A 144,179-nucleotide genomic window follows, 5' to 3' on the forward strand; every position below is an offset into this window, starting at 1 on the left:
TATGTCGATGCATTACAATATAATAGGCTCTAGTAATTAAAAACCTTATCAAAATGTAATTCACTACATCAAAATCCAAGATGACTGCCACTTGTTAGCGTACACGTGATATCTGCCGAAGTCAACGTCCTGTGTCGAAAAGTAGGCCATGACATCAAAATCAAAGATGGCTGACACTCTATGTGCGCTTATCTTGAGTTCAAATGTGAGCGCGATATCTGTAGAAGTATTTAAGCAACACATGTACATGTATATACTGTAAACATCCTTGTTTTGGGTAGTATTCAGGAGGGATATAGTGCTTTGTCTTTGGTCTCGTATTACCTTTAGTATCTGATTGGTGATGCAACTCCCTTTAACATGCTTGACTTTGGTTCAATTTAGTGATGATTTTTATTTGAATTTCTGTTTTTATCTGTTCCTTTACCAGTGGGTTGACCCACCTGTTCATCAAGGTGACCCGTTCGGATTGCTAGATCGGCCACGACCCAATATGTCACCAAGGACTACATCCACTCAAACTTGTCAAAAAAGAGTCGAACCGTTCACCCACCGCAACATTCCTTACAGGGGAACCTTGGTAGCTTTATCATTTCTCTGCAAGGGTCGCCACTCACGCATATTGCTAGTGGGCTACGTCCGGAACGAAGCTAGGCTATGAAAAGGTGGTACCTAGTTTATCAGCAGCGAAATGACCTAATACTTTTCAGTTATTGATCGGAGATTCTTGGACGTTGGTGATGATTGATCACTGTTGTTTGCCAGAAATCACCTTAAACTCTAATCATAGGGTCATTCTATTTTCCTCGTACAAGCGTAAAAGGTTTTGATATTCTGCGACACAGAAGAGGCCTCCGTCGGGGATTTTAGATAACTTAATCTGACAAACCTGGCTCCATATTCTCCCTTAAATCAATACTTTGAGCATTGTCATATGAATTTCAACTATCAAGCCATCCATTTAGTAGAATTCCAAGTGCATTTGTCATGTGACCAAATTGAGAAAACCCACTGGTCAGGTGACCAATCAAGAAAGTCAAATTGACAAAGCCGGTTTTATGATCCGCTGACTAATATCGTATTCAATTGACTATACAAATTGGTTGATTAGTCACATATGACCTTGGTCCTGCTCATTCTTGATGTTGACTTCTCTTTTCTTTTCCTTTTTTGGACGGGTTTGAATGGGATAATGAAATTTGGTTTGCTGTTTTTGCTCTTGTGATATCTACATATTTCAAAACATTCCATAAGTTGGTCCCTCCTGCGTAAGCATGGGTTTTTCTTGCCCTCTGGCAAAAAACTTGTGCTCTCGTGTATAAATGTTAATAATTTTGTATCTATAGGCTAACAACAGGCTGTGATGTCATATGTTAATAATTTATATGATCTGCTTATAAATTATTCTTGTTAGTCAGTCTAGCTTGTCTCCTCTAATGACATCTGCCTAACGGATAGTTGGAAATAGAACATAGGGATTTTAAGTTTTATCTTGCCACTGAGTCAAGTTTATAGCCATAATTTTATATGGAGTATCTATTTCCATCAGGGAGAGTCATGAGATGAGATAGGTGTGATCTGTCACATAAATAATTCAATATAGATAACATTTATCTAACTGCCTTTTGTATGAACTCTCACTCTCTGAACTGTATGCGGAAGCCATCTTGCTTTGTTCTGAAAAGCCTGATCTACGTCATCAACATATCCCTAGCGGCCACATGTGGAACTAATCTAAAGTTGTGTGTGGTGGGAAATTCAAATAGTTTAAAATTGAAAATTGAAATAACTAAATAATGACTTTATAATTATAATTTTTTTAATGTCTGGGATCTTGTTTTTTTAACCCTCAACATATTTCATGAGTATCAAGCATGTTTCAAACCTAGATATATGGCCTTTAAACTCTAATCATAGGGTCATTCTATTTTCCTCGTACAAGCGTAAAATGTTTTGATATCCTGCGACACAGAAGAGGCCTCTGTCAGGGATTTTAGATAACTTAATCTGACAAACCTGGCTCCATATTCTCCCTTAAATCAATACTGTGAGCATTGTCATATGAATTTCAACTATCAAGCCACCCATTTAGTAGAATTCCAAGTGCATTTGTCATGTGACCAAATTGAGAAAATCCACTGGTCAGGTGACCAATCAAGAAAGTCAAATTGACCAAGCTGGTTTTATGATCCGCTGACTAATAACGTATTCAATTGACTATACAAATTGGCTGATTAGCTACATATGACATTGGTCCTGGCCTTATAATTTGACCAACTTATGTTGCGGTAACTTACTGTGAAATTATAGGCTTTCATTACCTAACTAATCTTTTAAGAAATTTCGATCAGATGAATCTACATATAATTTGAGTTAAACATGTCGATACATTTTACCTGACATCAGTGATAAAAATGCTACCCAATTCCAGGTTCACCATTGTTACAAAGTTGGTATCGGGAACCAATACGGGTGGTCCAGAAAAAACGCAACCGGATACCTCCACTGCCAGGGGGTTTAAACCATTGATATCAGTGGATGTGGGAGCTTTCTAGGAGAGGAATGATACCAATATCGCCCGATTAAGTTCAGTAGTTTTTGATTTTGAGCCTATTTTGTGAAGAACAGACAGGCTTCATTCGCGCATAGGAAAAATCGAACTTTGCCGGTAAATTGAACTTGGTAAGTAGGTGGATTAGATGTTATAATACTGATTGGTGAAAATGTCGACAAGGTTCCTAGTGATCATTTGCAACAGAGTAAAGGTCGTGTTAGCCTGGCCGGGCCTCAGCACACCACCGAGATGTCTATAACCTACAACAGAAGCATTTTGTTTTTCTGCATTGAACCTGGCCAAGGGACTCCAACGTTGCTTCACAATGACGTCTCTACCACATAAACTACTGAAGAGAATCGGTCGATCTTGGTATCATTCTTCTTCTAGAAGATTACCCATCCACTGGTATCAATGGTTTTTAACCCCCTGGTATATGAAGTATCCGGTTGCGTTTTTTCTGGACCACTCTGTATAGGTCTTATCACAGAAGAGTTGACCAAATTCCTATCACTACATTATAATTATGATTTGAGAAAAGGTTTTTCCTTTCTCGAAAAATTTCATTATTGAGAGAATAATTCAAAAACGTGCAACACATCATTTAAGATTATTACTGACAGGTAGGACTGTGAATAGAACCGAGCGAAAATCTCAAGATATTATGAGGTTTGGAACGCGTGAATTATATTAAACCCGGTTAATGATACCTACATCATTTTGAGTTGGTAGGAGATGGCAATCTCTGAGCGCACCATCAGTGTGTCCCTCTGGTCTATGAATTAAAAATGGTTTTCGCCCACACTAGTTATTTGTCACCGATGTTCCATCACCCCCAGCGGCCAAAAAATTCAACTAGGCATAATCAACTCTCTTTAGAATACTAACGGATATTTCTTTATCGTGCCAAATGTTGTGGATTTACAGTAACAAACTACTAGATAAAATCACAAAGTCTTATGCTGTCCAGCTCAGTATCCAGAGCATAACACAAAACTTGAGATTTTAGCTCTGGTCGCCTTATCATCCCATTTTTCATGCTTGTTGGTTTAACGCTTGAAAAATATATCGGTTTAAACATAATTTGATACTGATGAAATATTACAAATATTTGTAATGTATTTTGTATTGATATTCTCATCTTTTTAATAAATGTTTTTCCTCGCAGTTTCTGCAAATTCTGCTAAACATGCTTAATGGCCATGCCCAATATATTGTGGTTAATACGTGACAAAACGATAAGGCCTAATATGTGTTGGTCTCATAGCATTATTGGCAGTGAAATGAAGTAGAACAATTTCACCTGAGCCCGCTTGGTCTATGAATTATAAAGGGTTTTCGCCTTCGCAAGTCATATTGTGTCACAAATGTTCCATCACGCCCATAGGCAGCCAACTTCAAGCCATATTCAACTTTCTTCAGAACACTAACCGAAATTTCCTCATCGTGCCAAATGTTATGTAATCGTGGTATTCGAATAGATATAACCGCTGATGTTTTCTTCCTCAGGTGACAAATTGATAAGAGGCTTTTGCCATTCCACTCGGTGTCACAAGCACTACACGAAACTGGAGATGTCATCTCTGGTAGCCATAGCTTCCCTCGAACTACCAAACTCTCTTCGTAATTGCTCCTCCTTGTAAACATAAGGATACAAATACAAATCACATTCCTAACAATAATATCACCAGTACTGGTAATAACAACAGCAAAATAGTATCTTCTCTGTTTTTTCTGACCAGCATTGAGCACCTTCAACTCTGTTCCGCTTTTCATCAAATGGTCAAATGCATCTACTCTGTCATGACTGTGTTTTATTAGAACGATGTTGTAACGTCCGAATACCAAAAGCTTCCTCCTATTTCGCCGTATGTGGTACATCACAAATGCTTCTTTTGCATTGCCCTGTACTGTTATCTCATTTAAAGAGAGCAACTCGTCGTCTGCTTGAGGTAATTCTAAAGTATATGAGCCAGCGTCATGCCCACTTTTAGCATTTATGATGCGGCACTTTTTTGCTCCTTGAAACACCGCTAGGTTTCCCTGAATGAATTTAATCCTATCGTTCACCTGTATAGATCCTATGGTGAACCGTGACTTCTTCACATAATAATAACGCCATGTGCGGAATATATAGACCACACTTCTGTTATGTCTCATCTCTACAACGTAAAAATTTGAAAATTCATCAAAACAGGCCAAGAAGCCGTTGAATGCACCTTTGCCGGGCGACGACATCCAGAAATGCGATGGAAGGGAAAATACTCTGTATTTGTGATGCCTCTGTCGCTTTCCCTTGAAAAAATTTCCAAGAAGAGATAGTAAATGATCGAGTACATTGAAAACGTCAAACTACGTTTGAAGATGATAATGAGGTCAGTGTAGTTTATACGCAAGCAATTTATTCAAACTGGTTTCAACTCATTTTTATTATCAAAATATGGTATAAATCTTTCTAAAGACTTTCCATTATAAAATTTAGGTTGGGCTACTAAAACTTCAGTCTGGGGTCTGAAGCTTTGGGGTTCATTTAATATGGACCCGCAAATGAACTTTTAGGCCTTGTCTGGTTGGACAAACTGGTGCTTGAGGAAAGTGGCGAATGGGGGCAACGCTCTGTCACTCTGTGCTTATGCTGCCTCACATGAAGTATCTAGTTGGCTCTGGCTTTTCGGGACCTCTCACTGTATTAGCTAAAATATACTTACCTTTTTTCTCATGATTATAGCGATTGACCCATTTGTGAACTCGTACTGACAAGACCGACCCAGAAAGATGCAAATGTAACTTTTGCCATGTTTCTTAAAACTGAACCCGGCTACTAAATCGTGATGTGAGCATCTTATAGAGCAGTGTAGTCGTGACCTCGAGTCTAACAAGACACTGTTTTGTTGGTATATAAATCCGATCTCAGCGTCATTTGAAAGTGGCGCAAATATCACAGCGAAGTCCGTACTTCTTATTGAGCTTATGAGGCACATAGATGCCGTGATGAAAAACTTCGCAATACTGGAAATTCAGTTGACAATGGGTGAGTTCAAAGTCAATTTTTAGATGAGGTTTTAACACCAAATCTGACACTAAAACTACGGATTAGACAAAGATTGAAATCATGCTTGGTGTTAGTTTAATATTTAGTATTAGTTTTAATCCTGTTTTTGAAAGTATGTTTTAGCATCACACCAGGTTTTACACTTACACTATAAATAGCGCGTTCGATTTCTAGCGCCGCCCTTCGGTATACGCACCGGATCTTGGGCCTTGTAGCGCATGCCTAGTACGAATCGAGCCCGAACGCTCTGGCGCCAGGCCCGAGTAACTTTAGTGTAAAGTAGCGTAAAAAAGAATGACTAGACACACTATCGGGTGTGCGTTAACTACAAAAACGACTCACTTACCTTATTGACCAATTTTTTCACATCAAAATATCAAGTTCTTCCAACGACTATTTTATTTTTGCCAAATAAATGCAGTCTGATGCATTAAAAACATTTCGTGTATTTCGCAAAGCCGGTATTTACAGGCTCGTTTGCCATCTTTTCTCAAAGGTCACTTGCGGCGGCCATTTTATGTCCAAGTAACCCGCTCGCAGGGACGCTCACTTCGGTCAAGCGCGAGATGAGGCGCCAGTACCAAAAAGAACGTACTGGCGCTTACTCGCGCAATTACCGGGCTAGTAATCGAACACGCCATAAGAGATGGTTTTGGCGTTCATCAAACATTTAAAATAATACTAAGATAAAACATTGTCTTAACACTAAGAAACATGTGCTTCTTGGTGTAAAGATTTAGATACGTTTTAAACCCCAAAAATGCAACAAATTAAATTCAACTTAATGTTTTCCATAGTAATCACCACATCTGACCAGGATACCACTGAAAAAAATATTTGAATTTCCAAAATTAGTCAGCTGATGCAAGTTGATAACCAACACCAACTTTGAAATCTGTTCGTTGTTAATGCCTAAGGCATTGGTATTATCGGTAATACAAAATGCATTACTTGTGCTGAGAACATTACACCAAGCTTGGATTAAGACCCCAATCCTGGTGTTAGTGTGACACTTAAACCCCAGGATAGGACAAAATCTAGGTGTTAAAACTAACACTTTACCTGATTTCAATTCCGGGTTTATCATAAGTTTTCGTTGTAGTGTCAATGTTAGTGTTAAGAGAAAACAAAGTATTAGTTTAAATCTGATAGCAGGATCAATAGCCACAGAGTAACACTAAGATTAACACTAAATCTCAGTGTTGAAACCAAAACCAACTTTAAAATCACCCATTGTGAGGTTTCTTACAACCGGGACTAGAAAATATTATTGATCTAAACTTAGTTTGTTTCACCATAGAGAATTAAAGATTGCATGCGCAATACCCAGGTCAAAAACTGGCGTTAAGTTGTCAGAAATACGGTTGGCCGACGTTTTAGGTTGTTGTTTGCGCCGCACCCATCTTGATATACCCAAATATGGTTGTGGAACCTCTCCCATTATGCTTGGTGCCCATGCGGATATTTCGTTCCTTACCATTGTGAAGAACAGTCCTTACAATTAACGTTATCAATATCATTCATTTATTTGTTTATATCGTATTCCATTGCTCCTGACATCGCTGAACCACATCACAACATAGCACGAAACAGGTGTAGTTGCAGTATCTCGAGGCATATCAGTTGAGTTTCGTTACGAAATTTCAGGCCCTTATCTCTCCCATTCAATCATACGGACAATCATACGTCTCCTCCCAGTGATAGATTGATGAGCACTAATTTTAACAATTCTTATACATGTACCAACTTTTGCGTCAATGTTGTCGCTGAAAAAATAGAAGAGCTTTTCTGACGATTACATACTTTTATCTGTTTACTGAAAGGAGGGAACTTAAAATCGACCCCGTCTACAGTCACCATGACAAAAATGAAATCAAAACACGCGAGGTGGACCAAATGTCGTGACGAAAAGGAAAAAGCGACTATTTTCTTTGTCAATATGACCCGCCACTGATCGTATGCTGATATAGCTTTAGGGCTCCTTTCCTAGTCCTAAGTTAAGAAATACGTCCACTAACTCAAGATACAAAGGTAAGAAATACGTCCGCCAAATCAATATTATTTTAGGAATTCTAAAAAAACATGTATGCATCGCCGTTTATATTGAATCAGAATAGGAGGTGATAACTTTGATCCTGGTAACGACGAAAAGAATAAAAGAATGATATTGACTTATATTACTTCGTCAATGTGACTCGCCACTGATCTTGATGTTGATAGCTATAGGGGTCCCTCCAAAGTTCGCCGTCCACGAACTCAAGATTCTTTTAGGAATTTCCATGCTGTTGTTAGAAATCTTGTATGCATCGCCGTTTATCTTGAAGTTAGGATTGGGGGCGATAACTGTTCGATCCTGGTAACGACGATGCATGTTATCTTGATACCTATAGCAGTACCACAATTATATAAATGGGATGAGGGCTGCATTCGGGTGACATTTTACTCCATTTTCGCCGGGCATCCAACAAATTCCATACGCATATATACCGGCATTGTGGTTCATTTGATTAATCTTGACGTCATCATTTTTGCTGTTTTCATTCAACACTCCGAAGACTAACGCAGATCTGTGTTTGTGAAGTTTCGATGAGATCAATTCATCCTCAGGAATTCTGTTTGTGTTGATCTGACGATCCTGATCCTGACCACCTCGGCGAATCTCGTAACTTCGAATCGCGAAATTGACGCAGGTACCTAAATATTTGTTCTTATTTGAATATCAATCGTCATTACACAATGAAATAAAATGGAGTGTCGAATCGTTTTGTTCAGCAGAATACACAAACATCGTAACTTAATGTCATACAGAACGATCTCTTTGTGACTTCATTGTCGTGACAAGAACAGATTTCATGAAATATATAAAATGGAGGGATTGAAAGTGCATGAGATATTGATTTTCGTACAATCGATCTTGGAGAACTACATATAAAATATGTATAGTGAACTAAACTGTTGTCCAAGATTGCAAACGATTCATCCAAAACTTTGACCCAGAGCGTATTTTAGTATTGGATGAATCGCTTGCAAAGTACTCTCACGTTTTGGTGAGTGAAAGCAATGTACATGACAGAGAATCCATTTCGATCAATACCCATATCTCAAGAAAAATAGGTTATCAGTACACTAAGACAAAACACGTTCTCATCATAAATCATTGAATAAAGTGCATACTATACACAGTTATATACCCGAATTCAATTTGTTTCGCCTTGGTCTATTTCCATACCTGTGGCAGTTGTGGTTTTCCACTGAATAGGTCCCTACCCTAGATGTTCGATGGGGACCAATCACCTTACGGACCAACTATTTACTATTTTTGTCTTGGATGAATGGCTTGCAAAGTACTCTCACGTTTTGATGAGTGAAAGTGTGATGAAACGCATGCAATGTGCATGACAAAGAATCCATTTCGATCAATACCCATATCTCAAGAAAAAAAGGTTATCAGTACACTAAGACAAAACCCGTTCTCATCATAAATCATTGAAAAAGTGCATACTGTACACAGTTATATAATTATCCGAAACAGGAAATAACTGCAGTAAGGGTAGACCCCTCCACCCCTGCTTTCCACGTAGATATAATGGTCCACTGGGGCCGATTAGGCGCCCTGGAAAGCAGAAGTGAAAAGTCTAAACCTCCAGCTCTTGTTGATGGTTTTTCCCACAGAAACCTGCGTACCCCTTGTCGTGACACAACCACTTATTTGCAGCTATGTCACTGTTTATAGTTTTACTTTGAGTGGCGTAGTTGAACACGAGGACAACGAATTACCAAAACGATAGGAAACCGATCTCCCTTTAACAGTGGGATACACTGTTTACCATTTTTTATCAACTCTGGGATAATGGGTGATATGAATAAAGACCAGCAAATGCTTTTATCTAAATCTCCATGTACATTTACACTAGGCCTTCCTGTACAAAACCGGAGTAAAAGCATTTGCTAGTCTTTATTCATATCACCCAATATGTATCCGGCCCGGTATACGGTAAGTTAGACGGTTATGACTTTTAAACACCCACTTGCCCGATGTTCCGGATAGTGGCGTCACTATTGTTTTTTCAGACAGCTGGTGACCTTTGAGAACACCCCTCAAAGTTAGCAATGCAGTCAGTCAATCAGGGTCTTTATGGCCAATTCAGCTCATACATGAAGGATTGGGGGTCTTTATCAAATGTTATCGAAGAGATTTGAAAAATCTGCAAAAAATGATGGTCATAAAAGCGAATGTGAATTTTTGAAAAGGGACATTAAATAAAAAAAGATTTTTGGACCTTTTTTGAAATGTTTGTTACATAATGAAGGGATGGAAATAGGTGCATCCAAATACAACAGATATATGACCAACTATGCAATACACTGCTGAAAACCGCATTCAAATATCTTATTTCATCTCTGTGATATTTTTTTTAAATGTTGACCATTTACCTTCTGGTAGGAATGTACATGTGTAACGGACCGATTAACTCAGATGGTTCAGAATGACGTGATACTCACCTTAAAATAAACATTTGTGAACCAGAAATAATTACGTCCATTTCAGGGCATTATTTTGACTTTTTCGGCCTACTAGAGTCATTCTGGATCGTTAGGTCTTAATACATGTATATGTATACATGTACCGTTCATAGAGAATAGTTTCGGGTAGTTTGAAACATTTTTCGTTCATATGTGATAATTAATCTTGTAAGACTAATTTACATGTATATAATACTCAGTTGATAATTTTCCATCTCGTTTTTCTCACAACCTGTATTTTGGATGTAATCACCTCTGGCACGGGTGTGCTCCACATCCGTGCTCTACATCCGTGCCTCTTGTTTTGGCACGTACATGTACATGTACTTGACATGTACTTACTTTACTTATTCATTGCAGATAAGCCAGTCGCCCACTGGTTTGGTGAGGGTAGAAACCATGGACGAGTATATTGATCTGGTGGTCACACCTTTCGTGGAGGACGTACAGCAATACGTCATGATTTGGGATCGGACTGGAACGGGTGCGCTGATTGCATTTGTGCCTGCCAAATGCACCCCGCTGGCACAACCTCTTGATCTGACGGTGAGATCGTTACTAAATAAAAGAAAATTAATTAATTTTTTTTGAAAATTCTATTCTGACTATTCCTCTTTTTAATCTAGTGTTTTAATCATTTCAGCATTAATTTTTTTACTTACTTCGAAACAGTGTTAAACCCAATGAAGAAGCTTAAGCAATCAGCAATTGTAGTGATGGTGAGGGTTAATAGGCCTTGGCCACCATAAAATGTCTGCGACACGCGATAAGCTAATGCCTTTATTCATAAGGGTGTCTGGTTGAAATTGATCGTGTCATTGCAGTTTGAATGGCATGACGACAGAGACCAATTTTGGTACAGACCGCCCTACATTGATTTCAAAAGCATCCCACGGAAGTAGCTTACAAACTTCGGCCAATGACTATGACAGGCGGGTGCATACAACATAATGGAGTATAAGTAGCCAATCATAAACGCAAAACATGTGATCCCCAATGACCGGGGTCATCCCAATGTTCCCCGGCACCTATGTTCCCCGGTACCTATCTTCCCCCAAGATGTACCTATGTTCGCCGATACCTATGTTCCCCCATATAGTTTTTATGATACAGTTTATGTACCAATTTAAAGCAAAGGTGCGTGCACCATGGCCTTTAAGTCACGAAACAATGAATCTATACTGAGTAAAAATGTCTTTTAATACAAACAAAAAATACTGAAACACTGCTTTTAGGGGGATTTCTGGGAATTGCAATTTCCTGTGAGGTCTTTCCAGGAATTTGTTGAAACAAACCGTATCACAAAAAACACACTTTCCTTTGCGGACATAGGTACTGGGAACATAGGTACCTGGGGAACATAGGTACTGGGGAACATAGGTACCTCATCGGGGAACATAGGTACCACATCGGGGAACAAAGGTACCGGGGAACATCGGGGAACATAGGTATGCTCCCAAGTGACCCTTCAAGATGGCACCCGATACCGGTATTCACGAGGATATCCTGTAATACTAGTATTTTGCTCTTCGAAGACTTTTCCTGCCCGGGGACATAATATTTCCTCACCTCTCAATCTCTCACTCCGGCGCACTAACTCGGCTGTCTCGGCCTGCGTTTACACCCGCATAGGCTTTTATCTCGATTGAACATATGAATATAAAACGAGCCCGCATTGTTAATTTGCTTGTCTTTTATCGCAGCAGTTGCACATCGTCATTTCCGCTCTACATTGTCTCCCCATCAAGCTTTTGTAATATTCATTTGACATCTGTTGCCAGCTGTGTATATACAGCAGGTAGGCCTATCCAGCGATAACCTGATAACAGGTACAAGATATAGCATTCGCTCTGCTAGGCCTTTACCTGAGCCTCTCATATACATAGTGTCGTGGTGTCTCGTTACATCGTCTTACCAGCAGAATCTTCTTCGAATTACGCGTTCATTACCGTCATTGCTGGTTGCTGCGAAGGTACTAGTATCACATACCAACTGGAGTGTGCTAATTATGGAGAATATTTGAGCAAACGGACCAGCATTCACCACAGTCACAGCTATTGAGGACATACAATACAATGATGGAGCCGGACGGATATTTTCTGCTGGCCGTTACATTTTTGCTTGGCATAATTTTTGGTAAGTAAACTTTCACTTTTGCGAGCCCATCTGATTATATTCCAGCTGAAGTCGATTCTGTTTGCAATGCACCAAGTCTCTTTATTAACCCACGCGATGTTGCGTCCGATTCGCGACAACATGAAATTGCCAAAATTATCACTTATTTGGCTTAAAGGGAGAATATTTGCAATAGATCTTCACATTGCTTTTTTTGTGACAACCGCAGAATCGTGATCTGGGACACTTAGATTTAAAGGCGTATTATAAGGCTGGAGGGGACCAGGCTCTTCATAAGTAGAGCTTCTGCTCTCTTATCCAGAATTAAAATCATAGCCAAATTGTCTATAGGCCTACAGCCTGGTTTTATGCTTTACATGTATATACCTTTAAAAGGAGAGACGCATAGATGTTGCACTCCGAGAAGCGGGCGAAAAGGTGCATGATATAGGCCTTGTCCTCCGGCTATGGTAGGCCGTAGTGGACATAAATACCGATTTATGACCTAGAACACAATTCCTTTTCAGCGATTGGTTGATTCATGTTCCAGAACAGAATTCCTGTATTGTAATTGGCTGATTTATGTTCTAGACCATTATTCTTGGCCAGTGATTGGTCGATTAATGCTCTAGAATATAACTCCTGTACTGTGATGAATGATTAATGGTCTAGACAATATTCTTGTTCTCCTATTGGTCAAATTATGTTCGAGAACACAAATAATTATATTCTAGAACATAAATCAGCCAATTACAATACAGGAATTCTGTTCTAGACCATTAATCAACCAATCGCTGAACAGGAATTGTGTTCTAGAACATAAATCGGCATTTATGTCCACTACGGCCTACCATATCCGGCGACTAGAATACTAGCACACACATATCCATAAGATTGTTCGTTCAGGGAATTAGGTGCATGGCTATAGAGACCAGTGACCTTCAGTTTAAGGGGGACTGTAGGCAGGACCTAGTTGGTACTATTGGTGGCGTACACACTTGAGAAACTGGGTGAAAACTGAGGAAATTTAATCTGGCACACCTGGCTTCTATCTACCTATAGTGTCCCTTTAAGGATCTTACAATATAGCATATACGCCAGGAAACGTAGAACTCATATAATGTAGCTCTGCGAATAATAAACTGGAAAAATTCATTCTCATGGGGTTCATTGGAAAACGCAGCGATTAGAACGGTTAAATATTTAACAGACAGACGTACTGGGACATTACGCTAGTCAAATTAGCCGAACGTTGTCCGTTTTAGAATGACTACAGAAAGGGAAATCACATAGGCTTTTAATTTAAATTCAGAAAAAGAAAATGAAAACTGCGAACATTTGTTTCTAAATGAAAGTGGAAACATCGTGTACTTGGATCGAAGAGACAAGTCTAAACGAAACAACCCCCAGCAATAGAAAACCTGAAAAGAGCAACATCAGCCATGATAAGGTCACATTCTACTGAGCAAACCACTAATGTTATTGAGTTCAGCATAAAAAAAAATTTTAAAAGTTTGAAATTCCATTTTCGACATTTGAATCATTTTCTTTGAAAGAGCATATCACAAAGGCTGTTTGAGACGCAGGCTTGAAACTGTGTGTGAAGTTCATGCCTCCACTCGAGATAATATGCACCAAATCTGGAGCTGAAACGTCAGTAATTGTGAAAAATATAAACATGTTTATGGGTTGCATTTTTTTGGGACACCCTGTACTTAATGTTTACCCAAGGCCAGGAACTCAATTGGCCTAGAGATAATACTGGGTACTATTTGGTTTTGTGGTCAGGGATACATGTCATCTCTGATATCGCCGAAGAAGGCCTCCTCCTTCTGATTAAGCTCATAACAATAGCAGTGCGGTTCATATCCGGACAATATTGAAAGTAAATTAAGATAAGAATAAACACATGTAGGTTTGGAGAGTTGATATTCCAAGTTACTGTATGTCAGACTGTAGAACAGAAAATCTTCGCTGCATAAAATTGAGCGATGGAAATATTTGTCTACTATACATTGTACTTTTGCTTCAAGTGAATAGCGAATTGGGCGCTGTATATTGTATAAAAGTAAAGTAAAGTTTGTTTACTGTAGTGTCACCCCTTATGAAAGGGCCAGCCAGCTTTTGGCCTATGAGACACTTCCAAACTCCTAGATAAAGCTCTCTAATGCCAGACGCCTGGCGAGGAGGCAGTTTGTACCCTATATATATCTGACTAGCTGGCGGCTAACCAACCGGCCGCAGCGGAAAGAGGTTACCAGCGGACGCCTTAACCACCGGGCCATCGAGATCGGTAGTCGGTATATGTATTGGTGCAATTATGATAGTTGGACCAGAGTCTTTCAAGGGCCTAGCTAGATGCAATAAACCTCTCTGGAAACATGGCAACAATGACATTAAATTCTTGCTGAAAAGCAAGAGATTTTCGCGGCCGAATATTTTCACGAGCATTATCTACTCGCGAAATTCACGAAAATATCCTACACGGAATTCTTTTTTTCTACAGTAATTTTACTGCACTGATAAAACATTTTGAGGTCAATTAACAATCACTTGTCATTTATGGACATGAAGCATAATTTCGTTGTCAATTTGCTCCTGTTCAATATTTGCTGTTGAATTACTGAGATACATGAACGATAATCAGACGAAACTGGTAATTGTATCGGGACTAGGCAGACTATAGCCCTACATGTATCCATGGTGGGCATAGGCTGATACGCATGGGCGTGGGCAAAGAAAAGGGGTCGGGGTGCGACGAATCTCCCTTTGCGTTGAGGTTTCCGACAGAGGGTAAAATGGTTGAAATTACGTACCCAAAATAAATCAGTTTGAAAAAATGATTAGTGAATTTATTGTTGAATTTACATGTTACAAGCCTACAGAATAAATGCTGCGGCGATTTAGAGAATGAGTCACATGAAGCCATCCAGATATCAAATAAGTCACAACCTCATGGTCTCTGGCGTCAGGTGACAGGCTTCGCCATCGAATTTTATTCAATGGGCGATCAATATCGTCATCATCATCATTGCCCATCGGTAATCGTCATTAGCATAATGATTATGATCATGATGCTTAACATTGACGATTACGACGAAGACGACGACGCATCGACAGTGGGGATGGAGATAATGCTGAAGTTGATAATTACATGTAGGCTAGACACCAGGGGCAGTCCATTTCGTCATCCCAATTGTATCTCCTTGTGGCGACAGGACGAGGCCGGCCCATTACGTCTGGAGTGTACCGGGTGACGGCCTAACATAATATTCATGAATCTGGTGTTACACGAGTCAAGTCTATACAGGCGACGTTGTGTATAAACAACATTTGTGTATTCCAAGAAAACAATTGGTGAAAGAAAAATACTCTACTTTCACCGATCTAAGACCAGTTGATTAATTATAGTGAAATCGAAACCAATGCAAAGCTGAAGCATGTGGTCATGACCATCGAAACAACTTTGTGCCACCGCCCATTGTTTATAAAAGTACATATACAGACACTGGGTATCAAACGGCCATATGCACAATATCAAGCTTGAATTAAATATCCAGAACCGGTCTTAGATCGACGGAACTAGAGTACTGCTTGAAGTGTTAGCAGCGTCCGCTGATGCGAATTACTACTGTTATTGGTCTCATAGATTGTTCGCTGTCATGCCTATAAGCAACCCAGTTAAAGAAGTGTTGTTCATTAATTCAAGGCTCTAGAAACACAAACATTCCTCATTCAGGATAGAGTAACCCAGTACATAAATCACAACGAAAAGCACAAGTCCTTGTCTCCCATTTCTTGCCAAAAAAACATTGAAAAACATTGAAACACGGATGTTTAGATACCGAAAAAAACACACCCACAGGTCAACACTCTAAACTCGTAACAGTGGTAATTATAGATGTAGGTTTGGAGCGAGTACTAATTGAAGCGGTTCAAAATTGTATCTCACAGAATCCAGCGCAACGAATTGCTACCAATGCGTGTACTATTCCAACATGGACGAAGACGAACCTCTTCGTTACCAAGAACAGCAGCTTTTGGCGTTCACCTCGGGGCATTATGATAGAGACCTCTTCTACAAAAAGCAGAACACTAGAAGTTGCTTTCTCGGACCAACACGAGCAGAGGGGTCGAAAGTATTGTTATCGGAATGCCCGCATAAATGCCAGGTAAGTGGAAGAAGCCAGAATGACGTCTTGCAAAACATACATTGGATCATTTAGAGAAAAGAGGGAGGTTAAGAATAGGAAGAGGACGAATTTTGTGTACATTTCTATCCGTATACGCAAAAGATGTCCCTGATTCCACGGCAACCTCCACAATATGAAAGTGTGCATCATTTTCCCCTATTTGTAGAGGGGGATTTGTCAAGCAATGTCGAGTAGTCAGTAAACTATGGCATAAAGAGATAAAATGCAATATACGTACTTTTGAAAAATCCAGGCCATCATTATGCTTGAAGTGGTCATGATTACTTATCGCGGGACTAACGGTGGCTGGGAAAAGACATCACATGATTTATTTTTTTAACATGATTTTTTCCCCTGAAACATCTCGTTCTCGTTCTCTGATCAAAATCTTAACCTCTCTATTATCTCCATCGCCCGAGATATTATCTCGATCGATCGAGATCGATTATAAGTCCATCGATCGAGATATTTCAGGAAAACAATGTTTGACGAAGGCCCATAACAGAACACACATTGGTCATGAAATAATGGTGATTGGATCATTTATGTCTCCAAGCTTACTTAAATAGCGCCGTTAAGTGACCTTCCAATTTACCGAGTCACCAGTTTCATCAATCATCGTCGCCTCTTCATCAGAAAGAGCTGGGATTTTCATCATCAGTGAGTGCGTACACTGCTAATATGAGTACATCGCGTGCTGTTTTTCCTATGTAGTTATTTAGGTTAATCGTCCGCGATGGTAATCATTGCTGGACAAACAATCAATTCTATTTCAATGTGAGTGAAAATTGAATAATTTTCCTACTAAAGCAGCGCGATATCAACTTACTAACAACTAGGCCCCCGCTTGATATACGATTCCATCATTGTTGGTTGGGACAAACGATAGTTCAATCTACTATGGAATGTCACATAACAATGAGGAAAGTGATAATTACTTGAGAATTTGCGGAATGGAACATGTATAACACGATGATGAACTCATTAAAGTCGCATTCTTTTGTCCACCTCCTGCTGGTGCGACTGGTCTCTTGCTGCCAGTCCCCATTAAAGTTTAAAAATATCAAAATTTGTAATCGAATTTGACAAGTTCCAATTGTGTTACGTACTGCATGTAATTGTCAACATTGCCTTTTTGTTGACAGATCTACAAATACTACATGTATATATACCAAGTTTTTGCAAGTCGCGTGCATGATATAAACTGCGCTTCGGCATTGTGTATTTCATTTTTATTTTCCTGGACCACCAGTAATTTCGAATACCCCTTTAAATCAGCACAGTGAACCATTTAAAATCAGTACTCCCACTGATGGATGTGTAGCATTTTTCAACATCCTTACAGCATAAAGAAATAAGAAGTAAATAGATTCATATGTGCACGATCATAACTGGCATTGGAAGGTCGAATTCCTCGACATGGCTCTTATTTTCGTAATACATTATGTGTTACATAGGCCTAAGTGCAGTACGTCTATTGATGGTGGAAGTGGTATCTAGCTGATGCGTATAACAGGGAACTGGATCTATTTTGACGAGTGATAAGAAAATGATATCCCACCCCTCAAATATTTCAAGCGCATGCGAGACGTAGCAGAGACACCTATCGACGACTATACATAGTCTGGTCCACCTGGAAGGCTCCCTTTAAATCAATATGGTTTGAGCCTAGGTCCCTGCATGGTAGATGGCGTTTACCCTTTCCCTGAGCCGTCTTTCCAGAGCAAATGATGATGCCAAAATTGATTCGATTTGATAACAAGTTCCATCGAGTAATAGCCCATGATGGCGTTTACTCCTCTCTAAGCCGTGTTTCCAGTGCGAGATGAAAGTGCCGTTCATCCAGGTCGGATCAAAATCGAACGGCGAATAATTTGGCGGGTTAGAAAAACACCCATATTGAAGCTGGATTCAATCTTTGCGCCGTTTTCGCGGACGATTTTTTCCGATGTGACGATAAGATCGGATGTACTGTCTCTTGTCGTGTCGTGTATAAACGGTTTCTGGAAATTTAGGGCTGGTTCGATTCGGGAAAAATTTGGGATAGCTTGATAGATGGACGAGGTTTATCCGATGTGGATGTGATCTGAATGTCTTTGTCGTGCCGTGTGTACATCGCTTTAATTGTGGCACCCCGGCCCGGCACATCCACACGAAATTTTATCAGTTACTGATAATACAATTTCCTAATATTTCTTCAACTGCTTCCTAATTTCAGACATATTATCGTGAAGAAAATACTGGAAAATACGTTGTCATTCGTTCATGTGCTAAGCAGTCAAATTGTTTCAATGAAATGTTCGTGGATCACGAAGCGGCTAGAAACAGCAGATGTTGTGCAGAGGATAAGTGCAATAGTAAGTGCGGATACCCATCCCAATCACTTCAAATGTAGATTTAGCGGCGTAAATGTGAAATGAAAATGCAATTTGTTACATGTATGCATCTATGTCTGTATACTGTGCATATACTCTCTTTTACACATTAAGAGGTCAGTCCTTGTGAACGTTGTAATACCACCCACACTATATTGGTAGGTCAAATATAACGAATAGGCCCTCTATTATGCCAGATTGGTCAGAAATTCCTGTACATTTCCATAAGGTCGATCAAAAGATTAATAACTACCTGTTAGTAATGACCACCATTGGAAATGTACAATACTATAGAATTGGGTTGTGTTACCTGTTAATCATGTTTTCTGTACTCTCTTGGGACTGACCTCTTAATGTGTAAAAGAGAGTATTTTATAGGTTAGTACGGTATGTTTAAAACATGTGTCTCCTTTCATCTCAGTACTTTTTGCTATGTTTATTTGCATACATGTCACACTGTACATTGTTTATCTTGCTAATTCACCTCTGTAATAACCACATGGTATTATTATCAATAAAGAACAAATTGAAATGGAAATTGAAATTGTATATCGGGTGGCCAAAGAAATTTCGGGGTTGTAATGACGGTTTGAACAGTAGGCGTATGCTGGGGCCTCATCACGAACAGCCTTCTCCTTTAATAGTCAGCGCCATACATTGAAAATGTGTGCCAAACACTCATGAATCACGATAAAATGTCATAGGCATATTTGTGACTTGAACATGCTGAACGAACAACGAGAAGAATTCGGGACTTGAAAATCATATCTGTAACCACTTATTACAGACAGTCTTCCCCTGATAAGAGAGCAGCTGTCTTTGGTTTTGGGTGAGATCTATTGAGCGGCGCTGAGAGTTGCAACACAGCTGCACATGTATAGTCAGTTTTAAGAGACTCAGTACTCCATTTCCAACCCTCTTTTTCCTTCAGATGATGGTGTAACACGCGCCACGAGGTGCCACCGATGTTCCTATAACGAAAATATGAAAATAAATGAAACATTGCTCTTACATCATCAAAAGTTAGGGGTAAAATCAATGTCTGGATTATCAACCACAGACATTGAGCGACTGGGCTTCCAAGGCAGCATTCCAAATCAAGGATTTTGTAAATATAATCCATGGGACACAGAGCAGGTTTTGTGCCCCAGCAAAACATGTTCGGTAAGAACTTTTTATCAACTTTTACAGTCTAAGAAACCAATTTTTTGTTGTCTCTGAAAGCAGTGCGCCTGGTTGGGAAGACTTCCCGTCGCAGGGACCAGTCGAAAGTATATACTCAAGTTTTCAGCACCAGGTTAATAACTTTTCCTGCTACACAGTCTCTGAGTGCGCTGTACATCAGGCATTATAGGCGCAAAAAATTATTTGGTCAGGGCACTCTTAGAAATAAAGGTTTTTGATATTGTCATAAATATACATCCCCGCGTAGAGTTTTTTTGCAGCAAAAACATTGCTGAAAAACCTCTCATACGGGGTGCATAATTTTGTTGGCTACAAATAGCTCTTCAAAAGCTCAAACTCCTTTACTTCTGAGAGCGTAACTAATGAGTTAGAAACTAAACAATCATAACGCAAGGTTTACGTGGAGAATTCCCGTAAATTAAAGGCTCAGTGATGGGAATGGTGTTACATTACATTATGTCCGAGGCGTTGTCATTAAATAAACCTATAATTTACTGTTTCCGTCTTCATTTTGGCGCATTAGGTTTGAAGGTTATGTTGTTGGAGGATTTGCAAAAATATGAAAACTAGTTACACAACTTCTGAGAATCTTATAATCGGAATTGACAATCCTTAATCACAAAGTTTAATATTTTCAGAAATTAGAGTTTTGGCGAACAGACAGCGCCAAGCGAGGTCGGGCAATCCACACCATAGTCAGAGACTGTCTCCAAGGTGGGAGCTCGTGTCAAACGGACGTGGAGGGCGGATCCATCAAATGCTGCATGGAGAATGTTTGCAACGGGACTGGCCATCTTTATTTCAGCTGGTCCATTCTGATAGGAATTTTAACTGGATGTATAATGTTACGCTGATGGACCTTTTTCGTTGTTGAGTACATGTACATGTAATTAATGTTTTCAAACGACCGGCATGGATGAAAACTCTTCTGTGACTGTAAAAAAGTGCTTCACTTCCAGGATAAAAAATTTAGCTGCTGTGACTCATATCACATTTTCTACGGGTCATGATTTCAATGAAGATATTACGAGTTTCTGATGATGTTGTTAATATGCCTGCTTTAGCCTTGCGAATTGGTTGTACGTACTGCTTTGTTGTCCTCAGTGCGGTAAAACTTGCTGGAGAAATGGAATCATGCAGCGCCTTGAAATTTCGAGACACAGAAAATAAGCCGTGACAAGGAGTTTGACAGAGAGTGTGATAATACGATGATTACATTTTCTACCCATTATCTATATAATACAAGAGCCTAATTTTCGCTTCCGAGTTTTCACAGTCCACAATGCAGTGTGGGGATTCGGACAGTGTCAGCAAATCACTGTCCTCTATGGTTACCGAAGCGGCTAGCAGACGACAGCAAATAAATTGAAAGCACAGGCAGATTCAACCGCGAATATTTCCTATTCTATGGCACTCCACGTGGATTTGCTGGTTGGTATTTCTAGATGATAGCTCAAACACATTTGTTGATAGGTTTATGTTTATGGACAGTCACACAGCGGACAGTCTGCCGTGTATTTTTGCGTTTTGGGTCACTTTATAGAACACTTTGAGCCAAGTGCTTGTAATCACATCTTCCTATTCTGGTACACCCGCTACACAACACATGTGCAACCCGTGCAATAATCTCCACAATTTATAGGCACAATTGTGGTAGAAATAAGCGCGAACTGTGCCATTAATTTGGCATAGAGCGACAAAAGCACTGATTTATCTACTTAATTATTCAGGACAGCATCATCAATATAAACCTATTAACAGGTGTGTTTAAGCTATCGTAGCAAATCCACGTCGAGTGCCATAGAATAGGAAATATTTGCGGTTGAATCTGCATACATGTGCTTTCAATTTATTTGCTGTCGTCTGCTAGCCGCTTCGGTAACCATAGCGGACAGTAATTTGCTGACATTGTGCGAATCCCCACACTAATAACTATTCCAAAACACATTGGCGCATACTTTGCTGATACAAGTGAAAAAAATTAAATAATGAAGACATTTCTTTTACGTGGAGGGCAAACTGTAGTTGTCTGTGGTCTATTATATATGAACTGTTTTCGCGTGGTTGAAAAAAATATTTAAAGAAAGAATGTACACAGTAAACATTTCGATACAGAACATTTTATAATAAAATATTGATTTTAATCATTTTCTTGTTATCTCCGCTCACATCCGGACTATCGAGTGGTGACACAAACGCATGAGAGTCCGGATGCTTCTACTAGGCACTTGTTAATTGATTGTGAGGTACAGTGGAACCTCCCTTAGTGGATACGTCTAGCAGGACACCCTCTCTAATGAAGGACAGTGATTTCGGTCCCAAATGGGTCGTTTCTATTCGAATTAACCTTTGAATCAGAACACCTTTCTCAGTGTTAAGGACAGGACTTGTTAGCCCACCTGGTGTCCTTAATAAAGAGGTTCTACGCTCGTCGTGCCTACCAGAAGACATCCCCCTAGCTCAAGGTACATGTACATCGTTTGGCCCCACCATTGAATGTTGGGCTGGAGACCAGACTGACTTTTGCCAAAGGACACCACCCTGGCCTTGCTCAGGCCGGGGGCTCTGTGGGGGAGCTCTATATTAGGCCAACTGCCGACTTCGACCGAAAACGGACTGGCTGTCAGGCGTGTATTCCGATCGCAGAAGAAGAATAAGAAGGTCCCAATAATACCTAAGTCTTTGACATCGGTGAATCATCGGTTAACCAGGTAAAAGACACTGGACGTCAGCTCAGGGTGTGTCTAAAATATATTTGATATCAAGAACATAGCACCATGCATAATGAGTTCCTGAAGGTTATACATGTCCTAATCAAGAAAGGAGCTTCTTGATTCGTTTGTTTCTTTCGATGTTTCAAACTGAGGAAGTTTAAGAGGTCTCCAATCAGTCGTCAATGTTCTTTTTGTAAATCGTCCCTTTGAGAAACAAAGGGCCATACCCTCTTCCAGCTGCTTATCGAGGTGGCTAGGCGATCATGTGACTGTCATGTGACCGACTACCGGAAAAGGAGAATAAGCAAAATGGCGAATGTCAGAAAACTCAGTTTTTGTGATTTGTTCTGTTATTTTTCCCTCCTAACCGTTTACTTCGGTGGTGTATTGTCTGCATCGACTTCTAAAAGAAATGTTCTTGTAATAATAGGTATTGTCATGGCTTATGAGTGATTGAAATTTGTTCCTGAGTGAAATAATTCAACTTTGTAAAAGTAAAAACTTTTCGACAAATGAAAACTACCATGCACTGCAGCATGCTCGCTCACGAACTGTGTGACTCGTGCACTGGCACGGCCACTGCCATGACTGCCACTGGCCTCAGAGTCTAAGGCCAGTGGTAGGCCAATGATGGTTTTGTAGAGCAGCTTATTTAGTTCTAGTGACCAAGCCCTTTTTCAGATAGCCCTACGCCGCAGGCGCGGTATCACCCAGTCCCAGCTGGCTCTGTAGCTGATTGGTCCAGAGGGACTTGGCACAAAATATGGGTTAATGTGGTTAAGTCGGGTCTGGGGTGGGCAGATAACACATCCCCGGGCCTAGAAAAAAAATCCTAGGCATATATATATAGGCCTATATCATATATCAGAAATACTCTTAACTCGGCTCTATAAGACCAGGCCGGTAAATACCACCCACTACCAAGTTTCATGGTTATTCATTCGCAGCCAGGGGTATTAGGCCTATAGAAATCCTTGTCAGACCTTATTGGTTGAGAGAACTGGAGTTGTGCTTTTGCATGGGTAATGTTATGATTGGCAAGTAAGTAGGCCTGTCACCGACTTCATGGTTTGGCTTTCATGAAATCAACTTGCATTAAGAAGCTCAATGAGTGGATTGTGACCATTCATCTCTACATGATCACCTTTCTGTGTCCTGGGATGTGCTGACCTCGGGGTTTGACTTGTTTAGACAGGGTGTTGCAAAATGAATGTTTGATGGTATTCTTTTCAGAAAGGTTTGTTTCGTTAAAAATTGAGCTAACAGATAACAATGACTTGGTATAACTTTATGATATGCTTTATTCTATTCGCAATTCATACATGTAGTAATGCACGTTGGTCTGTTGCAATTACTCCTGCACAAGTTCGTTTTCAACGTCTACAAAGTCAAGTCCATCCTCTTCCTCCGCCTCCTCGTCGTTATCATCACCCATTGGTGCTGCAGGCCCGTTCTCAATATCCCGTGGTCTGAATGACGCTTCAAATCCGCTTAGAATTACGCGGGGTTCCACGGCTTCCCAGGCATAGCTAACAATGTTCACCACATCCAGTAGTTGCACTGGTAGACACGCACCATCGTCATCTGTGTGTTCTATTTTCCACATCTTCCATTGCGTTTTGGCGTTACTCTTGAAGGATTTCATGACTGCAACGTCAAGTGGTTGTACGAGTGACGTGCAGCCAGCTGGGATGAAGTCAATTATACCTCCCATCTCAGTGGTGCGCAATCCAAAGTATTCGGTTCTGTGCACCCGATATCTGTCGACCAGAAGCAAAAAAAGATTGCAGTGTTCGGCATCAATATGAGGCTGAAATACCTCATCTAACCAGTGTCCAATCGTCTCTTCTTTCACCCATCCAGTTTGGGAGGATGTAACTTTAACATTAGCAGGGATGTTCTGGTTCTCCAGTTCAGCAATCTTCCGAACGAATCCTCGGCGAGGGAATTTCAAATGAGCTGGCATCTTGTCCCCACTGGCAGAGATGCAAAGTGAAACCGTGCAGCTTAACTTTGTGTTTGACCTGGACGTCCTGACATCAACAGACCGGGCACCTTTGGTGTTACATGTATAAAGAGGGCGACAGTCAAAAAGAAAGAATGTTTCATCCATATTGAACACGAAACGAAATTCAATACCCATCCTTTCAATGGTGTCTTTATTCCGAAACATTTCGACTCGAGCCGCAGCATCAGCGGGAAGAGTTGTGGTGTTCTTATTAGCCTTTCGAAATGAAATGTTCTTTCTTTTCATGAAGTCATTCACCCATCCAGATGAGGCTCAGAAATCATGAAGAATAGGCTTTGAATGGACAATTTCATTTTGTCTCTCTTCGGTGAGATCGTCCCACCAGGCTACATACAACTCCAACGCTTTCTCCTGAATGTCCTGCACAGCAACAGGGAGGCGTTTCTCCCTCTGGTCCAAAACCCATTCATGGACTTGTTCCTCAACTTCTGTCCAGGTTCCGATATTCCTTGCTCTTTTCTTTCGTGCATTGCCGTTGTTTGGTCGCTGAGCAAGTTCCAATTCCTCTAAATTCCATTTACGGAATGTCTCTTCAGGGATCCTGTAGTGTTCCGCAAATTCCCGTCGGTCGGCTACTGTACCATTATCTAATGCAGTGTAGAAATCACGAAGATACGCAATTTTCTCCTTGATACTGTAACTCCTGCGCCTTTTCGGCAAAGGTGCAGCAATATCGACTTCCTCGTCATTTGCATCCATGTTGTACTATGCCTATCTCCTAATTCATGCATTATGACTACCATTAATAAGGGGGAATAAAAAGACCCAGTGAGGATTTATTGTAGTACAAAAAAATCAAAATTCATAGTCAACAGTATGACCTAACCACATACAGGTAGGTGAAATTAACACGAAACTTAACAAACACAACAAAGAGCTAGGCCTGATGACACACCAATGGCGACTCACAGTCATGACTGCTCATTACAGGCCTATGCTGTTTATGACCTGTCATTGGTTCTTCTTCATACAATATCCCAATGAATATTGATATGTAATGGGCGGGCAAGAGGTGTCTGGCCTGGTCTTATACTAGAGCCGAGTTGAGAGTATATGCGCCTCAGATTTTATTCTGCCCACCCCAGACCCCGACTTAACCATATTAACCCATATTTTGCGTCAAGTCCCTTTGGATTGGTCTGTTATGCGCAAACTGTACAATCATCATATATTTAGGACCAAGTTCTAAACTGTCGTATGCTTAACTGAACGACCATATACACAGGTAGACATCACGTTGTCATGGCACCAAAGGTGGTCGTTCAAAGCGAAGCAAACAGCTCTTTTTCTCAGCACAACGAACCAAAGAACACGTGATATGCAACCACGTAGTCTTTTGTTTGTGCTGGTTTGTTGTGGTCTTCTGCGGCTTTCTCTGTCTCAGTGATGTAGGGATTTCTTGCAAGGATACCGGTTAACTTTGTTCTGCTGTTCTGAACCACTACAACAATCTTCGGGCTGTTTTCTCTTGAAGTGTGCTATTGGACAGGACAATGACTGAAGTCACCAACTGAGATGCTGCAGGAGCTTTTTTTAGGAAGGAGGAGTATTAGGTCATGTCAGAACTTTCAACTTCAAAAAAAATGTTCATTTTTTTCATTTTCCAGCTGATGATGGTGGTCTTCAAGGCGGATTCTATAACCAGTCTGCATGTAAGACACCAAACCTGGACCAACTAGCAAAACATAGTGTCACCATAAGAAATGCCTTCACTTCAGTCAGCAGTTGCTCGCCCAGCAGGTAAGAGAATTTGGGCCATGTTTAGGCTCATCGTGTACAACAGAGACATTTCAGTTGAGCCACAGCAGTGGATGCATGAATTCAGCTAAAACTTTGAAGGCGAACTATTGGCAGGAGCCGTGGGTCTAATTTGGCCATCTTCAAGTGACTACACAGTCAGGGCACTGGGTCATGTCAGATTCAGCACTAAATATATCCCTCGTACATCAAGCGTGAATCATTTCAACCTACTGTGAGATGTGAGAGACCCCTATTGGTGGCGTTGTGTAACTTTATCTTGCCTGATAGCTGCTGCCTATATTGTCCCTTTAAACAATATTGAAATTGATATTTACGGTAATCGAACAGCATACAACAGTGTAGTTCACAAGGGCTTTGGCAAGTGGCAGTGCCGTTACAATACAAGTTTGTAAATGTGATGCATGTATTTTCCAGGTCTGCCATTTTGACTGGTCTGCCACAGCATCAGAACGGCATGTATGGTCTGCATCAAGACGAACAGCACTTCATGTCGTTTGATAAAGTCCAAAGCCTTCCTCTTATATTGAAAAAACATGGTGTAAGAACAGGTAAACATATATCTAAAAAGTTTTAACAATCCACTGGGTGAGTGGCCAAACAGCTCATATCATCAGGCCAGAACTTTTTGTTCCTAATTTTTGTAGCGTTACTTTTAAGGCCGAGGCAATTGTTAAAAATTTGAAATTTGCAATTGATTTGAAAGTTTCCAATTGTGTAAATGCAAAGTAAATATAAATTTAAGCACTGCCTTTGTGTAGTATGATATACAAATACTATAAACTCCAAGTTTCAGTAAATTCGTATGCGTGATAAGACCACTACGGCATTGTTTATAACTGCATTTCTATTTTCCTGGACCACCAGCAATTACGAATGGAGAACCCCCATTAAAGGCGATTACGAGTATCATCACTCCCCCAGCTAGTGCTGTGCAGATTAAAATTTTTGGGCAAGCCTGGTACTCATTTACTCCTCTAAACAATGAAATTTTCGCAATGGGAATGTTAATTTGTGGTCCTTTGGCTGGTTGCTGTAAACAGAAGCTAACATTTCTTACCTATGGCTGCAGTTTTATGTACTGGTGGTATTGCTTTGTTTCAGGTATTATTGGAAAGAAACATGTTGGTCCGTCGGAGGTGTACCCTTTTGATTTTGCGTACACAGAAGAAAACTACCCAATCGCACAGGTCGGAAGAAACATCACTTTCATGAAGAATCTTGTTCACAAGTTTTTTCAAGGAGCTGATTCCAGGTGACTGTTGAACCTACTTTTTACCTCTGTGTGATTTGTTTGAAATAACTATACCCTGTGCCTTGCCCCGTTATTGCCACCAGGGTGACGTGGTGCAAAGTGAAACAATAAGCAAAATCTTTTCACTAAAGAAAGTATAACTCGTGTCTGGTGGTGACCTACATGTGTTGCAGTGTCCATTTGTCCAACTTTTGCAAAATTATTTCAACTGGGAAAGTCAATTTACATACACTTTTATACAACGTACTTGAATTGTCTTGTCCTTTGAACCGCTCTGGCCTGTACTCGATATCCTGATTATAACAGAGTGGCAACCGAAACTCAAGTGAACTGGACTCGTATTTGCAAATTTTTCAAAGCTCGGTTTTTTTTAGTAACCTTGCTACATACTTGAGACAAATGCTAAGCAGAGTTCGAAAGTGTAGAATAATAGTAAAACAGGATTTTGACTGCAGCACTTTTACATTGTAGGTGTTAGGTTTGCCATGGCATCGTGGAGAAATATGCACTTCAGTACCTAGTGATAAAACTAGACAAGTCCAACCAAGCTTTGGTCAACACAGCTCCCTTGCTTTGTAATTCTGTCTGCATTTTTTGATCTCTTGGAATAGCCCAATTTCAATCTGAAATAATAGATATTTCTTTCTTTCAGGTCTTTTTTCCTGTATATTGGTTTCCATGATCCTCATCGATGTGGGCACACGAATCCCCAGTTTGGCAGTTTCTGTGAGAAATTTGGAAATGGTCAGCCAGGGATGGGCTTGATTCCAGATTGGAAGCCAACACATTACAGCCCGGATGAGGTGGTCGTTCCTTATTATGTCCAAGACACTCCTGCGGCCCGGGCTGACATTGCTAACCAATACACTACTATAAGCCGATTAGATCAAGGTAAATATTGAATGAGTGTCTTAAACTAGTCGACACAGTTTCCAGGGACACATTGTCACAACTTGCTACATAAATGAAAGAGTCTTTTGCTGTCTTTTTTATGGCCTACAGCTCAGCAGCAAACCAATGGATGTGTCTTCACCGGTAATATAAAGTAAAGATTTTATTCTCTGAGCAGCCACAAAATTCATAAGATAGAGTAAAATGAACAAAACAGTGAAACCTCTCTATTAAGGACACCCTCGGGACTGACCAGTGCTGTCCTTAATTGAGAGGTGTCCTGATCAGTGTCAAAGTGAATGGAAACAAACAGCTTTAGACCATTGCTAGTGTCCTCAATAGAGAGGGTGTCATTGATAGAGGGGTGATCTAAGGGAGGTTCCACTGTACCAAATCTTTAACTTTTCTGTTTATATTACACTTCTGACCTAACAGTTGTTTCCATATTTGATTACTAATCAAGCTTGTGATTTCTGGATTTCTGCAGGTATCGGATTGATATTGAATGAATTGAAAGAAGCAGGCCACTTGGATGACACCCTGGTCATCTATAGCTCCGATAATGGTGTACCGTTCCCAAGTGGTCGAACAAATTTGTATGAACCTGGAATGATCGAACCAATGTTGGTGTCATCACCGTTAGACAAAGAGCGGTGGGGACAGGTATGTTAAGCATTCATTAAACAATTGCATGTACATTTCATTGCAGGCCTACTGTGGTATCTATTGTTGAGGCCAGAAGTGCTGGTAAAGCCAGAGGGTTGGGTTTTGAGAGTAATTTTGCTTCAAATTCCAACAAACCCATGTGGTTCGCTCTGAAGAAATGAACCTGACTCTTCCCTAGATTGAAAGTTCAAACTTTGGCCCATTGATATGGTATTCTAGTTGAGAATCTACTTACTTATCACTGGAGTTTCTCTGCCTGGTGTCTTAGTCACTCTGCTTTTGTGAAGCACCCCAGTTAGACAGCAAGTGACTGAAAGACCTTGATTGTTGCAATCCAACTGAGCTACGGAATGTTCTAAATGCTGATTTGTCCTTGCGTCATTCACATAACGTCTTCTTGTTCCAGGTGAGTGATGCCATGACAAGCCTCACAGACATCGTACCCACAGTCCTAGACTGGTTCAACATCACATACCCGACTTACAAGGTGATGAAACATCGTGTCAAACTAACAGGCAAATCAATGCTTCCTGTTTTGAAATCGGAACCACGTAGCGGTTGGGACGAGGTCTACGCCAGCCATAATCTTCATGAAGTGACAATGTACTACCCGATGCGAGTCATCCGCACACGACAGTACAAACTCATACAAAATTTAGGGTATAAAATGCCATTTCCTATTGATCAGGATTTCTTCATCTCGCCGACATTCCAAGACATTCTTCAACGATCGAAAAACCACAAACCTCTACCTTGGTATAAAACGTTGAAAAATTATTACTACAGGGACAAGTGGGAATTATTCGACGTGTTGGCCGATCCAAAAGAACTTGTTAATCTTGCTAAAGGTGATAGATATTCAAGTGTTTTGAACAGTCTGAAGGTACAGCTGAATCATTGGCAGAATATTACGGCAGATCCATGGATATGTTCGCCTGATGGAGTGCTTGAAGCGAAAGGAGATTACAAACTCAATCCGCAGTGCATGCCTCTGTACAATGGCCTGGAGTGGGATAATTATCATGATGTTTATCACAATCACATTGAGACTTAGGGTCGTTGTATAACATAATGAAACGGCCAGGGGCCATTGTGCTCACCGTATACATCTTTTAGTAGGCAGGATCATGCTTAGTTTAGAGGTGAATATGGTGAACACAATCAGGCATGAAGACTTTTTTTAGATGTGTATTGATGTCAAGTAATAAGACAGGGCAGTATATATAAGTTTATGATCCAACCAATAATTGTCTATGACATCAACAAGATCAATATCGTGTGATTGCTAAGAGTCCCTGCAATAAAAAATTCATCGAAAAAAAGTCATTAATAAGCGAGATATTGCACGTCCTACTTTTTCAGTTTTGACCCCCTGGTTGCCAAATCAAGAATCAGATCAGGCCAAAATTCGGTGTCAGAGATTATCTGATGTAGGGGGTTACATGTACCAACTTTCAAGTTCATAGCTTCAGCAGTTAAGAAACGTGCCATAGTTACACTCTAATGGCCAATTTACGCCATTTGACCTCTGTGACCTAGATAAGGAGGTCAAATCCAAAAATCGGACATGTGGTGTATCCTTGCTAGAAGTCCCTGCCATAAAAATTTTATCGAAAACAATTCACTCAAATAAGCAAGATATTGCACTTCTTCCTTTTTCCATTATGGCCCCCTGGTGGCCGAATAAAGAATCAGATCAGGCCAAAATTCAGCATCAAAGGTTATCTGATGTAGGGGGTTATATGCACCAAGTTTCAAGTTCATAGCTCTACTGGTTAAGAAACGTGCCATAGTTTACACTCTAACGGCCAATTTACGCCATATGACCTCTGTGACCTTGAAAAGTAGGTCAAATTGAAAACCCGTAAGACATGTGATGTATTCTTCCTAAGAGTACCTACCATAAAAATTTTATCGAAAACAAGTAACTTATAAGCGAGATATAACACTTTTTAGATATCCACTTTTGGCCCCCTGGTGGCAAAGTTGAGAATCAGATCAAACTGAAATTCAGCACCAGAGGCTATGTGATATAGGGGGTTATATGTACCCAGTTTCAAGTTCATAGCTTTAGTGGTTAAGAAACGTGCCATAGTTTACACTCTAACGGCCAATTTACGCCATATGACCTCTGTGAACTTGAAAAGTAGGTCAAATTAAAAACCCGTACGATATAAGATGTATATTCGCTATGAGTACCTACAACACAAGTTTCATCGAAAACAAGTCACTAATAAGTGAGATATCACACTTTTTAGATATCGACATTTGGCCCCCTGGTGGCCAAGTTGAGAATCAGATCGGACCGAAATTCAGTGTCAGAAGTCACCTGACCTAGGGGGTGCTGTGTACAAAGTTTCAAGTTCATAGCCCTAGCGGTTAAGAAACGTGCCACTGTTTTTGAAATAGGATACGACGACGGACGACAGACGACAGACGACGACGACGGACGACGGACACTGCGGTATTACATAGACTCCCCTACGGTGAGCCAAAAAGTCAATCAGTACTAGTTCATATCTACACCACAGGGGCTAATGTATAAAAGATGTGTTTAAAGTAACAAAATGTTTAGTCCACATTATATTCAAGATTATGAAGATCTGTCACTCAGAAAGCATTTTGTTCAATACATTTGTACAGCTGAGAGTTTGACAGAGGTTTCACTGGTATTTTATTTGGTCAGCTTATAAAGATAAGTACCTGCATTTACAAGAAAAAGGGACAAATAATTACCAGGGACGCAGCCAAGATCAACAGTAAGATCACTAACGGCCGCGCCCCTAGACACTAACAGTGTTCTTAGATACTTCAACATAATGATACGACCCACAAAATCTAGTTTTTGTTGTGCAACTATTTTGGAACACCCTGTTTTGTGAATTAATCTAATTATTTCATGTTCTATTGAAGTGTATGATATACAATCATGTGGGTACACGATTTCACACTGGGTCAGAAAAGAAGTAATTATTGCGCCCGCTTTGAATGAGACAATCGATTTTTTGGCCCATAATCATATTTAAAAATACAGGTGTTTGGTTGTGTAGATCACTAATTAATACCCCAAGAAAAAACGTTTGTTGTGACAAAAAATGCTGCGATTGTGGTTTGTGTGTGCAAAACTGGCTTGGTGGACCTTGATTGGTTTTATTTTTTTGGTGCTAATTCTGTTCACCGAAGAACATGTACATGTACATGTACACAACATATTGTGATGAACACCAAGACGGCAGCACACTCGGCTTTATTCCTTATTGGAGAAATAGGGTTGTCTTCAGCCCCACTGTCAAAGATATTGCATCGGTGTGGCAGAGAGATCATGTTCTTTTGGTGTGTTTTTGAATCTATCACTCAACAAAACTACACATAGGAGGTGCCCCGCCTGATATTAACACAATGAAATGAACGTTATGAGATTGATCTGTACTGTATGTACATGCAGAGGGTGTGAAAGTTTTTTACTGTTTCTAGAGACAAGTTATACAATTGGGCCGTCGATTGTTCTGTACAATGCCTTGAATACTGTGACCATCACTCAATTCGCATGCTTTTACACATGTATCATATCATGTACACAAACAAATGTACATGTTCATTGACAATTTCTATACATTTCTATATTATTATAATAAATCATTTTATTTTGTGGAAAATTTTCATTCTTGCTCTTGTCCAAAATCCCCCTGCCCCCCATGACATGAAGTCATTGCGTCGTGCTGCAATAAAATGCGACCATTGTACATTGTAGTTCTCTGGTTTTGTACACGGGACAGAAAAAAAGCAGAGGTGCGTGATGTGGCCGACTGTTGTCACTAGGCCTTTTGTCACATTGAGTCAGACTTTGAAGATACATGTATGATCATCCTGAACCTCATGGTCTACAGTCCTTTTAAACATAGCCAATGCAAAAACTGTGGTGGTCAAGATGATATACGATTAGATTACAACCAATCTATCGATATGATACCACACTGACCTCGTAAAGAGACAAGGAAAATAATGTGGAGTTACATTTTCAATGAAAGACGAACAGCTTTATCGGTGCTTAAACTTAAAGTTAGGACATTTAATTTAAGGGATACTGTCGCAAGATGTCCATCGACCATGAACGGGGAAGGGAAGCTGTTTAATTTGATTCAAAGGACACAGTGGAACCTGTCGTTTCCATTCAATCAGGGCAACTTGATATTTTAAAGCACAGCACTTGAGAGATGTTCTACATGTACTATACTTAATTGTCTCCGTTTTTACACCAACATTTACAAATTCCTTGATCTTCACGCATAGAGAGAACTGCAGTAAACATGCAATGTAGAAGAATAAAATAAACCAAAACATCAATTTTGCTCCAATAAATAATATATTAACTTCAACTTCAATACGAGAGTAATAGTTATGCAACAAATCATTACAAAATGACGATTCATCACTTCAATCCCATACATGAAACTCGGATATTCCAAATATCAGATCATATTCACCATAACATGTTTAAGAAATTATTACCCAAGGCATGTGGAGGTACATGTAATGGTTGTCTCACAAAACACCTCAAACTTGATATATTTAAGGCATTATATACCAAGAATCTGCTTTCAACACATTTTAAAACCAAGATGTTTTGCTCATCTCACCAAAACCTTACTCGTCATGGAGGCAAATGCATAATCTATAATGAAAATGGAACATTGTCACCAATGTGTTTGAGAACATCAAATTAAAGCCATACTGCTAAAGTTCAACTGGTTCATTTGTCACACCAGGCCTACTATTCCTTGGACCTATTTATTCATGAAATAAACAATCCTGGCCGACCTTATCGCTTTAATATGCAAACGAAAAGAGTATTCTTCTCTATTTTACGATAACCTGCTGCAATCAAATAAAATATGTTTTCCCTGCATGCATGAACAGTGGGGTCCTGCACATCTCAAATTCTTGATAACCCTTCAACACCAGGACACGGACTGAATTTTTAATAATGAAATGAGTGGCAAAGATAAACGATTTCAAATAATTTAACTACAGCTGCTAGCACATTTCCCTACTAAGTACTAAACTTGTATCTAGTTACATATTTCTTTTCCCATATTCCCGATTCTACATATTTCAGTTTCTCAATTACATATTCCCGAACCTCAGACAATTACGGTTGGGGTTACAATGTAGCACGACCCCTTTATTGCCATTAATTACATGTATCAATGACACAACTAATTATCTTTATGAATCATTTTGACATTGAGCATTTTCAGTGTTGCATACTTGTGACTTACCAAGCCTCTTCTTGTAGGGGTCTACCTTTACCACAGAGCAAACATGAGCATTTTCAGTGTTGCATACTTGTGACTTACCAAGCCTCTTCTTGTAGGGGTCTACCTTTACCACAGAGCAAACACAAACAATATCATTTAGCATCTTGAGATTAGACTACACCACTGCTACATAAAATCTAGCATACATGTAGGCAATCTAGTACCTCATTCAACTAATATGTAAAAAGAAATACATGACAAAAGAGTGACTATTCTCTCATCAGTGGCATAAAGTATAGTGTTGCTTGGCTTTGGCAGTTAAGTTAGCAGAGGTCAAACTGACCAACCTTCAAGTTGCAGTAACAACCAACCTCAGCTCAACTATTTGGAAAACTACGATTCATGCCAGTACGCTGTCTCTTTAACCGTGATGAATGGGCATTAAATAGCACCTCATTTACAGCAAAGTAGTGCGGATTGTCATTTTTATCAAGTTCTGGTTCATAGTTTTCACAAACGATATCACAGTTCCCCCCATTTTGCTCCAGAACAGGCAACGGGGCATTCATCACACCAGCACCTGAATTGAACATTTCGTAACTCGGCCCGGGGTTTACTCCTGATGTGCTAGGATTGTTTACATCAGGTCGACCTTGTTGTCCCTCTCTCATTTCTGACGGTAGATAGTTGTTATTTGTTGTTTGTTGCCAAGAGGACATTGCCTTTTGTTGCTGAAAAATACATACAGTCAGGTTAGAAGTTGCATGTGCTTACTTAAGTTCCCCCCCCCCACCTGCTCATCTCATCTGCTTGTTGCTAATGATAAGTCAAGCTAACTACTAAAACTAAAACTTGAATTCTGAATTATTGCATGAAAAGTAAAGAACCGATTATAAGGAAGCAACGTTTTTAAAATGTTGATAAGGTTCTGTCATGATATCCAATTGCCAATTTGTGCAATACTCTAGAGAGAGGACTTCGAATCAACACCACGATTGGTAGTAACAATCCTTTTTCATTCCCGATTCTTGCCATGAACAAGAAGAGACAAATAGTTTTAACCATTTTTCAGAATAATCCAGAACATATACCACATGAATGAAACTGTTTGGTTCAGGGACCTGGAATTTTGGGATATTTCTATCTACCCATAGGCCTTGCACCCAAATAATTTCAGGCAAATCTCGGACAGCCATCTATAAATAGAAATCCGCCTGATTTTCATTTTAAAAAGCTCTTAACAGGACAGACAACTTACATCATTTCCACCTGCATCCTGCATCGCAGCGTCCTGTTGCTGAAAACTGCCTTCACTTTCTGGTCTGCAAAAGATGTGAAAAGCAAAACTAAATAAATGCATGATTGTTAGAAATATAGAAGAGATAAACATTGTAATGGAGAAATACAGAATACATGCAAATATAGAAGTTTTTCTATTGATCTCTACAATACAATACAACTCCACAACTGAAGTGAAGTGACTTCTAGCATTCATGCTTTTGAAACGGTAGAATACAAGATAAATTGAAAGGAAATCGGACCCCCTGGGGGTAAGGGGTGCCCCTGTTTTAAAGGGTGTGGAGAATGTATTGTACGCGCCGGTCACCGATCCAAAGGTTGACCGCGCTCAACGTTGCTTAACTTCCACTCTGGGGCCAACGCGCCAACCACTGGGCCATAAAGGAATTCCCTCATGGCCGGCGGGTTAAGCCGTGCCATATACCTGGGGGTACTATACATCATTCCCCCTTCGGACAGAGATGGATCGTCCGCGATCCTACTTAGAGCTTCATGCGTCTCCTCAGTACCGAACTACAAATCCAGAGCTCGCATCGCGTGGGAAGGTCTGCCAGATGTATTGTACGCGCCGGTCACCGATACAAAGGTTGACCGCGCTCAACGTTGCTTAACTTCCACTCTGGGGCCAACGCGCCAACCACTGGGCCATTAAGGAATTCCCTCATGGCCGGCGGGTTAAGCCGTGCCATATACCTGGGGGGTACTATACAGAGAACATTGTTAATCTATACTTCATACTAGCTAGTATGAATGATCGACCTGAATGGAATTTTAATTTTATCAACCTCCGGACTTAAATGAAATCAACGCCTGACAAATAAAATCGTACCCAATCTGTAGCCTATTGATTCTCTTTGATATAGGCATACAATCATCACAGTCCTCATCCGCATTTCTTGCTCTTTTCCGAAACATTTGTAAGTTACTGAAATGAGAAGTTTGGAAATGAGATGGTTTCTGAAAGCTAGTTGAAGGGAAGTACAGTCTTTGATATGAATCCTGCAATGGCGCTGAAACAATGTCGTCGGCTTTCGTGATCTCGGGTTCCATCCATGTGTCAAACCAAAGCTTTCTTATTCTTTCTCAGGTTATTATTGATGATACTATCCCGGGATCTACGGGCAGGATATCAATTCCTGTGTGACGATTACTTAGCCAAGAATAGGCCTACGCATCCAAACTTCCCAAACTGCAGTACACAAGGAATCCTGGCGTTCGAGGCAGTAAACTTCGGAGGACGATTCAATTAAATCGGCACCTGGGATTTCGAGGCTACCGGTATTTAGGCCTAGATTTGTTTTATTTGGGATCTAAACCGCGAAGAGCCAGCCACCTCCTCTTGACTGACTTTTGAAGTGTACTCCGTCTTCCAATCACAGATCCCGCGATCATCCGGGTATCCCAGTCATCACATCATCGCATGATGGTGGTCGTAGCAGATATGGGTCCTGTACGCAGGTATACAGGCAAGATCTATAGGGTATGTAGGGCCAGGGCTTGAAGGACTATTTCTCCACGGGACTAAATTTACATTTACACCGACTCATGTGGCGACTAGTGAGGAGTCATCTTTGCAGAAAAATCACCTTGATTGTTTTATTTCAATGTATCAGAAGGACTTCTACTTGAACTAAGATTGCAGCTAGTACCTTGCTGTCATTCTGGAAGGACGTAAAACGCTGAAATAAACAAGAAATTCATCAGAATCCCGGCAGTGTCAGAAAAAGTTTGATAACACAACACTCTAAAAGATGGCACCACTAATGAGAGAAATGGGCAATTATGTCTTTCCGAGTAGAAATAAAGTTCTCAAACAATGTCAGGAATTCAAACAGAACAAACTTTATTTTCTCAAATTATATCAAATAGATTAACTGTAGTACTTGTACTAAAGGCATTATCCATATATAATTGAGTTTATCTCTGAAAACGCAAGTTAATTTCATCAGATTACTCCGCAATTAGTGCCCTTGACCTTGTCACCGACCACAGAATCGTGAAAATGAACATTGGTCACTATCCCAAGGAATTTAACCCAAGAATTCACGGGGTTTACAATCCTGCAACTTATTATGGAAAGCGTAAGATATATTTCAGTACTTGTGAATTCTGAAAACTGTCCTGCCGAACATCAAATGACGTTGTTCCTAAAAGCAGCTCCTTTATTTTTCAGCATTATGGTTTTGCAGGGTAATATAGGTAAAATCGATATCCGGATGAGAAAAAATATCGGTGGTCGGACAATTCCTTGTTCTGCGCAAATATCAATCATACATGTGCACTACAGCAGTCAACATGGTCAAAAGAGCTTGTGTAGTGACGTCTTTGACTTTGAATCATGATCATATATGTGGATCCCCTTATAATGTATATTGCAACAACTGGTAGACCGGTCTTTTAATAGTATTACCTAAGTCCTAACGCTCGGTAGTCAGTTATTTTGGTATACAACTTAGTTTGACTAAACACAAAAACCTCCTTTGTCATTTCAGCTGATCCACTGTCTGAAGTGAAGGTTGGACAAATAGGCCAGTGGCTTAGCCGCAGGAATTATGGTCCACAGGCCATGGCATCTGCAGTTAGTAGGAGTAAGTATGGATGGTGCCCTTGTCGATAGAGTCAAATCCAAAAAATAGGCAAATCACCAGTTACTCTTTGTGCAAGTGCTGGTGTAAGGCCAAAGACCAGCAGCGGGCAACTGACCACCCAGAAAATACCAGGAGAAAATGGTAACATGGACATGGGTCATGCTAATTCCCGACCTACCCCGACTTTTCCCGACATTTCCCGACTTGCGGAAAGTGCTGCCAAAATATAGTGTATTAATCATCAGAATATTTATATTTGTACTGTTTACATACATATACAGCACGTCTGTTAATTTCAGGACTTTTGAACGATGCTAAGTTGAGCAAATCAACTCCAATAATTAATTTATGCTGGGTTCAGACAAGGCCATATGCAGGTACAGTTTACAAGAAGCGACAACCACAACTAACCAAGATTACCGACCTGCAGAAAAATTGCGGTCGGTTGGGTAGATGTAACTTGCTTTGCTCAACTAAGCATCGTTCAAAAGTCTTGAAATCAACAGACGTGCTGTATATGTATGTAAACAGTACAAATATAAATATTCTGATGATTAATACACTATATTTTGGCAGCATTTTCCGCAAGTCGGGAAATGTCGGGAAAAGTCGGGGTAGGTCGGGAATTAGCATGACCGCATGGACATCATTACCATGGGTGTGTTTACTTGAGGTTGCTTGACTATTTTTTGTATTTATTTGGTATATTGTGAAATGTATGGACTCGTATGATGTCCACAAATTTCACCTCTAATAAAGATATGGACCCCATTTTGCCATTCGACTCAATCAAATATAAGCAAATTCATCAATTGCATGTACAATTTATTAGTATTGATTAATGTCACAGAAATTTCACTAATAATAAAAACTTGTACACACTCAATTTCTTTGTAAAAAAACCTTTGGCATGAATTCATGTGGAACCTGAACATTCTTGATTGTATTTCAGCTTACTGGAGATGGATGCAGAAGTATGTGTTGGTGAGGAAAGCCAGCGTTGCGCCCTTTGTCCAGACGGCTATGTGCTTGTCCGCCTTCTATTACTTCTTTCAATACAGATCCCATTGTAAGTAATTAAACGTGAAAGAAAGCAAGCTGCAGGGTAATAGAAAGTTCCGATTGCCTTGACATATTCAGTTGTTTCCACTTTGTTTGGTCCTTTTGAAAGTTATTGTATTCACACATGTCCTGTTGGATGCTGTCACCAGGACTATGACTTGTATGAGAGACACTTTATATTCTTCTTGCAGCCATCAGACTTCAGGGCTTGACGAATCCAGTTGTGAATAACCTCATTTGTTTATATCAGATTTTTGACCTGTTTGGACATGCTTATCAGTTTATCCATGATCCAGTGGGCCTTGGCAAGAGGCAGCCTCGAGAACTCAGTGGTTTTGACAGACTGCTTTGTGTCTTCATCTTGGTGACCAGTGAAGCCACAATCCCAGGCGACAAGCCCTTCGAATGTCCTGATTGAACCTAGCCATCCAGTCTGTCTCTGTGGCAAATATTCTTGCATGTAATTTTAAATGTTTATCTTCTATTTTTCAGCTGCACATCGTCATGCCAAGTACCATTGATGTCGTTAAGACAATAGGACACCATTCTATGGAACGTTGTGGTAGACCAATGTTGGACTGTAAATAAGTGTTATTAGTGATGTAAAAGAGGTTTTTTCCAGATCTGTGTTGGACTGCTCCTGTAGTAAGAAAGTTACTTAATTAATGAAATAAGAAAACAGAGCCACCTTACCCATTTGATAAAAATCCATTTCAAGCAAAGGTTGCAACAGGGAACAATTATTTGATAACACATTTAAAGCTGATGCAGCTGCAGACATTCATTCATCAAAATGAACATTTTCTGTAATAAATAACACCAATCTTTATCTGGAAATTTCTGGCAATACATTCTGTACAGATAAGTCCTTGAGATAATAAAATTATTATGTGAGAACATCCAGTTTTATTTCATGTGATTGGAATGGAGTTTAGTAAAGGATTATACCATGGGGCACAAGGCTGTAAATTTCAACATGTTTCTCAGTCACATTTTGGACATTCTCCCCAAGAAGTCCTCCATACGGGATGTGTGGAACATAAACCATGTAAACTGTGCCCCGTCATTGGTTTATTAAACTTGCAAAGCGTCCTTGTAGGATGGATCTGTTTTGATGCTATATGCTGCTTGTGAACATAATTACTGAGCTATTGAAAAGCTTGTAACAAAATTTTTATCTACAAAGTTTCGTTGTGACTTGTCTGGACAGTATGACCGTTGAATCTTCTCCGAGCCTGCAAATATAGGTGTTGAGAATATTTAGGTCTAGGAGCATATTTATATTCCCTAGCCCAAGGAGGTCACAGATTCTACGCGGAGGTATCGCTGCTATTTTAACTTTGAGCGAGACACAGGCCAAAATTATTTCGAATCCGAGGCGCAAAACCGGAGTCTTTCATATAAATTTATATTGAAAGACTGGTAAAACCAAGGCTCCTTGTACATGGTTGCCAGGGTAACCAAAATACTCTGTACCAAGTGAGAAGCATGTCTTTGGATAGCTTTTGAGAGACTCTCCCTCTGGATGAAGCAAGAGACACCATGCCAGGCCAAAAAAACCTGATTGGTACCTAGCTGTTGTCGCACATAAAAAAGCCTGGCTCATCTGCCTTTGAGGAGGAATACTTCCTGGACAAGAAATACAGCCAAAATGAAAAGGCATGGGCTTGTGTGTTGTACTACTCTATCATCCATCCAGTTGTGACAATGTCCCCATAAAATGGAAGAGCTTTTGTGGTACATCTACAGTGTTCGATTATTATCCCAGGACTGCACATTGTGATCAAGACCATCCATTTTTTTTGTTACAATGTCCCTATTAGAATGGACAGCTCAGGCCTTTACAGTGGTCCAGTAAACAATTTAATGTGATACAATGTCCCGAGGACAACAGGACACATGGGTCATAGTGATGAAGACCAATCATCCTTTTGGTTCTGACAATGATGTCCCAATGATGTCCCCGCAAGACCATCTGGTTGTGACAATGTCCTCATCAAATGGGTCGGCTTTTGTAGCAGTCCAGTAGGCAATATTATTATGACAATATCCCCCAAGATGGCAGGACATGTGGATCATAGTGATCAAGACCATTTGGTTGTGATTATGTCCCCAACCATTATAATAGACATAATGGGCTTTATAATGGTCCAGTGGGAAAATATTGTTATTACTATGTTCTGAGGACGACATGCAGGACATGTAGATCATTGTGATCAAGACCAAGCCACCTTCAATCAGATTGTTGTGACAATGTCTCCAAGACCATTCATCTGGTAGTGACAATGTCCTCATCAAACCATAGGCTTTTGTATGTGGTAGTCCAGTCGGCAAATACTTTTCGACAGTGTCTCTAGGCATCAGGCCATGTGGATAACAAACCATCCATTGGGTTAGGATGATGTCCCCATCAAATGGACAGTCTTTTGCTGTGGCCCACTGAGCAATTATATTTATATTTGACAATATCCAAAACCAACCGTCTCACTGTGACTATGCCGTCATATAAAATGAATAGACTTTTGCAGTGGTTGATCCAGTGGGCAAAATCTCTTTCTCCAGGATGACAGGCTATACAGATTATTGTGATCAAGACCATCCTTTTGCTTTGACAATGTTTCCATTACTATGGCCAGGCTTTCGCAGTGGTCCAGTGAGCAAATATTGAAAAGCTGATGTCCCAAGAATGATAGAGAATTAATTCATGGTAATTGTGGCAATGGTCTTCTTGGCAAGAAGACCATTGCCACAATTACAAGAATGCAAGAATCTTGCATCAACAAGACAGACGATGAAGGGGGAATTTCTGGGAGACACAGAGATCTTTAAGCAGGATTTTGAAGGAGAAAACAGTTTTACAGGATTCGAGATGGGGCTTTTTTAAATGGGTGCTTGTACTGGGACATGTCAGGTGCCCCCCCCCCCCCCCCCCCCCCCCGTACTAGGAATTTGTTTTGTTGCAACCCTTCCCATTTGGTTGTGACAACTGATTTGCAATAGTCAGATTGATATTGAGACTTCAATTATTGGGTTGTGACAATTTCCCATTAATGGACAGAGCACAAACTTGAGCGGTATTAGTTGCATAACCATAACCATGTTACCAGAACTGTTGTTGACAAAACGAGGCACAGAGCGTACACTGTAAAAAGTGTTGGCTCTCATCAAGGTGTTCTAGAATTGTAAATATTTTGTCGATCACTGGAACAGATTCACAGGCTAGCAGGGAGGGAATCATTGTGACCATTCTGTCCTATAGAGAAAAATAATAACACACTCTCTGTAAAATGTGAAAAAAACACCTTTAATGTATTACCGTTACACCAAATATCAGCTTATCGAAGAGCTCAATTATCTTTGGTTGCCCTTGATGTTTCTAAAATGCAGAACTAAGATTAAGATCACACTAATGAATTGCAGACAGTTCTTTGCTGTCAAGAAAGCTGTCTCCAAGGGTGTGATTTAGAGAACATGATAGACAGGCTGAAAAAAGTTATACAGTAGAACCTCTCTATTAAGGACACCCTCGGGACTGACAAGTGCTGTCCTTAATAGAGAGGTGTCCTGATTAGAGAGGTCAAATTGAACAGAAACAACCAATTTAGGACCAAAACTAGTGTCCTTAATAGAGAGGTGTCCGCTAATAGAGGTTCTACTGTATTGTGTATCTTGTTTACCCCCCTCTTTGAAAATGACTTGTTTGTTCTTGTCATGAGACTTGTTACAAGTGACAACGAGAACATAGAGCCCTACAGCATTTGTTAAATTTGTAATTGAATTGGAAAATTCGTAAATATGTATGTACAAAGTATAAATTTTAGCATTGCCGTTGTGTAGACTATATACATGTACAAATACTAAGAATACCAAGTTTCAGCAAATTTGTATGCATAATAACTGTCATACGGCATTGTGTAGAACTGCACTTCTATTTTTCTGGTCTACCATAAATGGCGTACCCTTCTAATGTCATTTTATTACTTTGCAAAACAAGGACATTTTGCTACATTTTGATTCCCATTAAAGTCAGTGGATATTCACAGAATCTATGAATGTCATCATGATTGTGACAACTGAGGAAAAGTCTCAGAGAAAAAGGACCATAGGCTTACATGTAAAAGTCAATGAATCACAACTGACGAACCAATATGGTCAATCCTATTTATAACAAAATGCACTCAAGAGTTCCGTCTTGAATATATCAAGTCCTTGCGCTTCTTTCACACTCCATAAGGCATTCCCGAACAAGAATCCTCGCATGAACAATACCCCTTTTCAATCGCTCAGCCGAGCTTTTACTCCCTGAATATGTTGGTCGAATGTCTTTTCCCATGTCTTCAATGACGGCGAGTAGTTGAGCGTATTTGCTTTGAGGTAACTGCTGCGGTGCTCGTTGTGCCATTGCGGCTGCAGCTGCAGCAACTGCCGCTACCGCTTGCTTCTGTTGTTGTGAAGGTGTCGCCACAGGTAACATGGGTACTCCAGGTGGCGGTGTGTTTCGTACATCAACTTCTGATCTCGGTGTCCCAGGATTGCTGAACTGGGGAGAGTTCTTCGCCTCTAATGCATCGTCATCCATGGTGTGGTTTCTGCAAGAGCCCAAAGGAAAAAATATAGAGAATAGAAGCAATACTGACATGATTGATAGACTAGCGGGCTGCAGCCAGGCTTCTCGATGTTGCAGTTGGAGGAAAAACACAAAATACTGTAAACCCCTTCTTTTCCAGTACAATAATACAATCTTTAAGTACAATATCTTGAAATTTTCCTGAGAAGAGGGGTAACAACCTTGAACTCAAATACATTAGTGTTAGTTAGTAGAAATACAATAAAAATCCTTATGGCTTTATCACTGACACTTAATGTCTAATGGCACTGTTTCTGTTTAATACTCGGCAGTCCGTCTGTTGATGTATTACACCGAGGGCCCAGGGGAGAGGGGGAGTACACGCAAGCTACATTGTCTTGTGATTGTCGGGGTTGACATCATTCATCATGGGCTATGGCATGCCATGATGATGGAAGCACGAAAATAAATGGGAACACAAATCTGATACAATAAGCAATGATGGTTTTACTACACAATAAAAGTAAAACCAAAACAGGCAACAGGATAGGACATGTTGGAGCCCATAATAGGCCTACATTTAACTGCAACACAGCACTGCACTGCAGTACAAATGCACTCTAGCACTGCCACTGGCACTGGCCTTCTCGATCAATGACAACAAAGCAGTCGGAGAATGTCGACGGTTTTTTCGATCTATGGAATTTCTACGAATGTTTTAGCTGCCAAAAACAATGCAGTATTGGGTTATGAAGCTTCTGACCTCAGGTTATCTTAATTTGTTATCACGAAAGGCTAAAAAACATGTAATTTGAGTGCCCAATTTCAACTTTTCGCTACCGGAAGCTCGCGCCGGTTTTCCCAAGCTATCAGAAGAACGCATGCGCAAGCGGAAGTTAAATCGGCGCAAAAATAAACAAATTTAAACTGAAGGTCTCGATATATCCTCACAAATAGCTATACAAACAAGTAAATATTGTGTTGTGTAATCTGGACTGTTGCTTAAACTCTCACTACTACAATTATGCATACCTTCATCGGAAATATCTTTTAGAATATTGTAGAAACAGTCCCACTTTGTGGTGTTTTGGTCGACCTCTAGTCAGGTCTTTCCACAGCCCTCAAACATGTTGATGCATGTGCATTTGCAGCATTGTCGCTCTGCAACGATGCACTATAGCCTAGGCCTTATTTGTATGCATGTGATTACGACACAAACTATTGTAGTATGCTTAAAGTGCAGCCACACTACCTTCCATATTTTACCATTAGTACACTTGGGCTACCGATAGTCAAAGTTACAGGCTAATACCTATATTTCGACAAAAAAATTTGCATTTTTTAGCCTTTGACCTTCGACTTGCTTCGTTTTAAAATCAGTTTAAAAGTTTGGGCGGCATTTCAACCATTTGCATATATAGGCTCTAACACCAGGTGGAGGAAGCTACTACTGGCCACAACAAACAAGCAGCAAACAAAAGACCGTATGGTCGCACACCACATTTTCTTTTTTTCGTTGTGCCTTTATTTATCCAACCGGCTGTTGTTGGACACCAAGTCCAAACACGAGGACACTCGTATTTAATATCGATATTCGAAAGTACTTTTTCTCAAACAGAATCGTAGATCCATGGAATAGCCTGCCAGAAAATATAGTAAATGCAGAATCCCCCAACATATTCAAGAATAGGATAGACTTGCACTTCAAATCTGAACTTTACAGCCTGACACCCCAAAGAATCATAAATTTCCGTACCAACCCCGCCATGCCCACGCAAACAGAAACAGTTAATAATAAGAAAAAACTTGCTACAGGCTATTTAGCATGCAGTATCAGTATGTGCGTATGTATGTATGTATGTAGGTTTGTTTTGGATAGCAGTGACTTCCTCCACCAGGTGTAAAAGTGACGATTGACCAGTCAGAGTCACGTACAGCCTTTCATGCCTTTCACCAAGAAGAAAGGCCTTGTATTTGTACCGTGTTCAGAGTGTGCGCATTGTTTTCTTTGGGCTCCGAGTCTGGTGTAGTTCTTTCTTTGTCAAAACAAACCGTCCATTCTCCAACTAAGCCAACTTCCAACAATGCCGTAAGCACTGTGACCCTTGGCTTTGTTCCAGGTGAAACTCATTCGACTATTCAATGCCCAAACGAAATTCGTCAAAGTTGTCAACCAACAGACTGAGAAGGTCACATGATTTTGGGTTTTATTCTGGTTGTGACATGGGGCATTCAGAACAGCACTGACTCAGTGCTGTTCTGTTCTGTTCTATATTTCTGATGTACATCAAGGTACATAATGTCATTGTATGTAAATTGTATTTCCAGGGTCACATAATTTGCTGTCCACTTGTATGAGCAGGAACCATGGACAGTGAAACAACATTGTACATCGCCCTCGATGAGACCTTCGACCAGCATTTGGCAGAGATGAAACCGTTTGTGCTCAAATTGCCTCACAAGACAGAACGACAGAGGTGTGCACTGTGGATAAAGAAGCTTTGTGAACCGCCATCTTCAGGAATTACAGGAAGGTACAAGTTGTTTGAAAAGTTCTTTCATCTTACATTACATTAGTGTTTTTCAGATAGATCTGGCCAAAGGTACTCTGCTGACCTCTTCTCACAAGACTGTAATAATGTGATCACAAATAGTCTTTTTAATTACACAGCGGTGGGCAGCCAGTGTCATAGTTGACCGACTTAGTTGACACCGTGAAATCTGAGCATTTTTCAGGCCTAAGGATAATCAAGTGTTGTGCAACACCACTATCTTTTGGTAAATGTGATCTGGTCATATTCCTGAGTTTATAAATCGAGTACATTTGGCCAGAACGATATGTAAAACACTTTACGTTACGGTGTCGTTCAGGAAGTTTGGTTGTCGATGAATCTTTTTATCACCTGTAGTGTATGACACCGGTAGACAGCCGAGACGCTCATGGTGGTTTGGACCAAGAGTGTAGTAAGTACAGTACATGTACTTCTAGTCTAAGACATTTTGAGCTAAGCTTGTTTATTTGAAATGTTATTTTCCTTGCATGAAAACTTCAAGCTAATGTTTCTGTGAATTCTTTTTCAGAAAGAATCGCAATATGTATGCTGAACTTATGTTACACATGCTGAAGCGTGGTGCTCTGGAGGGGCCATTCACTTCACGACCTGAGGAAGGTCCACTGCAGACGTTACCTGCTTACATGGTGAGATTGTAAATTTGTTGGATGGTTACTTTTATGTACATTCCTCCTCCACTTAGCTTGTCTTTTAGTTCTACTACCCGAGAGCTAGTGCTGTCATTGCTGATGTACGCGTATGTATCATGTATGAATAGATTAAAAAACTCTTTTAAAATTATCTAGAGTCAAATGCCATGCAGTGAGCTGTCGGGAGTGGCACAGTGGAAACATCCGTGCCTGTCACCTCTGAGGTCCCGGGTTCAATACCCGGTCAGTCCCGGTATACTCATGTGATAGAGAGGGCAACTCTCTTCGACATCCTATGTTTCTTCCAGGTTCTCCGGTTTCGTCCTACATACATTACAATCGCTTAGAATAGAGCTATAATAATGTCCTACTTGATGTTAGCTCGATGGCGTCCTTGGGGAAGAGTCCCTGAGAAGTTTATTGGCCAAAAATGGTTTGCACTCTATATATATGGGATTTGCTGGACTCTGGTCACAAATGATGCCGCTGGACTAATTACAATCCCATTTATTTTCCAGTCCATTTATTTTGATGACAAATCAAAGGATGCAACAGCAAAAGAGGAGGTAAGTTTGTTTGAAAGGAGCAATCCCAACAAGGGTGTCGGCCAAAAAGGTTTTGAAAACCCCACTTTGGACAATCGATATCCTTTCCTCCAGGCACTCCAGACCAAATGCATGTTTGGAGTTGTCTTGTATACAATTCCTGAATTCTGAGTCTCTTGATTGTGCAACTAGGAAAAGCATTCCTTGTTTTAAAGGCACAGTTAAGTTCTCATTTTAGAACGTGTGCTTAACGGATCTTGGGGGGGGGGGGGACACAAGAGTTAAAGTAATTCATTAAGGCCCCTGTCCGATAGGCTGCAATAAGTGAAAATTTTTACATCTGCCATGTCTTCTGTAACTAAATTAATTCTCATACAACATGAAGTTGCAGTCATCTTGCCCGACCTTTCGTTTCATATCAATCCGGAGTAATGCTTTTGCAATTGTGTCATTTCAACTTACGATATCAGAAAATGCAACTTAATGCACTGCAATATTGTCACTCAGTGAGCTTGGTATATTTCCAGGATAAGAATGTGCCAGACTGGGTTAGTGAGCTGGGAGCATCTCAACTGTCTACCGGTGCCGATGGTGGTGGTGGTGGTTTAGGCGGTGATGCTGAACTTGCTGCTGCGCTCAAGATAGCCTCGTCGTCATCTGATAAAGAATATCATGGCAAGATGGAATCTCCAAGGCAAATGAGGTTAGTTCTGTTCCAGTGCTGCTTACAAAGTCCGATTTTGTCATGATTTCAAACATCTTCTCAGCTTACTCGGGAATTTTCGCACTCCATGCGCCGCACTGCCATCTTCTTGCTTCTCATAGAAATAGTCACAAGTTGAGGCAATGCAGTAGACCCTCACTATTAAGGACACCCTCGGGACCGACAAGTGCTGTCCTCAAAAGAGAGGTGTCCTGTTTAGAGTGGTCAAATTGAATGAAACAACCAGTTTGGGACCAAAACTAGTGAACAAGTGTCCTTAACAGATGGGTTGTTCTCAATAGAAAGGTGCTCGCTATAGGTTCCTTTAAGTTCCACTGTAGTTAGAGTGATAGACGACAAGAGGCATTGTGGTTGTGGTGTCAGGGATATTCTAATTTACAAGGGCACATAATGCTTCCATTGAAATCTCGAGTAGAAAGACAATGTGACATGTAAGCTTATATACTGTGTAGAAGCTATTTTAGCCGATTTTCGTGTGTCTGTTTCAGTATCACATAGGCCTATTGCATGTAATATAGGCCTTTTGTACAGGCGTCCCTCAACTAGCTAAATAAAGTCGACACCGTTTTTTAATGCCTTATGCCTGTGACATGTTCTTTATTCCGACATGATGACATTTGGTCAACATGAAGAACATTGTCTCATATGGAACACTGTAGACAAGTAAAGCTCTCCTTGGTATCATTCTCTTGTTCTTGACATTAACAATAATGAGGATTCCAATTTCAGGAGAAGCAATTCCACTGGCAGGGTATCGGGGAGAGGCAGAAGCCCAAGCCCACCACATGCTAGATCATTTAGTGAGAGAGACCGAATGTTTTCCAGGGTAAGTGAAGTCTCCACTCGGAAACAATGTCACAAGATCACTGATTTGCTAGTGTGTCTAACCAGCACGTGATGGTCAGTTGAGACAACAGCATTAGACTGATGGAAATTCCAAACAGGCCATGGAAACTTGATTGAATATTTGTAGCTTGTGTTCAGTTATTGAAAAGCCTCAGTTGATTGACGTTAAAAAGTTACATATTGTATTTCAGGATGAATTGGGTGAAGTTCATGGTGCTAGAGCCAGGAGGCCGCGCACTGCTTTCAACTTGTCATCAGATGATGAGGATACCGCACCAACTTCAGGTAAATGAATTTGATTTTAGCCCGTCAGAAAAATATCAAACACCGCAACGTTTTGTGGAGTGTTATGCAGTGTTATCAGTGTTTTGTGAACCTTGAACCTAAACTCGGTGAAAAAGATTCCAAAATTGAAAAAGGTTTCTTGATACTATTTGAACTATAGTTCGAGAATGTTTTCAAAGTGCATGCCTCAAAATTTGTATCAAAAGACCTCAATGTCCCTCATTTCACTCCTAGGGATTTATAAAAGACGTCCTGCTTCAAGATCGCCCCCAAGAGCAAAATCAGGTGATCCCGACTACACCAGTGGGCGCCATCTATCCACCAGTGCCCGTAACTTGTCCACCAGCACGTCATCCCTGCGATCATTCAGAGACGAGACAAGCTTAGTTAGAATCCACGAGAAGGAATTGGACATGAAGACAAAGATGATGGAAGCAAAGTTCCATGAGGAGAAGTTGAAGATACAGCAGAAACATGACATTGCGGTGCAGAAGATTCTTGATCGCAAGAATACGGAGATTGAAGACGTCAAGTCGCACTATAGAACTAAAGTGAAAGACCAAGAGGAGGCGATTGGGAAACTGGAGAGAAAATGTAAGTTTGGGGTTCCGCCTGATCTGTCAAAACGTTATCTGTGTCTACGTTGGCCACCCCAGCTTATCAGTAATCCCACTGTCTGTGTACCTAATCTGTGTCCACATTGGCCAGCCCAGCTAATCAGTAGTCCCACAGTCTGTCCAACACCTTAAAAAGTGGATGACTTGTCCGCACTCCCGATTTGGCATGTTCTCTGACAATGGGGACACTGATTTAGAGATGGCCTTCATTCAGTGACAGAGAGGTGGGAGAGCCTGAGAAAGGGATGTACTGATGACACTGACAGTAGCATATACATGTACTTCATGACATTAGACTTTGAGTAGAAATGCGACCTATCCAGATGTACATGTACATTGTATGTGTAGGCTTTGTTTAGTGTTCCTTTTTATGAAATTGTGCTTTTTCTGTGTCAATATATTACAGTACAAGCTCTTTCCAAGGAACACATGACTATGAAGGAAAGCAAAGATAAACATATATCAGAACTGAAAGATCTAGTTGAGGAAACCAGCAGATCTAAACAGAAGGAGTTTGATAGAAAGGTGAGAGCAGAAATTCAGTGTTCAATTCAGCCTGTCCAAGGAGTAGTTATTCCTAACAAAAAAATGTGAGTGAGATTAAATGGGAAAGGTAATGCCAATTGGGACTTTTATGCCATTAGGGATAGGGCTAACATAATTTTCCTACCTTTAAACAACTGGGCCCAGACAGTAACGATGACTATCCATCTGCCATGATCCAACAGTCTAATGAGAACACTACAAGTTCACTTGTGCTTAATTATGTCTCATCTTATGAATTATTTGTCATCCAGTTCAATGATGTTGTGACAGAATTCGAGAGAGAGAAGTTTGATATGCAGAAAGTCCACACGAAGAACATTCAGGAACTTCTTGATGATACTAACACTCGTCTGCAGAAGATGGAGGAAGAATATTCAAGACAAGCATCAGAAATGGTGAGATAGGCATTGGTTATTTTGAACTAAAAGTCACATCTCCAGAGTTGTGCCTGGTAATCTAATTGCGAGATTATAAAGCTCAGCATGTGGGTCACCCTGTATGGCATCAAGTCACTCATCAGTTGAAGATAATGACATTTTAGGAGGCTTTGTTTTAATACCTGGTGGACGTTGTCTGCAGTTGTGAACATGAAACCTGTTAGTGTTGAAATGTGTGCTTAGATAAAATCGTGTTACCTGTGAAAATAAGTTATTTACTCTACAGGGTGTCCCAGAATTATTTCCCCTCACACACTGGATACACAATAGGAGTCTATTGCCCAAAGGAAAAGAATTCTGGGCCACCCTGTACATGTTAGGAAGTTTAGATTAACCTACACCGAACATTACTTAAGTTTACAGGAGTTTATGACCTACCCAGGGGCCACAAAATAGGGTTAAAAAAATTGGAGAAATGCCACAAACGTTCTTGGAGAGGGGGGGGGGGGGTTATATTCATAGACTCGAGCAGATTAAAGCGAATTTTTCATGACAAGTACATTGCCCTTCCCACATCTCAGTAGATATCAAAGCATCATCAAGTCATACGCAAGTTATTGAATGGAACCCTATTGCGAACCCTATTGTCCACATGTTCAGCAGCCCTAATCTAGCTAACTGATCTGCGCCAGACTTATGAATAGGAAATGAGACGGTTCATTTTCACCAGCCGAGAAAATGTAAAAGGTAGGCTAAATCGCTGGTGTGCGAAATCCGCTTTAAGATTAGTGTTGTGTGGTGTTTGAACCATGTAACCTGTAAAAATGGAATTTGGACATCAGTTGATTCTTTTGTGGGTAGATTTTCTTTCAACGTGTCTGCTATTAAAGATTTCTGTGGAAAATTATTCTTATGATACCTACCGTATACCATTGTAATCGTATTATTACCACCACTCTCACAGAATGTCATCATAAAAGAACTTGAGACTCGGGTTCAGCAGCTCACAGCAGATGCTGAACAAACCACGCACGCCAAGTGCCAGTTGGAGGGTGATAAGATCGACATGGAGAACAGAGTTGAGAGATTGTCTGCTGACTATGAGGACCTCCATGCCAGGTGAATTGGGGTTTCGTCTAATCCTCGGTGCACAGGCCGCAACTTTTCTTGCAGGACACCTGCAATTTTTGGTACAGCTGCCAGTACTGTATAAAACTGTTAACTGTGAAATGTTCACAGATCTAGAAGTTGGAGGTTGACTAAATTGTTAGCCACCAAAATTTGATGGTTCAAAATGCATTTAAAATACAGTTGAAAGTTTTGCACTTTTTAACAACGTGTTTGTCGGTACATTTGCAAAAGTCGCAAATGTTTCACTGGTTATTGTAGCTGCAACAAATGTTTTAGGGCGTGCGCACACCTGCAGATTTTGACGCACAATGTAACTTGAGGTAACCTTAGCTGCAATTTTTGTTGCAGATTACAAAGATTTTTCACTGTGCACTTTTTGTTTTGGGACGCTTGCCTCAAAAGTTATTCAACAAAAAAAAATTTCCAATGAAAGGAAACATGCATGACTTGTCACATTTCCTTTGTTCCTAGGCATTCCATCCTTGATAAGGAGCACAACCAAGCCGTCGAGAACTACGAACAAGAACTCCGGGCGTTGAAAAACAAAAACGACGCCATGACAGAATTTACGAAACAAGAAGCTGCACTAGCTGCAGCGAAGTCTGCGGATACCATTGCAGATCTTGAACATCATGTCAATCAGCTCAAGAAGTCCATGGAGGAAGTGGATACCCAGAGACAGAGACAGATTAGGGTAAGAAAAGAGTTGACTGGCTGAATTTTCCTTTAAAGCTTGAAGTGGCTGCTGTGGTCAATGGCTCGGTCTCTTGACTATCTTACTAGCAGTCAGGAGGTGTCCGATTCCAATCCCACAGCCGATATTAGGATCGAGGCAGGTCTCTTTGTCTATTGTGCTACGTGTACTTTACTACACCTAGGTAAAAATGGGCACTGGTCAGAAATGTTCAGGTTGTAGCTGAGCACCTCATCTGAGGCCTACTGAAGTGAATGGCTTCAGGATAGGCCGAGATTAGTGTGAGGTTGGATGAAAACCTATATTGTAGTTGATATCAGACTGTAAACCCAAAACTTTAACCTAAACTGTCAGTGTGAGTCCTGCCATGCTGGTTGCCTGACCACCATGACATCCCGAAACCCCTCACTGACCAAAGCCTGTGATTGCTATTATCTTTCAAGTGATGTAACTTGCAAAACCCCTGAAATTTTCCCTACTCTTTGCCAATGATCCCAAGGGTTGTTTTTTGGTGCATCCACCATAGACAGTACTCAGCCTTTGTTAACCAGTCGAGCAGCTCTGGTGAAAGAATGTCTTCAGCTGGGGGATCAAACCTTAAAGCGTATTTCCTACGACAAGTACAATGCCCTTCCCTCGCCTCAGTGGGTATCAAAGCATCATCAAGTCATACGCAAGTTACTGAACGGAACCCTATTGCGGACCGTATTGTCCACATGTTCAGCAGGCCTAATCTAGCTAACTGATCTGCGCCAGACTTATGAATAGGAATTGAGATGGTTAATTTTCACCGCCCAAGAAAATGTAAAAAGTAGGCTGAATCGTTGGTGTGCGAAATCCCATTTTAAAACAACACTCATTATCGATAGTCTAGTCAGTCAAGCCTAACTGCTAGACCACAGGCTGACCACAGAGTCTGTTGTAGGTACATAGTTGCCAATATTTTCTTTACTGACTGAGATCATAAACCTGATATGTTCCCTTTCAGGAAATGGAGCAAGTGCAGCAGCAGGATAAGATGCACTTGGAACATCTTAATGAGAAGAAGATCAGGAGTCTGGAGAAAGAAATGGACCAGTTGGAACAAGAGTCACAGAAACAGATCAGGAAGCTAGAGAGTACCATCAGGTATGAGGAGAGTTTAAAACTTGTATCCTCAGCCCTACCAATGAGCATGTGTGCCCCACCAAATTTCCCAGCACAATTAACGCAATCATTCTGCCTCAATCATTGTACAACAAAAAGCACATTCTTTTAAAATTTCCAACATTATACACTTGCTGTCTTGTCTGTAGATAGATCTGGTTGAATTGAATGCCATACACCTGTAGAAGACATGAAACACACTCAATATGACTTACAGGACACTTCTCAGAATGACGCATACTGTCCCTGCTTAAATGTAATTGCTCTAGTTTCTAAGTCCAGTAAGATCTTTAAATAGCACACATTTCTAGGTCCGTATTGGGGTAATTTGCGTCCTATTCAAGCTACTGTTGCCATTGACGCTGCTGGTCAATCAAGTGTCGGCCTAAAGAATCTTACTCCCGTCGTGGGCCTTCCAAAATGTACACATACACTGGCTCACTACAGTGGACGTTAGGTGTGCAAAACTAGAGTATATTTTAAGCACATGAACTTGTATGTATTAGGCGCTTACTTGCCAGAAGCCTATGTGCCAGTGATTACAGTAGAACCTCCCTTAGCAGACACCTCTATTAAGGACAACCTTGCTATTAAGGACACTAGTTTTGGTCCCAAATTGGGTGTTTACATTCACTTTGACCTCCCTAATCAGGACACCTCTCTATTAAGGACAGCACTTGTCAGTCCCGAGGGTGTCCTTAATAGAGAGGTTCTACTGTATATGTTTTTCTGTTTCCTATCGCCAAATTCTGTTATGTCTTTTCCAGCGAAAGAAATGATGAAATCCGCCACCTCGAGGATCAGATTAAGATGCAAGCGGAGAAATCTGAACAAGCGTTGGATGATTTCAAGTCGCAGGTTGAGAAGAATTCTAATCGCATGTACGACGAGATGAAACACCAGATGGAAAAGGTGGAGGCCGACCTGAACAAGTCCAAGCAGATGAGGGAGAGGCAGACCAAGGAGTTCAATAAACAGATGGATGAGACAAAAATGAAATATGAAAAAGAGGTAATAGATGTATTCTTTATCCTTCTTTTGCCTTGGAAGAAACACACGGTTACCATCAGCGGTAAGATTCTGTAAGATGCTCTGGTCTGAAATGATAGATGATGCAACATTGATCAGAATGATGATTAATTAGAACGAGGAACACAACACAATTTGCTTTCTCGATCAACTTTTTTTATTGAGTTGAGCTTGCGACACTTCAGGACTATAAAAACCTCCAAAAACAAACTAAAAAATGGACAATTAATGCAGTATTAACAACAAAATGACTGGGGGGATACAGTAGGGAGTATGTACAGGCTTTACAGGATTATACAAAGCAAGAAGTACCAAAATTACAGGTAATTGGCAGTAGTAATAAGTAAAACAGGTGAGACCATTGCTTCTCGATAGATTTTTTGAGCATCAACATTGTTGATATTGTCCTATATTGGGACATTTTGAATCTAATCCAGCGATTTTTTCCTCTCAGATTGTGCTGACTGATTACTGTTTACATTTACATTCCTGTATAATCTCAAGTTTACATTACACATTCCTGTATAATCTCAAGTGTACATTACACATTCCTGTATAATCTCAAGTGTACATTACACATTCCTGTATAATCTCAAGTTTACATTACACATTTGTGTATAATTTCAAGTTTACATTACACATTCCTGTATAATCTCAAGTTTACATTACACATTTGTTTCAATTTCAAGTTTACATTACACATTTGTGTACAATTTCAAGTTTACATTACACATTCCTGTATAATTTCAAGTTTACATTACACATTTCTGTACAATTTCAAGTTTACATTACGCATTCCTGTATAATCTCAAGTTTACATTACACATTATCCTTTCAGCTTGCTGAACAGAAGATGAAATATGAGCAAGACCGTGGCCATACGGTGCACACCCACCACAAGGAGAGAGAGATGATTCACCATGAACACGAACAAGAAATCGAATTACTGAAGGAGAACTTCCACAAGGATCGCCAGGATCTCGAGGAGAGAGCAAGGCAGCATAAGGAGAGGGATGCGAAGGTGAGCTGAATGTTGTCCTTCTCTATAAGCTAACCCTGGCCTCGCCTTTTCTAAACATGTAACTGTAATTTACAAATTGACATTGGCACTGCTTAGTGTTTCTTCTATAGACACAAACAAGAGTGCAGCACCATGGCCACTCTAAAAGTGTTTCGAGCCTTTTTACAGAATAGCAAGTGCATTTTCTATAATAGAAAGACGCTAGCTTGTAGTTCATCTCCCCTCGGATGAAATGCACTGACTGAGCCATGATCCTTCAAGACTTGGCCCATTATAAAATCTGAAAATACCATTTTTTTCCAAAACAAAATGTCAGCCATTACATAAATGGTACATTTCGTCTTCAACCAAAGAGAAGTAACAGTGATTTTTGTTGTACCTTGTGAATATTTTTTTATCAGATTATCAGTGATTTTGAACAGCAAGTGCGCATGTTGAGGGAGGAGGTGGCTAGTTCTAATAACCTGAGGAAACAACAACTCGTTGAACTTGGTCTGTTACGGGAAGAGGAGAAACAGAAGAGTGAACGCGATCACGAATGTCAGGTAGGAATAAGGATATTGACTTGCGATGATTCTCTGTAAAAATAGTGCCATGAATCTGTTTTCTCTTCAAAAACAGCAGCAGTGCCTATGTGAAGTCAGCAAACATCAAAAGTTAAATTAAGTCAAGTACATGTAGATTCACGAGGACGTCTTGCCATCTGTTGATGTCAGATTGCTTTATGTATGGCTGGCCATTCCAGCAGTGGTCCACAGAGGCCACCATTACCATAAGTGTGAGGTCACAAAATTGTCTACATGTACATCATACTTACCTCTGTTGCCATTCCTGCACTGGTCCACAGAGGCCACCATTACCATAAGTGTGAAGTCACAAAATTGTCTACATGTACATCATACCTACCTCTGTTGCCATTCCTGCACTGGTCTACAGAGGCCACCATTACCATAAGTGTGAAGTCACAAAATTGTCTACATGTACATCATACCTACCTCTGTCACCATTCCTGCACTGGTCCACAGAGGCCACCATTACCATAAGTGTGAGGTCACAAAATTGTCTACATGTACATCATACCTACCTCTTTTGCCATTCCTGCACTGGTTACCATAAGTGTGAGGTCACAAAATTGTATACATGTACATCATACCTACCTCTGTTGACATTCCTGCACTGGTCCACAGAGGCCACCATTACCATAGGTGTGAGGTCACAAAATTGTCTACATGTACATCATACCTACCTCTTTTGCCATTCCTGCACTGGTTACCATAAGTGTGAGGTCACAAAATTGTATACATGTACATCATACCTACCTCTGTTACCATTCCTGCACTGGTCCACAGAGGCCACCATTACAATACCATATTAAGTGTAATGTCACAAAATTGTAATTACGTCATACCTACCTCTATTGTTGTAGGTAGTTTTTTTCACAAGTGCCCGACTGCCAGCGACGTTAATCTTTGAATGTACATGATATGACGTCATTTTTGCCAACATAGCTGACATTTTTGTGGTGCTATTCTACGTTTATCCCTTGAATGGCCGATTCAAATGTCCAGTGTATTTCATGTGGCAATATTTCAGCACTTAGATTTTGTCAGCTGTGATTTATCTTGCTGGTTTCTCACAGGTAAAGGGAATCAGAAAATATTTTAAAATGCAATCTACTGACTCTATAAAGCTACATTACACGCCAAAGTTGCAATGTCAGTAGTGAACTATATAATGATAGCTGCTAATCTTTTACAGTTTACAGTACAGTAGAACCTCTCTATTAAGGACACCCACGGGACTGACATTGCTGTCCTTAATAGAGAGGTGTCCTGATTAGAGAAGTCAAATTGAATGGAAACCACCAATTTGGAACCAAAACTAGTCTCCTTAATAGAGAGGTGTCCGCTAAGGGAGGTTCCACTGTATTTCAATTCACTGTTTTCCCTAATCTGTAGATCATGAAGATGAAGTCCCAACTTGAACAGCAACGACTTGACCTACAGAAGATGCACAGTGCAGAGATGGAGAGAACCTTAGAGAAGACAAATTCCAGGCTGAAAGATATCGAACAAGAGTATTCAATGAGGAATCTCAAGGCAGCAGACGTATGTGTCGTTAAACAAATAATATACTGTGTGAACCCCTTGCTCGGCTGACTTGAAATTTTTAGGGGGTGTAGGCCTAGTGTGTCAAAGGGTCCCTATTGTTTTTTGGCGCGTTCCAAAATCCAATATGGCCGCCAGCCGCCATCTTAGATTTACGCATTCCGCTCGTTTACTAGAGAACCAGAGGTCCAACAGTCTTCACAAACTTTTGTGGTGTGATGGTCTATGGTAGGGGAGGTTCCCTATCGATTTTGGGCCCGACCCGAAATCAAAGATGGCCACCAGCCACCATCTTAGATTTTCGCATTCCGCTCGTTAACTGGAGAACCGGAGGTCCAACAGTCTTCAAACTTTTGTGGCGTAATGGTCTATGGTAGGGGAGGTTCCCTATCGATTTTGGGCCCGACCCGAAATCAAAGATGGCCGCCAGTCACCATCTTAGATTTTGACATTCCGCTCGTTAACTGAAGAACCAGAGGTCCAACAGTCTTCAAACTTTTGTGGTGTAATGGTCTATGGTAGGGGCGGTTCCCTATCGATTTTGGGCCAGACCCAAAATCAAAGATGGCCACCAGGTCCCCGACTTGGTGATTTGTATTCTGCCCCGTAAATTAAGAACCGAGTGAGTGACAGACCTGAAACTTATGTGGTGTTATTACCTAGTGTAGGGGAGGTTCCCTATCCATTTTGGGCCCGACAGACCTGAAACTTATGTGGTGTGATGAGGTTGTGTAAGGGAGGTTCCCTGTCGATTTTGGGCCTGACCCTCGAGGTGCGCTTATAGCCACAATTTCATATTTATAGGCTAAATAACGCGCGCAATGAACATATTAACACACCAGAGGTCCACAATGCGACAATCATTTTCGGTCGGATCATTTATTGGAGCAATAACGCTGCTGCACCAATCGCTATACATTTCCTAGTTGGTTGCCTCTAACCTCTTGAATCCCAGGGGTCGGTCATTTTAAAATAACGTTTTTTCCCAACCACCAACAGGTCGCGGTCAGTGATATTTTTATTCCCTTGAGCTGGGACGCTAGTTTATTGCTTGTTTTAGCGTGTTTGATGTACAGTTGGGTCAGTTAGAGCACGCCTGGGTAGATGGCGCCTCGGTACCGAACTTTGGCGGTTGTATGTGGGCGCTATACAAAATCAGACCCAATTTCGCAACCATGTGACCAACCTGGGATCCCGGGATTTTCAAGTTTTGGGATTCAAGAGGTTAAGTTAACTTTGTAGTGGGTTAGGTAAACTGTTGGAAAGAAAATCACTGGTTGAATTAGCTTTTATCGCTTTCAGAGCATGAGTGAGTTACAAACTACGATCGAACAGCTGCGTAATGAGCACAAGAGAGAGCGTGAGAAGGCAGAGCAGCAGTTTATGGAGGCGCTCACCAAGAGTGAGGAAGAGAGACGCAATCTTCGCAGGCAGCAGGCTTCCACGTTTACCGTGAGTGTCACCATGTTGTAATGTCATCTTCAGTGTCAATAAAGAAGTTGTGCCTCATCCCGACGCCTTATCTGAGGTGACTCCATAATCCACAATTCGGACAGCAGCTGACGAGAGTTTTTCAAATAAAAATTCAAGCATTTTAGTTTAAAGTCGATTGATAATCTCTCTTCAGGCTGCTCAACAACAGATGGAAATGACGCAGAACAGAACTCGGGAGCTCGAGTTGAAGACACAACAACTTGAAATGGATCATGAAGAAAAGGTAAAGACTCTTTCACCTGCGTTTGTACAAAGCAATGAGTTTGTGGCAATTCTGATCTGCGACGTGGCACCGATGTGCAACCAGGTTACAACAGTGTCATTCATGCTGAGGCTATGATTAACCACTTAATGCTGTAAGACGTATATATACGCAAAGTCTATCTGAACCACTCTGCCGTAAGGCGTAATACGTCAGCCATCCACAGGATTGTTTCATGTAAAATCCTGTACTAAAACCCCTATTCAAACAATCACGGGAATCTCCAGCTCAAACTGAAACTGAGGAGGCTTCATTCTTCCCAAAAACACCAGCTGGCAGCACTTGATCGATGGCGGCTGCAAAGACAAAAAATGATGTATTCCTGAAATAAATTCCGGCAGAGCGGTAAGGGAAGACAAATTTTATTGCTGCAATAAGTGGTTAATCTGCACTAATTTTGGGCAGTTTTGTCAACATCTTCAAGTTTGCTTGTCAGCAGCAATATTTTTTAACCTCGCTGTAAAATCTACCATGCTGCCCTCTTTTCCAGATCCTGCAAGTGAAACTTCAATACGAACAACGCATCCGCGGCCTCATGCCAGCAGCCATGCAGAGAGAGCTGGAAGATACCATCACTTCTCTGCAAGAACAGGTCACAGCCCTTCAACAACGAGTGGTCATTCTGCAGGAGGACTTGGATATGCAGTACGCACAGCCTGGTATTGGACCTCACTATTCGTCCCCTATCAAAACTGCAAGTTGACTTCATTGGGATTGAAGTTTTGGCTCATTTGTCCCCTATCAAAACTACAAGTTGACTTCATGGGATTGAAGTTTTGGCTCATTTGTCCCCTATCAAAACTACAAGTTGACTTCATTGGGATTGAAGTTTTGGCTCATTTGTCCCCTATCAAAACTACAAGTTGACTTCATTGGGATTGAAGTTTTGGCTCATTTGTCCCCTATCAAAACTGCTAGTTAACTTCATTATTGGGATTTATTTGGCTCATTTGTCCCCTATCAAAACTACAAGTTGACTACATTGGGATTGAATTTTTGGCTCATTTGTCCCCTATCAAAACTGCAAGTTGACTTCATTGGGATTGAAGTTTTGGCTCATTTTTCCCCTATCAAAACTACAAGTTGACTTCATTATTGGGATTGAAGTTTTGGCTCATTTGTCCCCTATCAAAACTGCAAGTCGACTTCATTTGGATTGAAGTTTTGGCTCATTTATCCCCTATCAAAACTGCTAGTTAACTTCATTATTGGGATTGAAGTTTTGGCTCATTTGTCCCCTATCAAAACTGCAAGTTTACTTCATTATTGGGATTGAAGTTTTGGCTCATTTGTCCCCTATCAAAACTGCAAGTTGACTTCATTATTGGGATTGAAGTTTTGGCTCATTTGTCCCCTATCAGAACTGCAAGTTGACTTCACTGGGATTGAAGTTTTGGCTCATTTGTCAGAGATTCTTAAGGTTCCTGCTGTTGATATGCTGAAAGCAGGGTACGTAGGGTCTCTTGTAGTATCTTTCAGCACGTCAATTTACTTCCTGACTGGCAAAATAGTTTTTCAGCATCATTACCTCTCTGTGGATTTGAATCCGAAACAATCCATGACAGATGTTGATAATCATGTCTGTTTACTAGTAAGTAGCATCACACGAGATTTTAGTTTAGTTGTCTTTGAATTAGATATTTTAGACTCTAGTTATTTATTAAACTGGTATGTAGGATTTTAGACCTTAAGGTATCAGTTGTGGTTTCAAGGTATTCAATAGAAATTTATATTACCTAGACTCTTTCTTTTTCATTCTCTTCGTTAGTCAACCAGTTCTCCATAAGACATATTTATGTGTAATCTTCGTTTTCATTCCGTTTTTTGAATAAGGTTCCTACCTTTTACCTGATAACTTATTGGAACTGTGATACGATTATAATTCGTCACCCTCATGAAATAAATGCCCAAGTCCTTTCTTTCCAAATTGATATTTTGGCCTAAGTCAGCTCTTTACCATAAGAGTCACCTGTGGTAAAAGTGCTTAACTGTCTCACCTCCTGGAGTGTAGGAAGGTCACTGGAATAACTGCCAATGTCAAGCTGGGGACTTAGGCAGATTTACCTTAGGCCTAAATCAAACAAATGTGACTGAGGCAGTTTAACATCAACCAACATGGCCACCAGAAACAGCACAATCAAGAAAAGCCTCTCAATTAATGCAGTTATTTCTGTGATTGGAGACAAACTCTCAAGTGGTAAGTTAGAAAATATACTGCAATAACTTTGAAGTGGATGTAAAACCCACAAGCTGGACTCTTTGATATGCCTTGCCCTACATTGTAAGTCATGGCTTTCTTAAATCAAATTGCCTATCCTAAGTCGCATTTGAGTATATGTCAAACTGCCCAGGTCATCTTGACCCGTTATGTAAACACCAGTAAGACATATTATCAATTGCATGTTCATTGTCATGTTTTTACATGTTATTCTCAGTTACATGTAAATGTACATGTAGCTGCAAAAGTTAGGAAATGAATAAGTTTTTTCCATTTTTCCAAAGTGGAAAATGTGACTTGGGCAATTATTTTATGAGGGTGACAATATGGTACTGGTAACCCTGGACATCTACATTTTAAACTCTGTTTTGGATGATAAATAAAGAGAAGGCGTTTTGAGAGTGAGTAACAACACTTTGGAAAAGCACATCACAAGCATATCCTGCTACACAGCCAGGAAAACAGTCCAGTGGTTTTGTCTTTTATTATTTAGATAGAATAAACAAGTGCACATTTTAATGCTGAATGTGTAACAAAGAATATGATCGATGGATTCTTCTCCTTGGGTGTAGAGTGTACAAATTATGTCAAACAGCTTGATGCTCAGTCTGCTAGCTGGCTAGTAGAAATCATAATTCATAGTTTTTAACAATATCGTACAGTGGAACCTCCCTTAGCGGACACCTCTCTATTAAGGAAAACCTCGCTATTAAGGACACTAGTTTTAGTCCCAAATAGGTTGTTTCCATTCAATTTTACCTCTCTGATCAGGACACCTTTCTATTAAGGACTGCACTTGTCAGACTCATGGGTGTCCTCAATAGAGAGGTTGTACTGTACTTGCCGTGAAAACATCAGGCAGCTTGGTTTATGTGCAGTTATCTTCTGTTTTCTGCAAAATTACACACGCCTGTAATGTACCGACAGAGTTACATTTTGTGCTTGTAAATTTTGTGGAACTGGTTAGATCGCAAAGACTGCAAACAAAACACCTGCAAAATGTCCTGTATGTGGGACTGTACTACCGTGAAACATCCCTTGTGGATGGTCTTTGACCTAGATCTCACTTACTGAACCTTTTGAAATGATGACTTGTTAAAAAGCGCAGTAATAGACACTTTGATTTCAGATATAAACCCTAAAAAGGGTTGACCATAAGAAGATGATTTTGGCTAGAACTTGTAAACCTAAAGCAATTAAAACTCCTTCAAAATGAAGTGAATGCCAATTAAAAGAGTCGAAGTCTGTCCTCTGGAAAACACAGAACTGACTCCCACCCCTGAAATGAGCATTCACTTTGTTTTGAAGGAGTTCTAATTGCTTTAGGATTTCATGTTCTTGCCAAAATTGCGATACCTATGGTCAACCCTTTAAACTGTTAAACCATGTAAAATATGAAAATGTATGTTATATCATGGCACAATTTACTTTTTTGTTACTTACAACTTGATTTTATAAATGTTAGATCTCACTTGAATATTTGATATGCGAGGCTGGCACTCCTGATACTTTTTTCACTATCAAGATAGATTTATTGCGAGTGCTCTAACAATGAATGATTGAAAGGATGAAATATATATTGATGTAATAAAATATTCTTGATAAGATATGCCATTCCATCGTCATTTCTTTTGGCTTACTGGACTTTGCGCAACGAAACGAAACGAGCGAAATGGGGGAGCGACCATTATGTTTTACCCCGGTACGTCAAGTTCGATACATGGTGTCAGTCACCAGTGAGTGATGACCCACATCCACCCAGGCAGCTGAGACACATGTCTTGTTGGACATGCCTACCGATTTTTACTAAATAAAAGCATAACTTCACTTCACACTTTTCGGGGTTGAAAATATACTCACGTAAATCACCAAAATTACATGCCAAATTCGCACATGACCTGTTATTTTTCAAAGCTTGGAAGCTCAAATGTCTGAATGTAATGTACAGTGGAACCCCGGTCGGCGACCACCTCAGTAACGCGACCACCCCGCGAACACGACCAAAATTCTCCGGTCCCGAATGGTTTTCTCTCTAATTCCCATTAACTGGCCCTCGCTAATAGTTTTGATCGTCGGTTTTTGATACGAATCATTTCCTGTATGGCCGTTACAAGCCGTTGTCTGAATATGATGTGAACCTGTTTACCGTTCAAATATTGCGCAAAGTCCAGTAAGCCATTTCTTTTCACCAGAAAGTTGGCAGTTCATCAAAATCTAGGAAGAGTATTTCCCCTTCTGTAGTTAAAGCCCAGCTGCGCTCTGACCAGGTTCCTGGCGACCGATTTGGAAAGTGGTCCATTCTGGTGCTTTGGATTTGTCCAAGACGAATTTCAACTGGTTGCGACTATGGGCAAGATAATATGTAAAGAGCAATCTCTAGTGAACTCACACAACTGTCCTTCTGACATATATTATATAGCCAGTACATTGGGGGATGAGTCCCCCAAACCCCCTCCCCCGTTCTCTGAAAGTGACAGGTTTTAGTCAGTACATTGGGGGGAAGCCCCCCCCCCAACCCCCCCACTGGACTCTAAAAATAGAATTCCTTGGAGACGCTGAACAATAAGGCCCCATAAAGAAATAGTCCCCGCCCCGGTAGCTGGAAGAAGCAGCTCTTTGTGGCAAAATAATAATTGAATGCATGTCATGACACCCAGGAGCTTTTTCTCATTTCTGAAACAGTTGCATGGTTGGAATGAATTTCCAAATCAGTCCGTCAAATCTCTATGCAATGAAAATGGAAATGTCACAACTGTCTCCACCGACGTTGTCCTGTATGTCCTAGCAGACGATTTTTAAATAAATGATGTGATTGATATACTTGTAGATATGAATGAATTATTTCTTCAATGATATGAAAATTGAAAACCCTCTGACATGCCTGAGTACAAAAATGCAGAGGCAAGACACACCATGCATGTCATGACACCCAGGAGCTTTTTCTCATTTCTGAAACAGTTGCATGGTTGGAATGAATTTCCAAATCAGTCCGTCAAATCTCTATCCAAATGGAACATTATGACCACTCTATATTTGTGCAGTAGTGTTAAAACTGACTTTTTTGAAGTAAAGTACGTAAATCGAGAAGAAGAGGACGTTTACTTCGTCTGCAATGAAATGTCACAACTGTCTCCGCCGACGTTGTTGTCCTGTATGTTCTAGCAGACGATTTTTAGCTCAGCTGACAAAGTCAGCGGAGCTAGTCAAATAGCTATTCGATTGGTGTCCGTCCTTCCATCATGCCATCTGTAGACAAAGTTGGGCATTTTGTAATCATACAACCGAGGCACTTCAAATCTAGTCTTGCTTATAAACACCGCAGAAAATGTTGCTTACGGAAAAAAATTTGGGCGATTCGACTCAAATTCAGCTCCCTAGGGGGCAAAATGCGTAAATGAAAAAACAATTTTTTGACGCTCTATTCCAGCAGATAAAAGCTTGAAATAAAGTTGAAAAGGTCTTCATGATACAGAAGTTTTGATATAAAATAGATTAGTTTCGATTTATATCACCAGTTGGCGGTAGTGAGCAAAACTGTTGTTTGACCCCGGATGACCCCGCTTTAAATTTCCCGCCGAGGTTACCTGGAGAACTATCGTCAAGAAAATGGCGGTGACATTTTTATTTCTACCGGAGTGATGATTTTGTAAGTGACGAATTTTCTTTTTTAAGCCTTTACGGAAACGTATTTTGGTACGAAACTTCACACGTTTATAGAAAAGATCAACGAGAATGTGTTCAAATGCCCTCATAACGATGAGTTCAACAGAATTTGGTCAAAACAACCTTCGAATGGAGTCAACTTTCTTTGCGAAATTGAAGCGACGACCTCATTATTTATCGTAATTTATGCAGATCTGAGTCCAGCTGATGGGTGATGTTCTGATTTGTGTTCAAACTATTGGAAACTTCGGAAATTAGTTCTATTAGTTCTACTATTCTGCAGGAGTATATTATAGCCATTGATGTTGACAGCTAAAAGCACGAAAACTTTGTTCAGGTTTCTCGTCCAATCACGTGACCTCTCCAACACTCGATAATGCACTCTTTTCGTCCACGTTTTAGGCCAATCTTCGGCCTGAACATGAAATCTAATAAGCGCAGTACTTAAAGGCCGTGGTTTCCCTCGATGTTTCTCTCGCCTTGAAAACATTCCTGGGTAAAATCCATTGAGATTAGCCGAGTTAATCCACTTTTTCCGTGCCTAAATCTCTGCCGCTGAATTCTATAAATAGAAATTATTAACATCGCGGCAGTGTGGTTCCCATTGTGCGCCCTCCCACTTCACACCATGTCAGGAACTTTTACGGAGAGAGAGGGCGTGCGGTAAGAAGAATGGCCAAAATGACGTCACATTTTCCTGGCAATGTCTCTTGCCAGACCAGTGAAAGCATCTTTACAGACAACGTTAGAACTAGAAACGAATATGTTAATTTGCAAAATTAAAAGCAGATTTCACCACTAACCAGCCAAATCGGAATACGACGGCGCAAAATGTTCTCGCTTTCCTCCTGCTAAAAAACCCTGTTCCCGCACTCCTATTTTAATTTATGCCAAGGAATATGATATGATCTGTTTTCACTTTTTTGTAATTAAATGGTATTCATATAATGAGATCAATAGTAGTGTCCGTGTCAGATCCCATCATGGAGGTATAAATAATTATTTATACCTCCATGATCACATCGTTCAACTAGTCTTCTCTCCCCAGGTGCCTCACACGGACCTTCACGTCCCCATACTCAAGACCAACTCTTACAATATCGCCCTCAAAACAACCCTGGAGTCATGAATTCACAGGTGCTCCTGTGAAATCTCAGTTCTAGTTTATTTATCAAACTTTATCGAGGGTTATCGAATCGAATGGATGTGTCGATCGTCGGGGCGGATTGATATGTGGTTAGGTTGTGCGTCCAAGGCGATTAGGTCATTCAGTTAGTTTGAGAAAGATCATGATCATGAAGATGCGTGTTGTGTTATCATAACTGGAAAATAAGTTGAAGTTATTATTAGTAAGCCCCCCTCTTAGGAGGGGCTCTTAAGATACACGTGTGTGCGGGAGTATATAGTGAATGATTAGAAATAAAGAGAGTAACAATTGTATATCCTACAAACAATTTTTTTTGGTATTTTTCTGAATTAACTCCGTTGAGTTTACCGATTTCTCCGCGATCTTCCGGTGGTGGTTGCTATCCCATTGGTTGAAATTAAGTTAAATTAAATTTAAATCTTCATGGGAATTCGCTACATCATATGCCTAAGAAATTGGCCAATTATATTAATATTTTTATTAGAGAAATATCCGTCCTAAATAATGACAGAAAAGGGTGGTTTATTTCAATTTTGTGTCGACATGGTCGAGGTCACGTGACATAAAAACAAAACAATCGCACACACCCGTCCAAAAAAGGCACTTTAAGAAAAATAAATACGTTTTTCCAGCTTAAAACCACACTGACGACTAAGTTATATTGGTCTACTGCCCAAATCTGAAGTATCAAAATGAATCACAAACTAGAACTAGCTCTATTTAGCTATAGTTGCGTGAAAATTTCGGGTGAGCGACGTACATTCTGTACCCTAGCGGCCAATAAATAAACTACTTTCAGCCGTCTGCTCCGGTCTCGTTAGGGAGTTTTTCCCAAATGTACGCGATGATGACGTGCCCCATTAACAGGACGTGACATCTATTTTAAAATGCGTTTCCAAAGTGAATGCATGAGGACAATCCATTTAAGTGTCGTATATCACTGGAAACGCCCGATTCCCGTGAATAAGGACAATCACAATGTATTACATTACCAAAACAAAAATGTGTCGGAAGGAACTATAATTACTATATGGATGGTCCCATCGCGACCCCCCCCCCCGCCCAGCAGTATGACACAGAAGGGCTAGTTGACTGTCCACCTGGGGGGTTTGGGGGGAGCTTCCCCCCAACGCACTGGTAAAAACCTATGTCGACGGAGGGGGGTTTGGGGGTGTCCCCCATTGTAACAGCTGTAGTTGTTAGAGCTTGCACTTAACATATGCTCGTAGGGGGGTTCGGGGGAGCTCCCCCGACCTAAAGGGGGGCTCACTAAGTCCTTGACTTTACATATTAAGACCCCCTTTAGGAGGGGCTCTTAAGATACACGTGTGTGCAGGAGTAGATAATGTAAATGAATGATGAGAAATAAAGAGAGATTGTATATCCTACAAACAATTTTTTTTGGTATTTTTCTGAATTAACTCCGTTGAGTTTACCGATTTCTCCGCGATCTTCCGGTGGTGGTTGCTATCCCATTGGTTGAAATTAATTTAAATCTTCATGGGAATTCGCTACATCATATGCCTAAGAAATTGGCCAATTATATTAATATTTTTATCAGAGAAATATCCGTCCTAAATAATGACAGAAAAGGGTGGTTTATTTCAATTTTGTGGCGACATGATCGAGGTCACGTGACATAAAAACAAAACAATCGCACACACCCGTCCAAAAAAGGCACTTTAAGAAAAACAAATACGTTTTTCCAGCTTAAAACCACACTGACGACTAAGTTATATTGGTCTACTGCCCAAATCTGAAGTATCAAATTGAATCACAAACTAGAACTAGCTCTATTTAGCTATAGTTGCGTGAAAAATTCGGGTGAGCGACGTACATTCTGTACCCTAGCGGCCAATAATTAAACTACTTTCAGCCGTCTGCTCCGGTCTCGTTAGGGAGTTTTTCCCAAATGTACGCGATGATGACGTGCCCCATTAACAGGACGTAACATCTATTTTAAAATGCGTTTCGAAAGTGAATGCATGAGGACAACCCATTTGTGTCGTATATCACTGGAAACGCCCGATTCCCGTGAATAAGGTCAATCACAATGTATTACATTACCAAAACAAAAATGTGTCGGAAGGAACTATATGGATGCAGGTCCCACCGCCCCCCCCCCCCCCCCCCAGCAGTATGACACAGAAGGGCTAGTTGACTGTTCACCGGGGGGGTTTGGGGGGAGCTTCCCCCAACGCACTGGTAAAAACCTATGTCGACGGAGGGGGGTTTGGGGGGTGTCCCCCCATTGTAACAGCTGTAGTTGTTAGAGCTTGCACTTAACATATGCTCGTAGGGGGGTTCGGGGGAGCTCCCCCGACCTAAAGGGGGGCTCACTAAGTTCTTGACTTTACATATTAGTACTACGATTCTTACATGAGTAAAAAGTAGACGTTTTAAGCAACACAATAATGTTACTCCCATAAAAAAACTGTCAATTCTCCTTACCACTCACAGAAAGCAAGCCATTGCTGTTAAGTTATGCAGGGGCTTAATCAATTACTTGCACTCCATGTGGGGTGAATAACATTACCTTTTGAACGGCTGGCTGTAGGAGGATGATTGGAACAGCCGGTATACCTGCTGACCTGCTGAACCGAGGTTAATGTTATTTTCAATCCACAATTGCAGGTCACCTGATTTTCGAGATTTCGCGGGAAATGAAATTGTAAAGAAACGCATGTGTGCAGTTCAAATGTAAACAAAAATGTATTTTTGGCACCTTCGGTTGCTGGACTTGGGTTTTCCCGCAGTTAGGAGCTGGATCAAATTGGTGGTCTATTGTGCTGTTTTAGTCAGAGGTAGCCCTTGATTATGAAGGGATTTTCAAATTAAGGTGACCATAGTCTTTTATGTGCTCAGCTCACCACAGCTTTCAATACTTGATGTATCTGAAGAGGCGCGCGGAACCTGACATGGCCTTACCAAGGAGCTGCTAACTTTCCCTTTTTGGCTGAGACATTGCTTCATGTAGGACTAGGAGGAGCACGCATTTTAATTTGTCTCTTCGATATTGCTCCTTTATTGCATTAGATTTTCATCGCAATTCGATCTATTCAAGATATAGCCAATTTGAACCTGTCTGCGCCAAGGTTAGATTGGTTCCAGATCGACTCACTATGACTAGGAATACGCAGTAGAGCGCAATGTCATGAAAAACGACCCTTTGTATTGTAAATTCCAATCACCTGCAGGACAGGTCAATTTCTCTCAATAAAATTAATTTTGTTGGCTCCTGTAATCTCTACCTTATCAAAAAAAAAGAAAGTGGTGCTAGTCCCAAACTGGTAATTTCTATTTATTTTGACCTCTGTTAAATCATGATACCTCTCAATTACAGACAGCATTTTGTATCCTTGTGCTGTACAACCCAGCCTGGACATACCACAGTTGTCCATGGAGGAGTCTCATCCTCTCTGACACTTTTTTTCTGTAAAGCTACTGATACAACATGCTGAACTAGGGATATCTTCCGTTGCCTCCTGTAATATTTACATACCATGGCTGATTAGTTCAATCATTTTTCATCCACCTGGCAGCTCTGCATTGGAAATTTTAGTGTTATAACGTGTTCTCTTGACCTTCAAACAGTAGTATAAAGCCGATATTTACTGCTTTATACCCTCAGTCCTGTGTTATTAGGTCATCCAGCTGAGCGCCAGGCCCTTGGGCCTCTTGTTAGATACATGATGTCCCACACACTTCAGGACAGTGGCGCCGGTGTGAATAAATCTACTTGCGTGAATGGTCAATGGCTCATGACGTCATTAAATAATTGCGTCACGAGGAAGGAAACAATGGGAATCATGGTAACTGTGGCAGCAGGATCGGCAAGCGCGGCCCGTATGGAATGCAACAAACTGTACCGGAACCGGAACTGTCATGGGTCTGCACAAATTTTTTCAGATTCGATGGACATGATGGATATATGAATTTTGTTTACACTTTATACACATACGTAACCATTACACTCACTACGTTGTGTGAGTTATGAGTTGGGAGTACTCCAGTCTGGCGATTCGGATTTGTCCAAGGCATGGGTCTTTTGTATGGTGCTGTGAAAACGTTCTTCAAATACGCCATTAATCTGTCATCAGCAGAGCCGTCCCCCGCATCCAATTTCAAGACAGAAGATGTCGTTTAAAATGCTCACAGAATATCGAGTTCGGAAAGTGCGTGTTTGAAATACAGGCTAAACGTCTCTAATTTCAGAACCTCTCTAATGTGTTTGCACTTGCTGCACTGGTTCTCCAGGGTGCAATGGAATTTTCCCTCGGTCATTGAGATGTGTTTGTAGGTCATTCCCATGGCTACGCACGCGCAGCCTCACTTTAGATATGATTGGTTCAATTACAATTGTAGTACCCGACTTGTTATTTACTAAGAAAGTTGCACGTTTTACGTCTTCACGGTAGGCCTTTGGTCACGTGGGCACGCCCCCACTTTGTTTTCCATCATTGATAATAGCCTGTCAAGCCTAAAACGATGGCTGGAGTTTTCTCTTGTCATTAGCGAGGATTAGCACAATGCCGACTCACACTACGACTGAAACTCCCAGAGCAAATAGTAGCCACCTATGGATACGTGTGAGTTAAATTATTTGATGGACGCTAGCCACTTATGAAACACTGTCATAATGCGAGGAAGGATTTCGAATGCGCGCATAAACCGCAAATATCAAGGTATTCCTGTTCGTGGCGATTTCTTACTAATAGGAATACGACTTCAATATTCACGAAAAATAGATTAAAGACGCTGATTCTTTTTCCTGCGTGTGATGGTTTTCCAGGAGTGGAAAACATTCATCAAATCATTTTAATCGCGGTTGTCCATTTGTTGCTCCTATTCGCTCTCGGGAGTTTCAGACGGAGTGGAAGTCGGAATGGTGCTTATCCTCGCTAATATTTGTAATACTTGTATATACGATGCCTCGTATGTATATATGGAAATGGAGGATCCTTGTGAAAAATAAAACAACATCAAGGACATTTCAACGTTTTCATCGAACTCATCGAACTCATCGTTGTTATTCCATTCGTTTATAACAATTAGACTGCTTTCAATGTCTCTTACTGACACTCTGGTCATTAGCATCTGGATAATTTGAATTAATGAATTGATTAATCAGCGACATTTAGCGTCGTTATCAAAATTAAATATCCTTCAATAAACATCCTGGGCACGCCAGCTGTATTCTTGTCATCTGTTGGAAGTAGCAAACACGAAGACAAGGACAATCGAACTGCCCTCACTGCTCCCTAGGGTCTTCCTCGAACCAAATCCGTTTGCAAATACTAAGAGATGATGTTGAAAACACTAGGACAATTAAATATAGGCGGACGACAAATTTTCAATCTCAATTTTAAACAGGAGATGGAAATGTTGTTTATTTTTACTGAACAAGACAAATGGAGCGCAATTTTAATTAAAATACGTTGTAACCCATAAAGGGTTTATAAGTACGAGTCACGCTGTTCTTGGAACTTGTGAAGATGGCCTCGCAGTCCTTGTCAAGTTGCTTTTGCTGGTGGGTGCCTGTCTCTGTACCGAAGTAAGTTATGATACATGTAGATGACGTTAACTATACGGTAGTGATTCAAACTTTGCGCTGCACGATGAGTATGTTGTTCACCTGGTTATGAGACACAGGACGCTGTTCTGTTCCTTCCTGAGTGGAATGCGATCTTCACTTTTGCCATGTTTGTAGATCTTGAGCCTCTGTGTTTTTGATGATCTGATAGCTGGGTGACTATCGGATCTGCTGTGTGTTGTGTGCTCTTGCCTTTTTTTTTATCCCGTCAACTGTCTTTGCTGCTGAGGTCTTCATACGTCCACCAGGGTGTTCAGCGCTTTATTGGGGTCCTGGCTGAGGTGTTTGTTGTGAGGTCCAATGTGCCGATCACTACAACGTAGCCTATACTTGTAAGAGTTGATGTGGTTGAGAAGCCTCGGGCTAATGGCGAAGCCTAAAACTGGGCGGCTTCCTTCTAATCCACGAGTACAAGCTTGTGTCCGGACTTAAGTGTCTTTTCCCAGTTATCTTTGATCTTCGTCTCTTTGATGCAATAGACGTCGATGTTGTAATGTTCACAGCCGAGCTAAGTGTCTCTTTTTTCTTTGTTGGTTCCATATACTACTTACGAATATGGCAAATTCCCAGGGGAAGAATTTGCACTGATGTGCCTGGTGCAATAAGAAATTTGAAAACTCATTCAACAGCGAATTATTCCTGTTCTATGGCACTCGACGTGGATTTGCTGGTAGAAATTTCTAGATGATAACTTAAAGACATCTGTTAGTAGGTTTATATTGATGTAGCTGTCTTGAATTAGTAGAGAAAGCAGTTGTAGACCTTTGCCTTATTCAGGGTACAAAATACGCTTATTTCTACCATATCTGCCTTAGTTGTGAGGATTATTGCATGTGCTGTGTTGTGTAGCATATACGAGAGAATAGGAAGATATGATATAACAAGCACTTGGCTCAAAGTGTTCTAAAGTGTCTTAAAATGCAATAAAAGAAGGCAGACCTGCCGCTATGGTTACCAAGTCATTGTCATGACTGTGCAAGTGCAACGATAGCGGACAGTCATGGCAGTGCATTACTACCCATGTCAGTTAAGGGTTGGCAATAGGTACCACAATTTTGGCTAGAACATGAAATCCAAAATCGATTCGAACTCCTTCAAAATTAAGTGAATGCCGATATAAAACCTCGAGGCTGTTCTCTGGAAAACAAAGAACTGAATCCCACCCTTGAAATTGCCTTTCACTTTGTTTTGAAAGAGATTTATTTGCTTTTAGATTTCACGTTCTAGCCAAAATGGTGGGGCCTATGGTCAACCATTAATGGTGACTTGGGGATGGCTCTGATTTCTGCGGCCGTCCTCCGCCGGTTTTTTGAGGCTTGATGTACACTATTGTAAACATACAAATTATGTTATGTACGGTATTTGTGAATCTTTTTGTCACCTTCCGTTCTTTTGTTATACGCACACCACAATGTAATCGATTATTACATGAATAAAGATCCATAATAATCACTATTATAATTGACGAGTTGCACTTAGCGTTGAACACCTTAATAAGCCTGGTTTTACCTCTACTGTCATCCATTATCAACTGACATGATGTAGTTTTACACAAGGGAGGTTAATAGGTATGTTTGAGTACTTTGAATAAAGTCATTGCGACAATATCATGCATTTTGTAGTCCAGTTTTCATGATCACATCATGTACAGTAGTTGGTAGGGTAGGTATTTTTTCCTGCACCTTAGAGGTATAGTCACGTGACATAGTTATAAAAATAGATACACACGTGGCACTGTTTATCTGTCACATTTTTCGCGGGAGTTCAAAATGGCGGAAGAGCCTGTCATTCAGCCTCAGTGGCAGGCCTATTGGGATCATGATATTTCTTTATATCATGGTCTTATTCAAGTTCATGAGTATTCTTAAGATAAAGATCGAATGAAGGAGGTCATACGGTCGTATGAAATTGCCAATGCATGCAAGTTCAGTGTGTGGCACGAAGCACAAGACAATCATTTCGGCCAACATAAAAGTCAGAAAGGTATGTCGTATAGACCGTGTACATGATGTACATGCCTGTGGTCCTGTGTGACATCTGTATGTATGATGACTACTTATACTGCAGTGTAGGGAGGCTGGCTATGACAATTGTCATGATGATGTGCATGTTACAGCCAGATAGGTAGGCAAAATGTAGGCCTAGCGGAGAAAATCTCATGTTTAGGCTATATAGCTAGGCTAGGCGGCAGGCCTAGGGCAGGCCTAGGCTACATACTTTTTTTATATCACTTCTCTTCCACATTATGCCTACTGGCAACATGTAGCCTATGATGACGTCTTGTTCAACTAATTGAAAGGGCAAGTTTTGCAATTATTTGTCCATCATGAACAGAATTGATCATCACATCGCCACTCGCATCACCAACCCCCCCCCCCCCCGCGTATTATACTCGAAGGGCTGTACAAAGCCCTGTAATAATAGTGTGGGCTGAGAACTGCCCCCCCCCCCCCTCCTCCCTGAGACCTCATGTTTTTCATGCAGATTTGGGAAAAGAGGGGTGTGCCCCCCCTCATCATGGCCCCGGACCATTGGACCATGATATACGGACCATAATATACAATCCAAAACATTCATTTTGTTACATTCATTATGGTTTACCCTGTACTAAATGTTTCTGAACTGTCATTGCGCTAAGCACGTGTTTTTGTTGCCGGAAGACTTATCATCGATGCTCATTCGTCGAGCCTTATTTGGAAGAACCAATTGAGAATGACGTCATGAATATAAATTAGTATGAATATTAATCGACTATGCCTCTAAGGTGCAGGAAAAAATGTCTTCCAGTTGGTAGTTGCAGTAGTTGTTTGTTGTTGTTAGAGGTATAAGTAAGTAGGGGATTCCAGTAAGGCCGCATCATAGTTTACTGTTAGCAACAACAACAACACTGGAGACATTTTACACAGAAAAACAGTGGACATTTTATGACTCTGAGTAACATATCATCTAATATGTAAAGTCAAGGACTTAGTGAGCCCCCCTTTAGGTCGGGGGAGCTCCCCCGAACCCCCCTACGAGCATATGTTAAGTGCAAGCTCTAACAACTACAGCTGTTACAATGGGGGGACACCCCCCAAACCCCCCTCCGTCGACATAGGTTTTTACCAGTGCGTTGGGGGGAAGCTCCCCCCAACCCCCCCCCCCCCCCCGGTGGACAGTCAACTAGCCCTTCTGTGTCATACTGCTGGAGGGGGGGGGGTGCGATGGGACCATATAGTTCCTTCCGACACATTTTTGTTTTGGTAATGTAATACATTGTGATTGTCCTTATTCACGGGAATCGGGCGTTTCCAGTGATATACGACACAAATAGGTTGTCCTCATGCATTCACTTTGGAAACGCATTTTAAAATAGATGTTACGTCCTGTTAATGGGGCACGTCATCATCGCGTACATTTGGGAAAAACTCCCTAACGAGACCGAAGCAGACGGCTGAAAGTAGTTTAATTATTGGCCGTTAGGGTGCAGAATGACGCTCACCCGAATTTTTCACGCAACTTTTGCTAAATAGAGCTAGTTCTAGTTTGTGATTCATTTTGATACTTCAGATTTGGGCAGAAGACCAATATAACTTAGTCGTCAGTGTGGTTTTAAGCTGGAAAAACGTATTTGTTTTTCTTAAAGTGCCTTTTTTGGACGGGTGTGTGCGATTGTTTTGTTTTTATGTCACATGACCTCGATCATGTCGACACAAAATTGAAATAAACCACACTTTTCTGTCATTATTTAGGACGGATATTTCTCTAATAAAAATATTAATATAATTGGCCAATTTTTTAGGCATATGATGTAGCGAATTCCCATGAAGATTTAAATTAATTTAAATTAATTTCAACCAATGGGATAGCAACCACCACCGGAAGATCGCGGAGAAATCGGTAAACTCAACGGAGTTAATTCAGAAATTTACCAAAAAAAATTGTTTGTAGGATATACAATATTTACTCTCTTTATTTCTCATCAAATCAGTATATACTCCCACACACACGTGTATCTTAAGAGCCCCTCCTAAAGGGGGGCTTATCAATATCAATATACCACTGTCGGTATTGACGTAAATATAGATAACACCCGGAGATTTTACTCACAAACCAGCACCCCATTTACACCAAACCCACAACATACCAGCACCCGCACAATCCGATTTTTATACCTCGAACAGCCCGCGCCACGGGTATATGCTAGTAATAATAATAATAATAATAATAATGTGTCGTGTTCATACCAACCGAGATGCATTATTGCATGGGTGGCCAATCAATGTCCGTGGTCATTCGGCACATTTTAATTTTGATGAGGTTTCAATGACATTGATTCTGTCCGCTATGGTTACCGAAGTGGATAGCAGACTACAGCAAATAAATATGGAAGCACAGGCAGATTCAACCGCGAATAGTTCATGTTCGATGGCACTCAACGTTGATTTGCTGGTTGGTATTTCTCGATGATAGCTCAAACGCATGTTAATGGGATTATACTGATGAAGCTGTCATGAATAAGCAGTGAAGTCAGTGTTTTTGTAGCCCTACGCCAAATAAAACCTTTATAGAACGCTTTCAGCCAAGTGCTTGTAATCACATCTTCTTATTCAGGTGTACATGCTACACAACACAGCCCGTTCAATAATCTCCACAACTTTATAGGCAATTATGGTAGAAATAAGCGCCAATTGTGCCATTAATTTTGCGTAGAGCGACATAAACACTGATTTATCTACATATTAAGGACAGCTTCATCAACATAAACCTATTGACATGTGTGTTTTGAGCTATCATCTAGAAATCAACGTCGAGTGCCATAGAACAGGAAATATTCGCGGTTGAATCTGCCCGTGCTTTCACTTTATTTGCTGTCGTCTGCTAGCCGCTTCGGTAACCATAGCGGACAGTGAGCAAAAACCTTTAAAAGATCATTTTTAGCTCACCTGTCAGGTGAGCTTATACGATACCGCGGCGTCTGGCGTCCGTCGTCGTCCGTCGTCGTCGTCGTCGTCGTCGTCGTCCGTCGTTAACTTTTGACAAAATCGTGGCACGTTTCTTAACCGCTTGACCCAGAAAGTTCATACTTGTTGTGTGGGTACCCCTAGGCAAGACCTTCCTTCAGAATGAAAATCAGCGCAATTTGACTGCTGGTCTGCCATATAGGGGGCGCTCTTTGAAAACCTATTTTTGTCATTTTGAAGCTTATGGTTAAAGCTAGAGCGATGAAAATTTTATGGTGGGTGTATCTAATAAAGGTGCATCACATATCACACGGGTTTTTGATTTGACCTTCATTTCAAGGTCACAGAGGTCGAACTCTAAAATTTCTTTGATCATGGCACGTTTTTTTGCTATTGGTCATAGACTCTCTAAATTTGATATGTAGACACCTATTGGGCATCTCTACATGTTGACACAGATTTTGGTCAGTGTGACCTACTATTCAGGTATAAGTAGGTCAAGGTTAAAAAAGCCCATTTTCTTTATTCCAGCAGATTGAAGTTTGAAATGAAGTTTTAGAGGTCGGCCTGATATAGAGGTTTCGATATTAAATAGATTAATTTCGTTTCATATCACTAGGTGGCGGTATTGTGCAAAAATGTCAGTTGGCACATTGCCAGCAGTTTTGAATTTCGCGGTTCGAGGCAATCCGTCGGGTATCCCAGATGCGCAGTGTTGTACTGCGCCACTAGATCTGCATACTACAAGTATGGAAGACAGCCATTTTATAAATTTGAAGCGAGACGAAGAAGGAATTAAATCACCTTGAATCAATGCTAAAACTTAATCATCCGCTCTTCAGATGAGGTCGTATGTGTTGATTACATTCTTGTGATTGGTTTGAGATTATTAGTTTGTCCTCATTGCCGGTTGTTTTAGAAAATTTTGACTGTGATTGGAAGGTAAAATGAGAAACTTGTCACACTGTTCTTCGGCTTGGAATGGGGATAGTCAATGCAGAGCCAGTTGGTACAAGCTGCCTTGCGAATCCGAAATGGGGTGGCGTAATAATACTGTGAAAGAACAATAAAATGATGAATTGTAGCAGTGTGTGTCAGAAATTATGTGATTTCCATTGCATTTGACGATCCCAAAGTTTCGAGAGTATGGCAAAATGGCTGCTGCCGTCATTGGAGATTAGCGTCAAGCCGGAACCTTTCGTTACAATGTGGGCTTTTAAACACAAGTTAATGGTTTATAATCACCCAGACGCTACTCATTAGGTAAACCTCTACTAAAAACACTTGCTTTGATTTTAAAAAGAACCATTTTTGTGATCGTTTTTCGTCGCTGTAGAAATGTACACAGAGTCGGTCAGTGTGTCAACACAACAACGGTGGTAATATACACATGAATCCATGATACACGGAGACACGAATGTAAACATTTGCCTGTTGGGTCGGAAGGAGTTCACCGTTACCGATCACTGCCCCAAGAAAGGTCATCTGAGCTGGTTGACTAAAGTAGATGATGATAATGATCAAAGTGTAGCACAGCTGTCATAGTTAGGCCTATAGTCGGATTCATAAGTAAATGTCACTGACACTGCCCTTCTGGGTCGTTGTGCAAAAACTATTGGGCCGATTTCTTCAAAGTTTGGTTTTTCTCGAATCTAATTTCGGGACCCAACACAATTTCCAGGTTAGAGATTTGCAAATTATAAAGAAAAGAATTGTCAACTTTGGAGCCCTTTGGGTTGGCCATTTTGGGGGAATTTGGAGGGCCCGATTTTTTTTGATGGATAGTTCTAAATGAAACTTGGCAGCTTTAAAGATACACACACAAAAAAATTAACCTGAACATTTCAGCAAAATGCATCCAGAAATAAGCAGTACAGAGGAGAAAATGTCAAAATCAATACACTGTGTCAATGTACACCAATACATAAAAAAAAAATTATTTCGTAACCATGGTTACTGAAATATGAAAATCCTCTTGGGTCCCGAAATTAGATTCAAGAAAAACCAAACTTTGAAGAAATCGGCCCAGTAGTTTTTGCGCAGCGGTCCAAAAGGTCAGTGACATTTACTTATGAATCCGACCATAGGGCTGTCTTGTAACTATGTTTTTTCATATGTTATACTATAGCCTACTCTATATCAGTATAACAGTGATGGCATGCATGCATGGTCGGGACATGATGGCTGACTGCTGGATTTCAACATTATCTGACCACATGACAATCAGAGATCACCTGGGGAGAAGGGCTGAGCTACACTCAATTCAGAATCAAACAAAAACCTTGCATCTCCCATCCAACATCAGAGCTCCAGTCGATTCTCGTAATCACTCTTTCTCAATGAAATGCTTATCTTAATTTTGCCTAAGATGTCTTTATAATACCTCCATGGATGAAGAAAACAGTAGCAGTGTGTGTCAGAAATTATAAGATTCCATTCTATTTGACGATCCCGAAGTTTCGACATTATGGCAAAATGGCGGATGCCGTCATTGGATTGAGATTAGAGTGAAGCCAGAACCTTTCGTTACACTATGCGCTTTTAAACTCATTTTGATGGGTTATAATGACGTAGACACTACTCATCGGGTAAACATTCACTAAAAATAGTTGCTTTAACTTTTGTAAATGTGTCGCGAGTGCTCAAACAACCATTTTTCTCAGTGATTTCCATGCTCCGTTCACCCGCTGTATAAATGTACAGAACTAACGTTGTAGCAAATGCATGCGGGAGACACATCCACTGACATGACTGAGTGTGTAGTACGTGAATCCAAAGTCCAAAAGTAAATAAGTTAACACACGATGTCAACTGGTAATATGATAATATGATTGCTAACGGTGATCCAAGCTATTTGAATGTAATATTCATACGTAAACTCATGATTGTAAGCAAATCTTTTGTAATAGATTAGGCACCACAACCCAATTTTCACTTCGAGTACATGGAGTAGGCCTATGCACATGCATGCCATGTATGCCATTACAGGGGCCTACATGCATGGACATTTTCGCTATCTGCTTATAGGACCAGGAGTATGAGTTGACTAAATTGATGATCTTTCTCTTCTTATAGTTATACTAGTCTTATATTTACTACCCAAGCCTTGGGCAGGGCAGGCTTTATTGTTGACGTGGCGAATTGGTGTGTCCATTGTGCCTGCTGAATGAAAAAAAACATTCAGGGAGTGTCTTGACACTAATGACAGCTGTAAGTGTTGGACCCGATGTTGTCATAACGTCTCGATGATGTCATGGTGTCCTGACCTATACTTAATCCTTAATCCCTCTTACTCATAGAATATATATTTTGTAGGTTGGCAATTTGTGTTTTGCACTTTACCTTTTGCAGCTCATGATAAGCCGAGGCTGATATTTCCCCGAGGTAGACCTAACTTGGTTGTGATGTTTTGAGTGACACTTGACAGTCATGACAGTGCATCTTGTGTGCTAAAGCATACAAAATGATGTCAAAACATGGTACCACTACAAGAATGAGAACCCAACTTTGGTGGAGAATTCGGTCATTTCTCCAGAGGCTGCTGGTAGTGCTATTGCTAATGCTAAGTGTGTAATCTAAAGAACCTTTTCTTGGCAATGGTATGATTTTTCAAGACAAACCACACCATCCCACAACTATTGCATGATCAACCCCTAACAATGACAAGTTCTTCCTCACACTCTCCCTTTCATATCGACAGGTGAGCACAATGGCCCTGGCCATTTCATTTAAAACTTAAAGTTGAGTCCTTTTTAAAAAATGATACGCGTTACCTTTGACAGATGTGAACTTACAAGAAAATATGATATAATTTTGAAGACGCTGATTTGTGCAAAATGCAATACATCTCAAAGCTCAGTGGTTGACCCCGATTATTTTTTGGTTTTTATGTAGCAACTGTCTTTCACGGGAGAACGGTCACTGTATAAGAACTATCCAGGAGGAAATTTCTTTTTGCGTTTGATAGTCGTCGATCCGGTTCAGTTGGCAATATTTTCACTTTGGGCGGAACAGAGCGAGGAGTCAATGCGACGCTTTCGATTTATTAAAAGAAATAAAACACCGATTTTAGCATCCTGCAGAAAGAGGGGAATCAGGCGTTTCCAGTGATATACGATACGAATTGGTTATTATTATGCAAACACCAGGGAAACGCATTTTAAAATAGATGTTACATGACAAGTCCTGTTAACGAGACACGTCATCGTCGCACCCATGCGGGACAAACTCGGGGAACTTTCGCAGAATCAGGGAACTTTAGCCGTTGAGCACCACCCGGCGAAAAGCGATGCCAGCACAGTTGAGCAAGATTGGGCTTGGTACTCGGCTTGAGACTGCAGGAAGTAGAGAGATTGTTTTGACGGCCTTATGTGTCACATGAGGGACGAAGGGCCTTATGCCAGACCAAGCCACACATTTATTTAACAGGTTACATTGGCCTGCTATTTAATGTGGTCGTAACTGTGGCTATACGGTGCATGGCTCCTAAGTACCAGATCAAATATTTAGTAATAAAAATAAAAAGGGTTAATGAAAATTAAATAACACGGTCGAAAAAAAATTTCAAACGCATTTTTACATTTTTGCTAGATCGAAATATTTTATCGGGAACAAGTAGCAGAATAAACCAATAATAAAATAATTCTGCGATGAAATGGGAACAAATACCAAAACCTACCCACCACAAAAGTAGAACACTGACACGGAACAAATTAAAGTAGAAGACGGAACGAAATTAGGACAAAACAAATTATCTCCGAACGCAATTATGAAACGGGAACAAAAAATGTTAAAACATTCTCACAACAAAAGTAGAAGACGGAACAAAATTAAGACAGAACATATTAACTCAGAACGCAATTATGAAATGGGAACGAATATTAAAATCTTCTCATAGCAAAAGTAGAACACGGAACAAATTAAAGTAGAAGACGGAACAAAATTAGGACAGAACAAATTGACTCAGAACGCAATTATGAAACGGGAACAAATATCAAAACCTTCTCATAACAAAAGTAGAACATGGAACAAATTAAGTAGAACATGGAACAAAATTAGGACAGAACAAATTAACTCAGAACGCAATTATGAAACAGGAACAAATATCAAAACCTTCTCGTAACAAAAGTAGAAGACGGAGCAAATTAAAGTAGAAGACGGAACAAAATTAGGACAGAACAAATTAACTCAGAACGCAATTATGAAACGGGAACAAATATCAAAACCTTCTCGTAACAAAAGTAGAAGACGGAGCAAATTAAAGTAGAAGACGGAACAAAATTAGGACAGAACAAATTAACTCAGAACGCAATTATGAAAGGGGAACAAATATCAAAACCTTCTCGTAACAAAAGTAGAAGACGGAGCAAATTAAAGTAGAAGACGGAACAAAATTAGGACAGAACAAATTAACTCAGAACGCAATTATGACACTAAGATCTTGAGTTGTGTCATGCTATTTGATGAAGACGGGATAAACTTTGTGAGATGGGTCATTTCTATCTTACTGTGAAACCGATCTACTACTCGGTCATTAATTTGTCAACAGCATAGCTGCGCCCCCACCCAATTTCAATAATGTTAAGACAGAAAATGTCGCTCAAAACACTCCTAGAACATCAACATCGGAATGTACGTGTTTGAAATAAGACTGCTTTCGAAGGTCTGTTATTGACATTCTTACAATTGTCATCTGGACAGTTTGAATTAATGAATAGAATAATCAACAACAGTTAACATCCTGGGCACGTCAGCTGTATTCTTGTCCTCTTTGGGAAGTCCAGCACAATTGAAATGCCCTCACTTCTCCCCAAAGCCTTCCTCGAACTAAATCCATTTGCAAATACAAATAAGTGATGCTGTCAATTAAAGGAGTGGTCGGCTTTTTATTGCTGCATGTTTGTTCTTCTTCTGGTTCATGAGTAAATTATTCTTCTGAACTTGTTTGATGCTTTCCCAATTTTGTTTCACAGAGAGTAGAAAAACGCGTTATTCGTTATTTTCAGTACGCGCAAGTACTGGCGCGAAAGACATTATTTCCCGCCACGTGAATCAAGCGGTATCTTCCACATTCGCCTAATCCACTTTCGCCTAATCCACATTCGCCTAATTCCCCTTTCGCCTAATTCCATTTTCGCCTAATTCCTTTCTCGCCTAATCCACATTCGCCTATTCCATATTCGCCTAATTTTGGCATATACCTAACCCCCCTGTGGCACATAAAATGGGTCATTCCAAAATGCCATCTCTTATGGTCAGTGATCTTAGCTTGGGTTATGGAATATTCTTACTCATAATATGGACCATTCCTTTTCAAAAAGCCATTTCCTTGGTTCAGTGATCTTAGCTTGGGTTATCCATAAAATGGAACATTCCTTTTCCAAAGGCCATCACTCAAGTTAAGTGGTCTTAGCTTGGGTTGACAGCTTTTCCACCCCTTTGAATAAATAATGAATCATAGATTTAGGTGAAAGTGGAATAGGCGAATGTGGAATTTTTTAGGCGAATGTGGATTAGGCGAAAAAGGATTAGGCGAATGTGGCATAAACCAATCAAGCGCCATCGGCGTGACGCCGGAAAAATCCATATCAGTACCAAGACGTCACAGGGATCTAGATCTCGACCATAACTCCAGGAAACGCCTTCTGGTGCATCGTTCCACATGGAAAGAGTCGATGCATGGAGAGCTAACTCAGGTCAAATCGGAGTCAACATCGGAAAAGCACGATTATTCAGTCAGATTTAGAATTTTTCCTCTTTTTGTGCAAATTGTTGATGGAAACTAGGCCTATACTTATGTAGAATATAGGAGGTGACTGGGCAGCCGACGGCTGGGTATAAATATTGCCCTTAATAATGTCAATGGTCCTTTAAATATAAATCATGGACAGCAAATATTATTTTACTCTTAGTTTTTAATAAACAGAGGTCGATGAATATGTTGTTGATTTTAACAAGACGAGGGGGCGCAAATTTAATTGAAATATGATGTTTATAATCAGTAGAAACTTGAGTATTCGTCACACTGTTCTTGGAGCTCGTGAAGATGACCTCGCTAGTCCTTGTCAAGTTGCTTTTGCTGGTGATTGCCTTTCTCTGTGCCGAAGGTAAGTTATGATACATGTAGATTACGTTGACTATACGGTAGTGATTCAAACTTTGCGCTGCACGACGAGTATGTTGTTCCCCTCAAGTAAACGATCTTATTCAAAGTGATAATGGTAAATAGCCATGCCGATCCACCGTCGTTGCGCTTTTATCCAAGGAGGAGACTATAGGACTGATATAATATATTCACCGCCGATAAGTCAGCATGTAGATAGTGAGTCGGCCTTGACGCAAGGGCCCAACGCGCCGCGTAGCGGCAAAAAAGCGAAGCTGGCGAAACATTTATAACGGGTCACCGTCACTTATTATTGGACTTATAGCGCATTTACGGGGTTGCAACTATTTTGCTTTATAGTGTCACCAGGAAAGAAAAGCATGCGACCTAACGCCGATCTATTTGTATAAAGTGATAATTTGAAGGTATATAGTAGGAAATATCAATAAAATAATCATTCCATGTCGTCTTTTGAGGGCATTTTTGATTGTAAAAAATATATGTGTACGTCACCGTAGTCTCTGCAATGATAATTTTATCAGAGCAGTCTCGCGCAAGTAGAAGTTCTTTACCTATTAGTTCTTCACTTATTAGTCTCAACGTCTGGCGCAAAGCCAGACGTTTTCCATTACGATTTCACTACGATGTTTGACAAGAAGGAGCAGTGCGCGAGATATGCTAATGAGCAGACTTCCCTCGCTTGAGTTTCTGAAGAATGTTCCATATCGCGCTAAGCTCATCACTGCTGATTATGACAGGCGTGCAACGGTAGGTATTTGCTCCCCAACTTCCACCCTAATACGGTACAATAAGTTACCATTTGATGGGAATGGGACAATGCCCTCACTGTGTATGGAGTCATAGGGATAAGAAGACATTATTCATTAGTGTTGGTACAAGTGATTTTGCCCAAAAAGCATGTGCATTCAAAAAACAAAATATGCAAGGTATCACGTACATGACCATGACGACGTGCAGAAAGTGCACTGGCCAGTGCATACCCTATGGCTATGTACTAGTAAACATGGTAAACATGAACAACATCATTATTCATCGGCAGTTCATTTTACTTCGAGCTTTTCCTGAAACATAATAGCCATGATGATTAGGCCTACTATGTACCATGACATGACCAATAACAGCACTAGATCATGTAGATGTCAACAAGTTCACATGAACCGTATAATCCCGCATGGCGCATGTGGGGCATGCGTCTAAACCAAAGCCCCAAAATCACTTGTTTTGGTCTATTTCACTTGTGTTTCCCCCCGTCTCCCAGTCCATAATACATTTACAGTTTACAATCCCCGATCATGGCCCAACGAAAGGTCATCGGTTGACTAAAGGAACACAACTGTTCAATGGATTTATAGTTGAATGCGATCAAACTACGTCTTTTCAATCGTGGATTGTGAATTTAACCCCATGGGCCTAGGGAAGGCCCTATAACAATACTTTCGACACAGTTATTATCTCCGCTGCCTCCACCATGTTACACGCAGTGCTCACTGCTGATTTTAAAAAATGCACCACCTAGTCAAAACAGGACATATGTTCTTCTAGGAATAGATCTCTTTCCAATATTTCGTCATTCCACTATCGTCATCACCTCATGATACTTTCATTGACATTACAGGCACACATCCACAGAGCACTCTTCAAATCATCTACACAGTGGTTATCCAACTAGGATTATAAAGGTAATTTCTAAGCCCCGCACAGTGGGTTTCACTCTTGATAAATGGGCACTATTGCTAGCAGCTAGGTAGGCAAGATAAAGTTAGACGAAGTAGCCGATAGGGGTCTCTCACCCCTCAAAGTCCGTCACAACTATTCAAGCTTGTACAAGGAATACATGCAGCGCTGACTCTCACAAGACCCAATGGGAATGTCGCACAGTCATCTGTCAAAAACAAGACCTATGTTGTAGTATGATCTCTTGCCAATATTTAATAATTGCACTATCGTCATCACCTCATCATACTTCATTGACATTGCAGGCACACATTGACATAGACCACTGTTGCAATGAACGACACAGTCGCTATCCAAGTAGCATTATAGAGGTAATTATCATTATCATACCTCATTAGCATGTGAACCAATCGCGTCGCGTCCTTTGCGATCACGGCAAAGCCTTATGGAATCATGTCTTTCACCGTTGAATAATTTTTCATATTCCATGCCTACAACTTCAATTTCTTCATATTCCATGGCTAGAAGTTCAATACTAATATAATATCCAAGATAAAGTTACAAGAAGTAGTCAATAGGGGTCTCTCACCTCTCACTGTATGTCCACACTATTCACGCTTGTACGAGGAATACATTCAATGCTGAATCTAACAACACCCAGTGCCCTTACTCTGTATATTATAGTCACTGGAAGATGGCCCATTTCACTCCTTGCTTCTACTTCACCTATAGTCTCATTGCATACGCCTCAGTTCTATGATATCACATTCACTTTCAGCTGTCATGCAACGCAACAACTGTGCTATCTGCCATCGCACATCAACGAAGAAGTGCAGCCGCCCACATTCCACCTCACATCTGTCCGACCAGCTGCAATCCTCGAGGACGCCCCACTGTACCACGATTTCACTACGATGTTTGACAAGAAGGAGCAGTGCGCGAGATAGGCTAATGAGCAGACTTCCCTCGCTTGAGTTTCGGAAGAATGTTCCATATCGCGCTAAGCTGACCACTGCTGACCATGACAGGCGTGCATTGGACTGGTACAGGTTGGAACTGAACATTGAATATGCTGGTGGTGACGCTTTCTGATGAGAAGTTGGTCGTGACTGATGCAGTATTGTTGGACTTGTCCACAGCATCGTTCAATCATTGCTGTCTGAGCTGCCTTGATTCTGTACTTACCCAAATACTAAGACCAAATGCCTGTTGACTGTGCTTTAAGAGAGACTGGCGCCATGCCTAGAGATATGACTGACCCCTATTGGCAAATTTGTATGACTTTATCTTGCCTACCTAGCTGCTGCCTATAGTCTCCCTTTAACTGCGGAACACTTCAAAGTCGATAAAATGCCATGTTCCACCTTTTAATGTGTTCAGACCGCCATTTTCAAAATAATCAAGTCAGGACACTGCCTTCTAGTCTCATAATAAATTTTGCTTTCCTCAATAATAACATTTCTTCTTCTTCAATGCTTTCATCATTCCAAACTTCTCCTCCTCTGACTTTTACAGGGGTACAGTCATGGCAATCAAAACCCAAATACTGAGACCAAATGCCTGTTGACTGTGCTTTAAGAGAGACTGGCGCCATGCCTAGTCTCTCTTAAAGCACAGTCAACAGACACCAACCCCCTCAGACTCAGAAACCACAAACGCCCAACCCTTCCTGCTACCTTAATACTTCTGGATTATTTTGCACTGAATGGGTAATCTCTAAAATATCTAGTGTACGCGTTACAGCGATATGCTTCAAATAGTAAATGCATGAATTACACAGTATTGTCGTTAATGCCTACTTGGGCACAACGTTGGATGTTCATGCATAGGACGAAGTGTCGCTTCCGCAAGTGTCAAAATCCGCATCTTAGCTCCATTCAATGATTAGGTGCAATATCATTATTATAATAGATAATGTCGGAGGGGTAACTCGACTATCTTACAGAACTTGACACGCGTCTGATTGATTAAGGGTTAACAAAGGTAACACCGTTTTGGCTAGAACTTGAAATCAAAAAGCAATTATGACTTCTTCAAAATGATCGTGAATGCCCAGTTACAACCTGGTAGGCTGTTCCCTAGAAAACAAAGAACAGGTGGCAATACACAGTGGGGACGGGGTCCGTTTTTCGCCCGTTGATTTTCTCCAGCCTTAGAAAGCTCCAGACCGCAGGTCGGGACCTTTCGGGCAACTCAAATCAATTCGTGCAATCTGGCGACTCAGATCACACTGCACTAGAGCAGTATTCTTATTATCACATGCCAAGACGTCATCGAGGTTTTCCGAAAACCCGTCTCAAAATCAAATCTGAGATAGATTGTGGAAGAAAATCATACTAAACCCTGGATCGTTTGATGATCTTTCGGTTGAACACCATAACCGACTTCAGACTTGGCAAAACAACTTTATTCGATTGTTTCTGTGCGTTGTCAAGCGTGCCACCCAGCCGTGGTTGTCTTAGGCCCCCGGAAACCCACTTAACCTGCGGTCTCGTGGGTTTCCGGGCCAAAGACAACCACTTATGTGATATTTCCATTAAAAAAACTCACTCGTTTGGTTTTATATATTCATTTCAGGCCTACGGCGCAATGAACGAGGGGATAATGATGATCGCCGAGAACTCGATGAATTCAGTGGCAAAATCCCAGGTAAATTCAATCTGAATCGCATTTGCGGAAAATGCAAGACTGCGGTTGTTTATACCAGCGTAACACTGAATATTAATCAAGTCATCTTGATTGTATACTAAAAGTTAGTAGCGAAATTGAGAAAGGTGTTCTGATTGATGATAAAGACGTATCTTTGTACACACAGTACATGTATGTGTTGTTTGAAATGGTTCGTTAGTCAACACACTCGGGGAGCAACATGGCGTTATTTCTCGACAGAACTGTCATTTCTGTGAGTCTCGTTCCATTGCTTATATATGTATTCTATTCGTAATGTTATACCCGGATTGTTAGAAGGGCGCAAGAGGGCGGGACTATACTGTGTCAGGTTTCTATGAAATTTGGTTGGTTATTGGTCTTACCCTTAAAACCAAACGGGATCATTTCATTTAAATAACCATGGTCACGAGATATTTTTTTGTATGCATCTGTGTATAAGTTGACGTAGCGCATTGAATTTGGACATTTTTCGCACTGTATATGGTTTGGTTCTCTCCCACTCTCGATTAGAAGTTCGGGCTATAACTTTTTTTGTGCCCATCTACTAATGTCCCAACAACAAATGAGGAATATTCAGAAACAAAATATGGATTGCGCAGCATACCTTTCAAATGAACATCGGACTTCAGTGAAGACATTTTTGAAATTTCAGTCTGAACTGAGAATGCTGAACGAGTAGAATCCTGTTTGGTTTTCTGCCAAGCATCAATAAAAGCCTAACCTTAAGAAATCCGACCAGTTGCTCGCCATCCAGAGCCCAAAACGTTGCGGACATGGCGTTTGCGAATGGACTGAAATTATTACCTTGATATAAAGGTTCACTGCATGGGGTTAGCACCCACCGATATTCTTAAAGTTTGAAGGTACACCAAGCCACGGATGATCCTCCGTCTGTGTAGGTTCAGCCTGTGCCTCCCCATCGTGGCCTTTCAGTTAGGTATTTTTTCCTTGACGAAGACGATAAAGTCCCTTTGCCTGCGACGGACACATCACATCACACCACACCCTTCCCTCATGTCATTGTAGAAATACCACTGATTCCAACTGACGATGCCGGTGAAAGGCCTTTGAGCAAGAGATCCGTGACTATTTTTGACCGGCCCGGCCATGCCTCGGAGACGCATGCCTGCACCACTGTCACCGCGGTCCCAGAAGATCTCCGGAACCCTGAGATAATGTTTCCAAACGGTCTTGATGTCTTCTACCAGAAATATACTCACGCGTATGGAATCCCTATCATTGGTAAGGTTACTCTCCATGACAAGATCCAAATTCACCTATAATAAAAATGGAAACCAGTGCATTTCAGACTATTGCACACAAAGCAGACCGTACGCGTCCCGCCGTAATTCTTCTCTATACACGCTCCGTTCATTTTACATTTTATCAACATGATCAATGCGGCGCAGCGTTCTGTTGCTTTTCTTGTAACTGGAATGGCTCCAATTAAGTCAAGGTCATTAACTTATTTTGATTTACCGGGCCGTGGTGATCATTCACTAGCTAGGGACTTCTTGTTCATTTGACGTTTCACGGGGCTACCTTTCGAAAGGAACATTCGGCGCATATTCACGAGAGTTCCCATAAAGCCTTATCGCTACTGGCATCAGTAAACTGTTTCGTCGGGGTCAGTTCTTGGTGTGACAGATACATGTATTTCATAAGTGACTTATAAGTTCATTAAAGACTTGAATATCCATTAACCATCTTTTTTTCAGGGTCTGAGAATGTGACCGATTCTGCGTTACGTCGGGCGTGCTACCTGGTTCGATTCTTGTTTGCCGATAGACCCGATGTCCGAGAGATGTTTTATAAGAAGTATGGTCGATTCGGTCTCATGGCTCATAATGAAATGACCTCAGACATCCCAGAACATAAACACCTGACACCCCATAGTTTATGGGATTGGAGAGCCCGAGGCCTTGGGCCAACACTCGCTTGGCCAATCGTTACTGGGGGTGAGGAAAATACCGTATGCTTGAAGGCAGACAGGTGAGCTGTGTGACCTACATCAGTTCAAATATTTTTCCTAAAAGTGGGCGGAAAACCCCATCTCCTTCCTTGCCACGCCTCAGTAATTGTATACTGCTATTGAAGGGCGTGGCCATGAAAAAGCCAGTGTTAGACGAACAGTAAACAAATCTAAAAGTAAATTTTCTTTAAATTGCACTAGGAATCAAACAGATCGAGATAAAAGCGAACACTGACTTGATCAGATGCTCTCAGTCATGCAATTAGAACGTGATAACCTAATATTTCAGATTGTTCTAAGTCGAGGACTAATTTGAAAGAAACTTGGCCAGTATTAATTTGTAAATCTCTTTGATGATTCACATTGTTACTTGCAAAGGTACCCCACTCAGGACATTCCTCTTCACGAGTTAGCCCACGGGGTAGCTAAACTTGGTGCCCGTTATGTTATTCCTGACTTCGATGAGCGACTGGATGCGTTATATGCGGCAGCCAAGGCCAGTGGAGAGTGGGGCCCGACATACATGTACGCCATGAAAAACAGCGCAGAATATTGGGTAAGCACTAAAGCAAGGATTCCTTAACGGCGAGTTGTAGCCATTTCGGGCGACTTCCCGCTCGAATTGCGAACTCATTGTTGAAACAAGGACAGATGTGCGAGTTTTTTTGCGAAAAGCTATTTTTAGGCATGGTGAGGGTTATAGCGAGAGCCAAGACAACGCGGTACGTTCGAATCGGTGAGCGTTCAGTCAAAATAACTCGATTTGGGGAGACACGTCTTTCTGGATATTTGTCTGACTGGTCGTATTGAGTGTATATGCATTTTGTACAAAATTCGAACTTCGGAAATCGCGGAACGAAGCCAAGTTTGATTCAAATTTTGTCGGATAATTAAGAAAAAAGTCTGTCTGTAAAGTACTTTATCCAAATTGGGCTTGAAAACGTAAATCTTGGTTTCCGTGGATTCATCCGCCTTGCATTCCCTAACCGTAGTTCCGAAGAAATGTTGGATTTCCTGTTTCCTATTATATCTGGCAGTGAACTAGCACCTGTATGAGCTGGAACATGTAATGCAGAGTTTCTGAAACCGTGTGCAGTGTTCAATAGATGTGGGGTCAAAAGACGGGCAACTTCACTTCCACATTGGGTATTCAGGAAAGGAGAGTCCGGGGCCTTTGGCAGGCGTGCTCTCCTCTTTTTGTAGCCTACGCGTATGTAATCTACTCTTAGTCTATCCCTTTTGAGGATGAGTAACTATAGGGCTCCATTTTGCACTTCAGTTCTTGTGCTTTTAGTCTGGTTGGCTAAGTAATTTTCGCATTATGCACCAAGTGCACGTTTTTTTTGTGTTTTATGTTAACTTGTGTAACTGATTTTTGTGTAAATTTTAGGTTGGTACCGTCTATGACTAGGCATTTTTATCCAACTGTTCTTGTGTTCATAGATGTCATAGGGCTAAATTTTGCCTCACCTGAAAGTTGGACTACTCACTAGTTTCATTTAGTCATTGCACCTGTTCGGAATGTAAAATGTGTCTTTGGAGCATTATGTGCGATGCCAGAACTGCATACTAGGATGCTTCGTGTCAAGGTGACCAAGTGCGCTGCACTTTTCTCTTGGTTATATTTGTATTAGAGAAGTGTTTTTGACAGCATTTCACTTGCGGAGTTGCAGTACGATTTTGTGTTATTAAGACAATAGTAATTTTCTTGACTAGTTTTCATTATGATTCATGTTTGTTCATACTGTTTTGATGTGGACAGTCACAGGTTTTTGCCAGCGATTGGCAAAGGTTTACATATTGCAACGGTAGCTTGTTAACTGTTGGGGTTTTTCTTATGATGTTGTCAGTGGAGTTCTATTCCTAACCTACATTGTACATGTACCTTTTCCCTTCATTTATAATTGGTTATAGCTGATCTCTGTTTGAATGTACAGCAGCTTAAGCACCTGCTGGGGTGAATGGCTTGTGAATCTCTGTGTGAATGTGTGTGTGATTTGTAATGAGATCTGGTTTAATTTGAGATTTTTGGGTATGGTTTTCCATCTTGTCACCATACATGTATGGAGTTTTGTCATTCTAGTGATTATGATACTTTCTTTTTTGGGGTATTGATGGGGTTGGTGCGGTTGCCGTGCTGGGACAGGCGTGTGGGATTGTTACTCACATAGTCGGTCCTGTCATTGCACCCATGCTGCTCCATCTATGCCATCACTTGGGACTCCTCTTGATTATTGGAACTCTACCTGACGATAATTTGGGTGTTTTGGTGTTGTGAGGGAAAGGTTTGGATGTTTCATCCATCATCCTCACTCATTTTTTTGTCACGTTTTGTGACTGGCGACCTTCATGTATATTATTTTCTGTATTTTGATAGGGTTTTTTGTATTTTGAATGTTTTGGCGTATGGCGGGAGCTATCATACGCTCGGGAGGGGGGTGATGTATGGTATCACCTTGTATGATCCCCTTCCCGCGCAATCCCGGAGACACCGGACGATAGCGCCGCCACGGCCAGATGCCGAACTTCGCTGTAATGGCTTGACGCAAGGGCCCAACGCGCCGCGTAGCGGCAAAAAAGCGAAGCTGGCGAAACATTTATAACGGGTCACCGTCACTTATTATTGGACTTATAGCGCATTTACGGGGTTGCAACTATTTTGCTTTATAGTGTCACCAGGAAAGAAAAGCATGCGACCTAACGCCGATCTATTTGTATAAAGTGATAATTTGAAGGTATATAGTAGGAAATATCAATAAAATAATCATTCCATGTCGTCTTTTGAGGGCATTTTTGATTGTAAAAAATATATGTGTACGTCACCGTAGTCTCTGCAATGATAATTTTATCAGAGCAGTCTCGCGCAAGTAGAAGTTCTTTACCTATTAGTTCTTCACTTATTAGTCTCAACGTCTGGCGCAAAGCCAGACGTTTTCCATTACGATTTCACTACGATGTTTGACAAGAAGGAGCAGTGCGCGAGATATGCTAATGAGCAGACTTCCCCCGCTTGAGTTTCTGAAGAATGTTCCATATCGCGCTAAGCTCATCACTACTGATTATGACAGGCGTGCAACGGTAGGTATCTGCTCCCCAACTTCCACCCTAATACGGTACAATAAGTTACCATTTGATGGGAATGGGACAATGCCCTCACTGTGTATGGAGTCATAGGGATAAGAAGACATTATTCATTAGTGTTGGTACAAGTGATTTTGCCCAAAAAGCATGCGCATTCAAAAAACAAAATATGCAAGGTTACGGTATCACGTACATGACCATGACGACGTGCAGAAAGTGCACTGGCCAGTGCATACCCTATGGCTATGTACTAGTAAACATGGTAAACATGAACAACATCATTATTCATCGGCAGTTCATTTTACTCCGAGCTTTTCCTGAAACATATAGCCATGATGATTAGGCCTACCATGTACCAAGACATGACCAATAACAGCACTAGATCATGTAGAGGTCAACAAGTTCACATGAACCGTATAATCCCGCATGGCGCATGTGGGGCATGCGTCTAAACCAAAGCCCCAAAATCACTTGTTTTGGTCTATTTCACTTGTGTTTCCCCCGTCTCCCAGTCCATAATACATTTACAGTTTACAATCCCCGATCATGGCCCAACAAAAGGTCATCGGTTGACTAAAGGAACACAACTGTTCAATGGATTTATAGTTGAATGCGATCAAACTACGTCTTTTCAATCGTGGATTGTAAATTTAACCCCATGGGCCTAGGGAAGGCCCTATAACAATACTTTCGACACAGTTATTATCTCCGCTGCCTCCACCATGTTACACGCAGTGCTCACTGCTGATTTTAAAAAAATGCACCACCTAGTCAAAACAGGACATATGTTCTTCTAGGAATAGATCTCTTTCCAATATTTCGTCATTCCACTATCGTCATCACCTCATGATACTTTCATTGACATTACAGGCACACATCCACAGAGCACTCTTCAAATCATCTACACAGTGGTTATCCAACTAGGATTATAAAGGTAATTTCTAAGCCCCGCACAGTGGGTTTCACTCTTGATAAAGGGGCACTATTGCTAGCAGCTAGGTAGGCAAGATAAAGTTAGACGAAGTAGCCGATAGGGGTCTCTCACCCCTCAAAGTCCGTCACAACTATTCAAGCTTGTACAAGGAATACATGCAGCGCTGACTCTAACAAGACCCAATGGGAATGTCGCACAGTCATCTGTCAAAAACAAGACCTATGTTGTAGTATGATCTCTTGCCAATATTTAATAATTGCACTATCGTCATCACCTCATCATACTTCATTGACATTGCAGGCACACATTGACATAGACCACTGTTGCAATGAACGACACAGTCGCTATCCAAGTAGCATTATAGAGGTAATTATCATTATCATACCTCATTAGCATGTGAACCAATCGCGTCGCGTCCTTTGCGATCACGGCAAAGCGTCATGGAATAATGTCTTTCACCGTTGAATAATTTTTCATATTCCATGCCTACAACTTCAATTTCTTCATATTCCATGGCTAGAAGTTCACTACTAATATAATATCCAAGATAAAGTTACAAGAAGTAGTCAATAGGGGTCTCTCACCTCTCACTGTATGTCCACACTATTCACGCTTGTACGAGGAATACATTCAATGCTGAATCTAACAACACCCAGCGCCCTTACTCTGTATATTATAGTCACTGGAAGATGGCCCATTTCACTCCTTGCTTCTACTTCACCTATAGTCTCATTGCATACGCCTCAGTTCTATGATATCACATTCACTTTCAGCTGTCATGCAACGCAACAACTGTGCTATCTGCCATCGCACATCAACGAAGAAGTGCAGCCGCCCACATTCCACCTCACATCTGTCCGACCAGCTGCAATCCTCGAGGACGCCCCACTGTACCACGATTTCACTACGATGTTTGACAAGAAGGAGCAGTGCGCGAGATAGGCTAATGAGCAGACTTCCCTCGCTTGAGTTTCGGAAGAATGTTCCATATCGCGCTAAGCTGACCACTGCTGACCATGACAGGCGTGCATTGGACTGGTACAGGTTGGAACTGAACATTGAATATGCTGGTGGTGACGCTTTCTGATGAGAAGTTGGTCGTGACTGATGCAGTATTGTTGGACTTGTCCACAGCATCGTTCAATCATTGCTCTCTGAGCTGCCTTGATTCTGTACTTACCCAAATACTAAGACCAAATGCCTGTTGACTGTGCTTTAAGAGAGACTGGCGCCATGCCTAGAGATATGACTGACCCCTATTGGCAAATTTGTATGACTTTATCTTGCCTACCAAGCTGCTGCCTATAGTCTCCCTTTAACTGCGGAACACTTCAAAGTCGATAAAATGCCATGTTCCACCTTTTAATGTGTTCAGGCCGCCATTTTCAAAATAATCAAGTCAGGACACTGCCTTCTAGTCTCATAATAAATTTTGCTTTCCTCAATAATAACATTTCTTCTTCTTCAATGCTTTCATCATTCCAAACTTCTCCTCCTCTGACTTTTACAGGGGTACAGTCATGGCAATCAAAACCCAAATACTGAGACCAAATGCCTGTTGACTGTGCTTTAAGAGAGACTGGCGCCATGCCTAGTCTCTCTTAAAGCACAGTCAACAGACACCAACCCCCTCAGACTCAGAAACCACAAACGCCCAACCCTTCCTGCTACCTTAATACTTCTGGATGTACACACGTTCGAGTTGATGAGAAACATGGAATAAAAGTGATAGCCAACATCATATCTGAGTCTGATTTATCCCTCCACGTTTAACGGCAGATATCATTCAGAAAACATCAGGGTTCCTCGCGGCGTGACTGCGGCAGAGTTTGCAAGAGCTCACAACATCCCTGCAACAACTATGCGCCGATGGCTTAACGAGGAATATCTCCGAGATAGACATCGGGTAGCCACGACAAGGCAGAGCCACATGCAGAGACAAAGAGAGAGAGGGATTGGTGAGTGTTACCTTCGATGAAAATGCCAAAACTAGTCTCTCATAGAGGAGTGTGGTTATGTAAAATTTAGAATTCGGAAGCATTAGTTTTTTTTGGAAAATTAGTACTATTTATTCTTTCAGCGTATTGGCCCGAGGTGGACAGACACGTACGAGAGTGGGCAGAGACTAGGCGGGAGCAGGGAGTACCCGTTTCCGGTGAAGACTTGATGGAGAAGGGACAACGGTTTTTCAATCAATGGTGGGCAGAGCTTCCAGCAGCGCGGCAGCAAGAGTACCGGGATAGTAGGCCTCAACTGGTTGAGTTCAGAGCAAGCAAAGGATGGCTGAGCGGATTTTTAACAAGAAATGGCTTTAGCTTCAGGAAGCAATGCAAAGATTCGCAAACAATACCAGAAAACGCTGGGTAACTTGTGGCGAATTTTAGGGATGACGTAGCTCAGAATGTTGAGGAAAATGGAATCAACCTAATCGTGAACATGGATGAAACTTTTGCACTTTGGGATATGGCACCCCAGTACACGTACGATGTCAAGGGCAGGAAGCAAATTGACGTGCGAACTTCTCGCGGCAATTCTAAATTAGGTTGCACCGTAACACTTGGAATTACATTCGATGGCAGAAAAATGACAGCAAGTGTCATTTTTAAGGGTCTCGTCGCAGATGGCGACGAAATTCAACATTTGAGGGAAAACGCTCCTGAAAATGTACAAGTTAGCGGATCTGAAACGGGCTGGGCGAGTTAACAGACTATTCTTTCTTGGGTCAACGTATGCCTTCTTCCTTTTGTAGGTGACGCCTTCCCATTTCTCTTGATATGGGACATGTTCCCCGCTCACCGAAATGCACAAATCCGTCAGGAAATTGAAGATGCCCCCGGTTTCATTGAGATGATACCGGGGAGGTGCACACCTTTAGTGCAACCACTGGACAAGACGATTATCAGATCTCCGCAAAAGGTGAAAAGCGTGGAAGATTGAGCATAACGATGAGCGAGGGAATTCCCCTCCCATAACAAGGGGTGAAGTGTTTAGTTTGATTGGCGAATCTTGGGCCCGGATAACCGCCGAGGCAATTCACACCGCCTGGCGAGCATGTGGCCTGCTTCAGGCTGATGAACCCGTCCCTGAACATGTAGACCAGGACATTGTACACTTTGATGACCATGATGACGAGGACAATGATCTGTATTTTCTCGACGACGAAGAGCTGTAATACCCATTCTTTCGAATAAAGAGCGCCTTGTTATGAACTACTCGTTCGTTTCCATTGAACTTGTAGGCCTAGAGGTTCATGTCACAGTGTGCCTCATAGCGTATTAACCTGGAATGTAAACGGCCCTGAACATGTGTTATTATTGATTTTCCATATTGCCGGTTTCGCGCCACGACCGCTTATCGCAAACTTTACAGTATAGGCGTTCACTGGATTGGAATGTGTGTGTCGGCCGCGTGATCAGTTGTTGCACTGTCCAGTTTTGTGTTTTTCCGGTCTTAGACAAAAATCAAAACATTTCGAAAATGAGCAGACTAAACTACACTTTTTTCGCATTTTTCTCGAACATTGGCTATGGGGCAGCACAAGAAAAAAACACAGTATTTTTGAATTTACCGATAAGAACATTTTGAAAAATCGCGGTTTTTAGTGATTTCGGCGTCTGGTTTGAAAATTTTAGTTTGAGGTGGCCTCATGTGCTCGGAGCCAATCGTGCGCTAATTACTGACTTGTACTCAGTAAATAAATGAGACGAGTTTGTGTGGAAAGAGGAGATCACGGCCTTTCCAGTGGTGTACAGCACCAATTGGTCATTCTTTGAAAAGCGCCTTCAAAACGCATTTTGAAATGGGTGTCATAATTTGTAATTGAGAGAACATTCTGACGTCACGCACTTTTTGGAAAACTGTTGAGAGTAACCATACACAGTTACAAGTCTCATTGATGTGTAAAACGTTCAATAGCCACCGTGCTGAAATCTACTCAATATTTTTATGTTAATTGAGCCTGACTGTGCACAAATTGTTCATATGGTCTGTGTGTCCGATCCATCTTCAAGATATACAACTTTAAAAAGACCAACAGTTTTTTTCTTTTGAATAACCCGATATAACGCGCCTCTTTCCCCGGACAAATCTGGGTGTTCAGTGAAGACTTAGTTTTGTCTTCAGCTGGAGATTAGGTTCAGACCACAGGCTTTACTTGACCCAGGAACAAACCTTCAACAGATAGTGAAAACAAGGATATGTCCTCTATTTACAAGAAGTCTTCAAGAAAGCTTCACCTTAAAGAAGAATTAAAAACATCTTAACGACTTCCTTTTATTATTCAATAGGAAATAGCGACATTATCGCCGCTATTTTTCATATAAATGAACATTTCTATAATTTTCCATTCGCAACTACAGGCAGAAGCAGCGCAGAGTTTCTTTGATGATAATTCGGACTCGAAATTATCCAACAGGGCAGAACTGGAGGAGAAGGATATTGGGATTTTCAAGCTTCTCAAGGAGATCTGGCCGTGTAACAACAAGTACCTCAAAAGATGCTACAGTTCAAGAGGTAGGAACCTTTCGCCGCGCAGTTGGTTTTTTAATGTGGCCATCTGGGCGACCATATTTAATTTCTTTTCCGTCAAAGCCTGCCCAGGGAACCGGTCATGTAGTAAGAAGTACCAGCCACGTTAAACACTTTTTATGATTCGTCTTGTCCCGTGAGTTATCTTGCCATGTTTCTCGTTCTAGAACTTGAAGATGCACAAGAGTTGAAGATGAACTGCAAGGGAATGAAGAGTGTGGCATTTACTGTTTCAGAAGGTAAGTCATTGGTGGCTTTGTGTAATCAAAACAGCTAAAATTCATTAGACGTCATTATGTAATACCAGCAATTGCAAGCTTAGCACACCCCGTTTTGAATAGAGGTCAACTCAATCATTCCTATGGTTTGAGATGGGAGAGGTGTGAATTAACCGGCCAATTAAGTCTCCTGTACGTCGATGCATGGCACACAATAAAACATAGGCTTTTTGATAAAATAGGGTCAAATAAATCATCGAAAATTTACGATAACTTCACAAATGATTGTCACAAGTATTTACTTATTGACAGTTCGCTAAATTTTGATTCATTCTAATTGAAAAGTAGTATTTTTCGCGTATTTGTGGGGAAAAAAATTGAAAATCACCCAGTTTCCCCCCCCCCCCTATGGCAATAAGTTTTTTTTTCAACTATAGCTGAAATCTTCGGAATATAATACCAAGAGTACTATCAACCAGGTCTGAAATGGGGAATTTATATTAAATGACTCGTTTCAGGGCTAGCACAGCTAGAAAAGCCCCCGGTCCGGTTTGATTCGTAATTTTGCCACCAGGTGGCTACTGAAACCGAAAACAGAACAAGTGCTATATCTCCTGAAGTGAGGGCTCAATCATCACCAACTTTTATAATACATGTAGGTACATGTAATGACGATACATGACATATCACACGGGTTTTTGATTTGACCTACTTTTCGAGGTCACAGAAGTCAAAAAGTGTAAATTGGCCGATGGCGGCATGTTTCGTATTTTAGTAGAGCTATTGACTTGAAACTTAGTACATATGTAGACCTTGCACTAAATTTCCTTCCTGTTCGATTCCTGGTTTGGCAACTGTCAACAACGTCGTCTCGTTGTTAGAATAGAATGGAATAGAATAGAAGTTCCTATAAAGTATCTATATCATAATACTATAAGGCGGCTCGCTAAAGCGCCATTTGGGGGTCGTGTTTCGTCTCGAAATTTTGCACGTTTGCAGGTGATATGTTATCCTGATGCAACGTCATGTTTATTTTCGGAAATTTACTTCAGCGGAGCAGTAATGAGGGATTTTTAATCGGACACGGTCAATTCTCCTTATCACTCACGGAAGCCAAGCCATTGCTGTTCAGTTATGCAGGGGATTAATGAATCACCTGCACTCCCTGTGGGGTGACTAACACTACCTGTTGAACGGCTGGCTGTAGGGGGATGATTGGAACAGCCTGTACACGTGTTGACCTGCTGAACCAAGGTTAATGTTATTTTCAATCCACGATTGTAGGTCACCTGATCTTCGAGATTTCGCGGGAAAGAAATTGTAAACAAACGCATGTGTGCAGTTCAAATGTAAACAAAAATGTATTTTGATACTTTTGGTTGCTGGACTTGGGTTTTCCCGCAGTAAGGAGCTGGGGTCAAATTGATGGTCTATCGTATATTGGTACTGTATTAGCCAGAGCTAGCCCTTGATTATGAAGGGATTTTCAAATTAAGGTTACAATGGTATGTTTATGTGCTCACCACAGCTTTCAAAACTTGATGTATCGGAAGAGGCACTCTGAACTTGGCATGGCCTTATCAAGGAGCTGCTCACGGTGCTGAACTTCTAGCTTGCCTGTCGACTAAGTGCCTTGCCCGAGATCATGCTACATGTAGGAGGAGCACGCATTTTAAAGTTTTAGTAGTGATAGTGCAATTGGTCCGAGCCATTTGGAGGCCGACATGTGAAGGCCTATCTGGGTTCTCCTTCATCTCCGTAAAAAAGGGGCATATTGCTGACTAAGGAACGAGGTATATTCACATTGCCTCATCATCTCATTCGGACCAATTGATTTACTTTTATATGCACGCATACAGCACGCCACAGGGTCCGAGTCTGTGGACAAATGGTTGGTTTAATTTGTCTCTTCGATATTGCTCCTTTGATATTGCATTATATTTTCATTGCAATTCAATCTATTCAAGGTATAGCCCATTTGAACCTGCCTGCGCCACGGGTACAATGCTAGTATATTGATAATCTAAATAGTACAAAGTTCTGTATGATGTATCAAGTAATAGCATCCATGTTGATATGCTAATCAGATGAATACATTAGGTTAGATACATTACTTAACACGAGATGTCTCTGTTGTAGCATAACATAATAATAAGGTATTCTGTTACATCTCCCTCCTTGGAAATGGGATGATTGACTTGAAGTTGATTATCCTATAGCTAAGTACAATTATCAATATAAAAGTATAAAAAGCAAAGTTTCACACAGTTGGGTGATCAGTCCAGATCTGCTGAATGCTTGGTCGTAACAACAATTGTAGTATATAACAGTATATGAAATAGTATTCTGGCATAACTCTGAAGAAGATAATATACCAGCAAAATAAAGTGGCCATTTGGCATCATCATGTATAAATTGCATGGAATTACATATTATGCAAATAAGAAAACAGTTTAATTCTATCTTACACCGTTAATTGAATGAATGATTATATATATAATTGTTTCATTACTAAAGTCTAAAATTGTCTAAAACATTGTCTCTGATTGAGAATGTCTCTGATTGTTCTCAATTTGATCTTACAATTTAATTATCATATCTGCTTGGTTTGCGAATTGAACGACCAGATCTAGTCTGATAGACCTTATCACCACTACCAGTATCAGTGCTTTCAGCAGTGTTCTTAGGCTGAGTTGGAGGTGTGATATCACCCGGATACTCATTGGTTTCAATGTCAAAGTTCTCAGGTTCACTTAATTGTTCATCTGTGAATCGCTCATTGGTTGCACGCAAATATTTTCTGTTGCGGCGGTATGTACCCTTATCAGTTTTCACAGTATATGAACGTGGTTCTGACAGTTTCTCAGTTACATAACCAGGGTTCCAGACTCCTGACTTGGGGTCTTGGACGCGAATATTTTGTCCGGTTTGTAGCTCAGGAAACGGTTCTGCTCTGGCTCTTTGGTCGTAGTAGTGTTTCTGTAGATCCTGTCGGTGCTGTAAAGCCTCCTTAGTACTGTCATTATCAGTAGGTCTACACTGATGGAGTGATCTCTTCATCGGCAATGTCGTTCTCGGCTCCCAGCTCATGAGTAGTTTCGCAGGACTAGCGATGTTACTCGAGACGGGTGTTGTTCTATAGTTCAGTAAGGCGATATTAGCGTCTTCACCTGCATCTAGTGCTTTAAGGATGAGTTTTTTCACAGTCTGTACACACTTTTCTACCATGCCGTTGCTCTGGGCATAGTGAGGACTGCTTGTTGTGTGTTTTATTCCGTAAGAAGCGCAGAATGATTTGAATGCGTAGCTATCATATTGTGGACCATTGTCAGACACAAGTTCTTCTGGTATTCCGTATTCGCAAATTACAGACTTGGTAAATGCGATTACTGTCTCTGAACTAAGTGACTTTCCTAGTCGTCTTACCACTGGAAACTTGGAATAGTAGTCCACGTATAGCAAGTAATGCACTTGATTGTGCTCAAACAAATCTGAAGCAAGCCTCTGCCAGGGATATTGTGCGATACTATGCGGTTTCAATGGCTCACGTTGTTGCTTGTTCTGATGCGCTTGGCAAATGCTACACTGTGACACTAGTTGCTTGATTTCATTTGTCAGTCCGGGCCAAAACACTGATTGTTTCGCGCGGAGAATGCATTTTTCAATGCCTTGATGTCCTTGGTGGACTGCTTTCAGAATGTCCTTTCGGAGAGAGTTCGGTATAATGATTCGATCGCATTTGAATAGAAGTCCGTCTTCAACACTAACATCTTCACGATAGTTGAAATAGTCAATTGCCTCTGCTGGGCAACCATCTCTGGTTTCAGGCCATCCTTCTACAACAAGGGCTTTCAGGATTTGAAGGTTGTTGTCAGATTTAGTATGGTGGCGAATTTTTTCTAGATTGTCAGTGTCTGTCGCATTATGGTTTCGCGTAATGAGATTAACCGGTATATCGGGAATTTCCTTGAAATCTGGCGAATTCAACTCACGGTTTGGATCAACCCTTGATAGGGGGTCAGCGATCACGTTTTTCTTTCCAGGAAGATATTCAACTGCTACGTCATACTTTGACATGCGCAAAAGTAACCGTTGTAGTCGTGGACTACATTTCGATATCGGCTTCTTTGCAGCGGCAACGATTGGCTTATGGTCCGTTTGGACGATTTCATGTTTGCCGTACACATAATGGTTGAATCTTTCTAAAGACCACACTACTCCGAGTAGTTCTCGTTCGATGTTACTGTAATTTTGTTCAGTCTCTGAAAGTGTCCTGGACGCATAACATACAGGCTTTTCATCCTGCATCAACACAGCACCTAGCCCACGGAGTGATGCGTCTGTTTGCAGCACACTTGGCTTCTTTGGATCGAAGTATGCTAAAGCATCAGCAGAAATGATGATGCCCTTGAGTTTATCAAAGGCGGCTTGATGCTCAGGGTTCCATTGCCAGCTGATTTCTTTCTTAGTCAAATCGCGAAGTGGAGCAGCAATGGTTGCGATACTAGCATTGAAACGATTTAGGTAGTTTACTAGACCTAAGTATGATTGTAGGTCTTGTATGCATGTTGGCGGCGACATTTCGGTGATTGCACGGACTTTCGCTGGATCAGGCTTCATACCAGTAGCTGTCCACTGGTGACCGAAGAATTTGGTCTCTGGAATCTTGAATTGCAGTTTATCCAGATTGAATTTGACATTGTTCTCTCTGGCACATTCTAACAGTTCAATGAAGTTGTTATCATGTCCCTTTTCACCAGCTCCGAACACAAAGATATCGTCGGCGATACCTGTTACGCCCGCTAAGTCAGCAAAGGTCTCATCCGTTTTCCTCTGAAAAATGTCTTGGCTTAGAATGAGGCCAAAAGGAAGGCGTTTATAGCGATAGCGACCAAAAGGTGTGCTGAAAGTAGTCAGCAGCGATGATTGCTCGTCCAATCGTACCATCCAATACCCTGAACGGGCATCAACGACTGAGAAATGGGTGTCACCGGCAAGTTTAGGTGCTATGTCGTCTATCGTACGAGTGTAGTAATGTTCACGCTTGATTGCTTCATTAAGATCGCGCGGATCAAGGCAGATTCGTAGGCCTTTTCCGTGACCTTTGTCGACGATGACAAATGAGTTGACCCATTCGGTCGGTTCCTCTACCTTTGCTAGTATGTCGAGAGATTCCATTCTCTCCAGCTCAGATTTGAATCCATCTTGAAGATGAATTCCAACAGCGCGTGGCGGGTGTATGGTTGGTGTAGCACTGTCCTTTAGTTCGATATGATAAGGTTCACCAGGAAATGAACCGATCCCGGTGAATACATCTTTGTAGTCAGTTACAACAGATTCCTTTGTGAGTGGTTTGTGATGTTTCGGTTTGATTTCGCAAGTGACACGTATAAGGTCAAGGGTCTGGCAAGCCTTGAGACCGATTATAGTCCCACCTGAATCAGTTACATCAAAGATGATAGGTTCCTTCTTGCCATTGTGTCTCAGGTAAAGCGTACATGAACCATGATTTGCGATTTCTGTGCCTCCATAAGCAACAAGTTTTGCGGTTGGCGGAGTCAGGTTATGATCTGGCGGGAATAGTCTGCGATACTCTGACTTTGGTATCACATTGGTTGCAGCACCAGTATCGAGCTTACACTGAATGAATGCATACTGTTTGTGGTATGGCTTTGTAGTGACTGCGAATTTTCGGATTATCTCGGATGCTGAATGAACACTATCCACTGGTTTTTTTATCGGACTGGGTTTCGATTGATCCTACAAAAAGATCATTGAAAGAATCAGTGGTTTCATCCGTATCTAACTCATGAACTTTATTGCGGTGACGCCTTGGGTTTTGTTTCGATTTGTGAGGGTTTGACGCTGAGTGACACACAGATGTCCGATTTTTGAACATTTGGCACATTGAGAGTTACGCGCTGGGCATTGACTTCGACTTTCATGGCGCTGATTACCACAAAAGTAACACATCTGGCCCCGTCCGGCTGGTTTCCTGAATCCTTCAGATTTTCTTGAATCGTGGTTTTTCGTGTCCTTCTGGAAGAATTTGCCGTGACTATGAGATTTGTGTCCTCCTTTGCGAAAAGCATGGACTTTCTTGGTTGGGTCCATTTCTTTAGATTTCAGTTTGGTTGCTTCTGCAACACGCGCATATTCGATGGCTAGATTCAATGTGAGAGTATTTCCTTTCTCGATGCATTTTGATCGAATCTTTTCCTCACGGACACCGAATACGATGGAATCTCTTAGCATTTCTGCCTTTGTGTCTCCCGTATAACCACAGTCTGCAACAAGCAGCCTGAGTTCCGTCAGAAACTCCTCGAATGGACGATCATTCTGAATAGTTCGGCGGAGTTTGAATCTATGAACTAGGTAATTGGCATGTGGGTTAACGAATTCTTCGAACTTTTTCCAGTAGTTCTCTAAAAGTTTCTGTTCATCGGCGGTTAACCCCCATGAATTGAACAAATCAAGTCCTCTATCTCCTGCCCAGATCAGAAGATACTTGCACTTAACCGCTTCTGCAGTGTCTTGTAAAGGACCGTCGAAGATCATTTGGCATTTTTGACGCCATTTCCGATACCTCGAATAAAGTTCAGGCCCACAATCCCAGTCAATAGTCGGACCTTGATTGAGGTTGGCTAAGGCAACAGCCATTGTTCATGCACTCCACACTAGTTAAGCACAGAGAAATACACAGGAAAATGTACACGATACGCCCCTTAGTGCATTTTGTACACAGATCCGCCCCTTAGTGCATTTGTACATACTATATACAGGGATGCTGGGGATGCAGAATCCTCTCAGGATAGCGAAAGTTTGTGGCACAAAAGTTCCTAGATTACCTGCAGACTTGGATTCTTTCTGCACTCTGACACCATGTCAACAACGTCGTCTCGTTGTTAGAATAGAATGGAATAGAATAGAAGTTCCTATAAAGTATATATTGATAATCTAAATAGTACAAAGTTCTGTATGATGTATCAAGTAATAGCATCCATGTCGATATGCTAATCAGATGAATACATTAGGTTAGATACATTACTTAACACGAGATGTCTCTGTTGTAGCATAACATAATAATAAGGTATTCTGTTACAGCAACCAGGTGGCTAGAATCAAAGCAGATAGATTTATGATCGAAAGATATAATTCTGTTATAAGAATAAAGAAACCTAGCATCTGTAATAGCTCAATATATCATGTCATCAATCATGTTTCTTTATTCTTATACCAGAATTATATTATTTGATCATAAATCTATCCGATTTAGATACAATGTTAACTTTTTATGTACCAACAATGATACATTTGAGGTTTCATACTAGTTTATCTAACATTATTTCGAAATGAAACATTTTTTTATATTATGATACATGACCCATTACTGAAACTACTGTTTTTAATTGCGCAAGACAAGACAAGACCGTCAGTCAGTTCAGAATATCACAAGCTGTTTTCTTAAGCGTAGTTTCTTGTTATCAGCCTCTTGAGCAAACCTGGAACGTTGCTCAAGAGGCTGATGACAAGAAACTACGCATTTCACTGCTGTTGCCGACGCATGTGTATATGGCAAGCCGTTCGTCCAATAATTAAGAAAACCTAGTTTTTTTGAAAAAAACATGGTTTTCTTCTTAAAAAACATAGTTTTCTTCAAGAAAACATAGTTTTTTTCAATGAAACTAAGTTTTTTAACAAGAAAACATGGTTTTCTTGAAGAAAACTATGTTTTATTGAAGAAAACCAAGTTTTCTTCCATGAAACTAGGTTTTTTAAAAAATAACCTATTCTTTTTGCATAAAGTGTAGGTTCCATGATTTCTCTTCAAAACCAAGTTTTGAAAAAAGAAAAAAAAAATGTTTTTATCCAGCCATTTGACTAATAATTAAAACAACCATGTTTTTATCATAAAAACCTGGTTTTCTTCCAAAAGAACCTAGTTTCGTTGAAGAAAACAAAGAAAACCATGTTTTTTTTACAAGAAAACGTAGTTTCGAAAGAAGAAAACCTGGTTTCGAAACAACCCAGTCTTTTTACCCCGTCCCCTCAGCACGCGCGTGACCTTTGGGGCGAGATTGGCGATCCACCGTAGTTTACCCGGGTTGTGCGGCCTTTGGTACGTAAATGCGTAGCCCGGGTTGCTAACCCGGGTAAGCAAAATCCAACCTCTCCCCTGCCATGCTCAGGCCAAACAGGGACGAGGTAAAAAGACTAGGTTATGAAAAATAACCTGGTCTTTTTCATTAAAAACTTGGTTTTGAAAAAGAATTGCATATAACGTAGTTTTCTTCAAGAAAACCATGTTTTCTTCCATGAAACTAGGTTTTCTTCGAAGAAGCATAGGTTGATTTAAAAAACCAAGTTATCTTGTTAAAAAACCAGGTTTTTTAAAAGAAAACTAGGTTTTTTTAAATCAACCTATGCTTCTTCGAAGAAAACCTAGTTTCGTGAAAGAAAACATGGTTTTCTTGAAGAAAACTATGTTTTTTAAGAAGAAAACCAGGTTTTCTTCAATAAAACTAGGTTTTCTTGATTATTGGACGAACGGCTTGCCATATGTGTACACTGAATTCGGGATGTGCATCGGGCCTGTCTTTAAATGCCGTCCTGTGCCAGTTGGTACGTTTTGCTGATTTGTGCAACATTCAATATATCTCAAAAGCTCAATGGTTGACCCTCGATTTTTTAAAACTTTTTGTGTAGCGTAAGCAACTTTTTTTCACGGTAGAATGGTCACTCTATGAGAATTATCCAGGAAGAAATGTATAAATTTTGCGTTTTTCCGTGATTGTCCGGCCCAATTGGCAATATTGCCATTCTGGATGGTGAACAGAGCTAGGAGCCAATGCGACGCTTATCATTTATTTAAAGAAATAAAACGCCGAGTTTAACATCCTGCAGAAAAAGGAGAATCAGACGTTTCCAGTGATATGAGACACAAATTAGTTGACCTCATGCAATCACATTGGAAACGCATTTTAAAATAGATGTCTCGTCCTGTTAAAGGGGCTCGTCATCATCGCATACACTCGGGAAAAACTTCCTAACGAGATCTGAATGCAGTCACTCATGTTGCCGATTCATGACATCATGAACATGTACAAGGCGTTTCCATATTGCCAATGCCAGCCAATCAGAGCCTTCGTTGCAATGTTGCAATGTTAACGTTTTCGTTCCAGTTAAATCCGATAGAGGGAGTTGAAATTACCCACAATTCCGTTTATCCATATAAATATGTTTTTATCAATCAAATATCTACAGTGTTGCGTCAATAATAAAAGTATCACATATTAAAAATACGTGTCGAATATAAATATTATTGACAATGAATATTGCAACCCACCGCGCTCTCCAATTTGCTAACCAGTAGCGTAGGACAAAACCTTGTTCGTTACAGTAGTGGTATTGCGGTGGCACAACGGTATCACTTTGTAACTCACAACTGGCATGAAATGTTCTTGTGTGCGCTAGATAATGGCTGCACTTGGTCCCCTCGAAATGTTTCTGGATAGGCTGGGTAACAGTTTTTGCAATTATAGAGCGCTTTGAGACAGAGATACATGTAATACAGTGAAAGGGGCTATATTAGAACTCACTATATAACTGAGCCCCATGCCACGATAAAAAGAACACAACACATTATCTATCGGCTTTAATTTGGGTTGTTCGTTCTTCTTTATCGGGTACATATACATTGTTCTTTCAATTTACTCCCATTTCAACGCCCGTAGTACCAAATCATAATTTCATAGCATATCTTTGCATCTTTCCAGATTGCTTCGACAAAAAGCCTCACTGCGAGAATTGGGCAAAATACGGGGAATGTACGAGAATTCAAGTTTATATGAAAAGGAACTGCAAAAAAGCCTGTGGGCTGTGCACATTACCTGCAACCAAGTACAGTGGTGAAGGTGAGTTAACAACTCATGAATTGATGTTAGTGATGTTAGTTTGGCCAAACCAGGTCTATTCGGGGTGGATCTCTTATGCGTCACACAATCTATCAATAATTGTCTACCCAATTTGTGTTACCCAATTTTAGAATCGGATGAAATGAACGAGATTTGCCTGTATACTGATACGAATTTTAGTATGAAATATGACATTTTCTGTGAATCTCTTATTAAACCGATACCAATGCTCATGATATTACAGGTGCGGTATTTATGACCATTGGTTGGACCATGCTGAAATAGCGTAAACAATTTTTTCCGGATGCGTGTTTATACGAAGTGAAATGTCCACGAAATTTCATCACCAGATTGTATACCTGACTACGATCCCGAAGGCTCTGACACGCGGCCATCGTCGCCGGTGTTGAGTATTGTTAAAGGCCTTCCACAGTGGCTTATAAATTAACATTACAAAATGCGGACGCCGGTGGTCGCCCACCGGTGGATGAATTTGGCTTATTACTCATTTCAACCAACTCCTCGCGTATACTACAGATTGAGTTCAAGTGGAAGCTCGTTGGCACTTGTATTCGGAGAGTTGCTGAATTTGAAAATGACTGTCCCTGTCCCCAATGGTATCACACACTTGACTAAGCTTTAACCTTCATGGAATTAGTATCGCTGATTTTTCTTTCATGCAGCTAATAAAGGAGAGAGGGTTGTCGGGAAGCCAATTCTGACTTGTGGTGATGTGGCTGCCGACTGCAAGAAAAGCAACTGTACCGCCAACATCACATACGCCATTCAACAATGCCGGAAAACATGCACCAATTGTGAAGATTACTTGGGTAGGTCTAAAAAATTCATAAATGGCGGGACATTGATTTAATCCCCAGCCAAGAGTCCGATTACTTACAAAAAAGCTCGTTGTGGGTAAAAAATGCATTGTTTTTCTTGTTTAGATATCATGGTCATATATATGATATCAATGTTTGTAATCTGAATATACATGTAGTTCTATCAGAGAGTGTGATGTAAGTGAGTCTCTCATTCTGACTTACCGGTATTGAATGTCAATCCTAAAGTCTCCTCCTTTCACCGCCGACTCAATAGGGCGGAAAATCCGTCAGATGCACACTCATAAACGGGTGGCCAATGAAATTGCTCGACACAAAGTTATGCAATGACGGCCTGAATTGTCCACTCCAATCAGGGGAGTTTATCGGCGGTGAAGGATGAATACACGCACAACGACGGTTTCAGTATCTAGGTCTTTCATTGTAGCAATGCGAAAATGTAAGTAATTTTGGTTGGTCCGTCCTTTGTTATGACCAAATAGCCTCTAGAGCGACTCAACCACTCACTGTCTTGATGACAGCGGCCGCCTCAGCGCCACCACGCGGGGCCTAATGGTATTAGGCTAAGTAGCTTCGCGCGATATGCATCATTCTGGGAAAACTCAATGAGGAAGTATGCTCATTAGCATAATCTATTCTTAGCTCCAGCTCGAGGTAATCTTGCGCAGTGTTTCTTCGGACCAGATACATAGTGGTGAAAACGTCTGCAAAGAACGCCTGGCTTGCGCCAGACTAATAAGTGAAGAAGGTCTGGATGCGCGAGACTTCTGTGATAAAAATGACCATTACAGAGACTCTGTGACGTGGGCATATAATTTTTACAATTAAAAATGCTCTATACATGCAATAGAAGAACCATGCCGTCCCGAGCTTCGCGTGGTATGGACTAGCTCGGGACGGCATGGTTCTGGGAAAACTCAATGAGGAAGGTATGCTCATTAACTAATCTATTATTAGCCCCTGCTCGAGGTCATCTTGCGCAGTGTGGCTTCTACCCATATACATCGTGCTTGAAAACGTCTCGTACAAAGAAGGTCTGGCATGCGCCAGACTAATAAGTGAAGAACTTCTGGCTGCGCGAGACTACTGTGATAAAATGACCATTGCAGAGACTCTGACCTGCGGTTACAGACAGGTCGTCATCATTGTATTTACGCATGCGCGAGTAACCGCATGTAAACAAATTAAGTCACGTGCATTTGATTGAAGATATTTATAGCTCTCCACGTGCTTTTATTTACAGCATGGGTATTCCATGAAATAACTGGATTTCTCCTGGCTTGTCATCATGCAATCTACAGTTATTTAGTTGAACCACACTTTTTAAAATAATTTGGATTTTCCTTCCCCTATTAATTAGTAGAAAATAAAAATAAAAACAACTCCCCATTATGGGCATTTATGCCTGAATTATTTTATTTCAACCTTAGAGTAAAAGGACTTTATTACTCCAAATGCTACATTCGTAAAACACGTGGATTTGTTTACATCCGGTTACTCGCGCATGCGTAAATACAATGATGACGACCTGTCTGTAACCGCAAGTGAGACTCTGTGACGTAGGCATATATCTTTTACAATTAAAAATGCTCTCAAAAGACATGGAATGATTTTTTATTAACATTTCCTGAACTAGCTGAGTCCCTGAACTCAGCTGAACTCAGCTGAACTCAGCTGAACTAGCTGAGGTCCTGAACTCAGCTGAGTCCGAAAGCTTATGAAATGTAAGTCAATGTTATCCAGAGTTATCAGGTTATAAACTGTCCAACTATCAATCTACCTGGATAGATGAGTCTCCATAGTGATATTTCCTGAACTATTATACCTTCTAATTATCACTTTACATAAATAGGTCGGCGTTAGGTCGCGTGCTTTTCTTTCCTCGTGACAATATACAGCAAAATTGTTGAAACCCCACAATCGCGCTATAAGTCCTCAATAAGACCACAGTAACCCATTATAAATGTTTCGCCAGCTTCGATTTTTAGCTACGCGGCGCGTTGGGTCATTGCGTCTAGATTGGTCCTAATCAGCGGAGTGTTCCGATTTCTATGTTACATGTATATTGGTCAAGGTCAAGGTGATTAGGATTTGTTGTTTAGTGCCGTTCGCGCACAGGCCAGTATAAGGAAGTGTTCGACTTTCAAACTGAAATGTCAAACACTGCGTGAGTTGATATTGCCTTGCAATGGTCACCTGTGAAAACTAGTGGCGTTAATATTTGGCGGTATATTTAACGAATACTACATGCTAATCTGTCTCAAAGATAAGTCGCATGCCAAATCTGTAGCTCGTCAAGAGTTTGAATATGGTTTCGGCAGAACTACATGTACATGCACATGTGTGTTCTGGCGAAGTGATTTTTTGACCTTTTTTGAAATGTTTGTTACATATTGAAGGGATGGAATTAGGTGCTTCCAAATACAACAGATATATGACCAACTGAATATACCATACTAAGTTTTGATGGAAGAAAACCATGTTTTCTTTCATAAAACCGTAGTATTTCATGGTGTTCAGGAGCAGAGTACGACAAGTTGTGAACCGCCCCGCCAAAAATTACAATGACACGCTCAGCATCTTGACGTGGTGCTTTGTTATGCCATCATTTCACCTTGGAACTGCGTTTAAGTTGTGTTACGGACGTACATGTCGCTCTGAAAGTACTGAATGGTCTTTAAAAATACCATTTTATACTGCTTCTAAAGCGCTTTTGGTATCCATTTTCAGAGAATGATTATGGGACGTTTAAAGCATCTCAGGCTGAAGACGAGACCCAGTGTAAATTAGGTAGGTTCGCATGACCACGGTGTCTAATCGAAAAACATATTATTTCATTCGTACAAATGTACGCAATATCGCTAGTTTCGCTCAGTTAATCCGGCAGTTAATCCGGCAATTGGAAGGGGTGACGGATGCTTACATGATACTCTGTTACCCCTCTCTGCCTGAACAACTACAAAAGAAATCGACACAATTCGATGTGAATGAAAGTGTAATCGCGTACATTTACATACAAATGAAATAATTTTGTACTTAATTTGAGACCGTGATGACGGTAATGATTACGAGTAGGTCTATTTTCACATCACATGCAATGCAAAATGCCTCTCCTTTACGCCGCGTGAGTTCACTCTCAGAATCAGCTGATGGCACATTATTATAGGGCAATCAGCTTGTGCGTCTATGACCGTCTTTGAAAGGTACAACAAATATTCTACACGTTTTTGTACCTGGAATTGTTTTAGTCCAGATGAAATATCATTTGTTGGAACGTAGATGCACCAGAAGTCAATTTTGTCATGCTTAACAACTACCGGAGTAGATGCTAAGCTAACAAAAGACCCGTGGCATAATGAAGGAGTATTCGATCACTGGACATGGACACTGTGGAGGGTCATCCTTCTCCACCACCTGGATCTACCACGTATCTAGGATATCTCTTACCTCATGAGTTCAAACAACGGATTTGTTTAAATAAACTTAAACAGCAATGTTCGAATTTACGGTGGCTGGGAAAGGACATGGTGATTTTTTTTTTAATGACGAAGTTTTTAAAATCTTAGGCGGCTGACTTATAACTCAGACACCTTATTTACCCGACTTAATAACCCAGGCGCCTAACTTACGAAATGACGAAGTCTTTTTCAATCTCAGGCACCTGAGTTGCCAAGTCAGGCGCCTGAGATAAAAAAAAATTCATCATTTCGTGAGTGAGTTATTAAGTCAGGTGACTGAGTTATAAGTCAGGCGCCTGAGATTAAAAAAAACTTCTTCACTGAAAAAAAAAATCACCATGTCTTTCCCAGCCACCGTACGAATTGAACTTTTAAATAATTATTTTTGTACTTAATCTTCCTTCAAAAACGTAATTGCTGCAATACATGTACATGACCAGGTGTTTGGGTAGGCACAAAGAATAGCGCGTGATACGTGGAGTAGGCCGACGGGTAAACGTAACTGTTCGATCATGGTCTTTCAGGAGATGGCCGGAGAAGATGCTGGTGGGGCGAGGAATTCAAAGCTAGCTCGAGGTGTACGGAGGACGGGGGGAGGGTTTTGTTTGATGATGGCAAGTTTAACTGCGCGTGCTTGTCCAAGAGCCAACATATGTACACAGATTGCAAAACACTGAAGGCTTGAGAAGAAGATGTGTGACGTCCCGGGAAGAATCGTCAGGGGTTTTTGCATTTTTTCAATCGATTTAAAGGGATTGATTTGGATCTTAGGAACTGTAAATCCAATAAAATTCAAGAATAAAGTCGATGAATAATGTAACCGTTTGTTCAGTGGTTGATTTGTTTGGGAGGGGGGGGGGGGAGGGAATGAGGACACCTAAGCCTATCGTCGGATTTGTGTCATCAAATTTGAAGGGTTACAAAAGCAAAACGACCTAATTCATTTGTTAATGCATGAGGGAATGAGGACACCTAAGCCTACCGTCGGATTTCCATCATAAAATGTGATGGGTTGCAAAAGTAAAACGACCTAAGTCGTAAAATATTGTTAATGCATAGGTCGTCCTGCCTTGCAGCCCTTTTTTCATTCCATCATGATGTGTAGAAGTCTTTCTCAAACAAGTCAAAGGCATATTGGCATTCATTGCACGTGTATTGCATGTATGATACACACAAATGTACGTAGCAAGAATATTCGGAAATAAATGCCACAAATTACACGATTTCCTAGATATTTCGAGTGTGCTCTAATGTTACCCTGTTAAATATTACTCAGGGGAACATTTTTTCCTATTTTGAGCCTATCAAAAATGGTCAAGGGCAAAAACACATGTCGCAACATTAATCATCGTCTGCACGATCTAACCGAATCACATCCACTGCCATATTCCACATCCTACAAAAATAGTGGGTTTAACAACACCAAAATGCACTTCGTCTTTGGAGGAAATATGATTTCGGACAAAGACTTAAAATACACTTTGACAATATTTAAGGAGTTTTCGCTATATAAAAAAGGTTCAGAAGTCCGACAGAGCTTTTCACGGCAGCACATTCAGATTCAATGGCGGCCAATTCAAGCTGTGACTGTAGGACCGCCTCAACACACTACTATCAAGGCGCTAGAGTATGTAGTAGAAGTCTGTTGAAAGACGAAGACGAGGTATCCCGGTTAGGCCTGGATGTGTGAGAATGAAATCATTCTGTAACTAGAAGCGTCGACAACATCAACCAAATATAGGTGTAACGTATTTGGTTGTCCCTAGTATCCTAGTGTTCAATAAAAAAAAAGAAGATGATTAACAAAATAAGCCGTTTTATGACACATTTAGTACATATAGAATCAAGCACCCTTTTCTCCTGTTCTCCGAACAAAATGGAAACACTGATACATGTGGAAACATTGCACTGGTGAGTAAGGACAATCAAGAAACGAAATCAATTGTGCGACTAGAGTATTCGCGCATCCTTGAGTACAATCCTGATCTAAATCCATATACCCTGCGTCGTTGGCGCAATAGGCGGAAAATGCCGCCAGCAACTTTCGGGTTCCTCTGGATCGAATAACTCACCAGTCTTAATTACTAACACATCCATAGATGAGCACGAGTAGCTCGACATTATTATGCAAAAAGGAAAACCTGGGCATCAAATACTGGCTTTTCTCTGTTACCACGATGTCCATCAAAGACAAAATTATGTAATTCGTACGCATTCTACTCATGTATAACAACTAAACGTGGTGATAACTTCACATTGCAGTTGTTTAGGCTGGTAGCAAGGTGTAATATCGTATCATGTAATCACCCGTCACCCCTTCCATTTGCCAGATTAATGGCGAATACGACAATCAAAAATAGTTATGCATAAGCGATATCGCGTTCTAATCAAATAATTCTGTCTTTGATAGGACACAGTGTTTTCAATGATGCAGAGGACAGTTTGGTAACATACAGTAGTCCCGCGCATACCTCGCCGTCTGACCCAAGTCTGATTTGAAAAACATTTCTAAGCGAAGTTGTCAATTTTTACCCGAACAATAGCGGGTTCGAGACGTGGCATTAATCACCCTTCGACTTAGATTACAAACGTAATTTGATCACAATTGGTCTAACTATCTCCGCACAATAGTAGTAGTGTAATGATGACTCAACAGTACCGATCATTGAATAAGACTTGTGTAAAGGGTTAGTCCGATTAGAATTTCGATAACTTTTTTCACGTGATTAGAAGTGCAGTATTTATGGAGAATATAAAATTATCGCTCTGCTGTTCCTCAGCCATTGTACATGTTCATGTATGGCCATGACGACAGATGATGAAGATGGTGACAGTGGTAAAGCTGACATAGATTTGTATCCCGAGCCCAAGGCGACATCTCCATGCCTCTTCATTAGCTCAGAAGATTCGATATTTAGATGAATACATTCAGGCCCACCTTTTGGGCCATGTGCATGCGAGGACACCGTCACAAAACGCGCGCCTATATCGAATCCATACACGGACATTTCGCGATTAGCAAATGAAGTTGACCTCAGGAATTCGTATGAGAAGCTCCCAACCGTAAATGGGCGACAGGCTGATACTGGAGATTATTTCCAAAATTAAGCTGCAGATAGACCAGTCATCCAGGAATTACAAGATCATGCTACTGAAAATGTCAGGGAGAACACAATGTTTCCTGTTAGACCAATATGAAAAGGACAAGACTTCTTGATGTATATGTATCAAGTGGATTACAACAACATCCTGTCATTGTTGTCCAATTGTCATGTGGAATTACTCGTACAATGTCATAATCTATTTCCTACGAACCACTTTGCTCTCTCCACAGACCTCATGAAACTGATCCTAGCTGAGAACATCGCTCAGGGAATGCATGGCGGTAAATTATTGTCACAATGACTGATTATAATTCAAGAAGCCTAGTTTTGGGTGAAAACATGAACAATTTTGATCATAAAACCCCACATTGTCGCTGTTCCTGAAGGAAATGTGTAATTATTTGTTCGCCATCTTTGAGAATGGTGTCACAGCAATTTTACTGTGTAATTTCATTCTAAAATTCCTTATTATTTTTTCTCCTAATTTAGTGGGTGTGAAGGTCATTAATGACTCGCATGACTTGGGCCATGGTGCCGTCAATGCAAGTTTCATGAAATTCGCCCGTACAGTTTTTCATGAAATCACAATCTAAGGGATGGCTCTCTTTATAGCACCCTGTCCCTTTTGATACATGCTGATTTGCCTTCACTATTAGCAATGTATAAGAGATTGTAAAGATCGCTAACAGTTGATAATAAAACAAAACTCTTTTCACGAGGATGGGTCAGAACAGAGACGCGGATTAATTGGTTGCTAGCAAATACTGCTACCATTCGTTGACGAGGATACGTTTTTGTTGATCCTTGACCAGTACCAACCGCATAGGAATCGGGAATTTCAGAACATGCTTGAAGAGGCTGGAGGTCATCTCTATTTCATTCCTGGATAGTGTACAAGCCTTCTCCAACCCCTGGATATTAGCATCATGAAATATTTTAAATGCCAACTATTCGTGCCATCTGGATGGCCTGGGAAATCTGTCACACCGAGGATGATAGAGAATGTCCCCATATCGAACTTCGAGAGGTCTTGAGACTGATCAGCTTGTCTTGGGAGAGGATCAGCGCTGATGCTGTGCGCACTGCTTTTGGAGATGGCCATTTGACCATTATAGACGACAATGAAGGTCAACAAGTAGAACTTGGACAATTAGTTGAAATTGAACAAAGTGACCAGGAAGATGATGAAGAGGTTTTTGATGAAGGGCCAGATCATCAAGAATAAACAAAATATTCATTGTTTCTTTCGATAAAATGCGTCCATATCCCGGTGGGAGGAATGGCGTGTTGCCATTGAAATAATGCACCTGCCTTTCTTTCATTTACGCAGCAACATTTCTTCCGTCATCAAGCATTCAGCGGTTGCGACACACTACCCATTTCTAAAGGCATATTTATGCTGCAGACGAATGCGAACGCGAACGCGACCACGAACGCGGACGCGGCGTTCGCGTTGGATTGATTAAATGGAATTTAAATGTAGTCGTTCATACAGACTACGACCGCGAACGCGGCTGTATTTTTGTCCGCGCGAAAAGCCGACCAGATTGCCCCCAGAGCGAATTTCTGGCAAAAGGTCGCGCGGCATATTTCTTAACAACCAATCAGATGTTTTGTTTACGTTCATCTGCAACCACGTGGCGATCGACACACGTGGCTCAGTTTACTGTAGGCTTCGTCGATGCAATGTCGCGGGATACAACCGAGTTACTTATTTAGGAAATCCAAAAAACCCAATACTATACGTCTGTACCATTCCCAGGACATAGTCAAACTGTTCCTCTGTCATCCTAAAGTACTCCTTAAACTTGTCAGGGTAAAAGTGAAGCTCCTTCACTAGATGATGGTATTCTCCGTATTTGTCTCGTTTCTGCAAAATCTCGTGCACACGTATACGCCTCTGTTTCCTTCTCCTCCGTGTGTACAGGTACATTGCCAAAATTTCATCAGCGGTGTCAGTGTCTGAGGAAGACGCCATTTTGCTTGGTTAGGTAGTGGAAGTATTGTAATAATGCTATACGTCAGCCCTGTGACTGTACTAATTTTAATGTAAACTTTTTTGATGAATAAATCAAATTATGTCTAAAAAGAAAGTATGTAGGCCTATACAATCGTCCAGCTCGACAAGGTCGCGAATTACGACATGCCGCATCAATAACCGGGTTATGTATGAACGGCGATTCGAGCAGATAGTCGCGCGGAAAGTCGCGCGGAAAGTCGCGTGGTCGCATTCGTCTGCAGCATAACCAGGCCTTAAGGGCTACGGTGGCCCATAGAGGACATGTGTTTATTTTCAATATATTAGAATATTTTTCTTTTTACAATGCGATTGTTTTCTCTCGAATTACAACCGCCGTCGGATTTATTTCTCACCGCCGAAAAAATAATTCCCACCGCCGGGTTAAAAATAATAATTCCCACCACCGCGGTGGAAAATAATACCCACCGCGGTGGGAAATAATATCCACCGCGGTGAGAAATGTTTACAACCACGATTGTGGCTGGACTAGTATCAGGTCAAGGGGAGTAACAACATAAAAAAGATCGGAGCGGGAGCTAATTCGTTATTGACATCGCAAGGATGAAAACAATTGAAGAGGTAGGTCATTGACATTGTATTATTCAGGTCTACTGCCACAAGCTACTAAATCAAAGCAGGTCCTATCATTACCAAGAGCCGGCATCTTCACAGCACAGGACATAGCCTAGCCTAATAGCTGAGCTACCTCTTCAATTGTCTTCATCCTTGCGATGTCAATAACGAATTAGCTCCCGCTCCGATCTTTCTTATGTTGTTACTCTCCTTGACCTGATACTAGTCCAGCCATAATCTAGGTTGTAAACATTTCTCACCGCGGTAGATATTATTTTCCACCGCGGTGGATATTATTTTCCACCGCGGTGGGAATTATTATTTTTAACCCGGCGGTGGGAATTATTTTTTTTGCGGTGAGAAATAAATCCGACAGCGGTTGTAATTCGTGAGAAAAAAATCGCATTGTAAAAAGAAAAATATTCTAATATATTGAAAATAAACGCATGTCCTCTATGGGCCACCGTAAAGGGCAGCTTTGATTTTTCGTTTGTGTGCGCTACAGGACTTTAGGCGAACATGGATAGTCTTCTATACTGACTGAATAGCCCAGTGTGACAACACATGTAACGTGTTTCAACATTGCTCGTAAACGCCAGGTAACCTCCAGGACTGACGTAACTGAGTATCCCGTATTAAACGCGCAGGTCGGTTAATAGGTCTGGTCATTAATTTCCATGTAAAATGGACATCATCGCTATTATTAGGCTAAAAATTGACAACTTCACTGGACTTTGAAAAAAATTTCAAATCAGGCCTACGAATACCACGTCTCAACTCACGGCTTGCTCATATAGTGGCAACCAGTTGAACTTCGTCTTGGACAAACCGAAACCACCAGACAAAGGGCTTGCCAACTCGCGTTTTGCTTGCCGAGTCAAAACCGCATGATGGTTTGTGATATGTTACTAAACTGTCCTCTACATCATTGAAAACACGGTGTGTTATCGGCCATGGCGATTTAGCGGATCCTGCAGATTCTGCGGAATCTGGGCGGAATCTGGGCGGAATCAGCATAAAAACAGCACGAGAATATCGATATTATGATAAATTATAGTTATAAATTATAAGCCCCCCTTTAGGAGGGGCTCTTAAGATACACGTGTGTGCGGGAGTAGATAATGTAAATGAATGATGAGAAATAAAGAGAGTAACTATTGATTGTATATCCTACAAACAATTTTTTTTGGTATTTTTCTGAATTAACTCCGTTGAGTTTACCGATTTCTCCGCGATCTTCCGGTGGTGGTTGCTATCCCATTGCTTGAAATTAATTTAAATTAATTTAAATCTTCATGGGAATTCGCTACATCATATGCCTAAGAAATTGGCCAATTATATTAATATTTTTATCAGAGAAATATCCGTCCTAAATAATGACAGAAAAGGGTGGTTTATTTCAATTTTGTGTCGACATGATCGAGGTCACGTGACATAAAAACAAAACAATCGCACACACCCGTCCAAAAAAGGCACTTTAAGAAAAACAAATACGTTTTTCCAGCTTAAAACCACACTGACGACTAAGTTATATTGGTCTACTGCCCAAATCTGAAGTATCAAATTGAATCACAAACTAGAACTAGCTCTATTTAGCTATAGTTGCGTGAAAAATTCGGGTGAGCGACGTACATTCTGTACCCTAGCGGCCAATAATTAAACTACTTTCAGCCGTCTGCTCCGGTCTCGTTAGGGAGTTTTTCCCAAATGTACGCGATGATGACGTGCCCCATTAACAGGACGTAACATCTATTTTAAAATGCGTTTCGAAAGTGAATGCATGAGGACAACCCATTTGTGTCGTATATCACTGGAAACGCCCGATTCCCGTGAATAAGGTCAATCACAATGTATTACATTACCAAAACAAAAATGTGTCGGAAGGAACTATATGGATGGTCCCATCGCACTCGCACCCCCCCCCCCCTCCAGCAGTATGACACAGAAGGGCTAGTTGACTGTCCACCGGGGGGGTTTGGGGGAGCTTCCCCCCAACGCACTGGTAAAAACCTATGTCGACGGAGGGGGGTTTGGGGGGTGTCCCCCCATTGTAACAGCTGTAGTTGTTAGAGCTTGCACTTAACATATGCTCGTAGGGGGGTTCGGGGGAGCTCCCCCGACCTAAAGGGGGGCTCACTAAGTTCCTGACTTTACATATTAGTTATAATGAATATTTGTAATATTCCATAACTGTTAAATTGTCCACATCGCTAAGATTATCAAGCATTCGGAATAACCCCAACATGCATGAAAAAAATGTATGCATTCTATTATCGGACGATTTCATCATCGGCCGTGATCTATAATCCAGGCCGAGTTGGTAATAGGCCGAGTTGGCCCGTAATCGTGTAAGTCGTTATGCACCCGAAAAACACACGTCATTTTCGCTCATTCGTTAATTTGTTAATATCGTGCAGAATACAATAGGGACGGACACTTTTTCCAGGGGACATTTTAAACTTCTACACTGGCCTGGTTGACACGTCTCTCTTTATTTTGCAACATCGCAAAATTTTGCACGAGCAACATACGATTGCCTTGATGATCCATCATAAGTTAAGATATTCAAGTCACATGATGACTGATGATGTCCAGGACTCCCAGATGACAAATCAGTTTAAACAGAGAATTTCCCACTCTCATGATAATAAATAAAAGATTTTTCTAAAACGTCCTCCCGAGTCAATCATCCCACTCTTGATGATCAAACAGCCAGCAAGATCATGCGATGATAGGTGACAAGCCCGAGATCCTGGCAACGATCCTTAAAACCACCCCAAGTCCCAGGAGGCGAAACGACTAATTTTTGGGTAGAGTGACTCTCAGACACTCTCTTGATTTAGCTTGATTACATTACATCACGGCAGCGGCCACCTTCAGCGCCACCACGTGGGGCCTATTGGTATTAGGCTAAGTTTGGGGGCGAAAAGGCTGGGGGCGAAAACATCAAAGAGCGAAACGACCGAATACCCATAACATAGAAAATCCGCTGCAGACCAGATTCCGCAGAATCCGCAGGATCCGCTAAATCGCCATGGCCTGTGTTATCAAAGACAAATGTTTTTCTTTCGAACGCGATATCGCTCATGCATAACTATTTTAGGTCGTCGTATTCGCCGTTAATGTGGCAAATGGAAGGGGTGACGGGTGATTACATGACACGATGTCGAACCTTGCTACCTGCCTGTACAACTGCAAGGTGAAGTAATCACCACGTTGAGTTGTTATAAATGAGGTAAATAGCGTACGAATAAAATAACTTTGTCTTTGATTGAGATCGTAGTAACAGAGAAAAACTGAATTTGAGGCCCAGGTTTTCCTTTTTGCAAAACAATGTCGAGCTACTCGTGCTCATCTACGGATGTGTTAGTAATTAAGACCGGTGAATTGGTGGATCAAGAGGATGCCGAAAGCTGCTGGTGGCATTCTCCGCCTATCGCGCCAACGTCACGGGGTATAGGGATTAGAGACAACCTAATACGTTACACCTGGATTTAGTTGATGTATCAGACGCTTTAGTTGCAGTATGAATCACCTCACACATCCAGGCTAACAGGGATGCCTCGTATTCGTCTTTCAACATACTGCAGCGTATTGATAGTAGTGTGGTGAGGCGGACCTACTGTCACAGCTTGAATTGGCCGTCATTGAGTGCTGCCGTGAAATAGCTCATCCACGTAACTGCCGCACTTCTGAACCTTTCTTATATTGCAAAAACTCGGTAGATATTGTCAAAATGTATTTAAAGTCTATTCACCTTGATGATATCAAAAAGGGTAACATTAGAGCAGGTTCGAAAATTTTTAGGAAATCGTGACATTTATGGCATTTTTTCGAATATTCTTGCTGCGTAAATTTGTGTGCACTTCGTCTAAGGATGCCAATATTGGCAGAGAAAATATGCTTCAATATCAATGTACTTGCATGCCTTTGACATGTTTGAGAAAGACTTCTACACATCATGAAGGAATGAAAAAAGGGCTGCAAGGCAGGACGACCTGTGCATTAACAAATGACTTAGGTCGTTTTGCTTTTGCAACCCTTCAAATTTGAGGACGCAAATCCGACGGTAGGCTTAGATGTCCTCACCCCCCCCCCCCCCCAAACAAACCAACCACTGAAGAAATGGTTACATTATTCATCGACTTTATTCTTGAATTTCTGTCAATGGATTTACAGTTCATAAGATCCAAATCAATCACTACTAAATCGATTGAAAATATGCCAAAACTCCTGACGATTCTTCCCGTGACGTCACATATCTTCTTCTCATGCCTTTAGTTTTCTGCAATCTGTGTACATAGGTTTGCCCTTGTACCTGCACGCGCAGTTATACTTGCCATCAGATAACCTAACCCTTCCTCCATCCTCGGTACACTTTGAGCTAGCTTTGTATTCCTCGTCCCACCAGCATCTTTTCGCGCCATCTCCTGAAAGACCATGATCGAACAGTTCACCCGACGGCCTACTCCACGTATCACGCGCTATTCTTTCTGCCTGGGTTAGGGTGAACCATCAATACTTCACTACCCAAACATTTTTTGAAGGAAGATTATTAAAGTACAAAAATAATTATTTCAAGTTCAATTCGAACATTGTTGTTTTAAAGTTGTTTTACCTATCCTGGATACGTGGTTGATCCAGAAGGCGGTTAACGATGACCCTCTACAGCGTCTAAGTCCTTCAAAGCTTCAATACTCCTTCAATGACACGGGTCTATTGTTTAGCTTAGCATCTACTCTGGTTTACTTCTGGTGCATAAAACAATACCAGGTACAAAAACCTGTAGAATATTTGTTCTACCTGTGAGCTGTGTCATGTGCTTTTTAAAAGTCTCAAATCAAACACAAATTATTTCATTTGTACATGTACGCGATTATACTCTCATTCATATCTAATCGTGTCGATTTCCTTTATAGTTGTTCAGGCAGTGTGCAGAGGTGACACCGTATCATGTAAGCATCCGTCACCCCTTCCAAATGTCGGAGCGAAACTGGCGATATTAAGTACATTTGTACGAATCAAATAATTTTTTTTTCGATTAGACACCGTGGTCATGCGAACCTACCTAATTTACACTGGGTCTCGTCCACCGCCTTAGATGCTTTAAAAGTCCCATAATCCTTCTCTGAAAATGGATATCAAAAGCGCTTTAGAGGCAGTATAAAATGGTATTTTGAAAGACCATTCAGTACTTTCAGAGCGACATGTACGTCCGTAACACAACTTAAACGCAGTTCCAAGGTGAAATGATGGCATAACAAAGCACCACGTCAAGATGCTGAGCGTGTCATTGTAATTTTTGGCGGGGCGGTTCACAACTTGTCGTACTCTGCTCCTGGACACCATATGTCAGCGTCAGTGTGCGACTATTACAATAACGCTCGATGTGAGGACTGTATGAACTAAACGATGACTATAGAACGATGTATGACGATGTGATTTCTACTGCAAGTAATTTGACGCGACCAGTCTTGGTCAAACGCCCGAACATACATGTACATGTAGTTCTACCGAAACCATATTCAAACTCTTAACGAGGTACAGATTTGGCATGCGACTGATCATTGAGACAATTTAGGGTATACCGCCAAATAACAATTACGCTAGTTTTCACAGGTGACCATTGCAAGGCAATATCAATTCACGCAGTGTTTAACATTTCAGCTTGAAAGTCTTAACACTTCCTTATACGGCGCTAAACAACAAATCCTAATCACCTTCACCGTTTATAAAAATGTTTTTTACACCTACCTAGGTAATGTTTACACTTGGTGCATGTTTTCCGGCATTGTTGAATGGCATAGGTGATGTTGGCGGTACAAGTGATATTCTCACAGTCGGCAGCCACATCACCACAAGTCAGGATTGGCTTCCCGACAACCCTCTTGCCTTTTTTAGCTGCATGAATGAAAAATCAGCGATACTTATTTCATGAAGGTTACAGCTTGGTCAAGTGTGTGATACCATTGGGGGAAAAAACAGGGACAATTCTTCTCAAATGCAGCAAATCGATCTCCGAACACAAGTGCCAACAAGCTCCCACTTGAAATCCCAACGACCATCGGCGTCCGCATCTCGTAATGTTAATTTCCAAGCTACTGTGACGCCGACGACGATAGCCGCGTGTCGGAGCCTTTGAGATTGTAGTCTGGTGGTGCAATTTCGTGGACATTTCACTTCGTGAACTCGCATACGGAAAACAATTGTTTTCGCTCTTTTAACATGGTCTAAACTAATGGTCAAAATTACCGTACATTGTACCTGTAATATCATGAGCACTGGTATCAGTTTAGAGATTCACAGAAAATGTCATATTTCATACTAAAATTCGTATCAGTATACATGCAAGTTCCATTTATATATCCGATTCTAAAGTTGGGTAACTCGTATTAGTTTAACAATCAACTAAATGTCGACACTCACGTATGGGATTGTGGCGTATAGCTCAACTTGCTCTCAATATTATTCAACGGAGAAGTTTTTACACAAATATATGATCCGTACGTTGCATGTAAAGCATTTAAGTGACTGCAGTGTCCACAAAAAAGATAATTATTGTGGACTGCTTAAAAATAACGTTTTGTTATTGTACAAGGTCCCAAAAAATCAGCGAGATGATCCACTTCTTGGAAACCCATTATATCGCAATAAACTAAATTCTGCTGTAATTGATGCAGCTGTTCAAGTAAATGTGACCATTCGACTCTCTGTTTGGAGGGTAGGATTGAATAAAGGCTTATTGAGGGGTCTAAATTGCCTATGCGTTCGAACCACAGAGACATATCTTTTTTCACTCTAATGAGTGGACTATGAGCTACTGTCATAATTGAGGATTGTCGTTTTCCTACAAGACATATTTAGACCTTTCAAACCACATTCGTTTTGGTTGGGCATGGATGAAACATTTTTTCACAGTAAAATCATATATTGACTGGTCTAAACAGAGTATAGACAATTATTGATAAATTGTGTGACGTATAAGATATCCAACTCGAATAGACCCGGTTTGGCCAAACTAACATCACTTTATGAATTGCTAGCTCACCTTTACCACTGTACTTGGTTGCAGGTAATGTGCACAGCCCACAGGCTTTTTCGCAGTTCCTTTTCATATAAACTGGATTTTTCGTACATTCCCCGTATTTTGCCCAACTCTCGCAAGCACGTTTTTTGTCGAAGCAATCTGGAAAGATGCAAAGATATGCAATGAAATTATGATTTGGTACTACGGGCTTTGAAATGGGAGTAAATTGAAAGTACAATGTAAATGAACCCGATAGAGAAGAACGAACAGCCCAAAATAAAGCTGACAGGCAATTTGTTGTGTTCTTTTAATCGTGGCATGGGGCTCAGTTATATAGTGAGTTCTAATATAGCGCCTTTCACTATAGCTGTATTTCATGTATCTCTACTGTCTCAAAGCGCTTTATAATTGCAAAAACTAATACTCAGCCTAACCAGAAACCTTTCTAGGGGACCAAGTGCAGCCATAATCTAGCGCGCACAATGACATTTCATGCCAGTTGAGAGTTACAAAGTGATACCGTTGTGCCACCGCAATACCACTACTGTAACAAACAAGGTTTTGTCCTACGCTTCTAGTTAACAAATAGGAGAGCGATTGTGCCCGGATATATAAATACGCATGCACGCATATTCCATACCCAAGAGGCCGCTTTGAATAGACCGTTTCCGTGTCCGTGGGACTCCATATAAACATGCTTAATAAACACAAGCAAAATACGAGAGAGGAACGCAAACCCCGTTTATTCAGAAATATGATTTACTTAACTGAACAAGAAATGCCAGAGTCTTGAAAGGTCAATGCCGAGTTTAGCCGGAAGCTGCACATCGTTACGGGATCAGCCTCCATGTTAACGAACCCGCTAGGCAATTTTCACAAGGTGCGGCCAGTGCTATATAGGTCTACCGCGTTTCAACCATCAGGTAATGAATCAACGGCCGACCCGCATCACTGAACGCATCATCAATGATGATTAAACCCTCGATCAGTTCAGGAGGTATAGCACTTTTGCTGTTTTCGGTTTCAGCCACCTAGTGGCAAAATCAGGAATCAAACCGGACCGAACTTTGGTCTTCCAGGTGTCATTACATAGGAAAACATATGTATCAAGCTTCAAGTCATATAATAAAAATTTACCAATGATCAAGCAGTTTCTGTGTTTTCGATTTTAGCCACCTGATGGCCAAACCTGGATTCGAACCGGACCGAAATTTTAGTCTGCAAGGTGTCATACGAGCAAAACATACTAGTATAGACATGTACCTCTCTCATATTTATACTTGCTATAGTAAATTAGCTACATGTACTTTGATTTTTGTAAATAAAGGAAAAGCATGAAAATCTGTGCATTCTCAATTTTTTAATCGGTCACAAAAGTTGGGCTCTCAGCCTTATTTGATTTTTCAAAAGAACTATTTTTGAATCAGCCCATTAATCAGCCCAGAATTCACCCATTTTGTTTGCGGGAAATATTAAGTGTGGTGTTCCAATGAATAATTCAGGCCGCAGAAGCAATTCGACAAGTTCAACGTCTAATGAATTTGAGCTGATTTGATTACAAAAAGCCCCCAATGACTCACCTTCTGAAACGGTAAATGCCACACTCTTCATTCCCTTGCAGTTCATCTTCAACTCTTGTGCATCTTCAAGTTCTAGAACGAGAAACATGGCAAGAGAACTTACGGGACGAGACGAATCCTAAAAAGTGATTAACATGGCTGGTACATGTACTTCTTTCAACATGATCGGTTCCCTGGCAGGCTTTAACGGAAACGGAATTAAAGGTGGTCGCCCAGATGGCCACATTAAAAAACCAAGGGCATGGCGAAAGGTCCCTACCTCTTGAACTGTAGCATCTTTTGAGATACTTGTTTTTACACGGCCAGATCTCCTGGAGAAGCTTGACGATCCCCATATCCTTCTCCTCCAGTACTGCCCTGTTGGGCACTTTCGAGCCTAAATTATCATTAAAGAAACTCTGCGTTGCTTCTGCCTGGTGATTGCGAATGGAAAATAATAGAAATGTGCATTTATATGAAAAATAGCTATTGAATAATAAAAGGAAGTCGTTAAGATGTTTTTAATTCTTCTTTAAGTTGAAGCTTTCTTGAAGACTTTTTGTAGGACTTATCCTTGTTTTCACTATCTGTTGAAGGTTTGTTCCTGGGTCAAGTAAAGCCTGTGGTCTGAACCTAATCTCCGGCGGAAGACAAAACGAAAGCCTTCTCTGAACACCCAGATTTGTCCGGGGAAAGTGGCGCGTTATATCGGGTTATTCAAGAGAAAAAAACTGTTTCTATTTAAGGTTGTATATCTTGGAAATGGATGGGACAAACAGAAAGTATGTACAATGTGTGCACAGTCAGGCTCAGCTAACATAAAAATATTGAGTAGATTTCAGCACGGTGGCTAATGTACGTTTTACACACCCATGAGACTTGTAACTGTGTGAGGTCATGCTCAACAGTTTTCCCGTAAAGTGCGTGACGTCAGGGTGTTCTCAATTGCAAATGACACCCATTTCAAAATGCGTTTTGAAGGCGCTTTTCAAAGAATGACCAATTGGTGCTGTACATCACGAGAAAGGCCGTGATCTCCTCTTTCTACACGAACTCGTCTCATTTATTTAATGAATACAAGTCAGTAATTAGCGCACGATTGGCTCCGAGCACATGAGCCACCTCAAACTAAAAATTTCAAACCAGACATCACTAAAAACCGTGATTTTATAAAATGTTCTTGTTGGTATATCCAAAAATAAAGTTTTTTTCTCGTGAAGCACCACAGCCAATGCTCGAGAAAAATGCGAAAAAAATGTAGTTTAGTCTGCTCATTTTCGAAATATTTTAATTTTTCTCCAAAACAGGAAAAACACACAAAACTAGACAGTGCAAAATCTGATCACCCGGCCGACACACACACTCCAATGCAGTATTAAACGCCTACGCCGCCATCATTACGATTATGTCTTCATTCATTACACCAATCTATTGAACAGTGCACCTGGTTTCAGAACCTCTGCATGACATGTCCCAGCTCGTACAGGTGCTAGTTCACTGCTAGATATAAAAGGAAGCAGGAAATCCAACATTTCTTCGGAACTACGGTTAGGGAATGCAAGGCGGATGAATCCTCGGAAACTCTTTAAAGCCAAAATATCCGTATCAAAATTCACGTTTTCAAGCTAAATTTAGTCACGAGCAGGCATGCAATATTAAGAACTTAATGACCGCACAGTTTTTTACTTCGACTCATTTATTCATGTGGTACATGTATTGTTAAATGAGACGTTAAAAGTTAGCTGCTTGGCGTTTTTGGCCCGAAAGAACTTCAAAAATCTAATTAGTTTTCGCTTAAATGACGGCATGATTCTAAAATATCCACAGCAAATAATTTACTACATGTACTCAAAAATGTTTCCAGGCTGTGCGGAAGTATGTTTTAACGAAATGTATGGACATCATTATTGGCTGTATGATCTACTATTGGCTTTATAGCAATTGCAACAATAATTGATGCGGAAAATATGGGTCATTTTCTAATAATCAAACTATTGACGCGTGCATCATCATTATGTAAAACCTAAAGCGCTCAGAAATAGTAATGACGTAACACCAATGACGGCCAATCATCTATCTGACCAAATCACTAGTCAAATCTCGTATAAAACATTCAAACAGATGTGGTGTGATATTCTTGTAGCTAATTAATGTCGATGTTGTTGTTGTTGTTTTTTTGTGGTCTGGGGCTTTTTATCCAAAATGAATTATTTACCTATTTTCAAGGAAAAATAATCATTAACTTATACTGAAATGTCAAGGAGTCGAACAAATGTCATGACTGTTTAACAGTTTCAATAGCCATTGTGCGTAGACATGCGTAGATATATTTGCCACTCTTTGTTTCTACACCTTATGGATAAAGGAACCTTACAGTTCTGAATTACCCAACACAATATGAATCAAACTTGGCTTCGTTCGGCGATTTCCGTCGGTCGTATTTCGTATAGAATGTGTATACACTCAGTACGACCAGTCAGACAAAGATCCAAGAAAGACGTGTTTCCCAAAAATTAACGCCCGGTGATTCGAGCATAGGCATACCGCTTTATCTGGGATCAACCCGCGCCATGTCTAAAAATAGGCTTTCGCAAAAAGCGCACATCTACACGTCATGTCCATGTTGATTTCAACAATGAGTTCCCAATTCGAGCGTGTAGTCCCCCATATTGGCGACAACTCGCTGCTTTAAGCCTGCAGGACACTAGCCGCCAACTTTGGCAACAAGAAGCGTTTGGCTGACGCCTCTCGACGCCAAAGTTGGCGGCCAATGGATCCCGGTCAGAGCACACCTGCCCAGAATTGGCGTCCAGTAGCGTCTTTTCCGCCACTTTAGGCTGCCCTTTTGAAATCATGTGACATCAAGACGCAAGCTGATTGGCCATAGCCTCGCCGCCGACGCCAAGTCAGGCGGCCATCCGTAGCACACCTGGCTTCTTCTTGCGTTCAAGCACGGTGACACGCGTCAATAATCAAATATGTTAGATATTTTGCGTTTAGTTGCGGCAAGTGGCGTCAAGTCGCGTTCGCCGACGCCGTACGTAGCAGACTAGGGATTTTTCAGGCGTTCAGGACTCTTGCGGCAAAAAATGCCGGTGAACGCCGAAGTTGGCGGCTAGTGTGCTGCAAGCTTTACTGCTCACCCAATATTCTCCGCTGTTGGTCATGGCGTATGTCGAGTTCCACTCTCCACTGGCCTTGGCTGCCGCATATAACGCATCCAGTCGCTCATCGAAGTCAGGAATGGCATAACGGGCGCCATGTTGAGCTACCCCGTGGGCTAACTCGTGAAGAGGAATGTCCTGAGTTTGGTACCTTTGCAAGTAACAATGCGAATCATCAAACGGATTTACAAATTAATACTGGCCAAATGTCTTGAAAATTAGTCCTCGACTTAAAAAAAATCTGAAATATTAGTTTATCACGTGCTAGAAGAGGAAAAAACGCGAGGGACCATAATCGCTGTTTGCATGAGTGTTCGCTTTTATCTCGATCTGTTTGATGCCTAGTGCAAATCAAGTTTATTTGTTTACTGTTCGTCTAACACTGGCTTTTTCATGGCCACGCCCAGTAGCAGTATACAATCACTGAGCGTGGAAAGGAAGGAGATGGGGTTTCCGGCCCGCTTTTAGGAAAAATATCTGAAATTGACGTAGGTCACACAGCTCACCTGTCTGCCTTCAAGCATACAGTATTTTCCTCACCCCCAGTAACGATTGGCCAAGCGAGTGTTGGCCCAAGGCCTCGGGCTCTCCCATCCCAGTAACTATGGGGTGTCAGGTGTTTATGTTCTGGGATGTCTGAGGTCATTTCATTATGAGCCATGAGACCGAATCGAGTATACTTCTTATAGAACATCTCTCGGACATCGGGTCTATCGGCAAACAAGAATCGAACCAGGTAGCACGCCCGACGTAACGCAGAATCGGTCACATTTTCAGACCCTGAAAAAAAGATAATTAATGGATATTTTTCAAGTCTTTAATGAACTTTATATAAGTTATTTTTCAAATACATGCATCTGTCACACCGAGAACTGACCCCGAAGGAACAGTTTGCTGATGCCCCTAACGAATTAGGCTTTAGGGGAACTCTCGTGAATATGCACCGAATGTTCCTTTCGAAAGGTAGCCCCATGAAACGTCAAATGAACAAGGAGCCCCTAGCAAGTGAATGATCACCACGGCCCGGTAAATCAAAATAAGTTAATCACCGTGACTAAGGAGCAGCTCCAGTTACTAGAAAAAGCAACAGAACGCTCCGCCGCATTGATCATGTTGATAAAAAGAACGGAGCGTGTATTGAGAATTACGGCGGGAGATACGGTCTGTTTTGTATGCAATAGTCTGAAATGCACTGGTTTCAATTTTTATGCTTGGTGAATTTGGATCTATGTCATTGGAGAGTAACCTTACCAATGATAGGGATTCCATACGCGTGGGTATATTTCTGGTAGAAGACATCAAGACCGTTTGGAAACATTATCTCAGGGTTCCGGAGATCTTCTGGGACCGCGGTGACAGTGGTGCAGGCATGCGTCTCCGAGGCATGGCCGGGCCGGGCAAAAGTAGTCACGGATCTCTTGCTCAAAGGCCTTTCACCGGCATCGTCTGTTAGAATCAGTGGTATTTCTACAACGACATGAGGGAAGGGTGTGGTGTGATGTGATGTGTCCGTCGCAGGCAAAGGGACTTTATCGTCTTCGTCAAGGAAAAATACCTAACTGAAAGGCCACGATGGGGAGGCACAGGCTGAACCTACACAGACGGAGGCTCATCCATGGCTTGGTGTACCTTCAAACTTTAAGAATATCGGTGGGTGCTAACCCCATGCAGTAAACCTTTATATCAAGTTAATAATTTCAGTCCATTCGCAAACGCCATGTCCGCAACGTTTTGGGCTCTGGAGGGTGAGCAACTAGTCGGATTTCTTAAGGTTAGGTTTTTATTGATGCTTGGCTCAATACCAAACAGGATTCTACTCGTTCAGCATTCTCAGTGCAGACTGAAATTTAAAAAATGTCTTCACTGAAGTCCGATGGTCATTTGAAAGGTATGCTGCGCATTCCATATTTTGTTTCTGAATATTCCTCATTTTTTATTGTTGGGACATGAGTAGATGGGCAAAAAAAGTTATAGCCCGAACATTTAATCGAGAGTGGGTGAGAAACAGACCGTTACAGTGCGGGAAAATGTCCAAATTCAATGCGCTACGTCAACGTACACAGATGCATACAAAGAAATATCTCGTGAATATGGTTACTAAAATGAAATGATCCCGTTTGGTTTTAAGGACAAGACCAATAACCAACCAAATTTCATACGAATAGACTACATGTAGAAGCCATGGAACGAGACTCACAAAAATGACAGTTCTGTCGAGAAATGGCGCCATGTTGCTCCCCGAGTGTGTTGACTAAACCATTTCAAACATATACATGTACTGTGTGTACAAAGATACGTCGTTATCAATCAGAACACTTTTTTGTCAATTTCGCTACTAATTTTTAGTATAAAATCAAGATGACTGGATTAGTATTCAGTGTTACGCTGGTATAAACAACCGCAGTCTTTCATTTGCAAATGCGATTCAGATTGAATTTACCTGGAATTTTGCCACTGAATTCGTCGAGTTCTCGGCGATCATCATCATCCCCTCGTTCATTGCGCTGTAGGCCTGAAATGAATATAGAGTGGGAACAGCGCAGCGATCTGTCCCTGACCTTCAGAGAGGCAAACACGGCCGTGAATCAGGATGGACGAACACCAGTAATATGACACTGACACCAGCTACTATACAGACCGTCAAGTATAGGCAGGATGTCATCTTAGTTCAAAGTCCGCACCGGCCGCATAAGAGACTACAACACCGGCTACAGCATTAACCAGCTGTTTAATAAGTCCCGAATGGGAAAGATAATGCACAAAATTGATTGAATTGATGGTTGACCTAAAGGCATAATCATTTTGGCTAGTGCTTGAAATCTAAAAGCAATTAGAATTTGTTTAAAACGAAGTGTCTGCCAATTTCAAGGGGGTGTCTGTTCTTTGTTTCCCAGAGAACAGCCTTCCAGGTTGCAACTGGGCATTTACGATCATTTTGAAGATTTTAGATTTCAAGTTCTAGCCAAAACGGTGGTACCTTTCTCAACCCTTAATCAATCAGGCCGGTATCGGATTCACTTTGTACTGTACGATAGTCGAGTATATTGGGGCAGCTCAAAAAACAACACAAACGTAGAAATTCCCTTTATTATAGAGATTTACTGAAAATACAAATAAAGACAAGTAATTACAAGTACAACATCAACATGTGAAATAATAGCCAACAAGTACAGAAATAATAGCCAACAAGTACAGAAAATAAACATTAGAAAGACCAAAGACCAGAGAAAAGAAAAAGACCTAACGTATCCTATACGTTTTTTCAATAAATTCCCCCACCACATCTAAAGTGCATTATTGTTTGTGAACAAACCAGGTGGCAAAAAGCCAGAGCTGGGAATTCCCAAAGATTTGCATGATAATGAGGGAAATCCCAAGGAAAACCCCCATGTAAATTAACATATAAAGGGACCACATGCTCTGCAGGGCTGCCTGAGAACATGGGCACTGGAAAGGGGTTTAGGGCTGCACAGAGACGCTTACTGGACTTTGCGCAATATTTCGCCAAAAGTATTCTACGCAACGGTCCCCAGGTGACTTTTCCTATTCATAATACACAGCCTGTCCATCCTAGATCGTGGTTACATGGGGAGTAATCGTTGTAAAATTAGGCCAAACGCAAAGACAGTTAACGTGGGTACCACTATGTTCCACGATGCGAACAAGCCGTGTAAGTCATTATCAGCATTTTTTTCATTGAACATTTGCGGGTACAGCGTCACAGGGAGCAGCATTGAACGGTAAACAGGTTCACATCATATTCAGACAGCGGCTTGTAACGGCCATACAGGAAACGATTCGTATCAACAAAACTACGGGCCGTATCGTCTGTTTCATGTTTTTTTTACATTACGCCCCCTGGTGCCAAACAAAGAATAATTTTGAAACGAAATTTGGTGTGAATTTGTAAACAAAGTTTTAAGTCCAGACCTCAAGCGGTTACGGGTACACACTACATTTATTATCAAATTGCTAATGCATTAAAAAGTTGAATTGGTCAAGTTTAGCGCCCCATAGATTTTTCCCAGACGTGCTGATGAAAATCAATTCCCGGCAGATAATACAGCCCGGGGTTAGATCTTCAAACCATAGAAATTTTGTTGTGGACTGACCGTGATAATTACCGGGTTGGGGGTCTGAAGTTTTGGGGGTCATTTTCGACCATTTGTGACCGGTGAATCGACTTTTCAGCCAACGAGGGGTTAATTTGGCCATTGGGACCACAAAACTTAGGCTCCTAAACTGAAACGTCGTCATCGTTTTCTTCTAATGGAAAGGAAATTCATGATTTTGATTTTTAAAAACACGTATTCATAATGGAAAACACATCCATTCTGGTGACTGACACCATGTATCGAACTTGACGTACCGGGGTAAAATATAATGGTCGCTCCCCCATTTCGCTCGTTTCGTTTCGTTGCGCAAAGTCCAGCAAGCCGCACAAAGAGGCACAAGAATCCTTCCTGCAGACCGTTCATACATAAATCATATTAAAAGAAGGGTTCTATACATATTATTTAAGCTTATCAAACGATTTGTGTGCTGATAAGGGGAGCTACCCCAAGGAAAATCATAACTTGAAACTGGTAAAACTAGAAATGAATGAGTAAGAAAAAAGCAAAATGGTGGAGATCTAAAAAGGAGGCTAAAAAGGGTCCACCAGAGCAAATGGGTTCACACAAGTAACAAACAGGGCTCATTAAAAGGGTTTACAAGGCGGGAAATTTAAACTCCAGAGAAACAAGGAAAATGGCCACAACAGAGTAGTTTTATCCCTCCGACATTATATATTGCACCTAATCATTGAGTGCAGCTAAGATGCGGATTTTGACACTTGCGGAAGCGACTCTTCATCCTGTGCATAAACATCCAACATGTCCAAGTTTCAAGAATGACCGGTTGTCTTGTGCCCAAGTAGGCATTAACGACAATATTGTGTAATTCATGTATCATAACTCACCTTCGGCACAGAGAAAGGCAATCACCAGCAAAAGCAACTTGACAAGGACTAGCGAGGTCATCCTCACGAGCTCCAAGAACAGAGTGACGAATACTCAAGTTTCTATGGATTATATTTTAATTAGATTTGCGCCCCCCTCGTCTTGTTAAAATTAACAAAATAATCATCTTCTTTTTATTAAAAACTATGAGTAAAATTTGCTGTCTATCTATATTTAAAGGACCATTGGTATTATTAAGGACAATAACCCAGCTGTCGGCTGCCAAGGTTACCCCCTACATGTATTCTACATAAGTAGTATCCATCAACAAATGCAAAAAAGGAAAAATTCAAAATCTGACTGAATTATCATGCTTTTCCGATGTTGACTCCAATTTGACCTGAGTTAGCTCTCCATGCGTCGACCCTTTCCATGTGGAACGATGCACTAGAAGGCGTTTCCTGGAGTTAGGATCTAGGCCCTGTGACGTCTTGGTGCTGATATCGATTTTTCCGGCGTCACGCTGATGGCGCTTGATTAAAGAGGTTGAATAGCACCTCCAGAAGCAAGCAACAGCGCCACCCGCAGCAGAAATAAACACTGCTTAGTGACGTCATGGTTTCCATATACGGCATCTCATTTGCATATTTTTACAACCTTATTTACTACGAGTTATAAATATGCCAGTAGCACGTGTATCATGCCGGGCGGCGCTGTCAGGTGTTTCCACTATGGGTTACATAATCGGCTACAAAGAGGCCAGTGTTCTAGTAAATGAAGTTAGCAATGATAGCGAAAGAATGTTAGTGTATGTTACGCAGTCAATAGCGATAGTAGTGAGTTGGAGAGAGGAGAAAATGGAAAATGGAGAGAATAGTAGTATGGATTTCGAGTCGCCGGTGGATTCTGCCAGTGGGCCGGTGGAGAGCGAGGCCCCTGATCCGAACAGTACAGAAGAAATGGAGCAGCATATTATCCAAGACTTGTTTGACAACCATGACGGCTCAAGATATTTGCCAGAATTGCGGGCAATGAACATGAGTGAAGAGGAGATGGGGCCATTCCAGCCAAGTGACCTAGCTGTCACTGCTCATGGCGAATGTCGGAGCCTGTAGAGACGCTGGTCTCGTCAGTACGCCAACGGCATTGAGGTGTTCCCCAAGGTGGTGCAGACGCCAAGACGTGAGACTAACACCGGCGCGGTGATAGCTGTAGCAGATGGAGCCACGCCACTAACATTTTTCAAGCATCCGAATGGTACCTTACAGATCCGCAAGGGGCGCGTTACCGAAAATGTTGCAAAAGTCAATAACGTGATCGTAAATATTGTCATATTTTTCAAGATGAGAGAATGTAAATGATACGCAAACGGTAAACCAATGAAAGGCCAGTATCTATTGAACCTTACAAGTAATTTGGGGGCCTTGAAACTCCTTATATTTATCAATGAAACCTTATTCCCGCCTAAGGTTTTGACCGGGCCGTCCAAAACTCCCCATTTTTTGGCGGGCCCTTCCCTTTAATGCCCCGCAACTGCGACAGTAAATGACGCTGCGTCTTATGCAAGTATCAATTCGTTTCTTGTACCCCCCCCCCCTCCTCAAGGGTAGTTAAGCTATCACCACTAATCTTTGCCGATGCTTGAGTAGTATTTATTTTTCCTTTAGTGAAAATTTGGCGAAGCTGGAAAGAATAAGGATGCTAATGTGTCGATGTCTTGTCGAACATACAGCCTTACCCAGTAAAATTAGTCCGGTTACTTTATATGATGGTGACAACTGATATATTGTTGATGGTGATGTCTTGACGAAAGAAAAAGTAGCATTGGTGAAAAAAGGATGATGCTTGAGCCTTAAGATGTCGTTATAGGGTGATAAGGTGTCGTACCCTTGAGGAGGGGGGGGGGGGGGTACAAGACACGAATTGATACTTGCATTAATAGCGGGTTGTCGTGAAATCGGATCTCGGTGTGCACTCACGTGGCGGGAAAGGTCGTTCGCGCCAGTACTTGCGCGTACTGAAAATAACGAATAACGCGTTTTCTACTTTCTAAGAGCTGAAACAAAATTGGAAAAGCATCAAACAAGTCCAGAAAAATAGTTTACTCATCAACCAGAAGAAGAACAAACATACTGCAATAAAAAGCCGACCATTCCTTTAATTGACAGCATCGCTTATTTGTATTTGCAAACGGATTTAGTTCGAGGAAGGCCGTGGGGAGCAGTGAGGGCAGTTCGATTGGGATGGTCCTCAAGTTTGCTACTTCCCACGGACAACAAGAATACAGCTGACGTGCCCAGGATGTTTATTGAAGAAGTTTCTAAACGACGCCCACTGTCGTTGATTAATCTATTTATTAATTCAAACTGTCCAGATGTCAATTGTAAAGATTTTAATATAAAGAGACCATAGAAAGCAGTCTTATTTCAAAGACGTACATTCCGAGTTTGATGTTCTAGGAGTGTTTTGAGCGACATTGGGGGGAGGGGGGAGTTGAGAGGGTTGAGGGGCTATGCTGTTGACAGATTATTGACCGAGTAGTAGATCAGTTTCACAATAAGATAATGACCCATCTCACAGAGTTTTTCCCGTCTCCACCAAATGGCATGACACATCTCATTTTGCAAGATGGCGACCGTCCCTGTTTCCAACTGCGCTCTCTGAATATATCCCTCCTACATACCTTTTCTGAATAAATCATCCAAAATGTGCTTTCAAAGACCTATAGGCCTTAACGCGTTTTTTTCTGTTTATCTGTTCTTTTTATTTCGCGCACTGCTAATGCCGCAAGTACCACGGCGCGAGATAAAACGAGATTGCAAGAAACGTCCTCGTCCCTAAGATCCGTAAGCCAGGCAAAAAGAAGCTGGGTGCTGTTTGTCTAGTGTAATGGCACCCAGGGTGCTTATTGTCCAGTCGATCTCGAACCTGGGTACCATTTGTCGGCACCCAGGACGACATCCACCCTTTCAGCCCCACTGGAGAATGCCAGCACGACGAGGTATGAGAGGTAACCCAATCCTCAAATTTCTGGTCTAAGGGACAATGCTAGCAAGGCTAAGCATGAGCATCCTCTTCCAAACAGGGCCTACAACGCGATTTCCCCTTACGCATAAGTATGTATCGAGTGAAATGGCCTGATATTGTCAGAATGAAGCATGGGAGGTAGCTATCCTCTTGGGAAAGTCCTTTGCAGATTGCTAAAACAACTGAGCATGAAGGTAGTCTAACCCTTCCCTGACAATGCATCAGTAGCTATCTAATGGAGGCTCTAGTTGTAATTATAGGCCTCATGTGCGAGCCTGTTGGGCGCACTGTTAGCACTTCGTTTGTGATTGGCTTCGCATAGGATTAATTATGCGGTAATCATGAATATGTTCATGAATTGAGAGGTGTGTCAAAACTGTGCGATGTTTTAGGGTGTTATGAAGCTCTATATAAGTATGATGTAAACAGGCATAATAATTATGTTGCACGTCATAATTCTGAACTCCATTGTTGTAAATAAAACTTATGAATTAGATATCAAGTCTAAGCCTCTGTTTCTGAGATCATCAGTTCATGGGTCCATAAGGATAAGATTGGTGACGGATCAGTGGTATTGTACTTGACGAACTAGTTAATATCGTCGATATTTGGACGCTCAAGGTTGTGACATTGTCTTTATCGGTTATAATGGTGACGCCTTACCGCTCGACCAGGTTTTCCGCTACACTGGTATACAGTACATACTTGTATAATTTGCCGCAGCCTCGGCCTAGTAAATTTTCTAAGTCCATATTATGGTTCATACAGTCGGAGTGAGTGTGTCTAGAAGAACAGCCGCTTGCAAATCCCGGGGTGATCATGTAACATCTGTGGTGCGAAATGATATCCAAAACCGGGCCTTAAAGCCGTTATAAGTCCTGAAGATGACCTGTTATGAATTTCTGTGGTTTTACTTGGCTATGGAATTATTGCTTATTCTTTTGATGACATTTCTCGATGTAACTGTCGCTTCTTCGATGTAACTGTCACATGAGGTAATCCTTTGGACACTTTCAAAATTCTATGACATTGAGATGTGACAATGTCAAAAAGTTATAAAAGCAAATGCCTAACGACAAGTATTCTCACCTAAGCAGAATTTTAGCCATGAAACATAAATGTTGTCAGTAATTGAATCAATAAAGTTGGTTCTTCCAAATGTCCTTGGTCCTGTCCTATCACTGCTTCTAAATGGGTACGACAGCCGTTTCATGTAATTGCTCCAAACGATGCGCAAAAGATGATCGCGTACCATTTTGTTTAAAATTTGCTCGCGAGTACATCATAGTAATGGGGACAACCAAAGCGCCTATAGGTCTTCCCCATTAACTAATTGCCCATGATTGTTAACTTTGTTCTGGCCAACGTTCAACAGAAATTTCACATCGCCCAGGCATAGACGTGGCCACATTCCCCAGCCTGAATACTTCCCTCCGCAACCAGTATGTCATGTATGAGTGGTCCTTTGACACACCAGTATACATGGCTTTATGGCGGTGCTCTTCCTATTTACCCCCACTTGAAATACTCGGACGGCTGCTCAGGCCGCGGCAAATCATACAAGTAGGCACTGTATATCGACCGGTTTTATGTGAAGCCACACGATGAATACGTTTTGTGATTAAACTTTTTCAAATACACGACTTGTATAAAAGTTTAGGCCGGGTCTATTTGGTAAGCCGCTCGCCGAACGGGCATCTTTGTTTGTCCTGTTTGGAGAGCCGCTTGCCAAACAGCACTAAAAAGCCACCCTGTTTGGCCAGCCGGGCTTGCCAAACAGAGCAAAATTTCTTTCCTGTTTGGCAAGCCGATGAATAAACCACGCCTACTCATGAATATGCATAATGGCGTATTGATCTGAAAATGGTCTGTTACTGCGGTTTTTCCTTTAGAGTAACCAAATTCCTCTGAAGCGAAATGACGGCAATGGCACTCGATTGCCGAGTGCGTACGTTCGATCATTGAAGTTTTGTGCATAATCTGAAAACCCTTTTGTGCATAATCTGAAAATACTGACAGATGCACACGGTCTCAGATAACCGAATGGCCCCGGTGTCAGCAACCTCGTCCCCAGGGATTCTCGTGTCATTTTACATTGGGATTTCTGCTCATGTGTTACACTGGGTACGAGGTTACAGTGTTACTAACTTATGAATATTAATGAGCCCTTGGGCATTTATAAATATTAATGAGTTCGGCTCTCCATTCAGGACAAAAAAAGTCGCTGTTTGGTAAGCCGAGCTTGCCAAATAGTCACTTCCTAAAGTTTATGATTTGTGATTGTTACAATGAGGATAATTTAATGTCGGCATATACCTGTCATGCTTGGTATGTGTGATGTCAAATATGTCAAAGAAATCAATAGACATACAATTGAAAGGCTTTCTTTGTCGTGCCTGAACTAGACCGGCGCTGGCCCACCCAACAAATGTCAGCTCGGTGGACTATACCTGAACGTACCTGATGTGACTTCGACGATGACCGCTATTAGGACAAGGCAAAAGGGTAGAAGATATTTCATCCTGAAACAAACGGAACGATCATGTTAATCAGTTGTTGCGTCGAACTGAATCTTGGTAGCTGTTTTCAAACAAAGCCTTTGTGTAGACTGATATTATGAATACACATAAGGTCATTTGCTTGCATAATAACTGCACCGACAATTTCTATTTACCTAAGGCCTAAAAAAATAGAATAGATACGAAGACGTAGGACTTTAGGTTATGCTTTTTCACTTAGCTGAAATGTGCAATACTTTTCTGTTTCTGTCAATCAAAACAATCCTCCTGGGATGTAAAAGAAATATGGGTCGTGTCGAGAATTCTAAATCCTGTCTGTTTTACTTTAACTCATGCCCTAATCTCGCCTCTTCGTTCCAATATTAGCTGATAGTTTCCAGGGGTAGTTTGATGTTGCCACAGTTAAAAGAAAATCTTTTTTTGAATTTCTGACTGTCGGCCTCAACCTGCTTTCGAATAGCATTCGAAGCGAAAGGCGTGTATTTATAGGGAGTTTTTGAAAATGCCCCGAAACCCCAACGTGAACGCCCATCCAATTGTTTGACCGCCTGATAATGATGGCAAACAATGGAATAATGGCATTTCGGGCGCTTAGCGAAAACTCCTTATTATAGAAGAGGCTCGTACGGTTTATGGAGCATTTGACGCCCAAGATTGTTTTCCTACATCGGGGCATTCCGTGCTCACGGGCATGTAATGTAGCACAAGTAAGTCGACGGTTTAAGGAATTGATACCGAACTGGAGGTATTGGTTGTCTCACCCAAACCGCGAGGGTGGAGCTAAAATGTAGACCAAAACCGAGGCATACGCCATTCGTTAAAAATTTGAAATTTGTGAATTGAATTTGAAAATTTCCAATTGCGTAAATACGTACTATAAATTTCAGCATTGCCATTGTGTAGACATACTATGAATACCAAGTTTCAGCAGATTCAATGCATAATAACTGCACTACGGCATTGTGTGCATGTATTTCTGCATTTCTATTTTCCTGACCACCGATAATTATTCCTATTTAGAGGCTTCCGTCCTCACGGGCGTGTAGTAGATAAAGTTAGTCGACGTTTAGAAGACATCAACCCAAGAGAAAAATAGAAAATAGTCTGGTGATATTTTTCGCAGTACATGTACGTGTATTTCTTACCTGGGTCTAGGTTTCGGGGCCGAAGTTTGAACAACCGTCCTGACTGGTGTATGGCGGATACCAAAATGATGATGATAGTTCTTGGGAGTTCTTGAATTATCAACGTGCCGGATGGTCGGGAGGTGGAACAGAAGAGTGAAGTGCAGAATGTGGTTGTTCAGATCCTGGCGCTGTTTTTTACTTAACATTCGATGTTTTTAACCACGGCAAACAGATGGGCGAGGGTTCTCCTGCTCACCAAATTTGAATAATTCGTGTTTGATGGACGTTTCAAGTATACGTATGATACTTGTACGGACGGAGTAAACCTAAACGTATGCATGATTAAAGTATAAGACATATGGTCAATGATAATGTTGGCGACTGCATGGAGTATTGCCTTGAAGCATCAGATATCGTCTCCCATGATTTCGACTTTTGTGATGATTCATGCGCACTGTATCAAAAACATGGCAGAACGAAAGATAGTTCGCAGTGTCAACAATATTCATGCAATTACTAGCTAAGAGACTGGTAGACCGATACATAAGGGAAACCGATTTACATGTAGCTGGCCGGTATAAAAAGAGCAATAGAAAGCTAAAATGAAGGATGTCTTATTTGCCACGATATAAACTAAATGACCACTGGAATATAGTTGACCGATTTTAATAGTTGGTTGCATGTTGGTTGACGCCTGAGGATTTTATATATGATGAAGCACCCATGGTACACTGTCATTTCATACCATTTATCCCTATTAAACTCGATACCCACTAAAAACTGCCAATTTTAACGTTTTAGAGAATTTGAAGGATCAATGGAGGTTCTATTCTTGCATAGTGATGGACAAGGTGTGAGTACAGTTACGAGTCATTGACTAGTGTCTTTTTTCTTCAAATTTCTTACTTGGAAATAATATTCGTCTTTTAGAATATGGAGCATGTGCTTCTCTGTTTTTCTCAGACAATCTTAGGGTGCTGAGTCTTGTATCTCTTTTGGGAGACTGATAATTACTTCATCTAGATCTTTGTAT

At 41.0% G+C, this 144,179-nt stretch overlaps 8 protein-coding genes across 11 annotated transcripts; 5 read left to right on the forward strand and 3 right to left on the reverse strand.

The window, feature by feature from the left end:
* The first annotated feature begins 11,847 nt into the window (after nt 1-11,847).
* LOC135487994 (uncharacterized) lies at nt 11,848-22,133 on the forward strand. The gene is made up of 5 exons (XM_064772330.1): nt 11,848-12,266; nt 16,200-16,417; nt 18,657-18,795; nt 19,745-19,977; nt 20,637-22,133. Exons 1-5 carry the CDS (start codon nt 12,206-12,208, stop codon nt 20,850-20,852), a joined length of 867 nt encoding a protein of 288 aa, XP_064628400.1. The 5' UTR covers nt 11,848-12,205; the 3' UTR covers nt 20,853-22,133.
* An 883-nt stretch (nt 22,134-23,016) lies between these two features.
* Nucleotides 23,017-32,961, forward strand: LOC135487984 (N-sulphoglucosamine sulphohydrolase-like). The gene is made up of 7 exons (XM_064772317.1): nt 23,017-23,142; nt 26,349-26,481; nt 26,917-27,050; nt 27,604-27,754; nt 28,407-28,645; nt 29,133-29,308; nt 29,718-32,961. Exons 1-7 carry the CDS (start codon nt 23,022-23,024, stop codon nt 30,363-30,365), a joined length of 1,602 nt encoding a protein of 533 aa, XP_064628387.1. The 5' UTR covers nt 23,017-23,021; the 3' UTR covers nt 30,366-32,961.
* Nucleotides 32,962-33,655: 694 nt separating this feature from the next.
* Nucleotides 33,656-37,618, reverse strand: LOC135498983 (uncharacterized). Of its 2 annotated transcripts, none has more exons than XM_064789578.1 (4): nt 37,518-37,618; nt 36,698-36,793; nt 35,828-35,891; nt 33,656-35,300 (listed from the first exon to the last, which is right to left on the reverse strand). In XM_064789578.1, the coding sequence occupies exons 1-4, from the start codon at nt 37,526-37,528 to the stop codon at nt 34,947-34,949; spliced, it is 525 nt and encodes a 174-aa protein (XP_064645648.1). In that variant the 5' UTR covers nt 37,529-37,618; the 3' UTR covers nt 33,656-34,946. The 2 variants fall into 2 exon arrangements, with proteins under 2 accessions (XP_064645648.1, XP_064645655.1); XM_064789585.1 differs by having other exon boundaries at nt 37,455-37,618.
* Nucleotides 37,619-37,843: 225 nt separating this feature from the next.
* Nucleotides 37,844-40,415, forward strand: LOC135499000 (putative ATP synthase subunit f, mitochondrial). The gene is made up of 4 exons (XM_064789597.1): nt 37,844-37,949; nt 38,361-38,456; nt 39,409-39,525; nt 40,011-40,415. The coding sequence occupies exons 1-4, from the start codon at nt 37,871-37,873 to the stop codon at nt 40,037-40,039; spliced, it is 321 nt and encodes a 106-aa protein (XP_064645667.1). The 5' UTR covers nt 37,844-37,870; the 3' UTR covers nt 40,040-40,415.
* A 3,304-nt stretch (nt 40,416-43,719) lies between these two features.
* Nucleotides 43,720-44,097, reverse strand: LOC135497024 (cyclin-dependent kinase 2-associated protein 1-like). The gene has a single exon (XM_064786681.1). It carries the CDS (start codon nt 44,095-44,097, stop codon nt 43,720-43,722), a length of 378 nt encoding a protein of 125 aa, XP_064642751.1.
* An 877-nt stretch (nt 44,098-44,974) lies between these two features.
* LOC135488000 (centrosomal protein of 112 kDa-like) lies at nt 44,975-63,903 on the forward strand. Of its 3 annotated transcripts, XM_064772364.1 has the most exons (21): nt 44,975-45,054; nt 46,414-46,619; nt 47,167-47,284; nt 47,806-47,853; nt 48,360-48,535; nt 49,286-49,382; nt 49,594-49,687; nt 49,922-50,281; nt 50,711-50,829; nt 51,102-51,245; nt 52,192-52,346; nt 52,830-53,052; nt 54,041-54,180; nt 54,966-55,209; nt 56,066-56,248; nt 56,650-56,793; nt 58,207-58,356; nt 59,659-59,808; nt 59,984-60,073; nt 60,603-60,757; nt 61,632-63,903. In XM_064772364.1, exons 2-21 carry the CDS (start codon nt 46,453-46,455, stop codon nt 61,654-61,656), a joined length of 2,982 nt encoding a protein of 993 aa, XP_064628434.1. In that variant the 5' UTR covers nt 44,975-45,054; nt 46,414-46,452; the 3' UTR covers nt 61,657-63,903. The 3 variants fall into 3 exon arrangements, with proteins under 3 accessions (XP_064628434.1, XP_064628415.1, XP_064628424.1); XM_064772345.1 differs by having other exon boundaries at nt 60,603-63,903; XM_064772354.1 differs by having other exon boundaries at nt 44,986-45,018; nt 60,603-63,903.
* Nucleotides 63,904-84,713: 20,810 nt separating this feature from the next.
* Nucleotides 84,714-114,906, forward strand: LOC135499006 (uncharacterized). Its single transcript, XM_064789611.1, has 11 exons — nt 84,714-84,782; nt 89,051-89,122; nt 90,170-90,385; nt 90,862-91,135; nt 91,494-91,671; nt 99,489-99,642; nt 99,825-99,896; nt 109,652-109,789; nt 110,473-110,619; nt 113,359-113,418; nt 114,611-114,906. The coding sequence occupies exons 1-11, from the start codon at nt 84,722-84,724 to the stop codon at nt 114,769-114,771; spliced, it is 1,533 nt and encodes a 510-aa protein (XP_064645681.1). The 5' UTR covers nt 84,714-84,721; the 3' UTR covers nt 114,772-114,906.
* A 9,034-nt stretch (nt 114,907-123,940) lies between these two features.
* On the reverse strand, nt 123,941-136,559 carry LOC135499023 (uncharacterized). Its single transcript, XM_064789645.1, has 11 exons — nt 136,494-136,559; nt 133,974-134,045; nt 132,785-133,000; nt 132,040-132,313; nt 131,513-131,684; nt 128,650-128,803; nt 128,391-128,462; nt 126,832-126,969; nt 125,538-125,684; nt 124,852-124,911; nt 123,941-124,213 (listed from the first exon to the last, which is right to left on the reverse strand). The coding sequence occupies exons 1-11, from the start codon at nt 136,552-136,554 to the stop codon at nt 124,053-124,055; spliced, it is 1,527 nt and encodes a 508-aa protein (XP_064645715.1). The 5' UTR covers nt 136,555-136,559; the 3' UTR covers nt 123,941-124,052.
* Nucleotides 136,560-144,179: the final 7,620 nt, after the last annotated feature.

Source organism: Lineus longissimus, chromosome 1 (assembly GCF_910592395.1).
Source record: "Lineus longissimus chromosome 1, tnLinLong1.2, whole genome shotgun sequence".
NCBI lineage: Eukaryota > Metazoa > Nemertea > Pilidiophora > Heteronemertea > Lineidae > Lineus > Lineus longissimus.

Excerpts from the sequence above, each read along its gene's own strand:
- LOC135497024 (XM_064786681.1), bottom strand. The coding sequence starts at position 44,097 with ATGGATGACGATGCATTAGAGGCGAAGAACTCTCCCCAGTTCAGCAAT.
- LOC135499000 (XM_064789597.1), top strand. The coding sequence starts at position 37,871 with ATGAACATTGGTCACTATCCCAAGGAATTTAACCCAAGAATTCACGGG. Across the intron at positions 37,950-38,360 it reads TGCAACTTATTATGGAAAGC|CTGATCCACTGTCTGAAGTG; the intron begins GTAAGATATATT and ends TTGTCATTTCAG. Across the intron at positions 39,526-40,010 it reads CTTTCAATACAGATCCCATT|CTGCACATCGTCATGCCAAG; the intron begins GTAAGTAATTAA and ends TCTATTTTTCAG.
- LOC135499023 (XM_064789645.1), bottom strand. The coding sequence starts at position 136,554 with ATGACCTCGCTAGTCCTTGTCAAGTTGCTTTTGCTGGTGATTGCCTTT. Across the intron at positions 132,314-132,784 it reads GTATGGAATCCCTATCATTG|GGTCTGAAAATGTGACCGAT; the intron begins GTAAGGTTACTC and ends TCTTTTTTTCAG. Across the intron at positions 125,685-126,831 it reads AACCAAGTACAGTGGTAAAG|CTAAAAAAGGCAAGAGGGTT; the intron begins GTGAGCTAGCAA and ends TCATTCATGCAG.
- LOC135488000 (XM_064772345.1), top strand. The coding sequence starts at position 46,453 with ATGGACAGTGAAACAACATTGTACATCGCCCTCGATGAGACCTTCGAC. Across the intron at positions 47,285-47,805 it reads AGACGTTACCTGCTTACATG|TCCATTTATTTTGATGACAA; the intron begins GTGAGATTGTAA and ends TTTATTTTCCAG. Across the intron at positions 56,249-56,649 it reads ATAAGGAGAGGGATGCGAAG|ATTATCAGTGATTTTGAACA; the intron begins GTGAGCTGAATG and ends TTTTTTTATCAG.
- LOC135499006 (XM_064789611.1), top strand. The coding sequence starts at position 84,722 with ATGACCTCGCTAGTCCTTGTCAAGTTGCTTTTGCTGGTGATTGCCTTT. Across the intron at positions 84,783-89,050 it reads TGCCTTTCTCTGTGCCGAAG|GCCTACGGCGCAATGAACGA; the intron begins GTAAGTTATGAT and ends TATTCATTTCAG. Across the intron at positions 109,790-110,472 it reads AACCAAGTACAGTGGTGAAG|CTAATAAAGGAGAGAGGGTT; the intron begins GTGAGTTAACAA and ends TCTTTCATGCAG.
- LOC135487984 (XM_064772317.1), top strand. The coding sequence starts at position 23,022 with ATGGCGAATGTCAGAAAACTCAGTTTTTGTGATTTGTTCTGTTATTTT. Across the intron at positions 26,482-26,916 it reads AGCAGTTGCTCGCCCAGCAG|GTCTGCCATTTTGACTGGTC; the intron begins GTAAGAGAATTT and ends TGTATTTTCCAG. Across the intron at positions 29,309-29,717 it reads ACAAAGAGCGGTGGGGACAG|GTGAGTGATGCCATGACAAG; the intron begins GTATGTTAAGCA and ends TTCTTGTTCCAG.
- LOC135498983 (XM_064789578.1), bottom strand. Across the intron at positions 35,892-36,697 it reads ATCAATAGGCTACAGATTGG|ACCAGAAAGTGAAGGCAGTT; the intron begins GTACGATTTTAT and ends CATCTTTTGCAG. Across the intron at positions 35,301-35,827 it reads AGGATGCAGGTGGAAATGAT|CAACAAAAGGCAATGTCCTC; the intron begins GTAAGTTGTCTG and ends TGTATTTTTCAG.
- LOC135487994 (XM_064772330.1), top strand. The coding sequence starts at position 12,206 with ATGATGGAGCCGGACGGATATTTTCTGCTGGCCGTTACATTTTTGCTT. Across the intron at positions 12,267-16,199 it reads TTTGCTTGGCATAATTTTTG|AATCCAGCGCAACGAATTGC; the intron begins GTAAGTAAACTT and ends TGTATCTCACAG. Across the intron at positions 18,796-19,744 it reads TGCAGAGGATAAGTGCAATA|ATGATGGTGTAACACGCGCC; the intron begins GTAAGTGCGGAT and ends TTTTTCCTTCAG.